This window comes from Lissotriton vulgaris, chromosome 5 (assembly GCF_964263255.1).
Source record: "Lissotriton vulgaris chromosome 5, aLisVul1.2, whole genome shotgun sequence".
NCBI classification, from domain to species: domain Eukaryota; kingdom Metazoa; phylum Chordata; class Amphibia; order Caudata; family Salamandridae; genus Lissotriton; species Lissotriton vulgaris.
The window spans coordinates 851274230-851418408 of NC_141693.1; the positions used below are offsets into that span (position 1 = coordinate 851274230).

General features: G+C 43.9%; 1 protein-coding gene across 2 annotated transcripts; it reads right to left on the reverse strand.

Annotated features, from left to right (window-relative positions):
- Positions 1 to 26504: 26504 nt before the first annotated feature.
- Positions 26505 to 90971, reverse strand: LOC147711693 (mannose-binding protein C-like). 2 transcript variants are annotated; one of them, XM_086922413.1, is made up of 5 exons: positions 90561 to 90971; positions 82421 to 82635; positions 81560 to 81676; positions 29820 to 29903; positions 26505 to 28422 (listed from the first exon to the last, which is right to left on the reverse strand). In XM_086922413.1, the coding sequence occupies exons 2-5, from the start codon at positions 82617 to 82619 to the stop codon at positions 28043 to 28045; spliced, it is 780 nt and encodes a 259-aa protein (XP_086778539.1). In that variant the 5' UTR covers positions 82620 to 82635; positions 90561 to 90971; the 3' UTR covers positions 26505 to 28042. The 2 variants fall into 2 exon arrangements, with proteins under 2 accessions (XP_086778539.1, XP_086778540.1); XM_086922414.1 differs by having other exon boundaries at positions 82421 to 82588; positions 90561 to 90970.
- Positions 90972 to 144179: the final 53208 nt, after the last annotated feature.

Below are 144179 nucleotides of genomic sequence, written 5' to 3' on the forward strand. Positions count from 1 at the left end.
GATAAGCTGGTCACTTGATAACTCTTGAACTCTTCCTTTGTGCCTCTTGGCCACCCTTGTGAACATTTTGTGAATCTTGTTTTTGTAAATTGTTCGACACACATCCACCCTCATACTGAACACTGGAACATTCTTTCGGACCAGGAACAACTACTATCCTGCTTTTATTCTAGGTGCAACCATCATGTGTTTTGACCGCATTCCTAAAACATTTCACAGCTTGTAATCTCCTGGGAGCATTAACCTTTATGAAGTCCCCCACACAAACAGACACGTTCTTGACATGACCTTTCTCTTTTCTTGAGCTATTACCTCTCTGTTTCTCCAGTCACCAATAGTATTGTCTATACACCCATTAGACCAGTGCATCGAACCAGGATTTACCTTTTGAAGTGAAAATTGCTGAAGGGGGTTGTAAAAGCAGTCCAATCCTGTGAGCATTCATCCAATTCAACCTGATGATAGGCTGACATTAAGTCTAATGTGCTGAAAAAATTTTCCCCTGAGAAAGTTGAAATAATTTCTTCAATGTTGGGTAAAGGAAACTTGTTGACTACTACCTCTCTGTTCAGTGCTCTGAGGTCCACACAAAGACAAATGTCGCCATTACATTTCTGAGCAACAACCACTGCGGCCAACCAGTCGGTTGCTTTGACCTCCTTAATGACCCAAAATTCGGTTAGCTTTTTGAGTTCACCCTCCATCGCCGATAGTAGATGTAAAGGTATTCTTCTCACTTTGGACACAACCAGAGTTGCATCAGCTTTCAACTTCATCCGGTGTTTGTAGCCAGTCAACTTTCCCAATGTGCTTTGTAACAGTTTACTAAATTTGGGTACAAATGTATTACTAGCACAATTAATTTTATCAATTTGAATTCGTGGAGGCATATTAGGATGTAAACTGACCCCAAAATCTTTCTGATGACTCCAACCTAAGAGATCATCATCATGACAAGAGACATAAGCCTTCCCACATGTGCTTTTACCACCCACGTTTATGCATGCTTCAAAATAGCCAGGCATATACATTTTAGAACACCCATAACCTCCTGGTTGAATGTCCATTTTAGAGAGAACCTTGTCATTGCTAAACATGTTAGAAAATGTATGTTCAGAGATGATGGTAATGCGTGAATAAGAGCCAAATTTCAGAATAACTTCCTTACCATCAATGCATATCACTTCAGTCGGGAATAGTTTATTGGACTCTTCAATTTGCAGAACAATTTCCTGACAGCCCTCTTTGTTTCTACCTTTAAATGGTTTTCTTGACCTTTTCCTGCAACATTTACTAAAATTACCTTTTACATTACATGAGTTGAACACCTGAGACAAAGCAGGACAAAATCTATCATTGGCTTTGTGACCATCATACCCACACCAGAAACAACTGACTTAGATATTTTGCTCAAACCTCCTGACACTCTTTGTCTCAACATTCTACTTGACCTCAGGGGCACTCTGAGTTTTGACCGCATTAATGTCAGTTGACTTTTCTTTCTCTGTGGAGTTAGAATTTTTCTCAGATCTCAACTCACTCACACATTTCAACATGTGTTCCACTTGTTTCCCAACAATGATCACTTCCTCCAAAGGAGGTTCGTCTTTCATCCATAATTCTTCCCTGATCTTATCACTGTTGCATCATACAAGAAATTGATCCCTTATTCTTTTTTCAACTGCACCACCAAATTTACATTTTGACACCAATTTTCTCAACTCCGTTACAAACTCTTCAACAGATTTATTCTGTCCATGGGACCTCAAACCAAAGTGATATCTTTCCAGAATTGTACTAACACAGGGAAAATAATGCCGGTCCAATTTGGCAATCTCATACTCTTTCAAGTCACAAGCTTCAACATGTGGAAGGTCAGGTACATTTTCAAGGACATCCTGTCCTTCTGCTCCCAAACAGTGTAACAATAAAGCATTTTTACGCTCTGCACTAAGATTAGTGCCATGCACTTGTGCATAGTTTGTAAAGACTTTTTTCCACTTTGTCCATTCAATCAATGGTTCACCTGGAGAGGCTAAAAAAAAACTGTGGGGAAGTGACGTTCTGCATTGTGCTAACATACAAATTCCAAATAGCACAAATTCAACAACCTAAGAAATAAAATCTACCACAGATGACATAAAAGGTGAGAAAGACAGTAGGTGTTAAAAAAATTGAAGTAAAGAAACAGAATCAGAATATGTGTCACCAAGTCAAAACACCATTTATCGTGAATAAAAATGGTATAACTAAGAGTCAGTACATTTTTTTAGAGTTTCCTTTGATGCCAAAGAAAAGATACCTCCACTCACAGCAGGAAATGAATATGACGTAGCAGAGATGTCGCTCAGAAGACAAAACAAAGTCAGAATTTTTGAAATTGAATTCTCCAGAGAAAAAAAAACTAAGCTGCTACAAATCTGCTGAAGACTGACTAAAGTTAGCTAAGCAACCTCCTCATGAGATGATATGCAGCGCACCATTAGCCTAGCGGGAGCGACTCTGTTCAAATTCAGGCATAAACCAACACAGCTTGTCAAGGGCACCTCCTGTGTTTTGAGAAAACAGAGTCTATCTGTAAAAACCGAACAGCGAAAACTGTCATTCATGAGTCCGACAGTGAAACTCTGCAACCGGCTCACTGAGGGAACCGAGGCTCACCACTGCCACAGTCAGCGATACTGCAAATGGACATCTTATTAGCAATTGCACAGCTGCCAGGAAACGGACCCAGTAGACAGCAAAGCATAATGGCTCCTCACCTATCACGCCGCGTGACCATTAGGGAACCCTCAGAGGCAGGCTACATGCAGAGACTGATGCCCAAGACTGCCACCATGAGATGGTCCCGGAGAACAGGCTTGATGGTAGCAAAACAGAGTCCAGGCGGAAATGGTCCATATAGACGGGCAGTGAACATCAGGTCCATGTTCTGGCTCGTCTCAAACAGTTGATGTGACCGAAACTACATTGAAAATCTTGTCACCTCATTAAGGTGCTTGCAGACTCCAGATTCCATTCAAATTGTCGCCAAAATTGTGATGTATGCTTCAACAAAGGTACCGGAGACAGCTTGAGGTAAGAGACGTCTTTATTAGCACCTTCACCGACAAAGACATTAACTGTCACTCTGAACAGCCAGAGTTCTAAAACATGTCATAGCTACGGCTGAGATCATAACATTCTGAGAGGGAGAGGAGGTGACCAACAGGACCACACTGTCAGATAGACCTAGTGCCACGACAGGAAACGTCTCAAACGGCAATGTGGACACACTTTATTTTTACAGTGAAAACTGACCCTTTTTTTGCAAAGTGCCTACCCGTAGATTTTGAAACCTAGCTCTGCCTGCAGCTGGGGAACCCTATCAAACCTATACATTTCTGAAAACTAAATACCCAGTGGAATCCAGGATGGTGTGCCTTAACTGGCTCTCACCAGATTCTGTTACCCAGAATTCCTTGCAAACTTACAAATGTGTCCAAAAAACACATTTTCCCCACATTTCTGTGGTGGAAAGTTCTGTAATCTGCGTGGATCCACAACATTCCATGCACCTCGTATTCCCCAAAGTCTTCTGAGAAAAACTGTACCTCAATTGTGTGAGTAGGCCTAGTGTCCGTGACAGAAAATGGCCCAAAGCGCAACGTGGACACACCACATTTTCACAGTGAAAAAAGGACCCTTTTTTTGTAAAGTGTCTAGCTGTAGTTTTTTAACCCCAGCTCTGCCGGCACCTAGGGAAACCTAGCACACCTATATATTTTTGAAAACTAGACACCCAGTGAAATCCAGGATGGGTTGACTTGAGTGCCACTCATTAGTTGCTGTTACCCAGAATCTCTTTCAAACCAAAAAACACATGTTCCTCACATTTCTGAGGTGGAAAAGTTCTGGAATCTGTGTGGATCCATAAAATTCTACATATCCCACGTTCCCCAAAGTCTTCAGAAAAAAATGGTACCTCAATTGTGTGGGTAGGCCTAGTGCCCTCATCAGGAAATGGCCCAAAACGCAACATGGCACACCACTTTTCACTGCAAACACTGACCCTTTTCTTACAAAGTGCCTAGCTGTAGATTTTGAAACCTAGCTCTGCCTGCACCTAGGGAAACCTAGCAAACCTATACATTTTTGAAAACTAGACACCCATCGAAGTCCAGGATGAGGTGACTTGACTGGCTCTTGCCAGGTAGGACATTTGTGCCGGCACGGTCATTCCACACAAAAATAAGTGGAAAAGTGTTTTTTTTCATTTAAAGGTGAGGTGTGCAGGGCATTTTGGGTAGGAAAATGTTGGGGGATACACGCAAGCTATACCTCATTGGACTCCCCTGGGTGTCTAGTTTTCATAAATGCTTGGGTTTGCCAATATGGCCTCCGGTTCCAGGGCCAAAACCGCAGGTGCCCCCCCAAAACCAGGTAGTTTTGCTATAGGTAATTTAGAAGTCTCCACAGTACGATTTGGGTCATTTCCTGTTGCAGCCACTATGCCTACCCTTACAAATGAGGTACCATTTTTATTGGGAGGCCTGGGGGAACGCTGGGTGGAAGGAAATTTGTGGATCCACGCACATTCCAGAACTTTCCCACACAGAAATTTAGAAAAAAAGTGATTTTTCTCTGCTAAATTTGAGGTTTGCAGGGGATTTTGGGTAGAAAAACATTGGGGGACCCATGCAAGCCATACCTTGCTGGATTCCCCCATGTATTTAGTTTTCAGAAATGTGTGGTTTTGGTAGGTTTACCTAAATGGCTGCCGAGCCCGGGGCCAAAAAATCATGGGACCTCACTTGCAAAACGAGGTTGGTTTGAGATAGGTATAGTGGATGTCGCCTCAACAGGTTTTGGGCCCTTGCCTGTCACATGTCCTTGACCGACCCACGCGAGTAAGGTTCCATTTTAAATCGAGATATCTGGGGGAATTCTTGGTGGGAGACAATTTGTGGATCCATGCAGATTCCAGAACTTTCCCACACAGAAATTTGAGAAAATAGTGATTTTTTTCAACTAAATTTGAGGTTTGCAGGGGATTCTGGGTAGGAAAACTTTGGGGGATCCACGCAAGCCATACCTCGCTGGGACTTCCCTGGTATCTAGTTTTCAGAAATGTGAGGGTTTGGTAGGTTTCCCTAGATGGCTGCGGAGCCCAGGGACAATAACTCAGGTGGCCCCCCCTTGTAAAACCAGGTCCTTTCAAAATAGGTAATTTTGATGGCTTCACAATACGATTTGGTTTCTTGGCCCACCCACACAAGTGAGGTACCATTTCTATTGGGATACTTGGAGAAATGCTGGGGGGTAGGAAATTTGTAGTTTCTTTCTGAAGCGTGAAAATCTTGGCACAATAATGCAAGGAAAATGTGACAGACACATTTTGAGGTTTGCAAGACATTGTGGGTAAGATAACGTGTTGGGATCCACAAGAGAGACATCACCATGTACTCCCATGGGTGTTTAGTTTACAACAATATCTACAGTTGGTAGGTTTTACTTAGATGGAATGGACACCCTGAGAGAGAGATAAAAAGGACAAATATTACTACACACCCTTCTATTCCTCAAGCATGCACACGTACTGTTTCGATTTGGCACAAGAGCGAGTAATGATTCAGTATATAAAATTGCATTAACAAAAGATTTCACAAAAATGAAATGCACTGTCAATAATTTAAAGAACAAAAAACTGAACCAGTGACTCACAGCTCTTGAGATGTAAAGCCATGTCAAGGCTCCAACCACTTTACAGGCCTTTCACACACCTTTCATATGTGATACAACCAAGACCATCCACACCACCAGGCACAAAACCAACATATTACAACATTCACAAAAAGGGACAAGGTACACCCTGCTTGAGACAAATAGAAAAGACAAATATTTCTGCACAACCACCTATTTCTCAAGCACACATACATACGGGTTGGATTTGGTACGAGGTTGAGTGATGGTTCAGTATATACAGTTGTATTAACCAGAGATTTCACAAAAATGAAATGCACTGATAATAATTAAAAGGATGAGAAACTGAACCATTGACTCACAGCTTGTGAGCTGTAAAGCTACGACAAGGCACCAACCTTGTTACAAGCCATTCATACACCTTTCATGCGTGTGACTCATACAAAACCATTCACACCGCCAGCCGTGGGCCCAGCACATTACAACACTCACACCAGCAGACAGCACCATTCAAGGGCCCATCACTTTCACACGCCACATTCCTGACACAGCAACCACACCAGCTCACAGATTGGGTGGAGTGGCATTTGGCTAGCAGTGTATGTAGTGACCAGCAGCAAGTCACTACTCACACACCATCAGCCAAGCGCCAGTCCACGCACACTGCCAGCCGAGCACCAGTCCACGCACACCCCCTGCCAAGCACCAGTCCATGCACACCACCAGCCAAGCGCCAGCCTACACACACCACCATCACATTTAGGATTTTTTTATACAAAATAGAAAAAACAAACAAATTGCAAATAGATTGAAAATCTGCTAACACAAAATCTGAAACTAAATACATTGCACAAATGCCAACCTTGAAGCCGAACAAAAAATATAAAACAATAGAGACCAGGCCGTTCACTTTTCCAATCATGGAGGCTCCCAAAAGTTATTTTGTGTGTGGTGCATTCTAAAACAAGCAGGCACACAAAGCTCAGGGTTAGAAGTACACCCAGGACAGTACATGTGAGTCTCCTTACGCGTACCTCTTCACCATCAGACTCTACATCTCCTACTGGGAAAGTCTTTTGAGGGTGTGGAAGGAATGTGATCAGGAAAGTTGCGATCTTTCAATCTAGCCACATCCTTCACCACTCCAACTTTCGGAACACTTGCCTGTTCCACTACAACAAGGCTGCCTATTACAGACTCCAGAAACTTATCAAAAGCCATCTTTGACTCGGGACAACAATCCTTGAGTACAACAAAAGTATTAAAGGTTGCCAAGTGGAAAAGATGGATAGGCAACTTCTTATACCAAATGTACGCCTTACGAAGAGCAGTGTAAGGTTCAAACCTCTGATCTACTCTATCAACACCAGAAATGTGCCTATTATAGTCTAAAATGCACACAGGTTTGGGCGCTTCCGCAACATGACCCCAAATAGTCACAGGTGAAGTGCTTTCATCATCGATGGTAGTCAGCATGTAGACATCTCTCCTGTCTGAATACTTGACAGCTAGAAGTTCCTCGCTATGCAACACAACGCAACACACTGCACTGTCCCCACACAAGCTTTTGATAAACAAGTTATTTTGGGAAACCTTTATGCTTAGAGTGGATTGTGTCACAAGCAACAGTATCTACTTTGGCCAATTCCCTGAACAACTGCACATTAGTGTAGAGGTTATCTGCATATAAATGGTAACCTTTGTTAAAAAGTCCTCGACCAAGTTCCCACACAATTTTCTCAGTCACTCCCAAAGTGGACGGACAACCAGGAGGGTTAATCTTGGAATCCTTACCGGTGTACACCCTGAAAGTAGAGACATGCAGCCGCACGCCTTGTTCTTGGCTGGCCAAGGAAGTCGTCCGCCTCGGCGGTGCTCAAAGCCCTCCATTGGTTGCCAATACATAAGCACATCCTGTTTAAACTGCAGGTAATCACCTTCAGAGCTTTCCACACGCAAGGGCCTAAATATCTTGCGAATAGCTTCAGGCGCTATGCACCTTCGCGGGTCCTCAGGTCTTCAAACCTGAACCTACTGGTGGTGCCCAGATATAAGCTCTCTACCAAGGGAGGTAAATCCCTCGTAGTCATGGGATCTAGGGCCTGGAACAAGCTTCCCCCTAAATTGCGACAATTCACCACTGAGAGTCAATTCAGGAAAGGGCTGAAAACATGGATCTATACACTTACTGATACAGCTTGCAAAGCCCTAGAATAAGCGCGTAAGACTTCTGAACTCCATCTGTCAGCAGCCTGATCCATCTGGCTACGTTACACAGCACCAAGAAGCTCCTTGGAGTGATAGCCACGCTATAAAAATGTTACATTACATTACATATCCAGTCCTACTGCCACACAGCATATACAGCTTAATTCCATAGCGTGCCCTCTTACTAGGAATTTATTGCCTAAACACCAAGCAGCCCTTGAACAAGACCAAAGACTCATCCACGTCTATTTCTTTCCCTGGAGCATATATCTCAGAAAATTGATCTACAAGTTGATCAAAGACAGGCCGAATATTAAAAAGACGGTCACAATCAGGGTGATCTGGTGGCAACACTAAACCATTATCTCCAAAATGCAGCATCCGAAGAAGAAGCAAATGCCTATCACGGCTCATGACTGCCGGAAATATAGCTGTTGCCATCAAGGGACTAGGAGACCAATATGAAGACATTGATGGCTTCCTTAGCAAGCCCATCAAAAAAGTTAAACCCAAAAACTTTTTCATCTTTTCCAGATTTGTGGGAGTCCACCGGGTAGCTCTAGAGGGGGGCCTAAGACTAGCACTGTTGTCCTTCAAAAACTGTTCGGCATACAAATTAGTCTGCTCAACAACCTGTGCTAAAAATACATCGTCCATAAACAACTGAAAAACAATTATCAGCAAAAAGTTTTCAGTATTCACTCTACACCCTGGAACACCAGTAAAGTCTGGCAATGCCGACTGCACTATGCCTGCGGCAACCCAGAGGTCAGGCTGCAGCCCAGATGCCTCTTGCTACACTATCGACACATCAATGACCTCCTCTAAAACAGGTACTTCATCAGCAATAAGAGTAGCCTCATCCGCACTGAGAGTAGCTTCATCATCCGATGATTCCTCGTGGACAGAAAACTCACTGACTGAATCTTTCACTCCCTCCTCTGCCTTAGATGCAGAGTCAGTCTCTGAACCATGGGCAGAGGAAGACTCAAAAAGCATACCAGCAACCAACTGAGCAGTAATCTGGTGGCTAGCCATTATCCTTACAAGGAAAGGTACACCAGCACCTACTCTGCAGAGACACAGCAAAAACCAATGATATCCCACTAGAAAGAAAAAAACTAAATTACTCACAAGACAAAATCCAGCACAAATGCAAAAAGATTTCGACACTCAAAAAACAGAAGCCAAACATACTGCTATTATTACACCATTTGCAAAAAACACATTCATGCAGGGAAATGAAACTCATTTACATTGTACAAAAAAAAGTCTCTTACCAAACACATGCAACTACACAAACAGCAGAACCACCAGTAACGAAACCGCAACCCAGGAACAGTCTAAAGAGCAAAAGCCTTGAACTAGAACAAAAAGAGAGAAATAAAGCATTACAATTGCAACTCACAAGAAATAAAACACTTACCTTATAACACGCTATGTCTCTACCCAAATGGTCAATCTGCTAGATGGGCCTTCAAATAGGGCTGAGAAAAATGGGGTGTGATCTTGCCCAAGACATCGGGTGAGGTTGTCTGCCAGGCCGATCTGTCCCCCGGGTGGGGCAGAAAACATCAGACAGAAATGTGCCTCCCTTGCAAAAGAAATAAATCCCTGGTGCCTAGTAGGGCTTTCTGCCTCTCCCCTTAGGGAGAAAGGCAAAAAAAGGCCAGACCCATTCCCAGGAGGGCAGAAAAAGCATTAACCAAATGTTACTCCCTTGGAAGCAACCATGTTGCTTCCATCACGCGCAAAACAAATTCCCTGGTGGCTGATGGGGTTTCCTGGGGGCAGAAAGGCCATAAAAAAGAGCTGATCCACCCAGGGGGGCTGAATACACGTATAAATAATATAAATATAATATAATAATATTTCATTAAATATAAATGTTTGCCCCCTGGAAGCAACCCTTGCCCAAAGGGTCATTTCCATTTCATTTAAAATAAACTCCCTGGTGTCTAGTGGGGTTTTCTGAAGAAAAAAACGGGCCGATCTGCTTGGGGCAGAATACACATTAAAAAAATATTTGTTGCATTTGTGGACATATGCAGATTGGCCTTGTACAACCTTTATGACATGGAACGGGCAAGATCTGAATATCTTAAGCCATCAGTTATCAAGTACTCTACCCTTCTCGACCCCAATGTTGGCTCATCAGTGTCACCACAGAGATATCTGCTTACTATATTAGGTAGATGGAATAGGAGCCTTCTGTTCCGGTTTCGGGACGGTAGTATTGTGAATCTGTTAAACTTTCCTCTGGGATATAACAAACATCTCGATAAGCTGGATTGCCCTTGTATGGCGGGTGGCAAACAAAGCCTGGTACATTTCTTCTTTTTTGTGGTTTTTATAGGCTGTACACCTCTCGATACTTAATGCCGTATTGTCGTAGACATGAACTTAGAGACTTCAATCTGGCATTAAAAACTTTTCGAATGTTAAGTTCGGATGAGGAGATATTCTGTGCAAGCAGCTTTCTTAAAGCCGCTGTTCGTTCCAGTGCTACTATGGATTCACTTTGATGAAATCAGTGTAATTGTATTCTTTGCACAATTTCTTTTTTGCACATTTTGATGGCTGTATGTTAACGGTTGGACATGTGGAGGCTCTCCTCTATATGAAATGATATTTTTAACTTTAATATAACTTTTGTACCAACCATTATCGGGTTTTATTAATTGCACTAATATGATGTACCTGTTGTTTTAACTATGATTATTTTTAATGTATATTGTACTTTTATGGATGTATCTACTCCGAATAAAGATCATTTGACTTTGACTTGGCAGATTGTTTCTCATATTAACTGCCTTCTGCAGAATAAAGGAGGCAAATTTGTCACAATTTGGTAGCGTATTTCGGACCAACCAGTGATTGATTGGGTGCACAGTTTGATTGTGCTTTTACAAGCTTAAACTCAGTTACTGGCTAGATCTAGATGATTTCTGAAGAAAATAGCTTTAGAGCTTCTGATGTTTTTGTAATATCTGCTCCTCAATGATCTCAGGTGTTTGAGGTGATCAATGGATAGGTCAGATCTCCATTGACGTTCTGCTAGTTTCAGGATCCATCTTTCTGTGTTGAGACTACCATTGTACCATGGTTTCGAGATTTTAGTTTAGGTTTTTTTTTTGTTGCAATGGAGCGATTGAGTCAAGAACAGACTCCATGGACAGAGTGTAGTGATTTGCGAGATTAAGGACATCTCGGAGCTCTTCAGGGGGAATTCAAGACAATTTGTGTTTACAAAAACACCAGGAGTGGTCCTGTCGACTTGCCAGATTCCCAACCACAACCTTTCAACAAATTCACTTGTCACCCATAGCAATTCATATCCATTTCAAGGAAGGCCCACTCAATGAACTAGTTAACTAACAGAGTTGGATCTTCTCTAGAACTTCACAAGAGGGCACTTTCTGTATTTGTAATTATCCTACTTCTACAGGGCTCAGGTGACCGACTTGACACATTTGCCACTCTACATAGCAATTCGTTTAGAACCAACTCTTCTTCTGGGCACTCTGACGTTAACTGAATGGTTGCTAAAAGTGCATCCAGATGGCCAACTCTGGAGCTGGTAAATTGACTATTGTGTGTCAACAAGGCATCTATGATCCAAATGGAAGCATTCATTCCACTTGAATTTGGGTTGTGGATATGGGGGACCACAAATATGCTGGAAGGTTTCGAAAACACTGTACTTAAATGCAGTCTTTAACCAGCAGTCTCTCATCCTGGTAATTGCACACTTTGGATGTGGATGTCTAAGCAGAGTCATAATCTCAACGTATACAAGCACTGGCAAAGTCAAAAGGTCTGACTTTTTCACACATTGGAGTTGTGGATGCCATTCATACGTTTATTTTATCCTATTATGGTCAATGATTGCTGAGCTATCTTTTTTGGTATATTAATCACCTGCAACATATTTTTTTAACAGAACTTGAAGTCCAACTGTCTTTGTTAAATGCCATTCCCTTTATTGCAGCGGGAGTCACATTTGATTGGCAGTTGGGATATCAAAGGTGCAGACAGGTGTGGCCAATGAGAGTTGTGGTTTTTGATAATGTGCTTTCTGCCAGCGTCTGGAAAAAAGGAATGAATGGCGATGATTATTCAGAGGACTTTGGATAATATCAGTACTGGCGGGTTTGCAGGGATTCTGCTCATGCACAGAATTATGCGAAGGAAACCAGGACCTCGGTGTATTGCGGTGTACCAAAAACCCACCTCAGTGCCCGGAACCCCTATCCGACTAGCATTAGTGTCTCATTCGTTCTCCGTGCTACTGCGAAGCTACCAATGATTAGACAACCTAGAACATGCGACTTAGTAAACTCTCAGGAATAGTGGGAATTAAGAACACTCTTTCATTCTAGCTCTCATACCAGTCCACAACATGAGTAGTCAGAGACATGGTATAGTTTAAAATGTTTATTTTAACTAACAAGCTCTATGATGCAGTACTTTCACCAATACTAACAAACAGATGCTTAAGAATATTACGATCAGCATTGTTACAATTCCATAAAACACAAAAGGGGAAATCATATTATAAATGACAGTGGAAACAGGATTATAGTGCCGTTACCACCCTCCCTGTGCTAGGAGCTAGTTTTAATTAATAATAGAAGAGGACCTCTAGCCTTTGACGGTGGACCCCATACCTCCAAGATCAGATGGAATGAATCACATTCCAGGACAAGAACAGCTCCTCAAGGTTGGAAAGGTTGTCTCCAAGTGCCGCCTCATGCATGCAATACAATATTAAAAGCACCCAAGTTTGAGCTTAAGCAGCTGCATTTTCCATTATGTCTAATGTGCTTGGGACTAATCAACATAAATTAACAGCATACATTATTATTCGACCTTGAACGCGTTTGCCGACTAAGGGCACAGAGTGCGCCTAGATTTGTGAAAAACAGGCCGTTCTCATGTGAAAGAGCACAAGCAGGTTATTTACGAGAGCCATATAGTGTTGGATGCAAAAGCGGCAAAAGCAGCAAAATGGCGTTTAGGCATATACCTCACTTATGCTAACATAGCAATGTCTGCAGTTGACCCCGTACCCTCACTACAGCCTCCCCTTGATCGGACTAATACAAAGGACTCAATAGAATGCAGAGCTCAAGTTCGAGTGAGCAAGCAATAAGGTCATCCATGTCAAAATGTGTAAATTAGAACGGAGAAGAAAAAAATGAAAAAGAAATGAGAAAAAAATGGAGGCGTCCAGCCAGCAAAAATCTCAGTTACGGTTTTCGACTGATGATGGAATGCTGCCAAGTTAATCCATCAGTGTATATGAGCAATAAGTCGCAACGGCCTCTAAGAGGAAGTCATTGTTGCTCTCAGAAAAGAGAGATGCCATCCAATCAAGCAAAGAGAATGAACCTACATGTTCTTCAATGAAAGGAGCCTCTAGCACCATCAGAGGACTACTGTTGTGTTCTTCAATGAAACTTTGTTGCAGGAAATCATGTGCAGCAGCACAGACGTCTTATTCAGCTAACACTCCAAGCGCCACAGCACAGGCCATATCCCAACACCCGATCCCTCCAGCTCATGTGTCACAGGAGGACTTATTAGCAATTCCGTAATCCGGGTCAGGAGACACTGTGTTGGAGAGACATAAATCCAGTGCCCATCCGAAAGAACAATCCAGGCAGTGGAACACATGTTGCATGCAAGTGACATATGCGAATCGAAAAGACAATCCATCAGCCATGCTCAGAGTGGCTAGGGGCAGAGTACCGTAGCATTGAAGCATTTGAGTAAGGAGTTGTACCAGCTGGGCTCGGCAGTTTTGCACCACAGATAGAGCAGCCAGTTCAGACCAGGCAGAAGACCAGCAGCACCCCAGCAACCAAGGCAAGAATTTAATAGGAAGCCACTGTCGATGCTGGAAAAAAGAGAATGGAAAAATGCCTTTGTCACACCAAATATAGTTTGGAATGAAGTCTCAAGGCCAGAGCCCACAAGTTAAAACAAAATGGGCCATGCCAGTGGTACTAGAGGCATTGAAAATAGTGTGGATCAAGGCGCCGAAATGAAGTGGGAGATCAGTATTTAAAAGCGCCTGCACCTCTGTGCGGGTGTTGGCCACGTGAAGGACGAATGTTTCATAGGAAGATGTGAGTGCAACTTCCTTTTGGGACAATAGTCTGCTCAATGTATTGAACTCTGCTTTCAAGGTCGGAATGGAAAGCCAAATTGAGATGTCAAGCCACCCATGTGGGGGCGAAAAATGCAAATTTTTACACCAAACTACACGTTGTGAGACAGTTACAATGTAAGGGATAACAGCCAGCATGCCGCAGGAAGCCTCATTATTTAAAAACAAATAGCTACTGTTAGCAAGCAGTGTGAATGTAGGTTTGATAGCTGGCACTGGATTTCCCTTTAAGAAAGAAGCTAAATTTAGTGCTTGTAAATTACAAGCGCCGTGCAATTGCATATTCTTACACAGGAGGGAGTGATACTCTTCTATGCCATCCCGAAGGCAACGGTATGTGAAAGGCAAAGACCACACCTCATGTAGATATGCTCTACCCAGGGGTCCATAACGTCCAAATGCATAATGTTTCATGCATGAACTAAATTTAAATAGTGCAAATGGTAAAGTTATTACCCCATGTATAAGCCAGACAGCTGACTCGGTTTCGGCCACTGAAATAGGTAAATGTTCGAATTTTTCAATATGCAACATACTGTATGTTACATCCTTCAGGGACATAAGCTGTTGTTTATCTGTCAGGTTAAAATCAAAAAACAAAGATGCCGTGTTCATATAGGTACACAGAACTTTCCCCATCTTAAGTGTTTGTAGAGTCCAAGCAAACTGCATGATGGAACGTAATTGATTCTGGCCATGATACAAAACTGATACCTCATCATGAACAATATCCACAACAGATGAAACAATATTGTTTAATGAGTAAATGCGAGAGAAAAGCGTGTTAATGCTATTATCAATAACAGCAGGCACTTTTTCAATATTTGCTTGGTGTATTGCCCTTAGACGTGAAGCTGCACCAATTTGGGACATCTTCCAAACTTAATTGTAAATAGCATACAGAAATCTTTTTGACCTAGCACCTGCAGGCCCTTTAACAAAATCTGTTAAATCCAGATCTTCAGTTAACAAAGATAAATGGTGTCTAACTCTTTCCATGCTTGTGACTGAACAACTCAGTCACAAGCCACGGGTGGCGTGTGCTCATGACCCAGTGGTTCCGTCATGCCGCGGCCGCTCTGCCAACGCGGCACTGATTCCCCGCCTGTGCGGGTGAATCAGTGAGTGGGCGGAGCCATGACAGAACCACTCCGTCATAAGCGAAGCCCACCCGTGGCTCATGACGGAGTGGTTCCGTCACAAGCATGGCGGTACTGCGTGACCCCCCCCTCCCCCCTGCGCCACTGCGGAATTATCGCCACAGCCAAGGGGTTAACTGACATAATTTTGACATAATTTACCTACTGAATATGTTGCGTCCAAATGGGTGCTTGAAAAACGTGGATCAGGTCTATCCTATTTGTAACCAGGAGTATTGCCCAGGAAACGGTGTTGGCAGGAGTCAGAAATAGTTTGCCAAATCAACCAACCCAGGGGATCTAAGGTTGAAACATTAAAAGAAGCATTTGCAGTCAATGACTACAACTCATCAAGGGTCATATCTATATGATTGTTCCAGGTGTCGTAAGCATACAGATCAGGAGTTTTAGGGGCATTCATTTGTTTCGAAGCAGCCAACCCAAAACAGGTTGTCTGATAAATCGAACTGTTTAAAACCTGCATTTGGTTTGGGATAAGGCAAGCTCAATGTAAAGCTTCCGTGCCCTGAACCTGCTAGGGTCTAGAACCCCAAACAGATATAAGATCGACAGTTTCTTTCCATAGCTCATAGCCACCAATAGCCAATTGATCTATAAAAGATGTGGAATATAGCAATTTCGTGTGGGTGAGCCTTACTTTAGTATTGGATGTAGAATTCATTTTAAAGTAAAATTAATCAGGATTGGATTTATTAAAATCAGCGAAATATGTGAATTTCTTCTAAAGGGTTTTTGAACTTCCCTCAATGGGAGCTGGGCAACGTTCCCATTGAGTATAATTAACCACATTTCTAAATGTATTAGCTTTATGCAGAAAATGATGGCCGTAATGCTGGTAACAAAATAAATCAGCGTAATTAGCAGAATTCAAATACAAATCTTCAGCATCAAAAGCACCATAATATTTTAAATCAGAAGATAAAGACTGAATGGCTTGAAGGTCCCAATCATCACAGCATATGTTTTGTTTCTCTATCGCCCATTGAAGCACGAAGTACATTTGGAATATTAACCACCTCGGTGGGGCCATGAATTTGGAACTTTACAGCATCCCAAACAATTCCATCCAACACAGGCCAGGCAGAGATGTTGACAAAAGTCTGGTCACGTTTCATGATGTGTGGAGAAGAGTGCTGTGCCAAAGTTCCATCGATCACCTTTACAGCAGAGCGTTCAGTAAGGTAGTGACAATTGAAGGAAAAAGAATGTCACAAATCCAATTGACATGAGCAAAAAAATGGCGACTTAGACCAACCAGATGTAAGTCCAAGTTGGAAGTAAAAAAAATTGTGTTTAAACCATGTAACAAAAATTGAAAATTTTGAGGGGGGTCTCGATGTTGTGGAGTCAGTGTCAAAAGAAAAACGTGACTGGTTAACTTCATTTGTTTGCAAACCAGGCAATGGCACATCAGTGGGATACGCATACTCAGTATCTTCATCTGGATAGGAAGCCGGAGGATTCAACAATGGATTAGTAACAGTGGTCCTCATTTCTATGGTAATATCAGGCCTGATGTTGTTCGTTGAGTCCAAGGCAGAATTCCTTAACATTGCTGGGCAGGAAACAGCTGGAGTCATACTAAAAAAAATAAGCCATTCGCTGTAATTTGACATTGTCCACAGAGGTGTATCTGTTATCTTTGCGACAAGGAAGTGGTGGTAAAAAGACTGTACGAGTACCCTTCCCACCAATCAAGCACTGGGACCGGTGCAGGATAAGAGGGGCCAAACTCTTTCTTGTTCCCACCCTTCTCACAGACCAGGTCTCCAACTCAAGGTAGCCAGCCAACTACCGGAATCTGTGCAGCTTCAGTGGCAGAGTGCAAATGTTCTTTTGCAAGACTGTCACAAGTCTCTTGTAGGTTCTGTAATACAGCAGAATGAAATCAAAGGCTGCGGCGGTCACCGCCATGTCTAGACCATCAAGGTCCGGGACAAACATTTTTATGCCAAAGAGCATTTTGTACGGGGTCCGCACATTCAGAGCTCTTCTTGGGAGATTATTAAGTGCACGTTGTATGCTACATAAATGGGCAAACCAGTTCCCACCAGTATCTAAAACTCTAGCTGTCAAAGATTGCTTTAAGTCTCGGTTCATTCGCTCAGGCATGTAAGGAGACGAAAATTTGATCTGCACCCCCAATGAACCCATGGCTTCCTTGTACGCCTTAGAGACGAACGCTGGACCCTGGTCAGAATAGAAGGTGCCACATGCAAAAATTCCCACAAAGACACGCAAATCCCTGATGATAGTTCGTGCGTTAGGACTACGTTGTGGCCAGACCCATAAAAGGCATGTGCAAGAATCAAATGCAACTAAGATAAACTTATAATCAGGATCTAAAGAAAATGGACTAAAGTGATCCAAAAAAACACAACCGAAAGGTTTATTAGAAATGCGCAGCCGAGTTTGTGGCAGCAGTAGAAGGTTTAATCTGCTGGCAGGTGTAGCAAGAAAGGACATAATCACGGGTTTGTTTGTACAACCAATGCCACCAGTAACGTTGCTGTAAGATAGAAACAGTCGCTGAAACACCTGCTTGAGCAGAGGCCATTCCTTTGTCTGGCGCTGTTATCAAAGGAAGTCTCTGGTCCATGTTGGGAATCAACCTTTCACCAACGTCACTAATTCTCACATAGGCAACTTTATCTGGACTTAACTGAAAAGAGTATTTAGAAGGGAAACCTTTTGGGTAATTACCTCGTTTCTCCGTAGCAGCTATTGCTGCTAACATGTCATCATCCATCTTATTTCTGGATCTTGTAACTGCTGCAACTGTGTATGTGGCTACTGCTGTTTTAGCTGCTTTGTCAGCCAAACTGTTGCCAACAGCGTGCACTCCTATGCGCTGGTGACCAAGAGTATGAATTACATATGTGAGAGGCAGACGTTCTTTAAGTTCTGCAATTCGAACCCAAAGCATGTTATGCTTAATTGTGCTACCTTTGGACTCACAATACTCATTCTGAGTCCCAAAAAATAAGTTGTCATTGAACAACTGAACACAGTAGTAAGAGTTACTTACAATCAAAGTCGTTCGATGTTCATCAGCAAATTCCAGTGCAAGCACCAGAGCACGCAGCTCTGCCAACTGGGCAGTACAGTCCCCTAATGCCTGCGTGTGCACGACATTGGACTTGAATTCTCCATTCACCATGGTACCGGCCACTATAACGCAGGCTGCTGAATAAGAATGTTTAGATGCCGTCGCCGGTTGCGCTGAACCATCTGTGTAAATGATACAATGGTAATCCTCAAGCGTGGGATAGACAGAGGAGCAGGATGAACATATTCATACTGTAGGAACTCCTGAGTTTGCAATGAGAAGTCAAAGATAAAAAGGACATCAGGTGATGTCAACGATAAATCCCATTGTAACCAATGAGGATGTAAAGCTTTTGAGTTTGGTACACTGGCTTTCGTCACTGCATCACGCGCAGGATACGATGTAAGAACCAGCATGCGTTTTCCCTGCACCAGTGCGCGTTCCTTTAGGATCGCCATCTGGACTGCCGTCTAAACTTTTTCAACCCATTGAAAATAGCATTTCATCCAAAGTGTACAAATGTAACTTGTAAGCTATAGGTACTGTGTCACCTACATTAAATATGAAGTATGTAAAACCCACTGGGCCTGGCACGATTCTTATGACCAGGTTTGTGTGGTTGTAACCTGTTAACAAGTATTTAGATTCAAGAAGATCAGACTGCAAACATTGCAGTATAGCTGAATGTTCCGGAAGCCAGTAGGCTTTTATAAAGGTCACTTGTATCAAGGCATATAGTGGCTTGATTCGCTGGGCATAATCAGGAATGTAAGTTCGACCCAAGTTAAAAAATCCCAGCAAAGATTGCAATTTTTTCAGAGTTGTTGGAGAATGCAAACTTGCACATTTCTCTAGGAAGTGAGGCGCCAAGCCTCTACCTTCATTGTTGAGCTTGTGGCACAGAAACAACACTGTGTACTCTGCAATGTGTGACTTAGCAAAGTTAAATTTGTATCCGTAGTCTGCAAACAAAACTATGATGCGGCCATAATTCGTCATCCGTGAGATAAATATCATCAACGTACAAGTACGCATCAGGGTCAATGTTGTCTAACAAAGAGATGACACTTGCGGCAAAAATGCCCAGGCTGTTCTTGTAGCCATGCCTAATCTTTTAAATTGTTTTTTGTTTGCCACAGGAAGTGAAAGGTGTCCATTGACTACTTATAGAGGACAGGTTATGACTAAAAAAGCCATTTGAAATATCAAGAGTGGTTTTAAATCTTTCTCTTATGAGACTGTCCACGAGGGCAGAACTATGGGTATTCTGAAATGCACAGGTTCAACAATGTGAGTTCAAATGTCGATAATCCAAAACTAGGCGGTACAACCAATCAGCTTTGGGTACAGTAAAAAGAGGATTATTCATTGGTGATACACATGTCTCAATCACTCCTTAACACTCTAATTGACCTAGAATTTCAGAAATGGGTGCCTTTGCCTCCCGCTGGAGGGGATATTGGGGTTCTGGCTGTGGCATGGATGACAATGGTATCTCATATGGGGGCGAAGGTTTGTCCCACCCAACGTGAGTACGGTACAAAGTGGTGCTAGCACCAGAGTCCATTATTCTGCAAAATGATGTGCCTGCTGCTTGGGCACAGTATGTGAAAAACTAGGGAGGATTACTTCATCCCCCCTCGGAGCGGCCAAAATGAAAGGTGGGGCTAAGCTGCCTCCGCTAACGAGATGTCATATATGAAGAAGTCATATTCTCCCAAAAAATCCCTTTAACAACACATTGTATATCACTTTCAATTAAAAATACTTTGTCATGTAGTCTGTCAGGGGGAGCCACTCGGGTGTCAGCAGTTTCAACTGTGATGAAAGTGTCAATTACTGTCGCCTTCAGAAATGGACCCAGTGCTTGCCGCACTATTGTAACCACTGCTACGCTTTCTAGCAGCGTTACTGCCCATGTTAGGTTCTGAAGTTCAGTTCTTATCGTCCGTGGCATATCTTGCTGTTAATGCAGCAACCTTCTTCTTCTTAAACAAAGGGCGTTGGCGAGGAAAATCTTCCTGCTTGCCTTTAACGTCAGTCTGACGAGGCTGCTCACAACCTTGTGGGACACCTCGACCTCTGCCCCGATCCTGGCCATCTCCTCCACCAGCTTGTGAGCCTGATGTTTCCTGTGAAGAACAAAGAGAACGCTGATCAGGAACCTAAAATCTATCAGGAGACCTAATTCTCGCGCGATCGTGCAAATCATAAGGTCGCTCAGTAGTTTCGGGTATTGGTGACGCAGCACGAGATCCTTGTTTCTGTTGTTGCTTCGCCTGCTTTTTATTTTTCCAATTCTTTATCGGAAAAACTGGACGGTCGTCTTTAACAGACTGGGCCGTCTGTGTTTGTGGTTGTGCTGCTGTTTTAGCAAAATGCTTAAAACCCAAACTATTGCGGCCAATGGTTCTATATGCCTCAGCAACAATTTTCGGTTACTCACGGGGTTTCTCGGCTTCTGGGACAAGGCGGAAAGCATTAGACACCTGAAAGTTAACCGCATCTCCCTTTACATTCACAAGGATGAGATCAGCAACAATGTCAAACACTCCGACTAGCCTCATTCCCAACTCAACTGCCGCTTTCGGACTGTGCTCATCCTGAACACGCTTGATCAGGGAGGGTAGCAGTCATTGAAGGTGTGCCGAGCACTTTGCATGCACTGCCGCAAATACTTGACCCCAGTTCTCACAATCTGTTACCTCTGGGATCAAGTCTTTTTGCAAACTAATAGTGAGTATCCAGTGTTTTTCGACAGGCGTGGTATTAGGAATTACTGCTTCCAGCTGGTCAAATTTCTCAGCAAGCCAATAAGGTAAATCATTCTTATTTGTGGGACGCTTGCCCATAACCAAATTAACCATGACAGGACTAATCGACATCCCGACCTGTTCAGCTGGTTGCACCGCAATCCAAGGTGCTTCCACTTGGAGATTGCGGGAAACGTATTGGACTAAAGCCTGATGCACCCCTATCAAGGAGGTGTGTAAAGTATGCAATTCATTTAATGGGACATTCAGGTAACGTGGATGCGCTGTGTACCCGGCCAAAACTTCCCAAGTGGCCCGAGGCAATTGATAAAGGGCCTAAAAGGACTGGAGTCACGGTGTGAGGGAGGCGCCATTAAACCAAATACGATGCTGCCATGCAGAAATCGGAACTTAGAGGGTTTATATATGGCCGATAGACTACAGGTATGGCCATAGCCATATATGAATGGAACAAGGCATCATCTCCATCCACAGCCCCAAAGGTAACCCAAGAGTAGAAAATCTCAAATGGGAACACTGCGTTGGAACCAACCACAAAAATTTGCGCCATACCTGCGTCAGGCACTCTATATCGTTGTAAATGATGACAGAGAGTTGCGCGACTATGCGCAGCTATTTCAAGAGGCATAACAACTAAGAAAAAGGAAACAACCTATACCTGTAGTAGCACAAAAAGGTGTTCTTAATTCAATACAATAGAGCGAACCTTTTTAAAATCTTAAGCTTGAATGAACCTATAACCCATCTATATAGGTAGGTTGTGCCATCACAACTGTTCTCTGGAAACAGGAGTGAAGGTATTGTGGACAAGTATAAGCACTACTAAGGTGTCTCAAAAATAAGACCAAACATTGGGTGCCATGTTGCGGGGATTCTGCTCATGAACAGAACTATGCGTAGGAAAACCAGGAACTCGGTGTATTGTGGTGTATCGAAAACCCACCTCAGTGCTCAGAACCCCGATCCGACTAGCATTAGTGTCTCATTCGTTCTCCGTGCTACTGCGAACCTACTAATGATTAGACAACCCAGAACATGCAACTTAGTAAACTCTCAGGAATAGTGGGAATCAAGAACACTCTTTCGTTCTAAACTCTCATACCAGTCACAACATGAGTAATCAGAGACACGTATAGTTTAAAATGTTTATTTTAACTAACGTGCTCTAAGATGCAGTACTTTCGCCAATACTAACAAACAGATGCATGAGAATAATATGATCCGCATTGTCACAATTCCATAAAACACAAAAGGGGAAATCATATTATAAATGACAGTGGAAACAAGATTAAGTGAAGTTACCACCCTCCCCATGCTAGGAGCTAGTTTTAATTAATAATAGAAGACCTCCAGGCTTCGACAGTGGACCCCATACCTCCAAGATCATATGGAATATATCACATGCCAGGACAAGAACAGCGCCTCGAGGTTGGAAAGGTTGTCTCCAAGTGCCGCCTCATGCATGCACTGGAATATTAAAAGCACCCGAGTTTGAGCAGCTGTATTTTCTTTTATGTCTAATGTGCGTGGGACTGATCAACATGAATTAACAGCATACATTGTTATTCAACCTTGAACGCGCTGTGAAGACTAAGGGCACAGAGCAGAGCGCGCCTAGATTTGTGAAAAACAGACCGTTCTCATGTGAAAGAGCACAAGCAGGTTATTTACGAGAGCCATATAGTGTTGAGTGCAAAAGCGTCAAAAGCAGGAAATGCAGTTTAAGCATATACTTCAATTATGCTAACATAGCAATGTCTGCAGTTGACCCCATACCCTCACTACAGTGGCCTGATGTAAGAGGTTAAATGAGCTTCGTTCCGTGAGAAAGTAACACTATCGTTCCAAAGTTAGATGCTTCATTTCAGCCTCAAAGGCAGCAATTTCCTCAAATAGAACATTGCTAGCACCAGGATCTAAAGCAGGCTTTAGTAGCGTTGGAGGCAGTCAGTATTTTATTAACTATCATGGCCAACACAATGTGATCCATCTTGACAGAAACTATATTCAGGCACAGGCTCCCACTATAAGGTAGTGAGGACATTCTGATGCTGTGAACGTCTTTTTAATGCCTAAAGGAATGATTGTGAATGTTACTTACCTATAACTGTACACCAGCTAGGCCTACACTGCTACCAGTGACTGAAGAAAGTTCAGAAATTGGGAATACACCATTAGCAGATGAATCTCTGAGTCTACTATTACAAACAAGTGAAGAAAGTGCTGCAACTGTAAGTGCACCAGATATTTAATTGCTGCTACAAGTGGCTAAAGAAAGTGAAGAACCTATAAATGTGCAACTTGTGTCAGCAGTATTGCCAAACATTGAGGAAGAAAGTGAAGACATTTATCCATGACCTTGGAAGTGCCATCCCAGTGTGTTCTGCTATTTATTGCAGTATTATCATTCCACCTGTGTTTGGTACTCTTTTGTACTCAGGTTATATTGAGCTGTTCTGTTTGTTCTAGTTGATTCAATGCCCATTAGATTGCCAATGTTAGACTAATGTTCTGATTTGTTACCTGTGCCTGAAATTGTAAAGTGCTCCGATATCCTTCGGGATCAAGTTCGCGCTATATAAAACTTTATAAATAAACTAGTATAAGTTTGTGTTTCATAATGTGGTGATCGATTCTGATGCAGAAGAGAGAGCATTATAGACACTTCCTTTAGGATGTCACCTAACTATTAACTAAGACCAGAGTTCCTTGGCCAACTCTAGGCTCCAGTCTCATTTGTACTGTGTACTTTATTGAAAATCTAGTCATCTGTATTTTGGGAAGGAAGCCCAGGATATATATTTTTGCAAAACGCCACTCCCAGTACGGGAGAAATCAAATGAGGATTTCAGTGCTCAAGGAAACACACAATTTCCTCTGATGGAGTGCTCCCCGGGCTAATAAAATTAACTTATTTTGGGGGCTTTTGTATTAGTGTAAGGTAGCAGGAGCATCCTTGATGACAAAGAGATTCAAATATGGATGTTAGTTTTTAACACTTGAAGAAACCTCACAGAATATATAAACAGTAATACAGATTCCAAGTTGGGCAGGAGCCAGGTCAGTTATATGCCTAGAGTCTCATAAGTCATGCACTTTTATGACCTCCTTCCCCTTTTCCAGAATACTTTGGATGCAAATATTCATTGAATGATGAATTATTAATCAAATAATATTTGTTAGGTAGCAAGCAAATTGTGTCTCATTCCCATTGGCCATGCTGACAGTGATGATGGCCTGTAAGGACAGCAGGCCATCATGTCCGTGACTGATTGTCAATAAACTACACTTTTTTTTATTTAAATGCAGACTGTGATCCTTAAACGAAACAAGGCTGCATTACATTTTTTTTGTTCCTTTTTTAAAGTTTCCTTAAGAGTTGAAAAAGTTCTTCAGGACCACTGCCTACTCTTTTACACTTCCTACTCTTTTACAAAGTTTGTTTTAAATTTACAAGTGCGCCTTTACCTTTCACAAATGGGTTACCAACTCCTTTGAGGTACCTGTAAATTCCCAATGCTTTGCAACTGGATTTTGTTCGCAAAACATTGATACATACGGTACTAATTCAGTATTTGGAAGAGACACCTGCACACACCCCTTCCAAATAAGTATCAGGGAGAAATTGGGTTATATGTTGTATTGAGGTGGATGAAACAATTCTCGAGCGCAACCACAAGCCGGACAACCACAACAGTCACTAAATTAACCTGTGCTTAAACCTCTGGCAGCTAGGCCCACAATTAAGTAGTCAGGCTTCTTTGTATGATGGAACCACACATGCAATTCCTTAGCAAGCCTTTTTACAATGTGCTCTTTACTATGATTGCGTCTTTACCACTCATGCTTTTACAATGTCTTTTGTGGTAAAGGCATGATTGGTAAAGGGATATGCATGGCAAAGGTTACATCCGAGCCTCGCCATGAGACCTAAAGCTGCCCCTAGCCCTGAAATCTACCCTACCCTGTGCCGTAAAAACACCCCAGCCATTTGCCCTGAGCCCTAAAACTGGCCCCTAGCCCGATTTTCTACCCCCATTTCCCACTCTGAGCCCTAAAACCTGATTGGCAGCCCTAAAAACTACCCCAACCCCAACCCTGCCTAAAAAACTACTCACTGAGCCGCTGGCAGGAAAAAAGGAAGAATAAAGTCCAGGCAGGAAGTCTCCAACACCTCCCACTCCCTCCATTTGCTCCAAGTCCAGAGCTCTGATTGCCTTTACCATGCATAAGTCTTCACAGGTGGCAGCACCACTTCAAAGGCACCCAGGTGCATCCCAGGTGAGCCATTCTCTCAAGGGACCCTTTTAAACACAAAGGGGGGTAGCACACTGCCTCTCGTCCCAGCACAGTTCACCCCATTGCATTCTGGTAACTTTATTTATTTATTTTTTTATTTTAGCGATTTGTACAGCGCCTGGTGACCCGAGGGCATCCCCGCGTTAAAATCTTGAAGGCGAACCTGAGGGCAGACAAAGGGGGAGTTTTTATTTAGGAAACAATATCGTTTTCAATTTCTTCCTGAACCGCAGGTGATTGGATTCCAGTCGGAGGGTACGGGGGAGGGCGTTCCATCTTGTGGAAGCATTGATCGAGAAACGGCGGCCACCCGAACGTGTCTTCCTATGCCTAGGGACGTTGGCCAGATTCTCATTCTCCGAACGGAGGGACCTGGAGACTTTGTAAGGAGTAACCAGGTCTCTTAGGATGTTTGGGCCGGAACCGTTAAGCAGCTTATGTGCAGTGCAGAGGGTCTTGAAATCGACCCTTTGGCGGATTGGAAGCCAGTGGAGATCCTGGATTGCATGCCTGGCTGATGCTCTGGAGGGGAGATTCCAGCGTAGCCGGGCGGCTGCGTTCTGCGTTCGCTGGAGTTTGGACAGGGTAGATTCTGGTGCATACTTTAGTATGCTTACTTAAAAGTTGTTGCAGGTAGTGCTGTTATCTCTATATGTGCTTCTGGGGTTAACAGTGGGCTCCCTCCCCCTTGTGTTTAAAAGCCTCCCTTGAGCCTACAAGCTGACAACCTCACCTGGGATGCACATGTGTTCCTGTAGAGTGGTACTGTGACCGGTGAAGACTTGGGCAGAATTTCAGCAACCCTAGATGTCTTTTCTGTACTCTCTACTACTTTTGTTCTCTACTGGTGAAGCTGGTGAAGCGTTAAACCCAGAAACATGTGCCTAGAGATAACAGCACAACCTGCGCCAACGTTGGTGAAAAACTACAGCAACTTTACCAGAATGCAATCAGGTGACTGTGCTGGGATGTGAGGCAGTGTGTGCCCTCCCGCCTTACATACGTATAGGATTGATAACTTAATAGTATGAGAACCCTAGTATAATGTGTCACATACAAAAGTGAAATCATTGAAAACTGTGAGAATTTCCTGCTTGTTCTTTGCAGTTTGTGTTCTTAAATATGTGAGAGTGCAAGCGTGCAAAGCAGCGCACATCCAAAGTGCCATTCACTTTATTGATAGGTGTATAAATAATTATAGCGCTTACTTGATTTTTTAAATATATGTACGTATTTATATCATATTTATAGATACATGCTGAGCAGAGGCATTCTGTCTTAAGTCCTTCATAGTTCGCATCCTTATTAATGCATTAAAGACTAATGTTTCACTTCAAAGTTTTGCTGATGGCTATGGAAGGAACAGTCTTGTATCCTGCACCAATAACTTTTACATATCAGTAATGCGTGTGTAATGGACAATGGTTTGATACGATAAATTGTTTAGCACTTTTAATGCAGGATATTACAAAGTTAAGCTTCTATTTAGCAGCACACAGATGTTTATTGTCTTTACTGAATTTGCAGGAAAGGGTACTTATTTACTTATTCTCAGGTTAAAATTGACATTTTTGAAGTTATTTTATGTACTAGTTTTATTACTATTACTCTTCATTCAAAATATTATATCTCAATATTCCATACAACCAAATAAATCTATTCTCTTCAAAAACTTAACCAACCAGTATGTATCGGACATTTGCAAGGAAATGTCTCCCTATTATCTATTTGTGTTAAACGTTTCTAGTTGCAGATTAAAAAGCATGTTTCATGCACAGGCATGTGATATTGTAGGCTTTTTCATTAGTGCCTTGATGTTTGGGTTAATATTTATTGGACCTCACAAAATCTGACTCCACTGGGTTGAATTAATCAGGTGGGATAAATAAATATCAATTACGAGTTTCTCCCGATAATGGAAACTGACATGCAGATTTTGGTTTAACGCAGCCTATTCAGTATTTCTCGGTAAGTATCTGAGATTTCCCCCCAATCGTTTCAGCAGGTTTGATCTGCTGAAATGTATCTGAGAAAAACTGCTGGAGTGGGATTTTAGCTACCCAACTCGTAAGTGTGAGTATGGTGGAAGGAGTTACCACAGATAGCACCACGAATAGGGTCACTCACAATGAAGGCTTTAGGCTAACATATATTCAACATAAAAGAGGTTTATTTTTGGTTAAATTATCTTAAAATTGGTCGATGTTTCTTATTGGGTCATATAGTGTCATTCAATGCCCCAGACCCTCTGTTCTGTTGATTCTGAAATAATATAGTGGAGCTCGAAGGGTAGGGGTGGGAGAATATTAAGGAGATTTCCTCCCTGGTCTGCCCAGGCAACTTTAACAAAAATAGGCCACCTGCCATATTTTATAGTTCACTCCATGTGTTAGATTTCTGTGATGAAAAATGCTATATTCTTATTGGGGCCTTTCCCATTTCTCTGACTGTTGGCCTGAGTCGTAGTGTGATTTTACCATTGATTCAAGTTGTCTGGGTGTAGCCCAAAGATTCTGTCCATTAATGCACCTTTCTGCTAAATGTTTCATTGCACAGGGGTAGTTGTTGTCAGCTGCAGCATCAAGTGTGTCATCACATCAATGTCAAATACTACCATTCACATCTTTTTGAATCATTCCCAAGGACACCAATCTCACATAGCTGCATAGACAATGCACAGATTATCTACCAAATGTTAAAATTCACAGACGACAAGCCGCGGCATTGTGCATGGTATGTCATTCCATCGTCCATTATCCAGAATTTCCACACAGTCCTCATTGTCTTTGCTGTTATTGGGCTCTCCCAAGTTCCAGTTAGAGTAGATAATTTTTTCTCCATTCAAGTACTTGAAGATCCCTTCTACATGCTGGTCACTGATGCCCAGGTAGGCCTTTCTGGCATCTTTCAGCCCCAGTATGTCCTGGATGGCAGCATTTTCAGCTTCATTCTTTGGGGCGGCCAGCAGCCCCCCAGCTTCGCTGCATGTAATTTGGGAAATGTCGAAGGTCTCCTCCAACCCGTTGGTTACAAACACCTTTTCACCCACTCTCTTCCCTCCATGGAAAAGAAGAACTGGAAAAAAGAAAAATCTCATTTGTGCATTAATTGCAGTCTATATACAATAAGTACCAAATATGATGCTTTAATTATACAACTTCTGTTGTTGTAGGGAGGAAATTATGTCGTAACAATGTGATCACAGTTGTGGGTGGTGGACTGTGCTTAGGAGTGATTGTATTTTCTATTTAATACCTACTGATTTGGTTTAAAAGATGATTCAGACTACTGTGACTCATGAAACAACTGAGTTTTTGAAATCCTAGTTAAAACTACAGTCACTCAAAATTATAAACAGCAGAACTGAGGCAAGCCATGTGACTTGATCCATTGCAAAAGAGAGAGAAGGGAGTCTTCAAGGAGGGGCTAGACCTGTGTTAAAGTCAGCCAGATGCTTTCCTGAAGTCTATTGACTCAACCATAGCCTGGTAGTTATTTCATTGGCAATGACTTGTTGGATAATTACCCATCCCTGCAACTTATTGGAAAGTGTTGGTCAATTACTTGCTATATTAGAGCTTTCTGATCTCATACACTAGAATATTGTTAACACATCCTTTTGGGAATCAACACTACAAAAAAGCATTCAACTATGTTAATTAGTCCCACTCCTTGTCCTAAGTTGTGGGGTAATTTGTGTTTATGTCTTACCCTAGGTATGATCCTTTATAGCTACATTCAGTGGACAAGAATGTTGAATTCATGATCTCCAACCCCATCCCAGGCTTGGGCACTCACCTACCATTCATATACCCCCCTTTCTCCTTGTAGTGACAAACCATCACTTTCACCCTGGACATGTAAGCTCAGCTTCAATGTTTCTCATCCTCCAAATACTTGGCCCAAAGCAGCGGCTCATAGAACAATACAATCTCTTAAGGTTAAGATGCACTCTATATTATAAAAAAGACACATTTCCAAATAGGGAGTTCTGAATAGTCTGAATGGTATCCCATTCATTTTCACTATAATGCAAAAAACAGTGTACCTCAAGTCAATGTAATCATCAGAAATCCAGAAACGTGGCATCAGGCAATTCAATTAACTACATTTAATGTTAATTGGATATTCTGAATCGTCTTTATGGATTCAAATTATACACATTTCACAATTTAGCAATCATATTTCTAATATTTCCATTCTCCACTCACCCAAATTTCGTACTCCTATTAGAAGCCAAAGATGATCAAGTTATTTTCCCACATACTTGAAAGCTTAACTTTAATGGCAATGGATCGGTTTCCTACATGCACATTGTGTCAATATGTAGGTGGCAGTGCCATACTGGTTTAATAAATGTTTTTGGTCTGAGGGAAACCCTGTTTCTAAGCAAACATCACACCACAGGGCTGAACCACTTCCAAAACACATATAAATGTCATAGAACCTAATCAAATAAGAAAGAAACTTACTTTTCTTGAGCTTAGAGAAGGTAGCTTGTATATCCCGAAACTGTCCATCTAAGGCTCGGATTTGTCCTTTGAGAATGTCCAAGTCTGCAGGAAGACATTTTGTTTGGAAATGTTGATCAGGTACAGAATTTTAACAACTAACTTTATTCACCATATCTTCTTCTGTTTCTTCACACTGACCTAACCTCACCCTCAGTAATTGAGGATTCGAATATTTATTTCTCAAATTCCTGCATTTCTGACAGAAATACAATTTCTGGTGTCTGAACAATCCGTCAGTTAGTCCCTACTTGACTTCAAGGCTTTAGATTTTAAACATTGCTGCAGTACACATTCTTGTGGGTAAAACAACCCTAAATTATATTCTCCAGCACAGTTCAATCCCAAAGTTCCCCAGGACCTTTACACCTTCCTTGAATGCAGCCGTAATATCACTATTGACCTAATTAAAAGAGGGAAAGGATTGATAATAATGATAATTTGAGATGCACTAAAGACAACCAAAGCATGGTACATGACTAAGGGTGAACTTTCAAATATTCATCCTTCAGAGAGTGATGTCAAATAAAAAGGTGGGCAAAATGTATACACATGTTTTATTACCAATAAAGCTGTGTGAAACATTTTGCATCTGTTGTATCTGCCTGAATGCCTGAATCACGCATTATTAATGGTCTTCTAAAGGTAGTAGTATTGTGTTAAGGGAACAAGCTCCAGCATAAGGGAATGCTGAGGAAAATTATGTCCAGTAGGCAAAAGTCACTCAACTAACTATCCATATGAAGACATAGGTCATAAAATGTAGTTAAAATATTTCCTCAGATTCTAGACACACTAACACTCTCACCATGAGTCAATATTACTAATTCACAACAGTACTTCATGAATTAACTTCATAATGGCAGCCAAATTACAACAACTGCACCTCCTTGCATTCACAAGTAGACTCCCCCACACCCACAGCCACACATAAACAAAACCTTCTCACTACATCAAATGCTTAGCAGTCAGCTTATGTTGATTTGAAAGGTCCCACAACACTGTACCAACAACCATCAAAACATCTGAGAATAGACAACACACTCAAGCTGCATGCTACCCCAACACAAAAACAAAAATATCAGGAACCCGTCTTAATACCAAGTCAGGAAAAAGACATAACCTTTTCATCATCCATAAGTTCAACTGCATCTTTATTTCAGATATATGTCACACCTGCAATAAGTAGTCCATATTTGCTGACGTAGCTGCAAATAACCTTTCCATCTTGACTAAGCACCCATTCTCCTTAGAGGTGGGGGCCTAGCACTCATCTAACAATAACACTTTCGAGTTTTTAATCAGGCAATAAACCATACTTCTTATATACTTTCAAATTTCACATTGCACTTAACATTCCATTCTTCCTCTATAAATGGTCCAATTAAATAGACTTGATGGATTTAGAAAAGGCATACAACTATCCTCCACTTTTAAAGCCTATAATCCAAGCAAGATTCTAATCAGAGCTGCCGATAAAGGTGAAGTCACTTAGGTAAAGGACTAAGAGAGGTTCAATGAGGAAGCCTCAAGATCTCTGACATATGCACAATCTAGAGGAAAACTGGTTAGTATTTAGTGCATGTTCTACAATTATGAATGTATTCGTTGGTTTAGACAGTGAAATATAACTTGTGGATTTCAAATATGGAAGTTGGAATATTTCTTCATAATACGTTCTGAACACCTACTGTATATTTTACCTTATTATCAGTAATGGAATGTTGGGTGTGGAATAGATGGAGCTCCTGTGTGTAATCTGTGGTATAATGCGGAATGTACAAAGGCCAAAAAGACCATACCTAGGGCACTAAAAAGTGAAAATGCACCGATGGTCAGAGAGGCCAGTGACAGTTATATTAAAGCTCCAATTAGGGTATGCAGAAGCTGGGAGGAGATGACTTGGAATGACCTGTTGCAAGCGGCAAAGTCCAAAGATACTGTGACACTCTAGAAAATAGTTGCCCATGGAAGCATAGACTCTGCCACCTGCACAGAGCATTACCTGGACCCAGCCACCTGGGTTTGACACCTGACAGACCTTTACTCCGAACCAGTAGAGTACCTGCATGAAAAATATCAGCCGCTGAATAACCCCACAAATGCAGATATGGAATACTCAATCCATTAGAAGAAACGATAGAGGAAATAATTCCTATCAAGTTAGGTAAAGTCCCTGGTATGGATAAAATCCCTGGTGATCTGTTTAAATATGATAACGATATTTGGGTTTCCTATGTCAATCGAATTTGCAATGCAGTTGCGTCAGGAGCACCTGTCCCTTCCACATGGAAAGAGGTCAAAACAATACCAAATTACAAAAAGAAGAGCAAACATGAGCCATGTAACTACAGGCTGATCAGTCTCCTAGATGTAATACAGCAAATTTACACTATGCATATTCCTGAATAAACTGAATGATTAAATCACCAATAATAACATCTTAACAGTTTTTCGGGCAGAGTTTAGGACCCACACAAGCACGGTTGACCAGGTATTCAGGTTACTATGCATCATGTGGAAGTACATAAGAATGAAGGGGGCCACATATACCTTGCATTTATAGACCTGAGGGTGGTGTTTGACCTTGTCCCACACGGGCGCCTAGATAGAGAACCAGGGGGTGCCTGATGATAGTTTCACCCAGATAATTAGGTTGCACCAAGATAATTTGGCCAAAGTCCTCTGGGACCTGAATGACCTTACAGAATCCATCCCTATCAGCAGAGGAGTGAGGCAGGTGTGCATACTCGCACCTACCCGGTTCTCTACATTAATGATGTTGTAGATTATCTCAGGAATTCTAGCCACGATTCCTCAAAACTCTGTGGGAATCCCTATTCCCGCTTTATTTTTTGTGGACAATACCATTCTAGTCTCACAGACGCCAAGGGGCCTTCAAAACCTATTAGATGGTTGCAATGCATAATGCATCAAAAAGGGATTGAAAGTAAATACTAGTAAGACTAGGTGTTTGGCCATAAAACCCCATAGGACTTTCAGAAGAAACTAAATAGTTGGCAAACGAACACTGGAGCTTGTATCAAACTTTAGTTATTTAGGACTAACACTTGATTCTAGATTATCATGGAATCCCCAAATAAATCAAGGAAGGATAATCCACCACACTACTCAAGGGCTGTTTCTAATAAACATCACATGTCCACAACCAACATGATCTTACCTGCCATGGAGAACTACAAACACAAGGTCCAAGCAGCATCCCTATATGGGACAAATCTGTGCATGGTAGGCAATATAAAACGGCTTGTCTTCTGTGAGAAAATGTATATGAGAGGCTTATCAGGCTTGCCTTTGTCAACACCATTAATATCTATGTACCAGGATCTAAAAATCAAACAGAGCATATTGCAGTTCTTAGACCAATACTCTTCTGGATCAGATTATGGACCACACAGGAACTTGCACATTACAGGGAAGGCCAAGGAGAATTGCTGAAATTAGATAGAGTTTTAACCTTCCCTTGGTTCTGGCATGTTAAGGATTGGCTTATCAAACGTGTGTTTGATAGATCTGAATGCTTGACGAGTCCCACAGGCTCAAGATCAAGAGACCTGACTTAGAAAAGAAGTAGTGTATGAAATAGTGGCACACGGCCAAGGGAACCCTTGTTTCTACTTGCTGACTGACCCTGTTCCCTTGTGGTTAAGTAAGGGTGACTCTCTTTCTGTTTCATTATCAAACTTGGCCCCATTGGAGTGAGCACATGCATTAATACCACACTCTAAGAAACACCCGAAGCAAGTTTATTGGGACCATATTTTTAACACTGCTCACTGTAATCCAAACTTAGGTAGGCTGACTTTGCAATTTCTTGCCATAAAACTGAGCCCCAGCTTTGAGGACTTCCTTGATAATATTCAACTGTATCTAGGTAAAATATCGTACCTGAAGTTCTGTTACGGAACTCTCTAACTCAAAGCCTTCAATGCACTTTATGAACCCAAGGTAGCATTGAAAATATTGCACAAATGTGTTCTTTTGCATGGCCTATGACAAGATCAGGAAGAAATGGATCTGCCCACTATGCAACAAAATGGGGTTAAGAACCCCTAAGAGTCCTGAAACAAAACGCTTCTCTTATATACATTTCAGTTTGAGTAGATACCTACTCGCAGTTGGATTTGCACACAATAGGAGGGGTCAAACATTTTAATGAATGGTGATTTTATTACAAGATGGGCCTAAGATCCTAATGTTTCATAATATTACTATTTAATGAAATTAACCAAATTATCCATTTGGGTTCTTAAACGATCAAACATGTATGAAGTGTATTGATTTTTTTAAATGAAATATCTGAATGTATGTATGTTGTAATGGTTTTAAATTAGCAAATAAGTATGAAGTATATTGATTTTGTTAATGAAACATTGGATTGTATGTGTGCTAATAATATTAATAAGGATGGGGCTCATATATTGAATTAAGTGTGATATGTCAAATAATGTCTCAGTAACAATGGGCACAAATGAGCATAATATAGGCCACTAAAGACAGCTAGCAAGGAAGACATTTTACTCAATGTGCTAGGGGCATTTCGATGTTCCTACCGCCATCATCTTGCATCGAGTTGGCATTTACAAAGCATTATCTTTCCTGGGAAAACCACATTTATTGGTAAGTCTAAGGAATTCAAAAGGGGCTATGGCTGTTGACAATCTTGAAAATCAGTACATCAATAAATGCATACCTATGTACAGGCTCATTCTTGTGCCAATTACATTTAGGTGTGGAAAGACTATATAGATGATCTCCTTATATGTCAGGAACATATAAGATGCACAGGATTTTTTAAATGGCCGAATACAAAAAGACCACCATTTGGATTTCACTTTTAAATAGAATAGACTCAAAGTAATGACACTGCATACAAAACTGTAAACTGTAATTGGCTCCTTCAAACCCAGAACTTTCATCCAAGAGTAGTGACAGAAAATATAAATTAAGGCTAATTTCTAGGATGATCTGCTACTGGTCCACACAGATAAATATGTCACATGTTGAAGAATTAAGCTTCAAAAGAAATAAAATATCAGAGTAATAATTAAAATAAAGAATGTTGGAACATCTAATGCAGCCTAAGGCAAATTACGTTTGTGCTGACAAGTTCGCTACCATATAGCTTGAGAAGCACATTCTTAAACATCAGAGGAAATTGAATGTTATGAACCATCATTGAGATCTTCTTTGTGCGATCAAATCTGGGAGAAAGAAAATGTTTGTCCATACATTTAAGCCATAAGGTAGCCTACTCATGTGTTATATTTTGTGAGTATAAATATAAGAAACCTAATAAGACCTTCACCTCGGAAAAGTCATGCAACTAGAAAATCGACCATGTGTGCCTGCATTTTGCCAAGGATTTTCATCAATGTTTTACGATCTCAATCAAACCGACTAACTGGTTAATAGGATTTGCACCTGGCCTTGATCTTATATGTTTTGGGACATATAACCATATATATTTATATTTAGAGCCCCTTGCCATGAAGAGTGAGATAGACTACTTGGAACAGGGTGCTCATCAAATGTTTTAATTTTAGATTCAGCTCTTTGCTGATGATGTAGCCCTCCATTGATACCCAGGGATTAGAAATGTGAGCCAAATGCTCAGAACTATAGATTGATAATCAGGGCATCTGGCTGTAGGATTAATACCTCAAACACAAAAGTGAAATTATGTCAGAATATCTCTGATGGAGCGAGGTCTCAAAGCAAGTGAGGTTTCTATTCGTTTTTTCAATATTCTGATGCAAAGGCCTGTGTCAACTAAACTGTAGGACCATATTGGATAAAAATAAAATTAATTAGTTAGTCGGTGTTCAATCTGTTTGTCTCTGTTGAGCTAGATCAAAATAATAACAATGGTTATTCTCCCTAGGTGCCTCTGCCTTTTCAAGCAATAGTGAACATATTTATTTGCTTTTTGTTTCTAAATTAAATCAAATTATAGAGGTCTTCACCTGGAATGGAAAATATAGACGTATTATTTTTGGGTAAGATGTAGACCGTTAAGGTTTTCAAAAAGATCAGAATTACAAAAGATTATGCAGGACGCTCAAGTTTAAGAACACGGATAGCCTAGTCCCCTTGTAAAAAAACTTGACTCTTCCTGTGGAGATGCATGGGGTTCAAAAAAGTGGAAGCTTTTTTGACTATTCAATTAGTTTTACGGGTTCCCAGGATGAGGTTGCTATTGCTAAATATTTACAATTAAGAAGCCATTTTGATTTGATTTGCATAATGAGACTGGGAGAAAGTTAATATTTTAGACCTATTTTCTAACTAGAATTCAGGAATGGCAGCAGCTCCAACAATTTTAAGTGCTGAAATTCTCACAATTTAATAAAGATAGTAAAGACATAATAAATAAATGGGAGTAGAAGAGTGGAATTAGAATTATTGAAGAAGATCTGCCTGTTAACTCTCACACATTCATAACATGCCTGTAGTTGCAAACTGAAGAAGAAACCAATACTTCTTGCTTTACCATCTCGAGTACATCTCAGAGAAATTAAGTAAGAGGGGCATCAAAGCCTCATCAACCTGTCAAAAGATGTGGTTCCTGCTCTGTGTTTTGGGAAGATCACCACAATATCCGGGGTCAGAGGGCAAAAGGACCGGTCTGACACTTGACATAGTGACAGTCCTATAGTAAATGCAAAGTTTTCATTTTTTTATGATCCCTGGTGTATGGTCTATCATAGCCCAGTTTTGAATATCAGATGTGATTTCTAAAGTTGAAAAAATAGATAATAACATTAAGTAGATTGTGCACAGGGAACCGTGTGTAAATAACGGTGGGTATGAATGAAAAACTTTAGAGGATATTTGGACCATTTCATGGGAAAATCTGATATGTCAAGAGCAAAGAGTGGAATGAAGAAGGCAGGTAGCACACATTTTGGCATTCTTCTTACACTGGCAGACAAGGTGAGAATAAGTTTAATAATATTCAGTACAGAAATAGTATATATGATTAATGATTAAAGAACCTTCGAACAAGTGGGGTTAGAAATAATTATGTTGGTCGTGACTGGAAGGGGCTCTAACACAAGCGGGGCTCAGTTCCGCTGTTTGCGGTAGATAACTGTTTTTCAGTTACTAAGCCAGTAGGCGAAAACTATACTTCTCTCTGCGCAAAGATAACGGCAGACCTGGTTGTTGTGGCGCCGCTGAAAAAGCATAGAACCAGAGGTAGTCCCTCGGCGCCATGGTTTAATAATAACTTAAAAACTATGAAATTGGACTGTAAGCAGGCAGAGAAAAATTGGAGAAGGGGCTACTCTGATTTGCATAAACAAATATGGAAATCCAAGATTGTGGGTTATAAAAAGGAGATAATCAGGGTTAAGGCAGTATATTTTTCAAATGTTATCCTTAATGCCCCCAATGCTTCCAAAAGTATTTGTAATATTTTAAAGAATCTTGCCAACCCGGAATGTACAAAAAAAGCAGATTCCCTTCCAGGAATTGTGTAATGGCTTAGCTAATTTTATTTCACCTCAAGATCAAAGCTATTATTGACGAGTTAGGGGAGGAGAATGAGCATGTGGTACTTGGAACCTCTGACTCTGTGGGTAGTGGCGATAAGGAGAAAGAGGTAAAGGACGTTCCTACTGACCACCTAGACACTAAAAGTGATAATGTTTTAACTGGGTTTGTTCCTCTGACCTTGGAAGAATTTTGTAAAGTAGCACAGGGCATTTAATCGGGCTCCCCCTAAGATCCCGTTCCTCATAAAATTTGGAAGACCTTCGAGACAGAGCTGTTTCCTACGCTTAGGCTAATCTGTAATCAGCCCCATAATAGCGGCCAAAATTACGGAGAAAGTGGTCAGTAGGACCCTCTCCAATTATTTGGAGCAGCACAAATTGTTGGAGGAGGTTCAGTTCGGCTTTTGGCATGCCCATGGTACAGAGTCGGCCCTGGTGACCGTGATGGATGAACTTTGGTTGCGGGCAGACAAAAATCAGGCAATGGTTCTTATTCTGCTTGACCTGTCTGCTGCGTTAGACACAGTCAACCATGGAACTCTGCTGAGCAGGCTGGAGAAGGTGGGGGTGAAGCCTTGCGCCTTGCATTGGTTCCACTCTTTTCTTACGGGTCGAACGCAGGCGGTGTCCCTTCCTCCCTATCAGTCAGAACTGATTAACATCACACATGGGGTACCTCAGGGCTCGGCAATCAGCCCGATACTCTTTAACATATATTTGAATCCTTTGATTGCCGTTTTTAAAGAGCATAGGATTAACATCACAAATTATGCGGACGACACACAGCTTATCTTCTCACTGGAGGGTGAACAATCTACCTCTACTGAGGAGTTTCATTGCTGCTTGCGTAATACGGCTCAGTGGCTGAAGGATAACTCATTGCAATTCAATGCCGGTAAGACGTAGGTTCTCTTTTGCTCTGCGGACAGAATTCCCTCATTGCTGCCTAGTAACTTTTGGCCTAGTGATATGTCAACTGCAGTGAGACCAGTGGAGAATGTTCGTAACTTGGGCATTATGTTTGATAACAAGCTGACCATGGAGGCTCAAGTCACCAGAACGGTGGGAAGCTGCCTTGTGATCATTAGGTCACTACGTAAAATTCTCCCTTACTACCTCCTCAAGCACGGGCACTAGTTGTACAGAGTATAGTTTTGAGCAGACTGGACTATTGTAATGCCCTTTTGCATGAATATCCCAAGTCCCTTTTGGACAGACTTCTTAGAATTCAGTCTACCGCAGCTAAACTTGCTTTGGGCTGGCCAAGACGGTCTTCGTCCTCCAGGGCCCTGGCAGAATTACATTGGCTCCCGGTGGGACAGAGAATTCAGTTCAAGTCCCTCTGCCTAGTGTTTAAAGCCCTGCACTGGATGGGCCCGGTCATGTTGCAGAGGAAATTTGAGTGGTATGTTCCAGCTAGAAACCTTTGTTCCACCTCAGCCAGATTAGTTAAGGTAGCTAGGTTTAGGAAAGTCAGAGCCGGTGGCAGAACCTTTACGGTTGCTGCGGCCAGGCTTTGGAACGGACTTCCTTTGGAATTAAGACAGATCAGTGATCTCCTTCCTTTTAGAAAAAGCTTAAAAACCCTTCTGTTTCTGAAAGTTTTGCTGCGGTACTGTTCTGTATTAGCTGCCCTTGCCTCTCTTTTGTCTGCCTCTTGCCGTGTACTCCGTGTTTCTCAGTGCCAGGATGCCGTCAGGTGTTAGAGCGCTTTACAAATGAAATAAATAAATGATTTTGCAAATTCCCTGGCCGAGATAGAGGCAACTTTAGGTTAACCACCAGGCCCTATTACCATCTTTTTAGAAATATGTACTTGAAGAGTACTGAAATAGGATTTAGATACTGTCTCTTAGGGTCATGGGCTACCTCATTAGTTAGTGGTGTGTTTAACTTGCTTTGGGATGAAGACAACTTATATAAATAAAAACTTTGGTGATACATTTTCAGATTCTCTCATTCCATTTTTCAAACAGAATAAAGTCACATATTCACTTTTATATCACATAAATTGGAGCACAATTCTAAGTAATTTTAGCACTACCTTCGTAGGAGACTACAGCTGGAACCTGCAGACAAACAATGTATTGTTAATAACAAAGGGCCTGATTTAGAGTTGGGCAAACAGGTTACTCGTCACAAACATGACGGATATCCCACCTTCTGTATTACAAGTTCCTCAGGATATAATGGAATTGTAATATAGTGGATGGGATATCCATCACGTTTGTGACGGAGTAACCCGGTCTGCCAAACTCTACACAGGCCCAAAGTTATGTTACCTCTCGATGTTGTTAGAGAAAAAAATTGAAAAGAAAAGACCTTATGTATACTGCCTTCCCTCTCATGTGGATGGTCTCAATGATTGAACATAGTACTGCAGATTGGTTTGGTTATGAAATATTAAATGCAGTGTTGGGATAATATATCCCTTGAGTGAACAAAGTAGACTCACTATCAGTACTTATGAAGACAGATTTTCAAATCGTTATCAGATTCTATTATTTTCGATCTTATGCGGGTGGCTTGAAGGACGGAATAGTAGTATAATGGATTCCAAAATAAGTATTACATTCAATTTTGAGCAAAAATCCCATGCTGTGTAAAACATGCCTACCTAATCAGATATTACAAAATAAATACTCAGAAAAAGATTAGAATGGATCTATAAATATGGTTATTTGATGTATTATGCTCAACTCATAAATGTGAATAAACATTGCAGGGCAGTATGGAATCACTTTATGGAATCACTTTTTTATGCAAACGAAATGCATGTATGTGGATAACTTGTGCTATAAGATATGTTTTGCAGTACTGTGAAGTGTGAAGAATGTCACATTTATTACAGAAGGGCAATCATGACCATGTAGGAGGTTTTGACTTTCATGAACAACGTCTCATATGATATGCACTCCACTGGGCAAGAGTTTTTTTCTCAATAGATGGCATGCAAATAAGGTTCCTTTCAGTATGCTACGAAAGAAGCAGTGTCTATATCAGGGTCTATGCGCCCATCCCATGTGGTATAGCTCTCATCATGGCTGTCATGACCGTAGCAAGACATCGGGGTACACGTAGGCACACGTAGGCATATACTTGCCTCTCAGGCTATTATGGAATGACTGGGAAACAAGTGCCTAACAAACTAAATTACCCAGCATCCTTTGGGGTTTTCGCAGGAAGAAGCAACGGAGGTCAGCTGTTGGGGCAAGGTAGTATATAGCCTCTCCTGTCCGCTGCCCTGTGCTTGTTGTTCCAGCTTCCCTGTGGAGTTTCCAGTTATCCTATTTGTTACTTCATGGATTCCACTGCTCGCATTTTGTGGGCTTCTGGCGCTGCCTCCTATCAGTGAGTTGTCCTAGCGCACTTAACCTCACGACGACCCCGGTACTATGGGAAGTAATCTTCCATCATCCGGAGGCGGCATCTCTGTCAGAGCCGATTCTTCGCTTCCTCAGTTCAGGGGGCCGTGCTGGATACGTTTCGTTCCCGTCCTTTAGTCCTCTAAGTCCGTTCCACTCATGTGACGGAGCAAAGAGCTACTCTGAACAAAGAAAAGCTAAGTGGTAAGTGCCTGCTTCGTTCCCGGGCATTACTTTTGATTTAGACAGTGTTCTCCGTTTTTTGTTCATAAAAACGTAGACGCTGTGTTTATTTCTATCACGCTTAACCCCTTCGAAGCTAATGACGAGCTGGGCTCGTCATGGCGCTTACCTGCCGTGCGCGGATGACAAGGCCAGCTCGTCATTGATAAATGTGATTTTCATTTTTTCAGCGCAGGACGGGAAAACGCCTAGCAGCCATGTGGTTAAAGAGACTTTGTTTGTATTGGAACATTTTGACATTTACTGTTGGATACAGTGCATAACTTTTGGCTCCTCCATTGCAAGTGGCCAAATTCGAGATGATCGTATACTGTATCCTTCTTAGCTGCCCTTTAAGTGGATGCTGGGGGATGTGAGTTTTTGTTGGTGTAGACTAGAGTGCAAATAACATGTATGCGTAATTGTATAGTGTGTGGTCCTCTCATGTTAAATTAAACCTCATGGCTTAAATAAATAATGCTGTTTTCCATAAGTAAATGCAGATAAATGTAATTAATTGTTCTTCAGAAATGCTTACACAATACTTTTATCAATACAGGTAATTGTTATAGGGATGAGATCGGGATTATATCATTAAAAAAGGTCATCAAAGCACAATTATAATGGAATGCATTGATTAATATATCAGACATGTTCTATTACTCATACAGGTTTTCCCTACTCTGTACATAAGACAAATTGCCCCAAACAACCAAGAAGCTCCCGAAATAAACATTAAAAGAAGGCAAAGCCGTCTGAAACTATTTCAGTGCCTCATCCTCACATGTGTTATATTTTTCACTTGTGAGTAATGTCAAACAGTAAATAGAAATCATACCCACAAAGTTTCAAATGCTTCATCAGAGAGTTATAGAATGTAGCACACAGGAGCATCGTTTTGAGTAGGCAACTATCCTATTTTTTTTCAGTATTAATTGTCGATAGGTGCCAATTAGAAAGATCCCTAACTCAAATGTTCTTTTCTGCACCAGTGCTACCTTCTGTTCAATTTTTAGCCCTTTCAAAGACTGTTGTCTTCCTACCTTTGTGCCAGAATAAGACTTAAAGTATATGAGAGTAGACTGAATAAACTTTACTAGGGCCTCCCTGTCAAAATATTAAACGCAAGACAATCTAGTGGCAAATGCCCGCCTGTTCAGGTCTACCCCCTCTGTAACCTTGAAGACATTGAAAAAGTATAACATATGTAAGAAGCTGGAAAGTATGACATATGTAAGAAGCAGTTAGTCCAAAGCTTTTCAGACTACCACACATTTTATGTATGTTCAGGTATAACCTAAAACAAGTCAACATCCCAATTTATGCACAACATGTATTCTGTTACTTATGGTAAGGATTTTATGTTTACAAAATCTTTCATAACTCGGTGCAGCATGACTAATGGAAAATGAAGTATTCTTTTGGAATCACTTATTAATATTGCCAATTTTAGATAAAAAGGAATCTTTGAGTGTTGTCTAGAGTATTAAGAAAGCTACTGATAAGGGAAGACAGACGTAACTACCCAATATAGCTAATGGCCATTTACAGGACATAGAAGTAGGGTGTGAAAAGATGGCACAGGTGATACCAAAAAGTTTATAGAATAACTCAGGGCCTGATTCACAAAAGTAATCTGAGACAAAATCCTAACTTTACAACTTTCGGTATTCACAAAAGGCATTTAGAAGTAGTAAAGTTAGGAGTCTTAACTTTACTACTCTTAAATGCCTTTTGTGGATACCGAAAGTCTTGAAGTTAGGATTTCGTCTCACTTTAGGAGTAGTAATTTTAGGAATCCTGGGCCCGATTCACACAAGTAATCTGAGACAAAATCCTAACTTTACGACTTTCGGTATTCACAGAAGGTATTTAGGAGTACTAAAGTTAGGATTTTTTCTCAGTTAAACTTAAGTTTGACTTAAGTTTAATTTAAGACCAAAATTTAAGATTGACTGAGACAAAATCCTAACTTTAGTACTCCTAAATGCCTTCTGTGAATATCGAAAGTCGTAAAGTTAGCATTTTGTCTCAGATTACTTTTGTGAATCGGGCCAATTATCTTTACTACTCCTAAACAGTGCTTAATTTGTAAAATAGTAAGCCCAGGTGCTAAAAATGTTATTGGAGGCCACACCCACTTCCCCTGGCTCCACCCACTTCCTCCACTGGCTCGACCCACATCCTCGACTGGCGTAGAAAAGAGATTGAGGGAACCACCAACCCTGGAAGTTACTTTCAGAAGCAATATTACAACAGAATAATGTATAGTAATATAGTACCGCTTTAGATCCTCTCTATGTGCACCTCATGCACTTTACAATGTTTCCCACTGTAGAAATGTGCCTCTTCTGTTTCTTTCCTGTTCTGCACATAGATTTAATTGTCCATGGAGGTACAGAATAGAAGAGTGGCTGTATAATCTGTATGAAGGAGGGCACCACTTTAACTTTACATGGGCACACCCTTAACCCAGTCATCCTCCCCATGGGAAAATTCAGTGATGTAGAGACAAAATAGGACAGAAGCCCATGCCCAGCCCTATCCCACCCCCTCCTTGTCATATTGAGAATAACTAAATCCCCTCCCCAGTCCATGGGTACATTTATTGAGGTATCAATGTACAAAATACCAATTAAAGATATCAAACCCCTGTCAATCTTCAACTTTTCCATATTTTGACAACAGTTCTGAATCACAGAACCAAAAGCCTGAGCAAGCTCAAGGAATGCTACATAAAGATATAGATTTTGTTGCTCTTCTCATTTGGTACAGAATCCTTCTCAAAAGTCAGCTTGAATAACTGAAGAACTCCATTTTCAACAATATGTTTCTGGGCCTTGCATAAGATCCACAAGTAGTACATTTTAACACATATCATGAGGATTTTGGGGCCTACATGCATCCAAGTCACCTGTCTTCTTTTTACATGATACAGACTAATCTAGTGTCAATAAGTGACTCTGTAATCCATCACCTGATAGAAAAAGTAACATACACCCCTAAAGTGGTCTAGTAGTGTTGTATGTCACTATGCTGGCTAAACAAAAGTTGGCGTGATGGACTATTGTGAATCAAGCACCTTTAACACTAAAAACATATACTCCCCATTTTTCATCCTTAAGCTTTAAAAAACACGAAGGATCCACCTAGCACCACTAAACCATGTGATACTTAAAGTAGCCCAGAGAGCAGCAAACTCACATCGCTGTGGCAAATGTCAGATCATTAGCTAAACTCAATACTTAATGCTACTGCCAAATGCAATGCTCTTCTCAAGGCTGTCATGTACTCCCTAAAAGACCTTATAGCCAAAATTTCTCACTATACACATAAATTGACAAACATCAGTACTTCATGGACAAAATAAGCAACACAAGTCTCAACGTCAGTAGCAAATAAAACTCACACAGACAAACAATACCACAGTCTTACCTCACAGTATTACCTCAATATTTCAAAAATATAACATCTGGAAAGAAAATCTAAACTATTTCTTCAAACAATAACTAATAATAATAGCTCCTATAATATGATTTGTGAGTATATCAGAATTGTTTTAATGCAGTTATACATAGAGCAAACTCAACCCAAATGTATTGATACATGAGCACCAGTTATATTAAACAAGGACACATTCAAGAATGCCTTACAAATTATGTGAAGACCCACAAACTTGCAAGTTTGCAAGCATTTACAAAGGTACATTTAAACCTTGATTTATTCTTGTCAAGGAAAAAGTAAATTGTTTTTTGAAGGATGCACTGTAGAAGGAATAATACAAAAATGTGTTAGGTGTAGGAGACAACTCCTCAAGACCTGGGTGTACCAACAACCAGACATTTCTGTACTGGCAGCTATTTAGACCCAGATTTTCGCCATGTATCACTCATCTCACACGGGCATGCTCAGCGCCAAGATGCTCCTTCCGGAGCGAAAGTTCGCGCTCTACAAATACTCACAAATATCACAAATATCACAGAAGGGGATTGTCTACGGGAAAATCAGAATCCCCCTGTAAGAAAGAAAAAGGTATGTGTGAACCCCTGTTTTATAAACAGTAAAACAAATGTGTAACTGTACCCCATGCACATTGACAAATGTGTATGTATTTCTGGAATATTACTGAAGTCATAATTGGTGCTTTAAATGAGCTAGTACTTTCAGGTACCACGTACCTGCACTTTGTTCATTTTCAAGTTAAAGTACCTGCACTTCTCAGCAGCAAGAAGGTACTCTGGAATAGTAAAAACCCACACTTTGGCATTTCAGGCGTCATACTGTCCCTGGAGTGCTCTCGGATGCTTTGTCCAATTAAAAATTATGTGTCATCTACCCTGAACTAAGGGTGAGCCTAAAGGAGCAGATGTATGTTGAGTAGATCACAATTTGTGTATTAAAAAGGAATAATGTTGTTGGTCAAAATGTATTTTTAAATAGTGCAAGATTTAATAGTAACATTGCTTTTAGGGAAATACTCAAAAGCCTTCTTTAAAAAAAAAATCTTTAAATGTATTTGCTCTTCGCAAGTCTTGCAGGACTGTGAAATTGTTCTTTGCTCTGGTGATGAAACTTTTGTGTGCAAGTCTGTTTGAAGACTGATATGGTTAGTTTTCATTTCTTTTTCTACGTCAGACTGAAACTTACATTTTGCTATTTACATTAGATCTCCGTGCCGGACAGTATACGGATGTCTGTTTCACTGCGCCATTTTAAAATCCATTTATTTTCTATGCAAGACAAGTAAACTTTCTCTTTCTAGTTGACTTAATGTGCTAAGAAATAGAGACATATTATTTATCACTCCTGACTCGGGTCAGGTATAAGCATGGGCGAATTTGGCGAATCTCGCGTTCGCGAATTTTGCGGATTTGCGAACTCGCAATCCGCAAAATCCGCGAATTCTCGCGAATTTGCGGATTTTTTTTTTTTGTGTGTTTGCGCGGGTTTCTGCCAGTTCGCGAGGGTTTTTTACAATGTCGCAAATTGCGAACTTACCTGTCGGGTCGCAAGTTTCGCGAACTTGTTGTTTCTACGTGTCCAGCCTGTTTGGGACACTCTTCTTCATCACTCCCACTCTCTGTCACCACTGCCACTCTCTGACTACTCATGCCACCCTCTGGCCCACCCATGCCACCCTCTGTTTCATCACAGCACCCTCTGGTTGTCCAGTCAGTGTACATTATTGTGGCAACGCAAGCACACCTTCCCTGCCTCAAGTGACCTGAATTAATTTGGGGCTGATTAATGTGTCACAGAATATTTTTTTAGCTGGCACCTGCTTCCTTAGTGCTTCCTGATAAGTGATCTTTTGCACTTGCTAAGTGCTTTCATTGTTGCAAAATTAGTTACAACACCTGCCCTGCCCCAACTGACAATAATGCATTAGGGGCTGATTAATGGATTTGAACTTCCAGCCTGGCTCCTGCTTGTCTCCCTTAGCTGTAATTCAGGACCTTTGTGGCATATGTGTAACTATTCTGAGGTTCAGAGCAGGGTCACATAATAGTTTCAACTGGCAACTGAACTCTGGAGGGGCCCCTCAGGAAGCACTACAGGAAATGGCTACTAATGATGAGCCTGAACTTTTGAACCTGGTAAGTAGTTACTTTCAGTTTTGCTAAGATCGTATTTCTGCAATTTTGCACTTATTCGCGGGGCGCGAACTCACGCGAACAGTGCGAACAGTGCGAGCAAAATCCGCTGCTCACGGATTTGCGGATTTTGCGGGAGATTCGCGAATCTCGCGGATTGCGAATTTACCGAAAATCCGCAAAATCCGCGAGCGAAACGGATTTTCCGCCCATGCTTAGTCAGGTAGCCCAGCAATCAGGTTTGTATGGCAGCAGGTCGTCATCTACAATGGAATTTGTAAACAAGCCCTGGCCTTTGACTAATCCACACCACATTGGTTGCACCTTTCTGGGCACCTCAACCATTTAAGTACAAGACAGTAGTGCATGTTACGAAAAAAACATTAAATAATTACTAATTACTTACTGCCTTTTGTTCCTTTTAATTATAGGGCTTCTTCTGCGAGATACACTGCTTGCTTTCTAGAATGTCTAAAGCTGCAGTTGCGCAGTATGCTGGGGCGGGCGAAAAGTCCGACACGGGAGTAAACACAAGCACTTGACGATTTACCGCCAAGGAGGGACAACGGGGCATGGGGATGGGCTAATAATTAATCATCTATTAGGACTGCAGTAATTGATTGGTAGTGGCCATAGGGCACTACAGCTACTATTTATTTTATTGCTGCATGTATTAAACTATTAGTTACATACACTGAGCTGAGGCAGGGGCGTCATGTCACATCACCATCAGTTTCTGGCAGTCCAATTTCAGGGAGGAGACTGTTCTTTCGCATTACAAAGCATACATCTTTATCGTGTGCACTGTACTCTGTAGACCCGGCCCTCAGAAATAAGTGCCGGTGCTAAGCACCAGAAAGCACCAGCACAAATTAAGCACTGCTCCTAAATGCCTTTTGTGAATACCGAAAGTTGTAAAGTTAGGATTTTGTCTCAAATTACTTTTGTGAACTGGGCACTTTCGAAAAAAGCATGCAAGTACTGGAAGGCGATTAATGGTATGCATCTTAAAATAGGTTAGACATGATGAAAATCATGAAGGAAAAATGAAACATTCAGCAAGAATATTTAAGATGCAGAGTTGATTTTGGGTCAATGATACTCTGATGACCATTGACTTACTTGTACAAACACACAGTTGTAATTCATGAGACTTTCTCTGATATTCATAAACAACAGGTAATATCCACACATACACAGGAACAAGTACCACATTTTCTAAGTACACATACATGGCAAACATTGAAAACAAACCAAAAAAGAAACCATAACTGAAGAAGGAATAATATTCAGTGTTTTTTTAAATATATTAACCATTTCTTTCATTGCAAAATTAATCTGACTGAAACTGTATTCATTTTATTTTGATAGAATAGGATGAAGCCGGTAATGTTGCTCCTAACTTAGGGCCTGGTTTAGATCTCAGGGGACAGGTTACTCCAATGATGAATATCCCATCGGCAGAAATATAAATCCTATCATATCCTATGGGATTTATATTTTGGTGGACAGGATATCCGTCACCACTGTAGTGAAGAAACCCCCCCCCACCTGCAATTAAGATTTGGGCAATTTGTGTTTTTCACTCACGTAGCAAGGGTTCCAGAACACTGCTGCATTGTGTAGATTGTTTGTGACACAAATGAGTCTTTTGTGTTTTTTTTTAATTTTACTTTCACTCAAAGTTGATGATTGTTAGGTGTCTTATTTCATGGTTTTACCGACATATTGCAATTATGAGGTGGATGTAGTGGTATCACAGAGGAGAGAGACTTGGGATATTGCTCGAGATGATTTCAAGTGGATTGCTTTTTCACTCCCTGAGATTATCAGGCTCAGCAACATCAGGCCCAATTTTTCCTGGTGCAGAAACTCACCCAGTAAAACTGCATGCACGTCTGGAAAGTGGGTGATGGCAGAGGTATAACTCAGCAAACAGCATACAACCCGAGCTCTCATAGACCATGCAACTCATATCCTTCCCCTTGGAAGCACAATCTTCTAGACTTCTATGGAGGTGTTTCTCTTCTATTCTCTACACCTGTATGTATGCTTGTACTCTTTAACAGGTATCCTTCTGGCGGAGGCAAATGTTTTAGAAGGATAACGTCAGCATGTGTGTCTCTGCCTTCTATACATCATTAATGACTTTAAAATCTATTAAACAGATGCCATCCTTAGCATTGGAGGACAGAGTGGTTTTGCACCTTGGAGTCAAAAAGGGAGACTTGGTAAGGCCCTCTATTCTCATTCCTATAGTGCCCTCTCATCAGAAGTGGCAAGGTGCATATTCCCTCCTCTACTGCACATAATAGGACTAACTAACAGCAACCCAAGAGGACCAGTGTCTAACCTTAGCACCATTGTCGCTCTCAGCTAACTTATTGTTGAACGGTTCATTCTGTTTGACATCAAGAAAACTGAAGTATTTTTGCTACACGCCGAGTCTTCTTTTGATGTCAAGAAGTAACTCGATGGGAAAACATGAAAATCAGTTAGTGTTAGTCCCAACATTGATGGCACACTCTGTATGGTTAAGCTTAAAGTTTTGGAAAATGACTAAGCTAGTGTAGCCATTTCCTATTCCATCACAGCGCTTGACAGAGTAGACAAAGCTATTTTGACTTTAAAAATTACAACTTTGCTCTGTTCACTTGCACACTATAGCAGGCGCTCTGAATACAGAACATCCACCACCTGTAGTGCCATTCTCTACATTCCATGTGCTAGTCCACCATCTTACTCAACTGCCATCAAAGGAAAAGTCATTGTGACAAATTGGCAGGAAAGACAAGTCATCTGGATGTCACCACACATAATGGAACCACAAACAGAAGACCTTTCCAGGCATTGGTCTCCTCCTAATGAACATCATTCAGGATAAGAGCTTCTTATTAAGGACCCATGCACATGGACTGTTTTAGGGAGTCAAATACTTTTTGGCATTCCTCTGTCCAAATCACATTCCTGTGTTGCTTCTTTGAAGTCAGCTCAGTAAAAGGGCAAGCCTCCTGTGGTACCCTGTGCGTCCTAAGAAGGATCTCATCTCAGTTTGTGATTTTGGGGGCTCCCAGTCTATCTTGGCCTGGAGGGTCTGCACCTTACCCCTGCCCACCAAGTGTCCTAAGTATACCACAGACCCTAGCTATATCTGGCTCTTACTGGCCTTTATAGTCAGTCCAGCCTTTTGCAGGGCCTGCAACAATCCTGCAGGTGAAAAAGGTGGTCCTTCCAGCTGCTACTGAAGACAGTTATGCCATCTAAGTAAGCAGCACGGAATGCCTCTATCCCGGTCAAGACCAGTTACATCTGTCTCTGGAAGGGGCAGGAGTATCCTTTAACCTAAAGGGCATCACCCAGAACTGGTATGAGCCCCCTGGGGTGGAGAAGGCTGACCTCCCCTTGGCTCTTTTGGTTAGAGTAATCTGCCAGAACCCTAAAGTAAGATCAAATGTACTCAGGGACTGCACAATCCATAACCTTTTAATCAGCTCATCAGCCCAGGGTATGGGATGAACATCTGTCTTGGTGACTGAATTGAGACCCCTGTAATCCACAAAGAACTGGAGTTCTGGCGTGGTGTCCTGTGGGGCAGCTTATGGTACCAACACAACTGGGCTGGACTAGGGGCTACTGGAGGGTTCCATCACCCCCAAACTTCATCTTTGATGTGGGCCCTCACTTTATCCGACAGTCCTGCATTCCAGATGGCCTAGCAGGCCATGCAAGTCCTACAGAAGGTATCTGAGGAAATCTTAACCCAGGACCAATAAAAGTGGGAAATAAGCTTGGCAAAGTTGTTTCCTGTCCCAGGTGTCCAGGCAGGGTTATTCCATGAGCCAGCTCTAATAGGAAGCCTTGTGGTATTGGAGCATGACCGGTGTATGTTCTTGCCCCATTCATAGGTGCCTTAAGCTCACTATGAAGGAAGTTGTCCTCCCACAAAAGCTGTTGATTTTTAGCGGCATTACCTGCTGCCTTGGCTTCAGCCTGTTCCCTCATGCCCTCCAAGGCTGGGCATTCCTTCTGCACCTTACAGAAGTCTTACCTGGTAGGTCCTCCTTCTACTTGCCATCCAGCAAGTTCAGGCAGGTCACCAAGGGAGGCAATGTCCTCTCCTCTGGGCACAGGGGCAACCTCCTCTAGCGCCCATTCCTCCTCAGCTGGGAGAAGTCCAGAGGCTGGTTTCCCATGCCTCTTGCCTTTCACTCTATTGGCAGCTGCCTGGGCCATCCTTCCAGCTCCAGACGTCCTTGACTCCCTTCCTGGGCAGTCATAGACCTGGTGGTTGCACACATCCACTCGGGCAACCTCAAAATTCCTAGGTGTGAGTTAAGCTCCACTTCCTTCCAGGTAGTGTGTGCTCTAGGTCATTCCCTAGCCAACAATGAACAGGCATGGCAGGGCTCAGAAGTCCTGAGACCTCCTTCCACTCAAATGGAACCAGGGCCGCTGAGTAGTGACACTCACAGTTGTCTACTACCACAACCTGGTGTAATGTATTAGGTACAATCTACTCAGGGGATATCAGCTGACTCCTTACCCTAGCTATGCTGCTGGCACCTGTATCCCTCAGAGCCTCAACACCTTGCCTATTGATGGTAACCCACTGCCTTTACTTTGCCGTATTGGAGGGCATATGGGTTTTTGGAACCAATTACACATCACAAATCGACACTAGTGTAACCTCACTTAGTCCCCCCATTAACTGGGGCAAACTCCTCCACCATCACTACACTCACCACCCCTGGTGTCTTATCTCCATTGGGAGGCGGTGCTCTTTTAAGGCACTCGGGATCCCCTTTGTAATGCCCATATTCTATTAGGATTCCTGCCACAGCTCACCTCTCTTGCCTATCACAATATACCAACATGATTCATATTATTACTCCTAACACTTATAAATGAACAAATGTCTTGTACCCTGACTTTTGACCATATTACATGCTGTTAAAAATAGCTAACTGCAGCTGGTGTGCCCCAGTTTGTTTGAAAGGGCTTAATAGCTTTTGCAAATGTTTTACCATGCATTTGCAAGGTCAGGTTTCAGGTACCATGGAAGCAGCCATGAAATCCACCAGAATAAGCATCAAGCAACCAGAATAGATGACCTCAATGTGAACCTCCCAGAAGACATCCCTCTTCAAATGAATCATCTGCACCTGTTCCTTGCTATACGCAATTAGAGCGTGACCTCTGTGAACATTCTAAAACACCTTCAAGAAGCCAGTCTCATCTAATTAATCATCAGCACTTGTTCCTCACTATAAGCAATTACAATGTGACCATTGTGAACTTTCTAAAGCACCTTCTAGAAGGCAGCCTCATCAAATTAATTATCTGCTCCTGTTCCTTATTACAAACAATTAGAATGTGACCTTTATCAATATTCTAAAGCAGTCTTGTTTAAAGACCGTCGACACTCCTCCCCTTCGCTTAGCCTCTTCACCTGCCACTGTTTCCCGGCTTCCAGGACTCTGTCTTGCCAGCTCCCTTGTTCCTTCCAATTCGACCTCACCACAAAGGAAGCCCTGCATTAACAGACTTGATTTCACTAAGCGCCGACCTCAGTCGCAACACAGCACTTGCAGACAAACTAGTATTTTTGCTCAACTTGTACATTCTGTTGGCAGGGCTTTGCCAAAACAGACTTGGGTGAAGCTAACTGTTAAAATAACTGCAACACAAATAGTGAGGAAGAAGAAGCAGTTTGTTCGTCTGGCCTCTAGCACCGACAGCCCTCACATGAACGTTCTACGGTGAGCTTCTCACTAACATTCCACAGCGGGCACGTCCACCTTGTGGGAAGGGAGAGGGGAGTAGGGAGCGTACCACTGTACATATACACTAGGAGTAAAACATGTCTAACAGATTATAAAACATCTCTCTCCGTGAGGAGGGGAAAAACCATGTCATCAAGCAACAATTACTACATTGCAGGAAAGACAATACCAGCATAATACAGGTTATTTTACAAAGTCCTCTTGCCAGCGTGGCGGGCGGTGTGTTCTGGTTTCCCTAGGTAATTGGTCAGTGGATAACCGATCCTCATGGTTTACATCATTACCAGGTACAGGAACACACACATTAGGGCAGCAACTTATGTTGTCCATGCTCCATGTGCTGCCATCTTCCAATACAACAGAATTATTGTTCACCCGCTGGATTCTCGATGGTTTAGAAAAAGAGGAATATCTCGCACGACCAATACATGGTCTTTTGATCACAACCCATTGCCCCACATAGAATTTCCTTTTGGAGGTTCCCCATTTCTGGTCATATCTCCATTTATAATCTGCTTGATGGTGAACTACCTTTTTCTTGACTGATTCTCTATCAACCCACACTGGACTACCACCATTCAGCCAATTGGGGGTGAGTTTAGGGCCTGGATTCCTCCCTCTAAGTGATACAAATGGAGAGACACCAGTCACAGCATTGGGAGCTGAGTGATATGACCATAATGTTTTAATGATGGCTTCTTCTATGGGTTCATGTGATGTGACCGCTATCTGGATGGTGTTCTTCAACATCCTATTTGCCCTTTCCACCATCCCATTGGATTTGGGACAATAGAAGGGTGTTCTCATGTGTACAATGGCTAAATCAGATAAGAATGTTGTCATTGCTTCGGATGTAAACTGGACACCATGGTCCGTGACGAGGGTGCTGGGTATTCCTTCTTTAGGGAATACATCCTTTAGAAACTCAATCAAAGCCGATGTGGTTATGGAGGACACTAATTTAGTAGAGATCCAATGAGAATGATAATCAATAAGTACAAACATAAATCTTTGTGAGAGGTTCAGCAAGTTCAGGGGACCTATAATATCATGGCCAAGCTTATCCCACGGTTTGGACGGAACAGACACTGGTATGAGGGGCTCCTTTTGTACAACCTTGGTTTTGTCAGACATTCCACAGGTTATACAATCTTTTACAGAACTTTCCACCAAGTAATCCATTTTAGGGAACCAATAATGCTGCCTAATTTTACTCTTAGTCATACTTCTCCCAGGGTGACCTTCATGGGCAATAGCTATGATACGTTCTTTCATGTTATCTGGGGGAATAATTCTGGTACCTCTGTATACTTGGCCCCCTATGATGGATAATTTGTCCCTCACAACCCAGAATGGTTTAAGCACCTCAGATAGATCAGTGTGAGATTTGGGCCACCCTTTCTGAATCACATTTTGTAAGTCCTTTAACACTGTATCTTCTTGTGACCACTTCTCCCACTCATCCTTGTTGATGGCAGGACACTCAATAGACAAAATGACTTCATCAGGTGGACTACACTGGGCGTCCTCAGCAGTAATTGGTAATCTTGACATACAGTCAGCTACAGTCTTTTTTATACCAGCAACATAGCACAAAGAAAAATTGTATCCTTGTAGTGCTAAAATCCACTTTGAGATGGGTGGGGTGGCTCTCTCAAAGCTTTTTGTTGAAAACAATGGTATAAGGGGTTTGTGGTCAGTCCGAAGGGTAAAGGGAATTCCCCACAAATAAAATTTAAAGTGGTTTATCGCCCAGTAGCACGATAAGGCTTCCCTTTCAATAGTGTTATAATTAGCTTCTGGTTCCTTCAGGGCTCTGGATGCAAATGCAATTATTCTCTCACTCCCATCCACCATTTGAGTGAGAGAAGCACCCAGGCCCTTTGTGCTGGCATCAGTGGTTAAAGTTGTTTTAGCATTGGGGTCAAACGTACCTAGCGTAGGGGCCTTTGAAATGGCAAGTTTAATGTGTTGGAGATCTTGTTGACACTTGGAATTCCAAACAAAAGGACAACCCTTTTTTAATTGTTCTCTCATGGAACTTGTGTGATCAGCGAAGTCGGTCCCAATTCTTGGATGCCAGGAGGCGCCTTCTCCTCCCCCTCAACAGATAAACAGATGATTCTAATTTATACCGTGCAAGCATCCTAGCTTTCCAATGACTAAAGGTAGGAGCTTCAGGACTTAGCCACTGCGATGTTATACATAATCTAATCATAGCCATTGCAATAAACAAAAATGAACGAGAGTATCTTGTTCTTTCAACTACGGTTGAGTATTCATAACCTGATATAATTCACTCTGATGAGATCTGGACCTGAATCTTGAGTACCTGATTAAGAAAGATCTCAATTTCCTTCAGGAATACATTTAAATCAGGACATGCATAAAACATATGGATTGCATCCGCAGAAAATAATTTACATCTAGAGCAAGAGTCACCCCTGGATCCTCTAGCACAACCCCAACTTGCTATCTTAGCAGGGGTGTAGTACAGATTAAACAAAGCCATATAGCTTTGAGCTCGTAAAGTGCCAGAGACTAAAACAGATCTGGCTAATTCAAGTGAAAGTGTGAAATCTACTATTGGAACGCCAAATTTAGCAGCTAACTTGATATTCTGAGCTTCCAGATCATCCGGGAGTTCCAGACACAGTCAGTGCACGCAGCGGAGCCAGCGCTGACGCTGCACGCTGGTCGCAGACTCCCCCTCGCGCCCTCCCGCCACGAGCGGAGGCCACGCCCCCTTTTTTAGGCCACGCCCCCAGCCGACATTGCTTAAAGCTGTTGCTGGCTGAACACTTCCAAAGCTAGAGGTAAGCTCCTGAGGCGGAAAGCCGGGAGCGAGGCACTATATTTTAAAACTTTGTTTCACAGAATACTTGTGTTTTTAAAACTGTTGTTGTTACTATTTTTCTTGTGCTCTAGATAACAGACTGCTTGTTAACTTTAAAACTTACCTCCCAGACACAGTCAGTGCACGCAGCGGAGCCAGCGCTGACGCTGCACGCTGGTCGCAGACTCCCCCTCGCGCCCTCCCGCCACGAGCGTAGGCCACGCCCCCTTTTTTAGGCCAAGCTGCCTCTATCCCCTGCCCAGAGCAGCATAAATTATGTGCATATATCGATCGCGCAGCGGGCGAGCGCAGCGGGCGCGACGAATGCGCGCCGAAGGCGCGCCTAAGGCAAGCCCGTCTGCGCCCGTCCGCGGCCGGGCGCGGTCCAGGGCCATAACCCCTGTCCGTTCTCCCATTGACCCCATAACCTATAACAAACAGGCCCTATGGAACCTATGCCCGACAATAAATGAATGCTGCAGGCACAAAATGGAGGCCATTTCCTCTATTAAATGCCAACACTGCCCTTTTCAAACGCGTATACAGTTAGGCGACAAAGAACGGACCAAGTGCCTCAGAGGAGGTCTGTTAAACTGTCGTTCCCTCCCGAGACACGCCATGCAAATTTGGAACATGCTCCTAGAAGAGGACCTTGATCTACTCTTTCTGACGGAGACATGGTTAGGGGTTGATTCTGACCCTGAGATCATCGAATCCCTTTCACCAGACTTTAGCATAGCCAGGGTAGATCGACCGTTAGGCCGAGGAGGTGGCATCGCGATTATCAGCAAGGCCCCCCTGGTTTGTTCCCTTGAACCTCTTGGTATAGAAAACTGTGAAGCTGGCAAATTTGCACTGATACTTGGCCCTCAGGATCATATCTCGGGTGTCCTCCTTTATAGACCTCCTGGGACCCTGGGAAATTTTAGACCAAGTTTACAAGAATATCTTGCCCATTTAGCGCTGAGACACAGGAAGGTCCTCCTCCTGGGCGATCTAAATATTCACTTTGATGATATCCAGTTAAAGGAAGTCACCGATATGAAGCAGGAATTACAAAATACGAATCTGATTCTAAAAAACCTAACACCCACTCATATTCATGGCCATCTATTGGACCCGGTGTTCGCCAACTGGGAGGGCATAACCACGAATAATCCTAATCCACTTCCCTGGACAGACCATTTTCTAGTCCCTTTTGAAATTAATACGGTAAGCAAGCGTTCCCCCCAATTGAGTGGCAATAATAGCTATCCTTACTGCAAATGGAAAAAATTTTCCCAACCCATTTTTAACGAGACGCTAAGTTTAGGTGGGATGCCGGGAGGCTCAGATAGTGAAAGTGCAAATCTAAACTTAGATACCCGAATCCTTGATGCCCTGAACAAGGTAGCCCCTTTATCTACGGCCAAAAGAGGAAACAGAGCAAAGAGATCGGCACCATGGTACAATATAGATCTGCAGTCGGTCAGATCAGAGTGCAAAAAGCTAGAAAGATTGTGGCGCAAGGATAAGAATGATTGCACTAAACTTCAATACAGAACAGCCCAGAGAACCTATCAAAAACAGGTCAGAGCTGCTAAAGCAACCTTCTACGGAAACAGAATTAGCGAAGCAGACTGCTCATCTAGAGAACTCTTCAAAATCTATAAAGAAATCTCAGTCGTCTCACTCTCCAATTCTCCGGAAGCTGATTCTGTCATGGAATGTAACAAGGTGGCAGAATATTTTGCCAACAAGGTTAAGAAAATATACAGCTCTTTCTCCACACATCCTGTGGCTGGAGAAACCTTCACTGAACTGAAGGAACTAGAGTTGGCAAATTCTAAACCAAGGTTAGAATGCTTTACCGTACCACCCAGTAAAGTACTTGCAACCATCTGTACTAGCATAAAATCGGGCTCTCCACGTGACCCCGCTCCTCCAAAGGTTCTGGGCGCAAGTATAGCTACTTTAGAACCATACATCCGCCATGTCCTTGCAACATCCTTTGACTCCCAGACTCTGCCAAGAAACTGGAAAAAGGCAATTGTACTACCTATTAGGAAAAAACCCAATGTTAGTCATAATGTCCTGGAGAACCTAAGACCTATTTCTCTGCTACCCTATACCGCTAAAATTGCAGAGAAAATTGCAAATGTGCAATTGATGGCATTTGCGGAGAAGAACAATCTCCTACACCCCTCACAATCGGGGTTCCGAAGAGGCTTCTCTACTGAGACGGCCCTATTAAGAGCCACCGAAACTCTACGTCAAGGAGCTGACGCAGGCCTAACCATGGCACTGGTCATGCTAGACCTTAGCGCAGCGTTCGACACTGTAGCACATATCACCTTGCTACAGTGTCTGAACAGAGGAGGTGTGACTGATAGAGCACTCGGTTGGCTTAAATCGTTTCTGACAGGCAGAAGCTTTCAGGTTCAACGTGGCTCTTTCCAGTCTGAAGAGTGGGCATTGGAACAGGGGGTGCCACAGGGCTCTGCCTTAAGTCCTACCCTTTTTAACTTATATATGGCCCCCCTGGCTGAGTTAGTTCAATCGTTCGGCGTAGAGATTGTATCCTACGCCGACGATACACAGCTCCTACTCACCCTCACCCAAACGCCGGCTGCTGAAGCCAATAACTTCAGAGCCTGTATGCAAGCTCTGGCCACTTGGATGGACACACACTGCCTTAAACTAAACGGATCCAAGACAGAAGTCCTGGTGGTTGGTGGTGATCAACGGCTTTGGACATGTGATTGGTGGCCAAGCTGTTTAGGCGATATGCCTACACCATGTACTGAAGCCAAAAATTTAGGGATATGGATGGATCCCACACTCTCTTATGAGACACACATTAACCGTCTAGTAGGCAAGTGTTTTGGAGTCTTAAAGACTCTCAACAAAACCCTAGATCTCCTTCCTTTGGAGGCCCGACGCACTATGACCCAGGCACTGATAACCTCACGCCTCGATTATGGAAATGTCCTTTTCCTGGGAGCTTCTTGTAAAAGCATTGGAAGACTCCAAATACTGCAAAATGCTGCAGCCCGCCTAGTGCTTAGACTCCCTCGAAGAGCCAACTCTAAAACCACTCTGGATGCCCTCCACTGGCTCCCAGTGAAAAAAAGAATACAGTACAAAGTACTCCTAATATGTCATCAGATCATCTGGAATAAAGCCCCCAGATATCTGACAGGTCTGGTTACCAGGTATGAACCACGCAGATCACTCAGATCTAGCGGTATGGGCATGCTTATGACCCACCGCTATAGGAGAGAAAAAATGGGAGGTCGGTCTTTCAGAGTGGCAGCTGCAACAGCATGGAATAAACTTCCCAGCCATCTCCGCATGGAGCCTTCAGAAACCATTTTCCGACGGCAACTAAAAACTCATCTGTTCTCCTTATAGCCTATTTAATGCCCCTTGCCTCGTACTGTCTTCTCCCCCCTTATGAGTTTATCGCCTCTTCTTTAGCGCGGGGGCACGCCGAGATGGCGTACTATTTTCCATGCGCTCTATAAATGTCTTTATTATTATTATTAGATAACAAATATTGATGAAGAGCTCCTATTCTAGATTTTTTCTTTATTGATTCAACAAGAGGAATCTTATCGTACATGTTGGAGTTTCGGCAGAGATTTGTGTCCAGAAAGCTCCTAACTTGCAAATATTTGAAAAAATTATTAGACTGAAGATGAAACTTCTCCTTGAGAAAGGAGAAGGAAGCCATTTGACCATCCTGGTCGAGGTCACCAATTTCCTTCCTTTGCCCAGCCGTGGCAGAATTCCAGTATTGAATTGATAAAAGGCACCAGTGAATAAAGGAATGTCTCACAATCTTGGCCATACTGGTAAGCTAATAGAAGGCGGCTGTGTAATCAGAGTATTTTTATTGTTATTAATAGAATCGAAGTCTGCTTTGTAGGATTGTATTTTCATTTGCTTTTTTTTACACCTTCTTAAGCTGTTCCAATGACCGGCTGATTGACACTGGCAATCTCCATAGAATTCCACTTGCAGAGTATTTAATGCAGTGTTAAGATAATTCTTCATGGAACGAAGCTGGCTGAATATGATGAGATAGCAGTTCAGATCGCTTCCTTAGGGGATGTATCCCTGACAGTCCTCTGCCTGTGGCAAGTGACTAGCAACTGGCTGGAAGTGCAACTTACAGGAGGCATACTTACACATTCCAATCTGCCAAAGACATATATATATATAATACGTAAGATTCCAAACCGAGGGAAAACAATAATACAAAATCAGGGAGGGTGGGAATGGATCCCTCGTTCTGTATAACCAGGGTCTTTGCTTGTCTGGGAACCTTCGTAAAAAACCCTCATATACATACCAGCCATTGGGCGGTATGTCTTGGTTCCCGCCTCAGTGTCCTGTAGCAGCATTATCATCGGGTCTTTATTTTTGTGAATATGCTGTACCTCCACCTGGAGGAAGAACGACTGGCTTGCCAGTAGTGTCCAGAAATGAAAAACAAGAGGGCGTATATGTGCTTTAGTGCAGTGAGTTAAAATTCCCGACATCACTTTACAGCTAATATTTATTGAAAAAAGTTGTGATGTGGGAAATTAAAAAAGAGGTGGTGCGTGTGTGGATCCACCTACTAATCCAACGCACTGGTGTTAGTCAACATGTTTCAGCCTCGTGCTTAATTCTAGAGGCTTTCTTCAGGACCGGGATGTATATGGTAGTGCCTTGTGGCTTCTAATTAAGTGGTAAACTTACCACTCATGCGTAGAGAGGTCAGACCAGTCTGTACCTCTTTCTAGTTGTGATGCGCTTCCTCTAGATGCGGTGAGGCTAATAGGAACCACCTTCAGTTTCATAAAGTCACTTGCTTGTTCTAGCTCTGCATACAGTGTCCTTCCTTTTAGTTTAAGGTCAGCTCCTTGAGATTTTTCAAATATTCAAATAATTCACTATGGTCAAAGGGGAATCTTCATTTAGAAAAATAGATTTTCCTTGCCTTCACTGGCCAAAATTGCATTAACATTTGTGAGTGGTGATGGACCTAGTTCAAGTTGAAGGTCTTTAAATCACAAAAAAAATATCTTTCTTTCTCACAAATAATTCAATACATAGGATCAGTGCCTCTCTCAAACACATCAAAAGTGCTTCCTTCAGTAGACAGAATATATTAATTTCTAAAGGAGTGTCATCATATCCAGGAATCATCTTCCACAGTCAGACTTATTTACCCACTCCGGGGCTCAATGGCATTGTGAATCTTCTAGTGCCAGAAATCATATTTCAGCTGGGAGACCAATAGAAAGGACTAAAGGTTAATGGTGTCAAAATACAATTGATTTGGATGACAGAATTATAATGTACATGAAAGGTGTACATACTTCTTCCTGATGGTGCATAAAAAGAGTTTTAAGGGGCCCCATTTTAACCACCTCCTATGGAGCTTGTGACTGATACGCCTCTGTAAGAATGGGGAGCTAAATGACACATTACTCTTGTAGTCTTTTCAAGTTAGGACACCCAAACAAGTACTTATTCACCACAGACAAAATCTCAAAATGTCCATACTGGCCTCCTTGTACACAGAGCCTTGCCCCAATGAAAACTCTCCTAGGTCTTATCTGGGACATTTCGGTATACTTCTCTGATCAGACTTTTACTAAATGTGATCTCCAACCTCAAATGCAAAATGATTCGAATTTCTCTATGGTACTTTCTCCAAAAGCAGTAATCCAACCAAGTTCAGAAGACTTCCGGGGAGACTACATCTCCTTGCAAGGGTGCTGGGGGGGGGGTTCTACACTCTAGGTGTGGTTCCTGAGTACCATCATTATAGATTCTCAAACCTGATGGATTATTGCATGACACCCAGAAAGAAGCAAAAAGTATTCCCCCAAGATAATAATGAGTCTTAAATGCATCATTAAGAGTGTTCTCGGAATTAAAAAATGTTCTACCTGGCTCTGTTAGAGCATTCCTCAATTTCAGCATGATGAGATAAGTCATCATTCATAGTTACTGTGAATTTTCATAATTTTTTTAGTCTAGCTATAAGACAACCAATCACTGCTTTCTTTTCCTTCGAAGTATACATTGCTCATGCGATGTAATCAGTCAAATTGTGAAAGTCAAATTGTTAACAAGTAAGCAAATAATAATCTTTATTCAGTTAAAAAAGGAACCATAAAATATGCTAAATCATACAATATATATATATGTCAATCAATTATGAATATAGTCCTAAATCCACAAGTATAAAGAATGTATGCACCATCCCCATCAATAACGTTTACCATAAAATCCGTAATAAAATCACTTAAACCATAAAACACATTGGGTTCAGCCGATGGCATGATAAAACCATGTTCTAGCATTTATAAGCAGGTGAATACAAAACCTGGTTGCTAACAATTTAGTGGAGAGTGTGATAAAAAAAGTACAGAAAAGGTTTTCCTATTATTTATTTTCGTTTTTAAAACATGTATACTGTTGTTTAATTAAGAGAAAGTTTACATGATGAATAACAAGGATTACAAGTAATTAACATTTCCTTCCTTACACGCTTAACTGATTTAATCATCAACTATCACATTAAAAAGAACCAAAATCGGTTTTACTCTGAGATTTAATCTACTGGCTCAACTTTGTCTAAAGACCCACAACTTGCCCTTTATTAACGAATTGAAAACCTGCCAAGTCCGCATTCACACCCATGTACAAAATGATAAGTATAACTTTTAATGAAGCACACTAATTAATACTCATAAATTCACATCATTCTCTTTAACAGACTACAAAGTAATTCCCTTAATTTTAATCTTTCCTACACCAAATGACAACAGCAAATACAAGCAACAATCACACACTTATTCAGATCAACAAACTAACTGCATTCATCATCATAAAAGTGAATGAACCAACAAATCTCAGCACTGCCACACAATACATTCAGAGAAAACATTCCTACTCCCTCTGCCCTTCAAACTAAGGGACCACCCCTCTCTATAAAACAAACACCACACCAATAAGAAATAATGGTTGGCGCAAAAGCTAACTCAGGGCTAGATGTAGGTAATCTAAAAATACAGATTCTAAAATACCGAATTTTACCGATTCAGTGTTTTAGAATCGGTATTTGGGATGTAGGTAAAAATTTGGTAATGTTTACCGATTCTGTAAGATTCGGTATCTGTCATTCTGAATTTACCGAATCGGTATTTACCGATTCGGTATTTCCCATTCATTCCTAAGGGCCTTTTGGCTAATGGGTAAATACCGATTCGGTAAATACCGAATCGGAAAGGGAAGAAAGTGAAACCTAGGAGTCAGTCTATCAGGTGCTACCACCCACCCCCTCCCAACCAGGAAGTGGCTAAATCCAGGCAGCTGGATGTAATTAGAAGCTTCTGGAGAGGGAGAGGAAGCAGAGCTGAGTCACTGAGCCACAGGAAAACTTTTTTTGTGCTTTTAAAGTTTGAAAATGGCAAGCAGCAGTGAAAAGGAACATCCAGAGTGGAAGAGAAAAATTAAATTTAGCACCATTGAGCTACAGGTCCTCGTGGAGGAGGTGGCAGAAAAGGGAAGATGCACGCACAGCAATCACCCCCAACCCATCACCTTCCCTTTTCCCTATGTGGCAAAGTTTACCCCACTGCAGTAGAGGTAGTATTAGACAGGAGCATTGCATCATGGGACATGTAGTATTTGAAAGACCGGCCATGTCATACAGCACAGCAATGAAGAAGTCAAGCTAAACATATCAGTCATAATGAGGTTGAGGCAATATGTACAGTGTTTTAGTGAAAACAATTTAATTGTAGAAGCAGTGAGACACAAGCACAAAGCTAATGCGCGCTTTTATGTCCACAGGCGAGACATCTTGCAGGCGTACCAGGGAGAAGGAAGGCACAGCTCCACAGAGGGATGACCGCCAGGAGGCAGGCACAAGTACAGAGAATGTCACAGAGGACATTGGTGCACAAACACCACTGCCACGATCCCAAAACCTTGAAATGTCTCCACATCTGCAGGCGTCCCCGAACGTTCAGGATCCCCTCTGCTACTGTCCTCACCTGAACTGCCTGCGTCACTGCCGCAAACAACACCTGCACCTCAAAAGAGCAGGAGGCATGCAGTTGCTCCACTGGTAGAAATGGAAACTTCAGCAGGTGAAATGGAGGGTGAAGACGCTCAAACCTTGGCTGGAGAAGGAAGCACTGCCACACAGCAGTCCAGTGCAGAGGTTGGCCGTATAGGTATCAGACACCGCAGGCCCAGAGATAGCAGTGCTGCACAACATGTGGAGGGTCCCAGTGTCTTCCGTGGGCTGGAGGGTAGCATGGTTAAGATTCAAAGAATGCAGGGGAAGGCCATCCAGTCTGTGCAATGCCAGATGAGGACCCTGAATACACATATGGAAAACATAGGGAAGGGCATCAGTGCACTGGTAGATGAGAATAAAGACATGGCATCAGGTATGAGGGAGATGGCTGCAGGGATGCAGGAGATGGCCACAGGTATGCGGGACATGACACAATCAGTGCAGCTCATGTGCAGTAAACTGGACCAGGACAGGTTAGCAAGGCGCAAGGACTGACAACATGCGCAGCAACAAACTAAGGCTATAAACCGCCTGGCCACAGCCACTTCCCTTCTATGCAGACGATGCATCAACATGCAAGAGGGACAAACACACAGCAGCAATGAGGTGTCTAGGGGCCTTGCAAGGTGACCAGTGCTGTAGAGGTTCTGCTTAATGCACAGACAGCACAAACTGCTGCTCTGGATGTACCAGAAAGTGAGGAAAGCACCAGTAGGAGCAGCATGACAAGTCCCCATGTAGTTGAGACACGGAGGAGCAGCAGGCACCATGGTGAGCCAACACCCCAAACACCCAGTGAGGACAGCCAACCACTTTCATCTGGCACTGGTAGGCGCGCCCGGAAATGACTTATACAGCCCACTCTCCATGAACCTAAATGGGGAGTTGAGAAAGGACTACCATTATTGAATGGATGACATTTGTATTGCACATTTGTGCATTTGAGTACCTGCGTAGTGCCAAATATTAAACTACTTTGGGTGCATACTCCACCTGTCTGTGTGTATTTACTTACTCAAATAAAGTTCTGTGTGATCTCTGCCCGTCTCTGTCTGCCATTGGTTGGTGGCACAACTCCTGCTATGTTAGGTTCAGGCAGTGCATGTTCATCATCATGGTCCTCCTAGTCGCTCAATTCCACCTCCATGCCCCTCTTTGTAGCAAGGTTGTGTAACATTGCACAAGTTGCAATCATCTTACAGCAGAATATTGGTGAGTACTGTCGTGCCCCTCCACTCTTGTGGAGGCAGCAGAAGCTGTTTTTTAAACAGGCCAATGGTGCGCTCCACAACATTCCTGGTGGATTTGTGTGCCACGTTGTATCGTCTCTGGCTGCGGGTTGAAGGGTTGAGGTAGGGTGTCAGGATGAATGAGCGGACGGCATATGCACTGTCCCCTATATGCAAATGAGAATACCATTACTCACATGCACACATACACATACATCTGCTATATCTATCAGGGTGTGTTACAGTGTTTTACCTAGCAAGTATCCTTCGCCAAATTCCCTTGCTGTTAGGTGTGTGTAGATCCCACTGTTCTGAAAGATGTAGGAGTTGTGGGTACTTCCTGGGAACTTGGCCACAATGTCTGTGATTATGTTGTTTGCATCACAGATTAGTTGTACATTGATGGAGTGGGTTGACTTCCTGTTTCTGTATTGTACTCTGTGGCAGCAGGTGGGCATATAGGGATGTGGGTCCCATCAATACAGCCGATGATGTGTGGGAAATGTGCAATTTGATAAAAGTCAGTCTTGGTCTTCAGCAGTTCCGCATGTGTGTCAGGGAAGCAGATGTAATGATGCATCCTCTGTATCATGGCCTCTAGGAACTTCCTGAAGAAACGGGACAGGCAGCTCTGAGACACCCCACCTGCCACAGCAATGACCCCCTGGTAACTCCCAGATGCAAGCAGGTGTAGGCTACAGAGCACCTGCACATGGGGTGGGATGGCATGCGCCCTTGGGGTTGGGTGCTCCAAAAGTGGATGCAGGTCCCTGATCAAGTCCAGGATGGTGTGGGGGTGTAGCCTATACCTTTGCAATATCTCTGGCTCAGTAAGTTGAAAAAATGTTATCCTCTGTCTGTAGACTTGCTCCTCCCATCTCCAGACCCTCTCTCCTGCTGCCTGTAGCCTTAGCCGCCTAGCTATCACGTAGAATGCCGCCATTCTGGTCACAATGTTGCATTTTGGGTCCTTTTTTATAGCCTCCACCTGGTTACCACCTGCTTTCAATCCATGGTAAATACCGACTCTTAAATACCGAATTTCAAGAAATTCGGTATTTTAGAAGTTTGCTACATCTCAAAACTCATTTTTTTCCATTTCTTATTTACCGATTCGGTAAATAAGAATTCGGTAATTTCCGAATCAGTAAATACCAAATCGGTAAATACCGATTCGGTAAATTCTGATTCGGTAAATTACCGACTCGTATTTACCGAATTGGTCTTTTTTATGCCCCTACATCTCAATATCCAAATACCGGTCGGTAACGGCCTAAATACTGTATTTTCGGCCATTACCGACCGGTATTTGGCTACCTACATCTGGCCCTCAGTTCCTTAATCAGAAATTTTAAAAGTATACAACAGTCTTCAGATGTTCACCCACAATGTTCAACACCAAACATTGTAAGGGTATCTTCAAACATTTTCCCTGTAAAACAACCATTTGATTTTAATTCTCTTAGTGGAGCAAACTACCTCCAACAGTAATTCCAAATCACCTGTAAGGCTATAAACCCCACTTCTCTAAATCCAATATCAAATAAATCTAAAGAATTCTGCTAAACAAATCAAACTGATGCACTGATAAAACCGGAAAGATTCGTAACAGCATTCAAGTAAATTGAAGATTACTCTTCAAAAGCTACCATAAAACACATTTTTAAAACTAATCAGTAATCTATCTTTCCCATCTCTTTGACACTGATCCATAAAACCACCTCTAGGACATGATGAGATATTTATTAGGCAGATCCTCTCTCAGTGACATTTTACCCCCAAAATGTCTGAAAAGTGTGGAGCAGCTTTTGTAAACACTTTAAGAGCCACTTTCTTGCCATTTTGCAGAGTTATGACACATAAGAAGCTCTTTCATTCAAGTATTCATACCACAACTTTTTAAAACTTTGCAATTGTTAGTGGTAACAGCCATGAATAGCTCAATATATTTTTGTAAGGCATACCCAAAGGTTTTAAAATGAGTAGAAGTTAGTTTAACTCAATTCAATTCAATTCAATTGTTTAAAAGTATACTACAAAATAGATTAAGAAGGTTAAGAAGGTTAACATTTAAAATGACTCTTCACATATACTGTACAATTAATAACATGCAGAAAAATAGATGAATAAAAAAATGACTCTTTAGGGCAGCAACAAATATACTATGGGGGTACCCCTGCATGCTTTTCCTTATTTTCAATGCCTGCCATATTTTAGAAGACATTGCACAGCATATAAGTGGGGTATGTAATTGTTGTAAAAATAAGAGTGCTGGTCTACATTGTCTAAAATTAAGTGCTTTAAAAAAAAAGGTAAAATATATCTTTTCCTTAGGATTTCATAGCATTTACAAAAGAGTATAATGTGCAAATTGGTTAAAAGTGACACACTGTCACATGGGTACATTGACGACTTGGACATAAAATGGCAGTTATTTGGAAATCCTACCATCAACAGTAACATATTTTCCCTAGCTTGGGTTAGGATGAACATTTGCTGGTCATTATTACGTACCAGGGTTAAATATGGCTTCAAACCCTCCTGGAGGGTCATTCTATTACAGGTGACTACAGATGGTTTTGTTCCCTCAGCCATCCCACTCCTTTCTATTGCATTGTTTGGAGCATGCTGTTTCATATGTTCTTTATCTATTGATTTACTGAATTCAGGATTGGTAAAAAGTTTTGATAAACCAATCTCCTCGCATATGGATTTGACATATATCAGCCTAGGGATTTCCATTGCGTGGTCTAACTTCATAGCATTGCTAAGTGTTAGTTTATTCAATCTCGTTCCTTCATGTGATCAAATTGAATGGCAAAGAAATATAGGGGCTATCTTCAATCTGTCTGTGGACTACGTAGTTTGAGGAGTTGGAGGGGAGGGGAATGGTGTGTTTAAGAAATGAATCGTCAACTCTCTGGATACTTTTTATATTGGTCATTCCTGAGACCCCAGTACTGTATGAAACTACTGCCACTACTTTACTTGCATATATGATAAGGAGTTCCTTTATTTCTTTAAAACCTAGTTTCTTTCTAAACGTGGAAAACGGGTTTTGCCTTGCGCTTGGCCCCATAGGTCATGATATAAGTTTTGGAGCTGTTTATTACTTTCAGTTCTAGGCCCGCCTTAAAAATGATGTAATAATTTATAAGAGCTTGTAAGCCCCTCCCATTTCTAGCAATAAGTATAGCATCATCTGCATATACTAGGACTGAGAGGGGATGAGAACCCCAAATCGCTGTGTCCCTGGTGGATAGATTTAGTGCAGATTCTACCTGACTCATATAAAAGGAGAATAAAAAGGGGGCTAAAACGCAGCTCTGCCTAACGCCTCTTTTGATGTGAAAGCTAGCAGAACATTCAGCCACCCTTCCAAAGTGCACACAAGCATTTGCATCCATGTACTATTGCCTTATATAGTTGGTAATTCCTGCTTCAATTCCCGGGTCCTCCATGAGTTTCCACAGCATTGAGTGTGATACGCAGTCAGAGGCTGCGGACAAATCCATGAGGGAAAGGTAGTGTTCCCATTTTTGCTGCTGTTACTTTCCTATGATGGTACTTAGGTTCAGGCATTGATGTACAGTGCTCAAACCTTTCTTTAAACCAAATTGGGTGTCCACCAATATGTTATTTGCTACTGTCCAATCTTTTGAGCAGAATGCACCCCATGGCCTTTGGAGTGGGGTCCAACAATGATTTTGGCTGATAGTTTTGGGGTAGGGATTTATCAACTTTTTATGGATCAGGATAATAATCGAACTTTTCCAGAGGGGGGAGGACCAACCGCTATACTGGCGTTATAAATGTGTGTGAGCTGTGGGCCCAGAGTTCTGGCTGCTCCCTATACATATCTAAAGGGCTCCCCTTTACTACTCTCATCTAGAGCTCTTCCTACTTTGTGCAGGGTCAGGGGCTGAAGGGGGTGCTGTAGAGTAGTACTGCTGTGCTTCTCTAAATTCATAGCACTGTAATGTGCCACTTGGTCGACTCTAATTATTGGGTGACCTTCATATATGGCTGTGAAATGATTTGCCCAGACTTCCTATGCTATGTGAACCTCAGTTGACAGCTCATGTGGTCCCATAAGAAGTTGTTATTTATTACCCTCCCGGAGGATTTACTATCCTTTAGGGCACTAGCTTTTAACAATTCCTCCCAAGCTGTTTCTATAATACAGTGCTTTCTGCGGGCAATGGTCTACTTGAATAGCACAAGAGATAGTCGGATAACTTGCAGGTCATTTCATTTCTGCTTTAACGGTAAATGGAGCTGCTTTCTTGCTAGTGTGCACTCTGAGTCAACCCAGCCTCTCTTGCAGGCTTGTGTTGGGTGTGTACTACGGCTCAATGCTTGTTTAACACTACGTGTGATAGCAGGGAAAGAATTAATAGTATGTACTGGTTCAGCCTTGGATTCTTAGCATTGCATAATCTCTGGCATAGTATGCCCTATGATAGATGGGATAAAGACTCAGTGGTCTACTTCCTCCCATTTAATGGAGAACTCAAATGTAGATGTCAGGATTGGATCGAAAGTTGCGTTTATTCTGCCCTTCAAATTAATGGGTAAGGTCATCCTTATCCCTGTCACTGCATGGTCACTATAGACTGTGAAGGTATCTTCATAACCTCTGATGTCTAAATCTAAAGCTTCGGAGGTCATGATAAAGTCTGTTGTGGACTCACAAACATTTCTAGAGAAAGTAGGTGCTAGGCTATTGTTCTGGTTTAGCACTCTATTTTGTTTCCTCAGACTTGGTTTCACCATGAGGCTATTCAGATATAATCCGTATTTGTCATGTTTAAAGTGCGTGAGGGGGGCGTGGCCAAGATTGTGGCGTGAGCGGTCGTGTTCGCTCCGAGCTCCCGCCGACAGTCGTTTACAGCTTGGGCTCAGCGCCCTCTCTAGCTTTTTGCTGTCAGAGTGTTAGGTCCAGAGGAGCCCCCGACCTTGGTGCTGGCCGGAGCAGACGTGGAAACGGCGGCCCGGCCGAGATCAGGGCCAGGAGCGTAAGCCTGGAGGTGCGGCCCGTCAGCCTGGTCTGCGAGCCCGGGAGCTGGTGTGCGGCGCAGGTCGGTGCAGCAGCTTGGAGGCGGCCGATCGGAAGGAGCGGCTTCCAGAGAGGCGGACCAGTAGCGGACACGGCTGGAGCGCTTTGTGGCGCAAATCCACGCTGGAAGGCTAAGGTGAGTCCAGCCCGTGTAGGTGCGGCGTGAGGCCCCCGCGTTGCGTTTGCTGAGGGCTGCTGTGGGCCCGCCGTCCGTGGCAGGGTTCAGCCGCGCTAGCCCTGCACGAGGCCCTGGCTAGTTGGCCGGCCGGGGCTACTGCGGTCCCACAGTGGAGAATTGCTGACGGTGGTTTCGGTCTGGAGGAGGGAGCACGGCCTGGAGCGCACCAACGGATCGAACTGGGTCACAGGACCTCAAGTGGGAGCCCCGGGAGAGCAGAGCGGGGCCAGCCCAGTGTCTGGTGTTAAGGACTGGTGAGCTAGGGTGCTAGTGAGCCCTTGAGGCTCAGCCTGACTATTCCTAGAACACTTGTGGTGCTTGGGAGGACTGGAGGCCTGCGACCTGGCGGGCCAGACAGGTTGGAGAGTGGTGACGGAGGGAGCGGAGGTGCTTGGTGACGTGCAGTGGGTACCGGTGTGTGTTTTTATCGCGGTGGCACTGTAGAGGCTCACTGCGCCATTAATGAAGTCTACTCTCGGTAAGCCATGACAGGGAGAGGCTGTGCTGGGTGTGGACTACTGGGGAGGGCTACTTGGTGAGTGGCGGACAGTGTTGGTGGAGATGAGGAGTGGGGGTGCAAATGCCTTTTCAGAATAAGGGAGGATTTCTCTGTCCCTGCTGCGTGCCGTCCACCCGATTGGCGACTGAGTCCCCTCAGCCACTGGGAGTTGTAGGGTAAGAGTAGCCCAGGCGGAGGCCAGTGTGGCCGGTGGAGTGACATGTCTACCTCCAGGGGTCGTAAAGAAAGGACCCTCAAGGACCTGTACGCTAAGAGCCTGGAGGGCCAGAAGTCGGACCTCATGGCAACGAAGGCTGACCCCCCCGCTTCTGACCGTGGAGACGGGTCCGAGCCTATTACTAAGTCCTTCCTTGAGTCCTTGTTCAACACACTACGTGAGGATATTCACTCCCTCAAGCGGGAACTTAAAGAAGACATCAAGGAAGTTCACCGGGATGTCGACGCTGTGAGAAGTTGGCCTGGTATATGATGACCACTAATTCTAGTGAGCACCTTGTACCAGTCCAAACGACCCTTATGGTGATTGGTTGTAAGTCAACCTTATAGACAAGCTATCCTAATGGTAGCGTGGACAAAGCAGTCTTAGGCTAAACTCAAGAGGGCATGTGAAGCCAGCTGTTTTACCATATGCAATCCCTTTTAATACCAAATGAAAGGACACCACACAAGTTATATATTATAAAATATTTGTATTTATTTCTAGAATAATCCCCTGAACTCTTTATGAGCACAGGAGCACAAGCGTTAAACAAAGGACACAGTATAACATACAATAAGCTGCACAATTATGGACAGGCCGGGTGGCCACTCAAACCATATATTAAGAAAGTGGTATAGGTACCACGTCACGAACAATGAACAGGCCTAGGGCCTTGGAAACTGCTGGGCCTACACTGGACTAACGAAGGTTAGGTCGGGAGAGACCCACAGGATACGGGTCGAGAGTCTATAGGCAACCGCGTTTACAATACAAGTCAATGGTGCGTAATAATCAGAAAGTTATAGGTTTCGGGGACTTCCGACTGGACTAGGACTTAGCCACTTAAAACTAGGACACTAGAGGTGTAATCCCTTATGGGAGCACCGGAGTTAGCTCGTTACCTCACCCACAGGAAGCGGGTGCATAGGTGCCAAAGTGTGTCGGGTTTCGTCGTGGAGTTCTGTGGAGCCTGTAGATAAAGATGCTGCAGGCGGCCAGGAGAGAAGAGTCCGGTTGGATCCAAGGGTGGATCGAAGATGTAGAGTACCTGAAAGCAGAGGGGACAATGTTCAGGTCACTAGCCAATGACCAGTGAGGAACCAGGAAGGAACCAGGCGATGTCGGGTTGCAATCAGGTGATGTTGAGGTGTTTGTCTCTGCTGCCACGTGGACCAGGAAGGATCGAGGATGACCAGCTGGTGAACACGAGCTGTCCCACAAAGGTTCTTGCTGTCGGTGGTGTCGGTACTCGATTCGGAGTCACCAAGCCTTGGCAAAGGCAACCCACGCAGGATGCGAAGATGTCTTCTTAATCGGACCAGGAAGGTCAGATCGATGGCTCCTTTTCAGGGGAGCTGGGGCCAGTCTGGTGCAACTAGACCAGCAGTGTAGTTTTGGTGTTTCGTCGTCACAGAGGCCACTAGCCAACGGGCAAGCGACCGGACAACGCTTCAAGCAGGAAAAGTGCAAAAGGGCCCCACGCAGCACTCGGAGAGTGTGGAGAGGTGATCTTTGGAGCACAGGCTGCTCGGAGCTGGGGCTTCTCAAACCCCAAAGCACAGCATCGAGGGTACCTCGGGGGCTGAGCTGGAAGCACTTAGTTGACTTTTCAAGATGGCCGGTCCCACGTCTCTCGTCGCCTCCACAGGTCTAAGCTTTGCTAGGACTGTTGATCGGGCTGTTGGAAGTCTGGGAGTCCAGGTCTTGTTGGTCTCTGTCATTCGAGCTCCGGCAAGAGCAACGGCAAAGAAAGCCTTGTTGCGCTGATGGTTCCTGCTTGCACAGGGTGGCCACTCCTTGACCACAAGGGAGATTCTTCAGTCTTCTACGTTGAGTAGGATGTCGAAGGGTCCAGAGTTTCATTTCAAAGTTTCAGTCAGGATGATCTAAATTGCATTGGCACAGTTCCTACCTTTATTCCAAATCAAGGGGCTGTATCACCTGCTAGGTCCCTCCTATGTGTGGGACCCAGGAAGGGGGTGGTTACACCCCTTTCCCTTTGTCCAGTTTTGCGCCAGAGCTGGGGCTGGAGTGCCCCAGCACCGGTTTGAACTGGACTATGTATGGGGTGCCTTGTGTGCCCTAGGCTGTGTCTCGTTTCATTCAACCCTCCCTGCTACAATCCACTATCTCCTGTCTGGGGTGGTGTAACACCTCCCTGTGACAGGATACCATTTGTCCAGGCCTCCCTTGCCGGAGTTTCGGTCAGCAGCAGGAGGCCAGACTAGTGTCTGTGGCAGCAGCATCTATTTTGTGATGCTGGGGCTCTGATTAGATTTAACTGCGTTTAAGCAAAGTAACATGTCTTCTCCCTCTAGAAGGGTGGAATGCTACCCCCGTCGCCAGGACTGGTGAGGGGGTAGTATTCCAAAGCGTATGACACCTTACACAACATGTTTTGATAAAGCCAAACCAAAGTTAGCAAGTAACCGCGAGGATTATAATGCACTTAAGAGTATATGGTATGGCAATATCCCGGAACAGCTAAGGGAGTTGGTCCCGACAGCTGCAGACAGGCTCAGCTCATGCTAGAGCACCATCTCACATAAAACCAAGCACTCTGCCTCCAGGATTAATAAGGCCTGTCATAGGAGTGACTTATAGGTGTATATGTGTCCAGATTTAGGTTTAGATATAGGTATACTATATCTAAGCAAGGGGTGATTACACAACCTTACCCCAGCTGAGTGATCAGCCAGTTGTGTCAGTTTGGATAGCCAGCCAGGGGTGGCAAAAGATATGCTGCAGCCCCTGGTAGGCCTTGGATGCACCTATGCCCTGGGTACCTATAGTACACTGTACAGGGGCTGATAAGGTGACCCAATGTCCAATTGGGTATGTACCTAGAGTACATGGATGTGAATTTAGAGAGAGAACAGCAGGCTGTGGGTCTGATTCGCAGGCCCACAGCCGCATTAAGTCGAAAACCAGTTAGGCAAAAAGCAAAAATTGGGGTGACCATAGGAAAGCAGACCCTACTCTCCTACAGACGCCATTGGGGAACGGGTCGCAGAGCTTAAGGGGAAAAGCGATGGGAGGGTCTCCGAGGTGGAGGCCCTGCAACAGGAACTAATCAGGATCCATGATCAGCAAGTGGATCTCCAGACTCACCTGGAGGACCTGGAGAATCGCTCCCGGCGCCATAATGTCGGGATTCAGGGAGTGAGCCTGGCGGACGATACAAAGGATCTCTTCGGTTTTGCCCGCGAGCTATTCAATCATATTTTAAGGCACCCACTGGAGTCAGAGCTCCGCCTGGACAGAGCACATGGAGTAGGTCCCCAACATGCTGCATCTGCTCTGCCCCGGCCATTTTGATATGTGTGCAAGACTTTCGCACAAAGGAGGAAATTATGCAAAAAGCGCGCCAGTTACACCCTATTAATTTCAAGGACCATGCACCGGTCCTCTTTCAAGACCTGTCCACCCTAACCTTACAGAAATGCAGACTTTTCAAACCGGTTACGGCGCTCTTACGTGAACGCAACATTTCTTATAGCCGGGGTCATCCATTCCGTTTGGTGTTTAAACGGGACAATAAAGTTTACCAACTGCTTTCCTTGTTGGAAGCGTGCCGGATCTTGGGTATTGACCCGCCTGCGGAGGAGGAGGAGTCGACTACTCAGGCAACTGGAGGTGTTGGCTCCAGCCCGCAGTGGCGACAGCAGAGGCGAAGAAGGCGCGTGAGGAAGCCACCTGCTGCAATGGTTGAAGAGGGTCAGCGGGCTGCTGTGGAGCAGGTGGCATTAGGATTAGTAGTGACCTGACTTGGCCGACTTATTTCATCTCATGGCCTGTGGTTTGCACTTTTTCTCTATGGCTATGGCTGTTGGCGATATGGGGTATGTTTTAGTACTTATCGACCTACCTGTGTTGTTGTTTCACCCCACATCTATGGATGATGGACAAATGGTTTGCAAGTGTTTTTTTTTTTCCTTTGGGGAGGGGGGTCGGTGGGGGTTGGGGAGTTGGTATTCTTTGTCCACCCTGAGCTTGGGTTTGCACATTGCCTCTGGGGTTGGTGTGCTCGGAAACCGGATTTTTGTGGCCTGCATGAGGGGTGGTTGGGTTTTAGGGCGTGCTGGGGGTCCCCATGTTACATAGGTTAGATGCCAGGCATAGACCTGAAAGTACTCACGCTTAATGTGAGGGGCCTAAATAACCCAGTTAAGCGTAAGGCTGTCTTGCTTTGTCTAGAACAGGCTCAGGCCGACGTTTGCCTCCTCCATGAGACGCACCTCCTGCATCGAGATTGCAATTGTCTCCGTTCTCGGAGATACCCCCTGCAGTTTTTCTCCTCCAACGCTACAAAGACAGCAGGGGTGGCTATTTTAATGTCTCATATATTTCAGGGCAAAGTTTTGCATAAGTTGGCAGAGATTAAGGGGAGGCTGTTAATTTATCGGTTTGCTTTAGGCCCTGCTGAGTTTACTATCGGTTCTGTCTACGGCCCTAACGACGGTCAGGAGAGGTTTTTTCATACTGCTCTCAAGGAAGTCACGGCGACACCTGATCACCACATAGTCCTGGGGGGACACCTCAATATGGTTTTTGATAATGTTATGGACAGGTCATGCCAGCGTGCTTCACAGGTGGGTGCGATATCTAAAGAGGGTTTGGCGCGTCTTAGGGAATTAGGTTTTAGTGATCTCTGGCATAGCTCTCACCCTCAAGAGCGGGGCTATTCTTATTTTTCTAATGCACATAAATCGTATGCCCGGCTTGATAATCTGCTTGCGACTCTGCCCACGCAGGCCTTAGTTACGGAGGTTGAGATTGGTGTTGCCTCCCTGTCAGATCATGCGCCAGTGTCTGTGGTTCTTAAAATTCCCTCCGCTCAGCGAGCGCCTTGGACTTGGCCCCTCATCAGGACGTGGTCACACGAATACAGCGCGTTATTTCAGACTATCTCCCACATAATAGCAACACAGACACCACTCTTGCGACACTGGGGGCAGCCTTGAAGGCTGTTCTAAGGGGTGAGTTTATTGCAATTTCTGCGGCAGATAATGTGGAGAGGCAGCACAAAAGGGATGAGCTTACGCAGCAGATTCGAGAACTTGAGCAGATGCACCAGCAGACAGGGGCACCCAGGGTGTGGAGATAGTTGAAGGCGGTTAGGCAACAACAAGTAGCGATCGATCAAGACAGGGCGGAGTTTGCGGCGCTGAGACTTCATCAAGCTTATTATGCGGGGGGGACCAATGCGGGAGGCTCCTGGCACACAAGTTACATGAGGCCCGACAGGAACAGATGGTTCAGGAGATTGTTAGGGGGGATGGGAGGCGTGCCACGGAAGATCATGATATAGCGGAAGCATTTAAATATTTGTACGCTGACTTGTATTCTGCGGAGCCTCTCGCCGATGTGGAAGATGATGCCTTTCTTCATTCCACTCCCCTTCCGATGCTCTCGAGAGACCAGGTGGATTCTCTAGAGCGTGATATTAGGCCAGAGGAGGTTATTGCCGCCATTTCCAGCTTAAAGCCGGCAAAGACCCCAGGCCCTGACGGGTTCCCCGCAAGCTTTTATAAAACGTTTTGTGCGCAGGTGGTGCCTGCGCACAAAACGTTGTGCGTCTTTTTAATTCTTTTTCGACACCAGGGGCAATCCCAAGTAACCTCTTGGAGGACTCTATTGCGGTGATATCGAAACCGGGTAAGGAACAATCACAGTGCGGGGCTTACCAGCCTATTTCCCTTCTTAACGTCGATCTCAAACTGTACACGGGAATACTGGCCGCGCGGCTCGGGTGTGTATGGGAGGTTTAATTGATCCGGATCAGGCGGGATTCATCCCGGGGCGTCAAACCTCGGATAACACCAAGCGAGCCCTCCATCTCATAGAGAAAGCAACCCGCATGAAAGGGGAATATATGATGCTCGCCATTGATGCCGAGAAGGCGTTTGATCGAGTCCACTGGCCATATTTGGCAAAGGTGCTCAAGAAGGTAGGCCTTGGTCTCAAGTTTCGCACCTACATCTTGAATTGCTACACATTCCCGATGGCCACAGTATGGGTTAATGGCTATACTTCCCTGCGGTTTGTGATTGAAAGAGGGACGAGGCAGGGGTGCCCGCTGTCGCCCCTCTTGTTTGCTCTGTATATGGAGCCGTTAGCTCAGAGACTTCAACTCAATCGGGATGTGGCGGGGATCAAATTCGGAGGCTATGTACATAAGATCAGTCTATATGCTGATGATGTCTTGATCTCGCTCTCTCACCCTAAGGATGCTTTGGCTGTGTGTCTTGCTGACTTGACCTCTTTTGGTCGAATCTCTGGGTTTAAGGAGGTTAATATGAATAAATCTGTGGCCCTCGATCTGTCTCTGGAGAAACATACTAGGGAGGGATTACAAGGAGCGTTTCCCATTCAGTGGGCGACGGGTGCAGTTCCTTATTTAGGGATCCAATTGGCCCCATCTTTGAGCGATACGGTTGGTATCAATTATGCAGGGTTGCGGTCCAAGATCCGGAGAGAATCTGGGCGGTGGAAGCACTATCCGTTGTCCTGGTTGGGCAGGGTGGCCACAGTAAAAATGATGGTCCTTCTGCAAATTTTATACCTCTTTCGCACTATCCCTTTGCGACCCCCGGTATGTTGGATTAAACAGAAGCAATCGGAATTGGCCCAGTTTATTTGGAGCGTCAGGAAACCGCGCCTTAAATTGAGGTTAGCGATGCTTCCCCCGGAGAGTGGTGGGATTGGTCTTCCTGCTCTAAAGCTGTATTTTCAGGTGGCTCAGCTAAGTCTTTTGGTGGAGTGGAGTAGATGGGAGTCAGACAAGCATTGGTTGTTTCAAGACCAGGTGTGGCGGGTAGGCCCCTTCAGAAGATTTCATTTCTCAGGAAGCGACACAGGCCCCCTAACCTATATGCCTCCCATATCACTAGGGTTCCTATGGATTTGTGGAATCGGACAAGCATTAGCCATGAACCCACCACTTTTCCATCCCCCCTTACCCCTATTCTGGAAAATCCGGACTTCACGCCTGGGCTAGATGTAAGGGCCTATGAGAGATGGAGGCCGGCAGAGTGCCGGTTTCTGTACCATCTTTATTCGGCGGAGGGGGTGATTTCCTTTGCTCATTTTAGGCAGGAATATGGGATGCCGGAAGGGGAGAGGCTTAGGTATATACAGGCTAGACATTGGGCTCTACATGAGCAGGTGCGCCCAGGGGCTGATAGACACCTCTCTCCATATGAGTAGTGGCTGATTACGCGTCAGTCCGATAAGAAATTGATATCGGACCTTCATAGGATGTTACTGTCTAAATATTTGCATGTTTATAGTGCTGGCAAGGCCCGTTGGGAGAACGAACTAGGTAGGAGTTTTAGCCAGAAGGAGTGGGAGGGTATATGGGGAGAGTATATGGGGCTTACAGATACCATCACCAAAATCGTAACTTATTGGTATTATACCCCCGAGCGGCTCCATGAAATAGATCACTGTAGGGACACGTTGTGCTGGCGGGGATGCGGGCATGTTGGTACGCTGGTGCATTTGCTCTGGGATTGTGTACATTTGCAGGGATATTGGCGGCAGGTTTTAGATATGGTTGATGAGCACTTTGACACGGAGATTCCCCGTCTTCCGTCGTATGTCCTTTTGGGGCTGCCGAATCCCTTGACATATCTGCTGCGCTCTCGATGGGGGCGCCTGATTGCGATTGCGTTGGGATCAGCGCTGCAAAACATCCTAACTCACTGGAGGACAGCGCTTGTCCCTGCACTGCATGGGTGGTTCCATCGCCTCTGGCTCGTACTTGGCATGGAAAAGCTTTCACTAACGGCAGCTGGGGAGGGGGCCAAATATGCAGAGTCGTGGCAGCCCTTCCTGTCCCTGCTATCTTCGGAGTTCTGGGAGGTCACATGCCCTTGATATCTTTTGTTTCTGCATATCTCTGAATTGTGAGATGAAGGTCATGGTTAGTGTGCTTGGGCTTAACTGCGCCTAGTGGAGGACATTGAATGTGGGTGGGGGGTAGAGGGGGTGAGGGTAGGCCAAGGGCGGGGGTGGGGGGAGTTTTAGTTTGCGGTTTTTCTTCTTTCTTGGTTCTTTTCCTTACTGTTTTTGACTAAAGAGACACAGACATTTGTATGATATGAGATGTTTTGTTTGCATAGACTTAGCTCGGGCTTTGCCCCTTTGTTCATTGCTCTTACTATGTCATTGTATGCACAGTCAGATATGATTCATGTATGCTCATTTGTTTGCTATGCTCTAATAAAAATGATTTAATACTAAAGTGAATGAGGACCACCCCTTGAGTATCTGTAACACCGCAGATTGGTTTAGCTGCGTATTGACAATGATGAATGTTAAAGTACCCATTAGCGAGTTCCAGGTCTATTACTACTTGAGTTCTTAAGCGATCACAGCAGTTGTTGTAAAAGTTATTTAGTAGGATATCCCATACCTCGCCCACTTTGCATTGTAATAGATGGAAATAAGGGGATTAACTAAAGAATTCCAGAATTTTCCATAGAATGGTGTTCAGGATAAAAGTTGCAAGTCCCCCTTTTGCCCTGCCCCTATCGAAAGGTACTGCTGGGGTGATGAAGCCTACGTATCCATCGATAGAATGGGCCAACATCTCCCATGTTTCTTGGAGGAAGAGGATGTGGACATCTGATATGGAATGCAGATATTGCATTTAAACCCTGAGACATTCCGTGATCTGAGCCCCACCCAAGTTCTATTGATTCATGCATGCTATTACTGTGATCTACGCGTTCCTTCACACTTGGACGCACAGCCATCTTGGGGTTACTCCTCGCTATCCTCAGTTGTGCCTTAACAAGCGTTGGGTCTGGCATTTCGTTGCCCCCTTTGAAAATTTTTGGTGGATTTCCCTGGCTGGGGATAAAGTCAGTCCTGCTCATTTAGCTCAGAGAGGAACTTGAACCTGTTGCCAACCCTCCAGGGATCCCTTGAGTTGCTAAATTCTTCTGACTGTGGTCCCAACTGAATTTCCCTCTTACCTTTGGCCAGTATCCCAGAGTCCTGTGGGTCTGTGCCAGCTTCTACAGGTCTTTAGAAGAAGCTGAGTGGAATGGCCAAAATGTTATTAGTCTCCAGGGCATTTGAACTACATGTGTGGAGGACTATCCTAGCTATTGCGGGCAAGTGTAGATTCAGAATCAGACAATCACCTGCAAAGTTTTTTTTTCATGTGGCCACCCAATTTATTTGCCTTACCATTATTATATCATTATAAATTTCACTGACCCCTTTCAATCTAAATCTCCCCCCTATCCAGGGTGCACATTTGTTGTTTAGTGCCCCCCAAGTTTCCTCATTAACTTTCAGGATCAGGAGGAAGCCTACAAGGGCAACCACATATGGTACACATTCAGGTGGCAAGTCTATGGTTCTTAGGAAGGATGGGCTGGTTCGGTGGGCTTGATGTTGGTTTCGGGCTAGTTCAAATGTAATTGGTTTGTTTATGTTACTGGTCGCAATTCTCAGGGGCAATGATAGATCTAGCGGCATTACTCTCTGGGACTATTTCTTGTTTGTCCCCTCTGTACATGTCTAGTGCTATTTGGTTCACCATTCTCTTATTACAGGCAGAGTTCTTCGTGCGCTGGTCTGGTACTCCGATATAAGATTGCACTAGGGTCTCAAAAGCAGGGTGTCGACTGGCCAGGGATAGTATCAAGAGGCTGTCATTTTCTGCTCCATAGCTGCCAATGTATCCTTAATATCTTTAAGGCTTTTTATCGTAGGTTCCTGTCCCTCATGCACATCTTTGCTGGGGGCATTTTATCTGGCCGTGCCTCCAGCCTTTCTCTATCCTACCTTAATGCTGATTTGTGGGGGAGTTAGCTTGGAGTGGCCCTCTCGTATGACTTTCTGCGTTGATTTCTTCTTTGGGGTGATGTTGTACTTTTCTATAGAGATGTGGCTTTTAAGGTGTATGAGTGTTGGTCATTCCCTTGTGATAGAAGTTGGGTAATGCTTTTTGTTTGTAGCTCACATCCAAGCATATTTAAGGCTATAGGGTCTATCGACTCTACTAGTGTGGGGGCCTTTTTTAGAGTAGCTTTAAGGGTTGCCTCAAGTTTGACCTCAGTGTCTTTTATTTTTTTGTTCAAAACATCCATAGTACCTGTTAAGAATTTTTCTAATGGGCCGGTCATTCCGCCCTCAGCCACCTTAAGTTTCCGCTTCCTCATATTCAAAGCCAGTTGCCTGTGCGCGCAGCTTTGATCCGTTGAGGTGTGGTAAGGGCAGGTGGACTCCAACGTTGTCTTCATTTGGTGAGGCAGAACCACGGGGGGGCCCAGCCCAGCCTCTTCCGGGCAATGATAGGCTCACCCTTGGCCAGAGCTTTCCCCGCATGCAGTGCGCGTGTGTCACGCGTTACGGAAGAGAGCGCAGCGCTTTGTAGCGCCCAGGTGAAGGCGCTCCTCCTCCTCAACTGCTGACAGTCCAGGCGTATGATTTCTAGGACTTGGAGTCCCGCTGTTGACTTCCCCCACTGCCGGAGACAGCATGGCGCTTTGTATGGCCCAGGTGACAGTGCTCCTCCCCCTCAGCTGCTGACAATCCAGGCGTGTGCTTTCTGGGACCTGGAGCCCTGCTGTTGACTTCCCCATTTTTTCTCATTTTGTAGTTGTACATGGTTTCATTGTGCTGGGTTTGTATCAACCATGGCAAACTGTTTTACTAGTAATACAAACAAGAACAGCTTTAAGAATGTTTTGACTGCTTCTTAAATGGTAAACACAAATTTCATAGTGTTTTTAGCGAAGTTGATCTTGTATGTTAAAAGATAAGGATATCTTATATACATTTTATCGTATATAACATTTTTTTATAAAGGTACAAAGATTTTGTATAACTTTATACCTATTAATATATACTGCTAATTAACTCAAAACCGTTAAATAACTTATCTCATGTTTTAACAACCAAACTCTTTTTTTAAAGCAGTTATGAAACTGTTGAGTATGTTTGTTAAAGATAAAGTCTAAAATTGATAACCTCTTCCAGTGAAAATAATGCCTGTAGAAAACACGTTTTCTTGCAATTCCAGCATTGCTTTGCTGTGTTGAAGTTGTCAAAATGTGACACCCTCACTATCGGGTGAAGGCCCGGCATATGAAAAAAGCCATACCTTGGATTCCACTTCTGCCATCCAGTCCTCTTTCTCCTGGTGGGCCTCTTTCGCCCTTAGGGCCGATGGGGCCTAATTTCCCTGGAGGACCCAGTGTGCCTCGTGATCCAGGCATGCCTGTAGTTTATTTGTAGAAATAAACAGAAAGGCAGTACTTTATAGTTTGTTAAGTCTTGATGAAGCTGATTTGTTGGCAGTTTACATAGAGTACACATTTTCTACACATTTAAGCTTTTCCCCAGACCTCTAAATGCAACAGAAAATCATAGTCTACCATTCTTTGTGGGTGTAAAATGTGAAGTGCTTCAACATATTCAGATTTTCAGCACAACCTTTCTCCTTAAGTTAGATTTTTTTAACAATATCTGTCCAACTGTTTAAAATTTTGAACTGAAGAAATCTTCCATTTCAAATTCTCTGACAGCCAAAAATAACTTCTGTTTAACTAGAACTCTGAGCCTAGAGCACGGACGGAATGTGGAAAGATGTCATGGATGGAAAAGAGAGAAAGGAAAGGTACCAGAGGTAGAGTATAATAGAAAACATGCTGGCAGAAGCAGTTAAAGAAGCAAGCTGAAGAAAGAAAAAGGAACAAGTGGTTGGTCAAATGGAAAGCAGGTGGTCGGTAAGTAGTCATTGATGGATGGAAGTTGGTATGAATTTAGAATTTCCCATTCCGGAGTTCCACCAAGGATTGTCATTCCCCCAGATTTGGAGTATGAGAACTTACCTTATTTGATAAAAAACACAAACAAAATATTTTTTAATTTTTAAATGCACACCACACTGAGCATTCATCCATAATTAATAGCATTTGAGGAACGGTAAATATTGATAACAAAAAAGCTTCGTGTTCTGTACCTATCTCTCCCTTTTCGCCTCTAGGTCCTTCTTTGCCGTCTCGTCCATCGCGTCCAGGAAGACCGTTGATGCCGGGTGTGGGGCACGAAATGACAGCACAGGTGTTGGTAATCTCCTCACATGTTGCGGTATCTGTGCTTGACACCAGCATCCAGGAAAGACCCAGCACTAGTAAGTTGAAAGGTTGAAGAAGAAACATTACTCAGGCTTTAGTCCTGGAGAGGGAAAAATCATAAATAATCATCTTAGGAAACCGTTTACAGGCTCTGCCCTGAGCTTTCACATTTTTTTCAAGCATTGTAATAAAATTCCACAAGCCACAGTAATGTATATATGCATATGGAGAAAAGCACTGTATATATTATATAGTTGTTGTTTGTCCAGGGTGCAATCCTTAAAAAAGAGGTTTGACTAAATTGAATCCAAAACATCAACCATGTCTCCCTCAAAATAAAAACCTGTTTAACCTACCATTGATACTGAGTACAATCTGTTTATCCCACTGTTGATCATGTGCCAAGGATCATTAATATGATCTCAAGCTTGGAAAATTGGAATGAGGTAAGATCCACAAATGTGTTAGTGAAGACCTGTAGGACGTACATTGACCATGGGGAGAAATATATTTGGTTGCATTTGTGTACGATAATGACTTGTGAGCTTCAACCCTACCCCAGGAAGTGTTGCTGTTTTGTGCAATAAAAGAAAGGTACCTTACCTCAGCACAGACCAGAGTTCATATTGCTTGTCTGCTGCAGGCTCTATCATGGAACGGGAGGAATGAAAGTGAAGAATATGCCCCCCAACATGAAAATAAACTGCATTTCCATATCATTAATGTTTCATTAAAATCACATACCTCAGCTACATAAGTGTTGATATAGCATCGTGCAAACAGTTCTATATTTTTACCCAACGTAATGGTGAAATAAAGATGAAACTACATTCTCTGGTTTCAGTACCCTAAAGTCATCAAATGGAGATATGCTGTGCTTTGCAAAAACTGTTTCCATTACCAACACACTTCACATATCTTCAGGATTACTGTGATGTATCAAGCTCAAGAATCAGTTTCTCAGTGAATAAAAGTATTTTGTGGTTTAGTCCTTGGTACATCTAGGTCATGTTGTTTTCATGTTAACGATGACTGTTGTAGTAACTGTCTGAGAAGAGAATTCTAAAATGCATTTATAGCATTTCAGCACCAAAAGAAAAAAAGGGAGAAGAAATAGAGGAGAGAAGGAGAGAAAGAAGGAGAGAGAGAGAGAGAGATGTAGAGAGAGAGGATGAGTGGAAAGAGAGATAGCGAGAGAGCGAGGAGAAGAAAGGAGTGGAGATGCTTTGCGTATTTTTGCCTGTGCTGCTTTTGGTTCCCCAGTCTGGCCCTGTCTTTGCTAAGTGGAGGTTATTCACAAATTGAAGAGTGAGGGTGCGGAACCTTGCCCCTAACCATTGCCCCTGAAGGCACCGTCATAATTTGTTCTTATTCCCTTAATAACACATCATCCCACCGCAAAGTTTTCTTCAGTGTAGACAATGTTTCAGTTGAATTAAGGCTAGGTCCAGGCTGTCAACACCTATTTCTTCAATACAAACATTCTGCAGATTGAGGTAAATGAGAACCTAGGCCCACAATGGCCAAGAATAACTGCTCCATCTTCAGAACTATTTATAAGAAAATCACTCTTCCAAAAGAAAATGACCACACAATGTATAATGCCAAGGCAACAATCATGGCAAGAAGCACAGTCTCCAATGAAAGAACCTAAGCCATTCTTCATCTCCAGGCTAGTAAAACACAAATTTCTGATAGACAAAAAGCAACTGTAGGAATGCTTGCAAACAGACTAAACCACTGTCAATCTCCCAGGGTAGAATTATAACCCATTTATTTAACCCACTGCACCACTCTAGAGAGAGACCCACATTATGCAAATCAGCACTGACCCTTTTTCTAAAGGTAACAGTCCATTCCAAACTGCTAGGAGATGCCTTCTCCAGAAGGGACCGCAAGCATCCCCAGACACGTTTCGGTCTTGCTATCCTGACATGCTCCCTCATGACTCCAGGGACCTCTATCCATCTGATCCTTTTCCCCCATCCTACCCTTCCCTCCTTGCACACAGCTCCATTCCCCTGAACCCCTTCCTGTGGGACACAGTCATTCGCCATCTGCCTGACTGTCCCCTGCCCCCTCCAGCTCCCTCCCACTGCAGGGTACCCCAAACAGATCCTCCCATTCCCTTCTTCACACTTCATTGGAAGGCCGACTTGATGAGATAACACTCTGCCTACTACAACTTAAGGCAGAGGTTTGCAGCCTATTACTTGTCACCGAGGATTTGTCAACTAACTCCAGGCTAAGCTGCTCTGTTAGGAACAACCACCATCCCTGCTCGCTCCCAGCTAGGGGTCGTACCTTGCTCCCTTCCCCCCTTATGCTTTACAGCCTCCATCCCGCAACACACATAGTTGGGCCTCTGCTCCCCACCCCAACGACCCTTCTCGCCCCTCCAGATGAAGAACCTCCTTGTCTGATAGAGATATCCAATCCCTTCTACTCTCATATGATCCAGCACATCCCTCCCCTTACCAAACTTGCAACTAATTGAGCCCATCCCCACTGACCCCTTCAGAGAAAACCTAGGCCAAACACCAGAACTCTAAATGAGAACAACCTCAGGAGGATCCCCACCACTCTTCCCGCACCAATGGACACCAACATAAGATTCAAATGCGTACTCCTAAACTGCAGATGGGCTGTTAAACATGCAGCGGACATTGCCAACATCATCCTTGCCCAGGATCTTGACCTTGTATTGTTGATGGAAACCTGGCTAAATGACTCTGCTGCTGTTTCCCTGGACCTTTTAATGCCTCTCAACTATGATATCATTAGGTTTGACAGAGCTTGTGGGCAAGGTGGAGGCATAGCATGTTTGCACCACAGCAATCTAATGGTGAAAGTACTTCATGCCGACTTCCTGCCGTCTTGTGAATACCTTTTCATTGAAGTGACGGGTGGCAACAATCTCTCATGTAAACTGCACACATTCTACCACTCCTCTCGTGAAAAACTTCCCTTCACAGAACAGATCATGGACATTATCTCTGCTAACGCTGATTTCCATGGTACTCAGATCTTCTTGGGGGATTTCAACCTCCACTTGAATGTTGCAAATGATATGGTGGTTAATAGCCTTAAATCTTTCCTACTTGATTTCAACCTAACTCAAATTTATGTCAGCCCGACTCATATCAGAAGGAGCTACCTTAGATCTTGTCATTGGTAAGCCTAACTCCAGCCTCCTTGAATCGATCCTCCCATGTGATTGGACAGACCACTATTGCATCACCTTCCTCATCCTGGATTGGGTAAGTGTAAATAGATCCCAGCCTAAGAACACAAAACAGCTGAAAAGATGTCTTCGGAACATTAACTCGCAAGATCTGACTGCTCTCTGCGATAACATCCTGACCCCTCCCTTGCACATGTCGGAAGTCCACGACCTCACGGCCCACTATAACCGCTCAATGCTCAATTTACTAGACTTGGTTGCTCCACTACAATTTAAGAAAATGTCTTCTAAATTTTCCAAACCATAGTTCAATGAGAGTCTCAATTCTGATAGAAGAAATGTAAGGCTTGCAGAAAGGTTGTGGCAAATCAACCCCTCCCTTGAACATCTCCACCATTTGAGAACCCTGCGAAGCCTTTACAATAAATGCATCAGATTCTCGAAGGCCACCTTTTTCAGATCTCAACTAGACCAAGCAAAAAACCATCCAAAAAAGCAGTTCGAACTTATCAAGTCCCATGCTAACAGCCATCCTAATCTTTATCACCGGGTCAAGGGTCTCTGCCGAACTGTGAAGAATTTGCGGTCTTCTTCACGATAAGACTATCAAGATTATGACTGAATTACGTTCCGCCCTTGTTCACCTTTCAATCAGTCCTCTGATCACCCCCCATCCCCAGGCTTGGATTTCACTGACTCTGCGCAGGCCTACCTTCCCAAAAACAACGCATCTTGGAGCTTGTTTCAAACATTGGATGAAGGCACTATTCGCAAAATGCTGGGGGCGTGAAACCTTCCAATCACTACAATGACCCTTTGCCCGCGAATCTTTTCCCGGAGTTTAGAGACTCCTTATTAACACTCTGGCCTACGATTGTCAATGCTTCACTTCGGCATGGTGCAATTCCTGAGTGCCTTAAATCGGGTCAAAATACCCTGATTTTAAAGAAACCATCAGCGGATCCCACGGACCTTCATAACTTTCGCACAATTTCTAACAATTTCCTTGGCAAAGCTCCTGGAAAATGTGTGCTCGCCCAACTCTGTTCCCATATTGAAAATGTTCAACTCCTAGACCAATACCAGTCTGGTTTCCACCCGGGCCATAGTGCAGAGTCTGCACTAACGCACATTGTTGATGATGCACTAAGAATATTGGACCATAATGAGTCGTGCCTACTGATCCTTTTTGACCTCTCATCAGCATTCAATACTAGCAATCATGATAACCTAATTGACCTCCTGAAACAAAGGACAGGGCTGTCTGGGCCTGTACTTAACTGGTTCTGTTTGTTCCTTCAGAATAGATCCCAACGCTTCAAGGTGAACCAAACCCTTTCCCATCCTGCACCGGTCGCGCTTGAGTTTCCTCAAGGTTCAGCAGTGTCTCCCATGCTCTTTAACCCGTTCTTGGAGCCTCTGAAAGAAATTCTGAAATCATCCAGCATTCACTATCACATGTACGCGGATGATACCCAACTATACCTGTCGACTGCCTCCCCTGAGGACATTCAATCCCTCAATTCAATCCTGCTGGAAACACAAAGCTGGCTGCACGTAACCACCTGAAACTAAATGCTTTAAAAACGGAATTCCTCCTAATCTGACCCCCACAAGCATTCCCCGGTCTTGGAATAATAGTTGAATCAACTTTCTGCTCTAAACTGCAGACCTCTCCTCGTTGATTCGGCATCTTCCCTGGGTATCATTCTAGACAAAAACCTGAATATGCAGAAGCACATTAGCTCCCTTACCAAAGAAGCTAACTACCAACTCAGTATCTTGAGGAAACTCAAACCCTATCTACCGGCTCAGGACCTAAAGATGGCTGTGCAAGCACCAGTGATCTCTAAGTTGGACTATGGTAGTGCAACGCTTTGTGGATAGCCAAGAGTAAAGACGGTTCCTCTAAGGGTTGCCGTCAATTCTGCTGCTACTAAAAGATTCAACCATATTGCTCCGGACTTGCTAGCCCTGAACTGGCTTCCCTATGAAGCACGGATACAGTTAAAAATTGCATGCATGGAACACAAAGCCATGCAGTTCAACACCCGGCTTTACCTCGCTCAGAAACTGGAGCTCTCATGTGGTTCCAGAGCCTCCCGAAGCACCAGCACCCTTTTGCTCAAACCACATATATCAAAGAAAAAAAAGACGTACAATCGAGCCTTCTCAGGTATGGCCCGAGGATCTGGAACTCCCTTCCCTCCGAAGTCAGGGTGAACTCCTCCACAGACCTCTTCAAAAAAGAAGTCAAAGGGTTCCTGTTGAAGACATTTTTTGCCTTTGTCGGGCCTCCTCATCTGATTCGGGGGCCAGAGACATACATTTGTGGCCCAGCTGCCGGGCACACAAGAGTGCTCGGCCAATTTTTAGACTGTTAATCTGTTGTTTTGTTGATGCTGTTTTGATTGCTTGTATTCTTCCTGATGAGTAAACTGTAAAGCGCTCTGATACGGTCGGTGGTCATGTTCGCGTTATATACAACTTTCTAAATAAATAAATAAATTGATAGGCCTCATCAGTGAGGTATAGCTTGGATCTATGTTTGAGTATACCCTTGGCAATTAGGGCATCACATCAGACATACAAAAGGTGATGAGAGATGGGTCTAAACCACTGGCAATCACTGTGGGTAGTATTCCAAACCATTGCTTTTCACCTACAGTAACACTCTAGACAGAGGCCCGCCTTACTCAAATCAGCACTGGCTCTGCTCTTAATGAGAACAGTCCATTCCAAATTGCCAAGTGAAAACCCCTCCAAAAGAGACCATAAGCAACCCCAGATTGAGTTTGGCCTTTTTTTAAACAAATTAGTTTAATTTAACTTTGCCACCATTATTTTCTATGGGGTGATATTGCAGTACATGTCGTTGGCCATGTGTGTGGTACTAGACTCACTCCAGCTCTGAGTTAGACTAATTTGCTACTGATTTGGATTCCTTTTCACTGGAGTAATTTTAGAAGTGCAGGTTGTGAGTAGCAATGGGCTAAGGGCCAGATGTACGACCCATTTTTGCAAGTGCAAACGCGTTAGCGACCCGTTCGCACATGCAAATACTAATAGGGCAATGTAAAATCCCTATTTAGCAAGTTGCAATTTATAGGATTTGTGACTCACAATTCGGAAGGGGCGTTCCAAGGACATCCCTAACTAATTGTGATTCGCTACCCTATGTAAGACTGATTTGAAACCGCAATTGCGATAGCAAAACACTTGCAATTTTCCGCCCTCTTCAAGAGGGTGGTAATGCACTCGCAAATGGGGTCCCAAGGGGACCCCTTCCCCTCTGCAAATGCAGGGGTTCATATTTTTTTAAGGGTGGCTGTGGTCCCTGGGACCACTACCTGCCCATAAAAATGTAATGAAATCCGGTTTCCTTTAAGGAAAACGGGCTGCATTTTTTTTTAAAAACCTACTTTTTTGAAAAGCAGTCGCAGGCTTGGCGGTCTGCTGAGCCTAGCAAGCCATCATACCTGGGAGGGCCAGTCCTTCCTAATGGGGTCACAAATTGCGAGTGCATCATGAATATTGATGAGGCATGCAATATGCAACCTCATTGGGAATCGCAAACAGTGTCTCTGACACTGTTGTACATGGCATTTAGCGACTCACAAATTGCGACTCAAAATTGAGCGTAATTTGCAAGTCACTAAATGCCCTGGTCGTACATCTGGCCCTTATATTTTTGCAGGTGGGTTCATGTCTCTCCCTAAACCCATTTCGGACAGTCCCCTATGCCCTCCTTACTGCTCCTTAAAAACTCCTATTTAGTAGTAAGTGCGCGCTTTTTTCTGGTCACTCTCCCTGGTCCCTCCCAAATTACTTACTAATTAGTAAACTTAAATGTGTGAGGATCTACCCATAGAAAAGATAAGAGAGGTGGAGATGGAGATTTACACTTGTAGGTTTGTAAGTAGGATTTTGTAGCACATGTTCTATTATTATATAGTACTATTAAACATACTACAAAATGCAGTTTGTGAACACGTCCCATAGTTTTCAGACAGCCCCCGGGGTCAATTATGTCCTTTTGCACATGTAGGCCTCATTCTTCGATGCAGGGTTACAACTGTAATCTTTCACAGTGGTACGTGTGTGAGTGGTATGGATGCTAGGATGTGTTTGTTGTGAATGTGAGTTGGGTGTGAGTGATATGTCTGAGAGAGCTGGAAGGGAGAGTTCAACTTGTGAGTGAACTGAGCATGACCATTCTCATGTAGGGTGTGAGAGAGAGTACATTATAATGCTCGATTTGAAAGTGTTGTGTGTGACTACTCATGCTAAGCGTCGGTGAGAGGTGCTCATGCTGGGTGAGAAATTCTGCTGTGTTTAGAAGTGAAACCTTTGACAGTATACACAGGAAGGGAATTAATGTATCTGCGGGTAATGCATATGATATTTATGACCTTTATTCCAACTCATCGGCCATGAAGTAAGGTTCCCAAAGTGTTTTTACAAATACCACTATATAAGCTACTTGTCGTTTGCAGCTGAACAGAGTTACACAATGGATGCGTTGTCACGCACGTTATTCCAATAACGTGATTGATCGTAGCAAGTAAATGTGCCCAAGGATACTGGATCCCTCAAATCTTGTTTTGTGTTCTGACACACAACCACCTGTAAATCATGATTCAGCTCAATACCAATAGCGAGTAAAATCTTGAATAAATCCTCAACTGCATTAGTCCCAAACAAGAAAATCAATGTCCCCTGAACCCTTCCCTACCTCCTGAAAGCCTTTATTATACATTGTTTTCTACTCAAGTGGTCGCGCAAATGCTTTACATGTACAACAAGGACCATTAATAAATCTGCGATGAAATGGCACTTACCACTTGCTCCTGGAAGGTAATGTAGAAGCCCTCACTAGAAGAGCAGAGCAGAGTTGAACTGGAAAAACAGGAAGGTCAAGAAAGTGCTCGTGCTAGTCCAACAATATCATCCAAGATGGCCCCCAGGTGTCCAGAGGCAATGGTGGCGCTAACAGGATAGCTGCTCAGCTACTTTTTGGGGGGGTTGATTTTGCAATACTGTGTGGCCTTCAAAGTGACATATCTTAGTCTAAAAACCGTAGTAATTCAGGATTCGTAGCTCGGCGTATCTTTCGGTCTAGAAACTTTTCCGTGTCTGCCAATTTGCTCTTCTGTTCCCGGACGCATACAGTCAACATTTCTTACTTGAACTTTGGACCTTCCTAAGTGCAGAGCACTCGTGCTTCCTGTCCTCTGTTTGCATTACATTGACTAAAACACAAACGTTGCTTTGAACCCTTGTAGAACAAGGACACGGTACCCTGCGTGGCGACGGTGTTCAAGCGTCATTGCACAAACTGTCATGGTCAGCGACTAGCTGCCGCCTCCCCCCCAATCCGGCACCCAATACCCAGGAACGTGGACACGAGACGTCTTTACTTTTTGGAAGGCGGGCGCTAGTCGCCCGGCCGTATTTATTAAAGTATGAAATTAAAAAAGGTTTTAATTGCATAATCAACAATTTATACAAAAATTCAGCAGGACATTTAGGTACATACTTCTTAGCAACAAGTTTGAGAGCCTGACTTTAACAAAACTCTAATACATGTAGTTACCTAACTTATACTAAACATCCTCATCTAGAATTTTTGTACATTTCTGGCCATATGGCAGGGTCACTACCGGTGTCAGGTCCTACAAGCTGCGTCTCCCCTCTGGATGTGCGCATGCGCAGTGTTACCCCGGGAATTGCCCGGTCTACGCCCTGAACTCCATTTACCCACTAAAGGAGGGCCCTTACTCTGCGCCGGTGGCGTCATGAGTCCACGCGCGCGGGGTGGCTACCAGCCTAAGGAAAGCGTGAACTACTCCTACCCGCGCTCCTTTGCTTTGCAGCATCTATTACCTTGCCCCTGGAGTTGTGGGAGTGGCCCGCAGGCTCCTCCCCCTGGGCGGGAACCTCCATAGGATGATGCCCGCCCCCTCAGACCTCAAATATGTGCTCACCGATAATGACCTTACCGCATGCCCCATACCTAATAAATACGACGACCTATGGGAAAAAATTCTAAAGGACAGCTACACTGGCTAATAAATAACAGTATCAACGTGTAGCTAAAAAGGGAAAAAGGCCTAACGACACATGGCATTGCAATACAATTCGCTTCAGACATGTTTCGCTAAATAACAGTATCAACGTATAGCTAAAAAGGAAAAAAGGCCTAAAGACACATAGCTTCAAATACAATTCACTTCACACCTGTTTTGCTAAAAAGGGATAAAATTCCTAGACAAAAGCATCAACAATATACCAACAGTTCCACCTCTGTTATCCTGTGAGACCCGTGGACCGTACCCTCAAAACTTACCATTCAATCAGACATAAATCTGCTACAAAACTTTTCTACCAAGGGATGGTGGGTGGGAAAACAAAGAAGCCCCGAGCGCGGGGCACACCGTTACGGCGAGGGAGCGTCCAGAGACAAGGGGGTCTCCTGGGCGCTCCCTATCTCTTTATTCTCGAGGGGCCAGGTGGCCCCTCCTATTGCCCGCCCCCCCTGACCCGGACCCACTTCCCAGGATCCGGGTCAGGGAGGCCGCCAGCCAATCGGCGGTGGGTCGCGCCCCCCAGGGCACGCCCCCACCGCCGAATGGCGACAAAGGAGAGAGTGGGGGCGACGGTCGCCGCGCCGCCATGCGTGCGGGGGGGCCGAGGGCCCCCCCTTTTCACATGGTCAGCGACTAGCTGCCGCCTCCCCCCCAATCCGGCACCCAATACCCAGGAACGTGGACACGAGACGTCTTTACTTTTTGGAAGGCGGGCGCTAGTCGCCCGGCCGTATTTATTAAAGTATGAAATTAAAAAAGGTTTTAATTGCATAATCAACAATTTATACAAAAATTCAGCAGGACATTTAGGTACATACTTCTTAGCAACAAGTTTGAGAGCCTGACTTTAACAAAACTCTAATACATGTAGTTACCTAACTTATACTAAACATCCTCATCTAGAATTTTTGTACATTTCTGGCCATATGGCAGGGTCACTACCGGTGTCAGGTCCTACAAGCTGCGTCTCCCCTCTGGATGTGCGCATGCGCAGTGTTACCCCGGGAATTGCCCGGTCTACGCCCTGAACTCCATTTACCCACTAAAGGAGGGCCCTTACTCTGCGCCGGTGGCGTCATGAGTCCACGCGCGCGGGGTGGCTACCAGCCTAAGGAAAGCGTGAACTACTCCTACCCGCGCTCCTTTGCTTTGCAGCATCTATTACCTTGCCCCTGGAGTTGTGGGAGTGGCCCGCAGGCTCCTCCCCCTGGGCGGGAACCTCCATAGGATGATGCCCGCCCCCTCAGACCTCAAATATGTGCTCACCGATAATGACCTTACCGCCACAGGCCAGCATTGTTAACCGACGATCTGGCCTCCCCCTGCCTAGGTCTACCCGACAAAGTTCTCCCTTTAGTAACCCCTTCCAGCCAGGCCCCGACATCATCAGACCACAGGACCCTCCCTTCCTCTATCACATCCCGTTACCAGGCAGCGCCAATACACCCATTACCAGGTAGAACCAATACACCCATGTTGGATCATCTGCAAGCCGAGTGGGGGCTTGAAATAGTTTGTCCCACTGTGTGTTGATCCCCTTTATCGAGTGATTCAACACCCTGACCGCGTCCCTGCCACCCCGGGATAAGTTGAGACCCTACTACTGTGCCACCCAAGTCCTGAAGACCCACCCACAGTGGAGAAGAACCCATCAATGAGTATTCGCCTCCCCAGTTTGGCCAATTCAGCCCCCCCTAGGTGAAGTATCACCGCTGACAGGAGGTCGGGCTGCTGAGCTATAGGTCCCTGAAAGAAGCTCCTGAACTGACCATGGCACAGACCCTCCAACCAACTCTTCCCTGTCCTGCGTCCAGCTTGTTGTTTGTGCTGGCCCATTGTAGCTCCACCACCTCTGGTGATGAGTCCCTCCCCTGCGTGACAGGTTTGAGAAAACTGCAGCAACCAGGAAAAGACCAAGAAAACATGGGTGACAAATTCCCACTTCCACCGTAGGGAATGGGTAGCACTTACACCTGCCAGGAATACCTGGGCCCTTGGTGTCCTCTTTCTTGACGTTTGCTTCCCCTTTTTTTGTCCACCAGCTGTTGATGTTGCGGTGTGGAGCACTCCTCCGATATCCGCCATGGACCCAGCCGTGACTGACGTAAGCATCCCTTGGGCTGTCCACCTGTTGCAGCCATTGTAATGTGGGGCACTCCAGGTATTCACCATGGACCCGGTCATACATAAATTGGAAAGATAGACACACGCCATTAGTGTTCCGGCAATAACTGCTGTACACGCATTAAACTTACATTACCATCAGTCGCTAAGTTTTAGATAATCTTAGTGCCAGGTCACCACACATTAACACGTCGACGGAAAATGTTAACCCTGGTAGGCTGTAAAATTGGCCTCCCATTTTCACAATCATTGTTACACGAGAAAGTTGTGCTGCGGGCGAGGACATCGCCTCTTAATCCTGGTTTTCTACCCACGTCTCCATGCATAGGATCTTATGTGTAAAACAAGACAGCCTATTTAACAGTGCAGCATCCCAGTCTTTAGCTAAAAGAATTAGCACAGCCCCATCTCCGCCAGGCCCTACGCTGGCCCAAGGACCGTTTCCGCTCGCCACCTTGGCTTCTGGGAGATATCATCCCAGCCAACCGGACATGATCACATGGATCCCCAGAACTATCCGATGCCGCAACCAGGCTCTTGGGCACCTTTTAGGTGGGACATCAGGGCGTGTATCACTATCAGGACCCCCGAGCGCGGGGCACACCGTTACGGCGAGGGAGCGTCCAGAGACAAGGGGGTCTCCTGGGCGCTCCCTATCTCTTTATTCTCGAGGGGCCAGGTGGCCCCTCCTATTGCCCGCCCCCCCTGACCCGGACCCACTTCCCAGGATCCGGGTCAGGGAGGCCGCCAGCCAATCGGCGGTGGGTCGCGCCCCCCAGGGCACGCCCCCACCGCCGAATGGCGACAAAGGAGAGAGTGGGGGCGACGGTCGCCGCGCCGCCATGCGTGCGGGGGGGCCGAGGGCCCCCCCTTTTCATTCGGAAATCTAAGCAAAACCTGGGCTAAATCAAATATTTTTTTCCACACGTCATGGGTGTAATTTCACAAAAACGACACAAACAAGCTTAGGTGGTTAGATCAATTTTCCCTGAGACGATAACATTTTGTACTAGCAAAGTTGTTTTACAGAGACACCTCTTGACTGATTTCCCTCTTTGTTGTGAGTTGCCATTATTTAAGATTTTTACATTTGGCATGGAGGACGATTAAAATCTCTTGAACGAGAATGGTGACATCCATCACTGAAATTGGAAACAACGGTATTCAAATAAATTGGCTTTAGGGTCAGCAGCATAAAGAGGGTGCTTTTGTGCCTGCCAAGTAGCCCTAGAAGCAAGAGCAGGTAGTAGTTCCCTGAATCTGAGCAGGGAGAAGGAAGAAGTTCCCTGAATCTGAGTAGGGAAATTATACCAGTCATCTGATTCAAAAAATGGTAAAAAACAAAAGATATGCTTCAAGCAAAGGACGCACACTTGATGGAAATAACAAGAAAGCTAACCAGTGCTAAGTAGTGGGCTGACAAACCTCACTATAAGTACTAATATTGTCTACAATAGGTCATTCGACAAAAGACAGCTAAACCTGTACGTAGATGAGACCAAAAAATGTGACAGCAAAGCTGTTCTGGGTTACTTTACTGGTCTACATCAGGCGACCTTTAAGATAGCTTGAAGTTTTAAGGCATCTGCTGCAAAAATCTTTGTTTAGCTAGAAGGATTAGGGGTACATTACTAGTAAGATAACTCGTGAGATAATGTACCTGCTGCAAAGTATAGCATGTAAGTGTAGGTCACAGAGGTGCATTTTATTTAATGCTAATTGCAGGAATTCTAGTGATAATCATAGGTGCAATTTACATTTCTGCTAAAATAGGTCATTAGTTTTATTCCTACTTCAAGCAGCTCCTTGTAATATGAAAGCCTATTTTTGAAATAATGCATGTTTTATCTCAATCTTTTGTTATTTCAAGATTGTTAACATTGATTCTGATGGCAGTAATAAATACTTAGTAGTAAGTATTAACAATTCAATTTCTACTGAGTGCTAAATTAGTATTATTTCAATAATCATACACTAAAGGCCCTATTACCATCTCGCTGGGAAAGCTCTATGGCTGACTTGGGCCAGTAGAGCTAATCAAACAACTTCGGCTCCGGGGCTCCGAGCAACCGAGTATGATGCAATTGCACGCAGAAGCCTGTTGTACATCACGTACATAGGCACCCATTGAGAAAAAAAGGTAGGTCGTGGGAAAGGGTGTCCACTGCACCGTGCGTGCATGTGTAGGAGGAACCCTTGAGTCTCCCCCAGTGGCTGATTCTTAGGGCTATGAGTGAAGGGGGGCCTGCTACAGGCCCCCAATGTACATCTCCCGCAAACGTTAAGTCTTGTCAGGAATGAGTCTATCTAACTGACAGAGGAGCTCATCGTACTTGCTTGCTCGGAAATCGGCCCAATTGCACAGCGTGAGTCAGCCATGCTAGAGTCATCTGGAAGGCATCGCTGACAGGTATGAGTTGTTCAGAGCACAAGGCTACATATGCATCGTACTTGCTTGCTTGTACAGCGGTACGATTCGTTTGGAAACAGGCGGAAACGAGTCAGGTTCTTGACGGATGCGATCCGTACTCCTTCCAAGCGAGATCGTAATCGGGCCCATAGACTTAAACCCCTTAAAATCTCAGTATATTTCGTAAAAACATGTGACTTAATCCTCTACTGGGTGGATCTCTGTTTCTTCAGATGGAGTGATGGTCGAGGGTGTCAATAGTGAGTTTTCATCTGTCATCGATCAGGCCCCCACAGCCAAGGCACCACTTGGGCACAAAAGGGAATAGATTGTTTGTAAATCATATAAATTGCAATTATGGAAAATAATAAATCTTAGCTGATGCTCATGGCAGAGGACACTGAATATACTGCTAAATGTGTCCCGTGTTGGCAAGTTGCAACGAGATAGGGTGAGGATGATTCTCTGAGGCAGGCTGGAAAACTGCTATTTCCTCAAGATTTGTCCCCAATCTGGAAGCCTAGTTGGCTGTGCTGTATTCCAGGACTGAGGACATCTTAATAGTATTTTTGGCGAGCAGCACTGTTAGAAATGGGGGTCTCTACTTGGCAGCAGTATTCTCCCTGTCCAAGTAGGGACCCTTCCTTCTAGCCAGGGCAAGGGAGTCACACACCCAGGGTAACCCCTGTTCACCCCCTTGGTAGCTTGGCACAAGCAGTCAGGCTTATCTCAGAGGCAATGTGCAAAGCATTTGTACAAAACACACACAATAACACAGTGAAAACAGTACAAATGGACATCACACCAGTTTAGAAAAATAAACAATCTTTAGCAAAACCAAACAAGACCAAAATGACAAAAGCGCAACAGACATAACTCAAAATATCACGTTTTAAGAGTTTAAGCAATTCTGTCTACAGTACTCTATGGATGCTGTGATTTTAGCACAAAGTACCTTTTACACGTCAAAACCCACAAGAAAAACAGCACGCGAGGACAAATGCATTGGTTCCTGAGTCCCTGGGGAAGCGATGCAGCAGTTCTGTTGCACGCAGGAGAAGTGTTGCATTGGCTCTGGACTGTAAGGAGAAGCGATAGTGCTGTAGTTGATGCGGTGGCAGCAAAACAGGCACTGCGTTGATTCTTCCTGTTGCAGACAGGTGATGCATCAATTCTTTCAGCTAAACATCACGGACTACACTGAAGTCAAAGCGCAGTCTCGGACATCGGAGACTCGGCACTCTGGACCCAGGCTGTAGCAGTTTCTTCAGCCACAGAGAGGCGCTGCGTCCATTTCTTCAGCCGCATGGCAGCGGTGCATGAAAGTTTCTCCTGCACAGTGCTGCTGCGTCAGAAAAATAGGCTCTGGAAGGGAGATGCATCGAATTTGGAGTCTTTTGCATCAGGAACCTTCTCCAAGGACCCAGAGCTGGAATTGCCACTACTTGGCAGGAGAGAATTCCCAGCAGGAGTTCAGGGTTCCTGCAGGTGAAGTCTTTGATGGCCCTGAGACTTCTTAATAGGAGGCAAGCACACAAAAGCCCTTACAGAATCTTCCCAAGCAGGATAGCAACAGCAAAGTCCAGCCCTTTGTCCTCTCCAAGAAAGAAGCAGCCATTGAACGACAACCCAGCAAAGCAATACAGTATTCCAGCATTCCAGCTCTTTCTTTTCGCAATCATAATTACATTTTACACAGGGAGCACTTGCACTTTAGCTCTGATCAGCAGTGTTAAAAAGCCCTGGGTACATAAACTAGCAAAAACGAAGTCCAGCATATCATCAAACATCCAGGAGGTAGAGGCAAAAAGACAGGGGAAACAATGTCAAGGATGCCAAGTCTAACAACCACCAGAGAGGAAACTTTCGTAGCAAGATCCTCACCACATTCTGAAGGACCACAAGGCCAATGATGGCACAAGTTAAAGCTTCAGCATCTGTGATCAGCTATTTTTCATACGTTTGCATTCTCCCTTGTGGACCATATAGGGATACAAAATCAGTACCACCTTTGGAGCGGCTCCATCCCAGCCATTTTTCCATTTGACCCAAAGGTTTGTGTGGGTCTCGATCCTGAGGGAGCCAGCAAACTGTAGTTCTGGTGTTCCTTAGGGATAAACCTGATAAACTCTTTGACGGAGTAAATATTGATAATGATGTTAGTGACTAATAATAATGGATGTCTTGCCCATGTTCGAGCCCAGCCATAGAAAAGGGGGTGATGGACGGAGCGTTTGAGCAAATCAAACACTCACCCTCAGTCAACTGATCTGGGTTTAATCCATCACCATTCTTTAGCTCACTCCGCCACCCCAGTTCAGACATGGCCATATGCAAATCAGACTGACCCTGTGCCTCATGGGAACAGTCCACCCTGAACTGCCAAGCCATGTCTTCCCTGGACCAAAAAAAGCATCCTGGGACCGGTTTCGGTTCATAACCCTCATCAGCCAGGCTATCTTGAATCCAGTGGCAAAGTGAGGAAGGTACTCACTTCTGAGCATACCCTGCCAACTTAGGGCAAACAAAGTGATACAAAAGGGGATGATGGACGGAGCATTTGAGCAAATCAAATACTCACCCCAGTCAACTGATCTGGGTTTAATCCATCACCATTCTTTAGCTCACTCCGCCACCCTAGTTCAGACATGGCGATATGCAAATCAGTTGGACCCTGTGCCTCATGGGAACAGTCCAGCCCGAACTGCCAAGCCATGTCTTCCCTGGACCGGAAACAAGCATCCTGGGACCGTTTTCGGGTTCATAACCCTCATCAGCCAGGCTATCTTGAATCCAGTGGCAAAGTGAGCAAGGGACTCACGTCTGAGCATACCCTGCCAACTTAGGGCGAACAAAGCTATACAAAAGGGGATGATGGACGGAGCGTTTGAGCAAATCCATTTGACCCAAAGGTTTGTGTGGGTCTCGATCCTGAGGGAGCCAAAAACTGTAGTGACGGTGTTCCTTAGGGATAAACCTGATAAACTCTTTGACTGAGTAAATATTGATAATGATGTAAATGACTAATAATAATGGATGCCTTGCCCATGTTCGAGCCCAGGTCAAAGGATTTTATGACCTGAGAGAGAATGATATTTTCCCTAAAAACAAATGCATTTTAGAGAACAAATAATAAAATACGGAGCGCTCTTATGGTAATTTCGTATGTGGTTATAAGACAATAGCATACAATGGCCCTCAAAGTCCCAGGCCCTGGTTCAGCTTTTGCCTCTAAGAATTTCCGTAGACAAAATGGACATGTATTCAATCTCATTTGGTGGATTTTATACCTTTACTAAATTCTAGACCTAATCAAGAATTTAGAAAATAAAATTGTACCTATGTTTTTTTCTTGTTTTACATTGGAATAATATTATTTATTCTGTAACCTTTCTTTTAAGTTAACCCATAAAAACAACATAAAGTAAAATAAAATGAAAATGGACTTCCTACGCATGTCTATGCTATTAATTTTCAGAAGGATTGAGCCATCTATCATGCTTGCTATCAGGCAGCATATAACTCAGTTCCAAAATACTTAATATGTTTTTTTAAATGGGGAAAGCAGGCAGGAAGTTTCCTCTCAGATGCTTATGGTGCTATGCTCCGACACAGTTAGAGCACATAGGTGTAAAACAGCAAGGGTGAAGAGGAAGAGAACAAGTCTTCAGGTAGGCCCTTTGGAATCCAAAGGCTAAGCATTTGCCTGAACCCATTTTCATTTGTTGGCTTGCTTTTTGAGTGTGTAGGTATTAGTCAGTCAGTTAAAATCCCTTTATTCAGTTATTGAAAACCATAAAAGCATGTTAAAATACCCATCATAAAAAAACAAGTTTTACACGGAGTCAATCATAGATAAAATACAATCCCCAGATCGAAATACACATAAATAAAAATACTTCTCCAAACAGTGAGATATAAAATACACATTGTACAGGGAAGAATCAATTACACTTGAAAAAAGAGGAGACCTGCACCCAATATGGAAAAGCTTTCTAAAAAATTCTTAAAAATTTCCCAAGGGCTACTCAGCATCTGCAGATATGTTAGGGCCGGTCTAGCTTGCAGGAAACCTTTGTCCTTTGAGACTGGAAAAATAAAACGCTTGCAAATAAACAAGTAATGGTCACAAAACATGACAAAGTGCAATTTATCTTTCCTCGAAAAGCGATTGAGAGCAAAGTACCAGACCCTCTAACTTACTCCAACTCAAGGGTTCAGCCAATAGAAAATGTAACTAGTTAAACCTCAGTCTCCTCAAGAGAAAACGATGTTGAGGCTTAGTAACTATGTCCAGGTAGGGCTCCATAAAATAAGAGGTTTTAAGATCGAATGAGCACGGACAGTAGGTTTCAGTGGCCTCTTTTTCTATGGATGCTAAGTGCAATAATCAGGTCTTAGCCGGCTTCAGATCTTTTTTGCATATTATTTCTGCGACCCAGCAGCTTTGCTGTGCTTTTCACGTATCTCAGCCATGGGATACTTCTAGCCCTATCTAGTGCGATACAGTCTCGTATGATCTCTTGATTTAACACTAATTCTGGATTAGACCGGATTGAGATCCATTTAAGAAGAGAGGAGATTCTGATCAAATCAGCCACATAGCCAATACCCACTTCTTGATGGATTATATATGAAGATATGGATTGGGGGACTGAAAGCAAATTTCTTAAAAATTTATTTTCCACGGTTTGGAGTTCTGTGCAGTTTTTATAACCCCAAATTTCTGAATCATACTTAGCAATGGCAATACTCTTAGATTTATATATATTTAACATTGCCTGCACTGGCTTGGCACCCAACCGCCTAGCAAAACCGAGTACCGCACCTGTGGAGCTTGCCATAGCGTTTCTCTTCGCCCTACTTTGCGGAGCCCATGAGCACCTGTCGTCAAATGAAACACCTAAATACGGGAATGTGCTGACCCTAGTTATTTCCTATTCATCACAACAGTAGGTTTTGGGGTTTCTTGACTTCACTCCCATACTCATGGTGTGTGATTTGGAAGCCCCACCGCTGTATGTGCCAACAGGGCAGCGCCGTCTGCATAAAGTACTGCAGGGATCAATCGATTCCCCACATGAGGAATGTCCTTGGCAGCTCCACACAGGACCGAATCTAGGTTATTAATATAAAAGGTGAATAACAAGGGAGCCAGAATACAGCCCTGTCTGACACCTCTTATTATATCAATCTTCTGCATTAAGTTACCATTTTGATCGAACCTTACTGCTGCCGAGAGACCCCTATGCAGATCAGACAAGAAATACACAATGTTTCATCCATGCCCATTGCTAGCAACAAGTCCCAGAGCTTGGATCTATTCACTCGATCAAACGCCGAGGATTGATCCATGAAAGTGAGATGAAGTGTCCCTTTCTTGGCTATGGTATTTCCCTATTAAGAGATAGAGGTTAAGACACTGATCCAAGGTGCCTCTGCCTTTCCTAAAACAATATTGAAGGTTCGACAGAACATCACCTTCATTAAGCCATCCACTTAATTTGCTGACGACCACTCTCCCCAACACCTTAACCGTATAATAAATCAACTATATTGGCCTGTAGCACCTTGGAGTCACTCTCTTGCCTATTTTAAAGACTGGGGCAATAAATGATGTAGACAAAAATGTTAGCATTCCCTGTTGGCATACAGTGTTTAAAACATTGTCCAACAACTTTGACGAATAGAAGAATATCTGCCATAAAAAGGTTGACAGGGACCCCATCTGGGCCTGGTGCTTTATTGCAGGTCATTTGGACATTAGCCGCAGCCACTTCTTGGTCTGAAAAATCCAAAATATAAGCTGCAGTTAAACACATGGGGCCTGTGTTTACTTTATCAAGCTGGTCACCAAAGATGTGTTTAAAATGATTAAACCAGAGCTACTCTGGGTTATTGCACTCAACAGTGTTACCCCCAAGACCAGAGAAAAAAGGTCTGCCGTCGATATTCCAACATTTTGCGCTATACCTAATCCCGTCACTGGACAACAGTTCGTCCCAGGCCTCTTGTTTAATTTCCAATTTGTGTATATGCCGTGCCCGCTTATACACTAACCTTGCCGCAGCTATTACATTTCTATCCTGTTGTTTTTGTTTCAGGGCACATAATCATTTCTAATGGGCAGCTGTACAGTTGTGATCAAACCACCTCTCTTCTTTTTGAATACCATCCTTGTTAGGTAGAGAGAGGGCACTAGCTACCTGCTTGTGAATCCTGTCAAAAGCTGCGGCAGTCACCACTCTCCCTTGGGTACTATCTTGACATATGGTTATCTCATTCCCTACAATATTTAATAAATCATTTAAAAAAAGGTCTGGTACCACCTTGGCTCATTTCAAACTACGACCTTGATCCCTGCTTCATATTGTAGGGTCTCGGGCCATAGTCTTCACAACATCTGTAGTCCTTAGACACCCTTGTAAAGTGATGTGAATAGGGTTATGATCACTATAATGTGACCATTGCGCAGCATAATCCATGACAAGGGGAATTAGAGTTGCTTTGACAAATATATAGTCAATAGTAGAGAACATACCCCTGTCCTTAAAAGAAGGAATACCAACACCAACTTCTGCCATATTTAGGAGAGCCAACCCAAAGTCAGCTAGAATGACCTCTAAATATCCCCCCGGGTGGTATGTTCATAATGAGTCTCTAAGGTTACCATCTAGACCAAGTTCATCAAACACCTGACATTTTTTGTTACACAAATGAATGTTAAAATCTCCAAGTAAAATAATCGAAAACTGGGTAACTTGCTTCTCCCTATATAGGTCTAAAAAGTGATTTAGGCTGCATAAGTGTTTGTTTATAGATTACATTTCAAAAGAATTGTAAAAGTTAAGAACAAGTATCTCCGGAGCATGTACAGGATTGATCTCGACTGCAAAACAATTTATGGACCCTGTTTCCAATTTACAGTGACTGCCCCTCACTTTTAAGCAAATCAATGTTAATAGGCCCCCCTTCGAACGGCCTGCAGCCGACGGTCGCGCGGCTTGCATATAAGTTGTATAACCATCCAACCAAAAAGTGTTTTTGGACTCCCAGGTTTCTAGAGATCCCAGTAAATCATGTTTCCTCACCAGGTTAAGCCACATGGTGTCATCAAACTTATTCTTTAGACCAGCTAAATTCCAACTTAACATTTTCAAGATTTCTATCCCTCTTTCTGATTCCCTTTTAAGGTGTACTCATACTTGGGATGGTCTGACTCGGATGAGGCTGAACCAGTCAAGGGGTGTGACTTAATAGTCAATCCTTGGAATGGAACTGGCTCAAACGAGAACATCTATTAGCCAATTCTATTGTATTCCCTAATGGTCTAAGACCTGAGACAGTCCCAATTGTTGACAGACTAGTAGGTTGTGGGTTGGGTTCTGATTGAGCAAGTAATTCTCGCTATACAAACACCTGGGGCCCAACCCTATGTATGTCCTTTCTGTGGAATGACCAAGCAGAGATGGAGAATTCTCAGCGCGGTTTCTCACAGGTGGGTGATAAAAAAACCCAGGGGAACGCTTTAATCTCACCGGGCCACAGTTACCACGCTCTTTAAACAACAAATACGCTACATCCGCCTGAATAAAGTTGACGATGACACAATTTCCCTCAACCGTCTTTATGCCCTTTACATTCCAACCCCCTCTCGCCTAGCAATGATAATATATGTTGCTGCTTTAACCCCACCATCCGACACCCTCGAGCACCAAAATTTAAATTTGCAAATCAATTCATCAGGAGTCTCGTTTATATTGTCTTTGAGATGAGGAACCCCAACTAGCACAGCTGTCAGAGGGATAGCCTCCAGGGGTAAGTAGAACATGCATTTCTTTCCCTGTCCACGTGAAAACTGAGTATTCAGCGCTCTACAAGCAGAAGATGTAAACTGTTCAGGCTGTGGTTGGGACCTTGGAAGAACAAATTAGGCGCCCAATTCAGGCTTAATGTTATTAGAAGCTAACTTATTGAGCTCAGGTTTAAGAATCCCAGGGTATTGGGCAGTATGTTGAACCCCACTGGACGGTCCTGCCTGTGTAAAAGATATACCCACTTGGGCATCAAATGCCACATTACTCGGTACAATATCCTTGTTCCAACAAAAATTATGATCCCTCATTTTACTTAAATGTAAGTCTATGGAAGCCAATTTAATTGTCATGATAGCTAGTGCATTTTTAATACAAGTGGTTGGGTATTCTTTGATGGTCCCAAGAAAAGTCTCAAGGTGCATTTGAATGGAGTTTCCAACAACGGTAGCAAGATGAGCTTTTACCCAGGCTTTTGTGCCCGAGGCTCCGCTGCTCCTCGCCCCAAGCTGAGATTCAACAATATTCGTCCCCGACGTCAATCCCTTTCTCCGTTTTCTCTTATTTGTGGCCCAGTCGATACAGTGGGTACAGCTCCCCCCATGCTTCCACCAATATCTGCCATGGGATCCTGAGCAGTGGACAAAATGTCTTGTGGAACCACAATAGAGGAACCATCTTCCCCCTCAGACTGTAAATCTGTGATAGCACTATGTAATTTGAGTCGTACATTCTGACTGGGGGTTTCGCTTGGGGTGTTCTGTAAGTTTTCATCAGGACTAAGGTCTCCCCTAATCCCAACTGCTCCTCCACATCTTGGATTTCGTCATTTAGCACCCCCACGGCTGTCGTCAAATACGAAATAATGGAGGCACAACTTCTGAGAATCTTTGCTTTTACTTTTCGACCGTCAGAATTAGAGGGTAATTTTCTCTTACCCATATCGAGTTGCGGATGAAGGAGGGTTGGCCCAGTCCAGTCTCTGCCAGTCGCATACGGGCCAGCCCCTTGACCCGGGCTTGGCCCGGGGGTGGCCCTGGCAAGCCTGTGCGCGTCCCGCCCTGCAGGAGGGCTGGCGGGTTTATAAAGCGCCTCCAGGCGCAGCTGATTCACCTTGGCAGCCGCAGAGAGAGCTGGGAGCCATGGTCCTGGCCACAGCAAGCACCAAACAGCAACATGTAGCCCCAGCAACAGTGAAAAAAGCGTGTAGGTATCATCTGAAATTTTCACCAACTGTTCAGACTTTAAAACTATTTACTGTGTCACAGGCTTCATAGAAGTAGGAAGTAACAGTGGGTGGACATCAGTCATGCCCCACTGCTCATTAATATAATACTCCGTTTAGCATGGTGAACCAAGTATACATAGAAATACAACATAAAAAATATACTTTGGTACACAACAGAACACAAAACTGCACTGTAATACAAAACAGAACACAAACAACAAAGGAAGCCTATAGGGCTTCCTTGAATGTACTCATGCATTCAAACATCATTTGCGCATGGCCGTGTTTCCAGGTGTTAGTATTTTAGAGATAGATCTACTGGCTTTTAGAAATTTTAATAAAATGTACAATTCTTCCCATCATAACAGGGTATTGGATATGTGATCTATATATTGCACAGCACTTGCTTATTCATCATCAAGTTCTTTTCATTCATGTTTCCTTGTCTGAAAAAAATATATCAGTGAAAGTAAGCTTTGGATGTTTTATAATGACATTTGAATCACATTACAGCAGCCAATAATAGATAGGTGAAAATTCTCTGACTCAAAAAATTTTGAAGCTTCATTTTCTACCTCCTTGGTTGTCTATTTTGGGTCCGGTGTCATTACTGCAATATTGTATACATATGCAAAGTGTTTTTTGCTAACACCATGAGATCTTATTAGTCTGATTAATACATTAGATTCCAATGTCCATATCAAAGGATCAACCCCTGTCTCATACCTCTCATTATTTAGAATGAGTGAGATTGTCCACCCATGATTTAAAGCCTGGCTGTAGGGTTTTTGTTCCACTTCAGGACCACCCAAAAATAGTCCCAGCCTGCCCTATCAAAAGCTTTTACGGCATTTAATAGGGCCAAGGCATAGGGTCTCCTGTCACCCTTGCTCCATCAAACAGTGATATAATTCAGCAAATATGATCGGTAGTTCCTCTCCCAGGTATACAACCGTGTTGTCGGCTTAGCCTTGATGTTAAAGTTTTAGATTAAAGCTTGGTCTCACTGTTAATCAGTGTAATAGGTCTATATGACTCAGTGTCTTGAGGGGACTTCCCTTTCTTTTAAAAACGAATATATTAGTAGTCACCCAAGATTCCGGGGTTTGTACTTGTCATATTGTTTTAACCAACTCTGCCTCTAGGAATGGATAAACAACCTCATACATTTCCAAAGGAACTTTATCTGTACCCACCACCTTTCTAGGGGGGTAAGGTTTCAAGTTCCATCCCTGATTTTATCATTCCATAAGGAGACATCCAGATATTCGGGCTTTTCACAATTAACCTCACTACCTATGATTGAGTCCAGGTATATCACTATTTCATGCTCTTCAAAGTCTCCTCCTGCTTAGTACAAATCTTTACAAAAAATCCCGGAATACCCCTAATTTATCCACTGGGGTGGAAACAACCTGATCCTCCTTTTCCCTGATCTCTACCTTATCCCATACACAACCTTTTGCCTGGTCTGTACCACAAACAATTATCAAACTGATTTCTACACTCTGAGCACTCTTTTCTGTGCACAATATACTTTTTCACCACCTTATTTGCTGAGATATTGTTAATAGCAGATTTAACTACCGCTTAGCTACACTGAATTTCTTGCAACTCAGCCCCCTCTAAAACTGCTATGATCAATTGAACATCTGGATCACTTAATTTTCTATATTTATTTTTCAAAGACTGAGGTTAAGTCTTTTGGTGATTTAAACTAAAATTAAGAGCTCCTCCCCTTATACCCACCTTCAGTATGTCCCAAACTCTATCAACTGAGGCACTACTTCCATTACTGTCCAAAAAGTCAGGGATCCATTTATTCATATGGGAAATATATTCACCATCGGATAATAGTCTCCTTTCGAACAACCAAGTCTGCACTGATCTCACCCAATCCATGTAAGGAATTTAAATGTCCAAAGGGTTGTGATCTGACCTGACTCAAGGGTATTTCTCAGTTTGTATACCGGTAACAAGTCTAAGTGATGTAAAAAAATTATCAAGTCTAACATGCTTCCTATGAAAGAAAAGTAAATCCAGGATCAGGGGGCATATTATCAAGCCTGTGCGCTAAAATTATCGCCGCTTTATTGGCCGAAAACGGCCGATAAAGCGGCGATAATGGGCTTGATAATATGCTCTATGGAATTCCAATCGAAGCACATGTTAGATGTGAAGACATCTAACATGGGCTTCGATTGGAATTCCACAGAGCATATTCTCAAGCCCATTATCGCCGCTTTATCGGCCGTTTTCGGCCGATAAAGCGGCGATAATTTTTGCGCACAGGCTTGATAATATGCCCCCTGGTGCTTTAACTTCCTGTCATATGTCTACCAGACCATGATTGTTCTTTCAATGGTAAAGTGCTTAAAAGACCCTAGGCTTCCTATCTAGATAACACTTTTCTTTTAAATCAGCTGACCCACTTGTCAAAATTATATTTAAATATCCACACAATGTGATTGGTGTTGGCCATGAAGTCTGTTCGATATTTAAAAAATTGAGCAAAGAGGGGTCATGTAAATTAGGTCCATAAACAGAACACAGTGTGGCTGTTCCCATAACAAACTGACATTCTGCTATCACCCACCTTTCTCTTTTGTCAGAGATACTATATTTAAAACTGCAGATATTCCTGTATGCCAGAATTACCACCCGTGCATTTGTTCCAACTGTAGTATATGCTAACTGCATAAAAACCAAAGACTCCAAAAGATTTTTGCTTTAGCCCTCTAAATGGGTTTCTTGCATACAGAGACCATCTGCACATACTATTTTCAGCCTTCCTACAATGTTCTTTCTTTTCACTCTATCGTTCAGTTCACAGATATTAATAGTGACTATGAAAAATTTAGTTACCTGTGCCGTTTAAAGATTTCATATTCTGGTCCCACCATATAAAATATTCCATCTCCCTCAATCCTGAGACTATAATCAAACTGAAGTCAGAAAGCCTGCTGGAATTTTGAAGACACATTTTTCCTTCTCCTCTCCTCTTGTGTTAAGTACCCCCAACGAAAACCCACCACTTCCCTGTCCGCCCACTCCGGCCATCCCCTCCCACCCTTCTTCTACTAGAAGTAATCAGACCTACACTGGCCTGAGTGATGTCTCCTGTCCTCGCCTTCCTCCCAGCTTGTGTACTCACAATTTAATATCCTCACCCGATCATGAGAGCTAATGAAAGCTGACTTAACAGTTGATTATTTAGCTGTTTGACTATACTGTCTAGTTACATATTTACATATCTATTCACAAATATGATTAATCTCGGAGAAAGATAAGAAACAAAAGAAGACCCATAAAAACAAAAAAGATAACAAAGCGATTAATAGAGGTCCCAGTGGCAGAAAAACATTATACGAATAATAGTGACTTAATCAATATGCAATTGTGGCTCAGTTATTCATCTAGATCCTACAAGTTCATTCAAGTACTCCTTGACTTTAATCTCTGAAGTAAATACAAGTAGGATTCATCAGGTAAACTTTAGCACCCTTTTCTTGGCATGGTTGTAGGAGTTGTTTCAGTCTTCATTTTCTTTCTACAGTTCTGTGGCAGAAATCTTGCTTTGAACATAAACATGAAGGACATTTGAATTTCGAACTGGTGTATTAAATGTTACAGCACTGTGGTTAGTGCTGTGGCTACTGCATAATCTTTGGCTCCTGAAAGCTTTGTTTATCATTAGCAGTGGTACCTGCCACCTTCCAGTAAAACGCAGTTTTGGAACCACAGTTACACATTAAAGCACACAATTCACATCTAGGAGATACAACTGTATTGAAAAGTATACCATATGTGGGTGACAAAATGAAAGGTGCACCATGGCTTAGACTACCTGGCTCTACTTTCTCTCATTTAGAGCTTCCTTGCCCTTTCTGTCATCTCTACCAGCTAAGCCATTGTTTCCAGTGATGCTGCATGCTGCTGCTGGGTTGGGGTACTACTTGCAATTAATAGGTGGTTTAAAAATTACACTTCTGATGTGCCATGGCTTCTGTGACCAATGATATAGATGTAAAGGAGAAATGCATGTTTGTTTTACCATATTAGACCGGTGAAAAATCTGTTACCAGGAGCACAGCTTAGTCTTTAAAATTCGAGGGGGGTGAATCTCAAATTTCCCAACTAAAAAAGCAATGGACTCAAGGTTGAATGGGTGAGGTGACCAAAGTTCGGAATTGTCTTGTTTTCTATGAGGAGAAGGGCCTGTACTGATTTATTTAGGTGAGCCTTTGTCCTTGATTTAGAAGTCGGCGGCCAGGTACTTTGTTGCAAAGGCAACAGAGTTTGCTGTCTGCCAATCTCAAAGACTACCCACCCAATTTTAAGTTGGGCCAACCACAAGTTTCATGACAACAGATTAAAATGTTTTTGGTCTGTATAAAACTTCTGTGGATGGCTCAACATAGTAGGTACCTTTGGAAGTAAGCCTTCTGGCTGTCCGCCCTATTTAGATTACACAGTCAGATGGCCTTGTTTTTATTATAGGATGATAAAAAACTGAAATGTACCCACATATCCTGGGAGAAAATGGGTGTGAAAATCACTAGTTTTATTTTATATTTAGGTTTTTATTTAGGTTTCCAGAACAAACTCCTGCTTTGGGTGTTTATTTTTGAAAAACAAAAGCTCTAAAAAAGTTTGACAGCAAGTCATCATGTTTGCCGGAGTCATCCGTTATACTTTTCCTACATTGACAGGAACCGCCATGACAGCAGTTCATGTCAATGTGCAGAAATGTACAGCGGGCTGGCAGACATCTGTAAATTTATCAGGTGAAGTAAAGGCAATACCTTGTCTGCCTTTACTCTGCCTGTCTACAGTGGCACAGTGAACAAAAAAAATGGTTTGGAATGCTACCCTGAGGTCAGTGGCGGCACAAGTGTGAAGAAAACATTAGCCAAATCCTCAAACTGGTCTCCTTGCAAAATGACGCCCAAGCCAAGCACATACAACAACGGAAACAGGCTCTCTAAGCGTTTCCCACCTGTAACTCATCTCTGAACCACCTAGGTTTTCATTCTAGATAATAGTGAAAATGCTGCAGTTTGTTCTTATTTATCTTATGCACCTTACAACCATTGACAAAGCCTATAGTCCTGGCTGGTTGCAGGTTTAATGTCACTCGTATTATATATCTAGAGGCAATGGCAGAAGAAGCACAATACCAGTGGGGCAGCACACTATACTAAATACAGATTTTTAGCTTAACAGTTTGAAGCAACGTTCATAATTACACAACAGAGTCACAAAGTCCTGATTTACATGCTAAAGCTCAACTTTACAGCTTCTTAAGCTTCACACAGGCATTCTTCAGGACCAAAAACGTGTACCTCAGCAGTATGGGCGCGCTAAGGCCCACCCTAACCAGAGGACCTGAATGTGAAAAAATTAAAATTAAAGTTGCAATACTATAATTCAGGTGTTGCTCTATTTACAGAAACCAAATTGCACCTGAAACTGGAAAAAGAACAATGACAAACACACAGAGAGAAGACAAACAATTATTATTCATGTTGCACGTTTTCTTATTACAGAATTCTCATGCTCTGGTGCTCCTCATAGTGCACTTAAGGCGTAGCTCAGAGATCAAATGTGTACTATGGTGAATAGTAACATGCACTTAAATTCACAATTAACAATATAGCCAGCTTAAGTTGTGTAGGTACCTCAAGTATAGCGCTATTTCACCTGCATACCTACTAGGGTGCTTAGCGGTGTCAATAATTATTGTGGACAACGCTATTCCACTTTAAAGGAATATGCCGGTGTGACTTGGCAAGTGTTCTGCACACAACACACAAAACACAAAGCACAAAGGGCCAGATGTAGGTAATCCTAATTTACCGATACTAAAATACCGAATTTTACCGATTCGGTATTTTAGAATCGGTAAATGGTATATAGATAAAAAATAGGTAAAATTCGGACCTCAGGAGCCAATAAAATAAAAATTGGCTGAACACCACAAGCAGGCAATCAAAACTGGTGGAGGTAAGAACCCAGCACCCCCCGACTGACCTGGAAGAGATGGTGGCCTCAACCATAGAACCTGACAGCGTGTGCGGGCTGGGAGAAGTAGACAGCTCAGCCAGAGCTGCAAGCAGAAATGGTAAGACGCATGCACAGCAATACCCCCACACCATTATCCTTACTTTACCCTTTGTGGCTAAGTGAACCCCAGTCCAGTACTGCTAGCACCCTACAGGAGCAATGCATCAGGGGACATGTAGTCAGGAAATGAATGACCATGTCATACAGCACAGCAACCAGCAAGTTAGGGAAATGATTGCTGACAGAATAAAGCAAAAGTGAAAAAGATTTAATTGTAGTGACTGTGACACAGTAGCGCTTAGCTAATGTACGCTCATATGTCCACAGGTGACACATCTCGCAGGTGTTCCCAGGAGACTGGAGGCACGGCACCAGAAAGGGATGAGAGTCAGGAGCCAGGTCCAAGTGCATAGAATGTATCACAGGACACAGTTGCACCAAGTAGCCATCCTCCTTCACAAGACACAGAAATTGCTCCAGAGTTGCAGGCGTCCCCAGAACATTCACAATCCCCTCTGTTGCTGTCATCCCCAGAAATGCCAGCATCACTGCTTGAGAAAGCACCTGCATCACAACCAAGCAGGAGGCATGTTGTGGCCCCACTATTGGAAATGGAGTCATCAGCAGGTGACATGGAGGGGGAAGACACACACACCTTGCCTGTGGATGGTAGCCCTGCCACACTGCAGTCCAGTGCAGAGGTGGGCCGTACTGGCGCAAGACGCCGCAGAGTCCAAGAAAGCAATGCAGCTGCACGTGTGGAGGGTCCAAGTGCGTTCCGTGGCCTGGAGGGGAGCATGGTAAAAATCCAGAGGATGCAGGGAAAGGCCATCATGTCTTGCCAACGCGAGATGAGGAACCTGAACAACAACATGGGAGACATAGGAAAGGGCATCAGGGAACTAGTAGTTGTCAACTAAGAGATGGCTGCAGCGATGCGTGAAATGTCACAATCGGTGCAGCTTCTTTGCACCAAACTAGACAATGAATTTGCATCAAGGCGCAAGGAAAGGCAGCATGTGCATCAACAAAATTAAGCCATCAACCGCCTGGCCACAGCCACATCCCTGCTATGCAGGAGAAGCATAAACATGCAGGAGGGACTAACCCAAAACAGTAATGAGGTCCCTAGGGGCATGGCCAGGATGACCAGTGCTCTTGAGGCGCTGTTAAATGCACAAACAGCACAAACTGCTGCTCTGGATGTGACAGAGAGTGAAGGGAGCACAAGTATGAGCAGCATGGCAAGCGCCCTTGTCGTAGGGACAAGGAGGAGCAGCAGGCGCCAAGCAGAGGCTACAGGCCAAACACAAAGTGAGCACAGCGAGCACCAAACAACTGGCACTGGTAAGCGTGGATGCAAATGAGTGTTTTAGTTCATGGGGAAGTGACCCAGGACTCACATCATTGAATGTAAATAATTTGTGTTGCACATTTGTGCTTTAGTATCTACGTAGTGACACAATTAAACTACGTTGGGTGCATACTCCACCTGTCTGTGTCTCTTTACTTACTTAAAAAAGTTGCGTGTGATCTCTTCCCGTCTCTGTCTGCCATCAGTTGGTGTCGCAACTCCAGCTGTGTGTGGTTCAGGCACTGCTTGCTCGTCATCATGATCCTCATAATCAGAGAGATCCACTTTGGTGCCCTTTCAACCGCAAGGTTATGCAACATTGCACAGGCTGCAATCATCTTGCAGCAGGTGACTGGTGTGTACTGGTGGGCCCCTCCACTTTTATGTAGGCAGTGAAACCTACTCTTCCACATACCAAAGGTGCGCTCCACAATGTTTCTGGTAGATTTGTGTGCCCTGTTGTATCTCCTCTGGCTGGGTGTTGAAGGGTTGAGGTAGGGTGTGAGGATGAAGGACCGGAGGGCATATGCACTGTCCACTATTTGTATCAAGAAAAAATCATTACTCACATGCACACAAACACATCCATCTGCAATATGCATCAAGGGAGTTTCACACAGTGTGTTACCTAGCAAGTATCCTTCCCCAAATTCCCCCGCTGTCTGGCATGCGTAGATCCCACAGTTTTGGAAGATGTAAGAGTCGTGGGTACTCCCGGGAAGTTTGGCTACTATGTCCGTGATGATGTATTTGGAATCACAGATCACCTGTACATTTATGGTGTGGGTGGACTTCCTGTTCCTATAAATGTACTCTTTGGCAGCAGGTGGACATATAGGTATGTGGGTGCCATCAATACAGCCAATGATGTTGGGGAAATGCGCCATCTGATAAAAGTCTGTATTGGTCCTGAGCTGTTCTGCATGCGTTGCAGGGAAGCTGATGTAGTGATGCATTCTCTGCAACATGGCGTCTAGGAATTTCTTAAAGAAACGGTACAGACAGCTCTGGGACACCCCACCTACCGCAGCAACAACACTCTGGTAACTCCCAGATGCAAGCAGGTGTAGACTGCAAAGCACCTGCATATGGGGTGGGATGGTTTGCGCCCTTGGGGTTGGGTGGTCCAACAGTGGGTGGAGGTCTCTGATAAGGTTCAGGATGGTTTGGGGGTCTAGTCTGTACCTTTGTAGGATCTCTGGCTCAGTTAGCTGGATTAGGGTGATCCTCTGCCTGTACACCTGCTCCTCCCTTCTCCAGACCCTCTCTCCTTCTGCCTGTAGACGTAGCCACCTCGCAATCATGTAGAATGCCGCCATTCTGGTGAAACTGTTGCATTTAGTGACCTTTTTTATAGCCCGTACCTGGTTACCACCTGATTTCAATCCATGGTAAATACCAACTCTTAAATACCGAATTTCATGCAAATTCGGTATTTAAGAGGTTACCTACATCTCAATAGTCATTTTTACCATTTCTTAATTTCCGATTCGGTAAATTTACTGATTCAGTAAATTTACCGATTCGGAAACTTTACCGAATCAGTAAGTTTACCGTTTCGGTAAATTTACCGATTCGGTGAGGTTTCCGATTCAGTAAATTTACCAAACAGGTAAATTTACCGATTCGGATGTTTTTGTGTCCCCTACATCTCAAAAGCCAAAGACAGGCCGGTAAAGGCCGAAATTCGGTATTTTTGGCCTTGACCGACCGGTATTTGGTTACCTACATCTGGTCCAAAATGTCTTACATGAGGTGTAATGATTTATCACACCATGGGTCTCCGAAGGGGGGTGGTGGCAAGTTGGCACACCCTGTAAGTAGGAAGAAGGGGAAGAAAAACAGGGGAATCAATACTGTTTCCCCGTCGCACACAGGTTACTTATCTTGTGTAAATGCGGGGTGCTTACTCAAGCCGTCAATGCCAGGCACCCACTCTGTACCTGCCAGGATCTGAACGACAGGTCACGATCAATAAGGGGTTAAAAGGAAAATGAAAATTAAATGGAGACTTGACAGGAAATGTCATCATCAAAAGAACAAATTACCACTGACCAAACTCTTCGTAAGACAATGTCTTATCACATTGCAGGAATCAAGTATGGCTGTAGCTAACTTCACCCGAGAACAAAGTCAGCGGTCTAGTCTTTCAGGGCTCGCGATGACCCAGGTGCCCAATGCTTGAGGTCTAGAAAAGAACAGTGCACTTCAACCGTGAGCGTGACGAGAACAGTTGTTTTTCTCTTCACGCTCGCTGTTACTCTCAAAGCATTCAGTATTTCATAGTCATAGTTTATTTTAGGACCAGGCGCTTAGTCGCTAATTCCCAGAACGGAAGTTTTTGTTTTATGAGGAGATTTGGCGTGCATGCGCAATGTGGGATCCAGAGACACTAATCTCCTCAGTAGCGGCGAATGCAGTCACCTGAACTTCTCTGCGTGTTTAAAAACTAAGCCTCAGAGTGTTAAATGATTGAACAGTAGTTCCAATGGTGGCGGTGGTAAGAGGTGTCATTGACACCGGTTAATTGCCAAATGGTATTTTTTTTTTCTTTTTTCATTAATGATACTTCCGGCAAGTTTTTGCAATTATTTAATACAGCTTAACCTTCGACAAGATAAGGTTGAAGCAGACAATTACTAAACGAGTTCCTAGGATGCAAATAAAACTAAACAGTGTTTATTATTATTATTATTAGACAAGCAGACATTCTGCAAATGGGGTAAATTCTTGAAGAGTTAATTAAATAGTAATAGGAATGTTTAAGCTGTGTTAAGAATTAGGTCATAGTTGTGTCTCCCATTACAGGTACACCTCAAAAACAACTACAGGTAGAGAGAAGCAATAACCTTGGGGTTCATCGGTAATTTATGAGTGTTCATTAAAATAACTTAGCGCTAGATGTAGGTAATTGCAATTTACTGACTCTAAAAAAACGAATTTTACTGATTTTGTATTTCACAATCGGTAAATGCAATGTAGGTAAAAATTTGTTTTTTTTTACCGATTCGGTAAAAATCGGAATCTGCCATTCGGAATTTACCGGATCGGTATTTACCGAATCAATATTTCCCATAAGGCCCATAGGCCCATAAGGCCCATATTAATGAATGGGAAAAACCGATTCGGTAAATACTTTACTGAATCGGAAAGCAAATAAAAGTGAAACTTAAGTAGGCACCCAATCAGGTGCTACCACCCTCCCCCTCCCTACCAGGAGTGGCTACACAAGCAGCTGCAAGTAATTAGAAGCTTCTGGACAGGCTGTGAAAGATGAGCTGAGTCCCTGAGACACAGGAAAAGTATTGTGCTTTTAAACTTTGACAGCAAGCAGCAGTGAAAAGGAACTTCCAGAGAGGAAGAGAAAAATAAAATTTAGCACCATGGAGCTTCAGGTCCTCGTGGAGGAGGTGGTGAAGGAACACCAGAAATTGTTTGGCAAGCTGTCCCTGACTGTGGCTGAATCTGCCAAAAAGAAGATTTGGCTGGACATACAAGCAAAGGTGAATGCTGTAGGAGTGACTCCAAGGGACATAGATGACCTGAAAAAGAGATGGTATGACCTGAGGAGCCTGACTAAGAAAGAAATTGCAGAGCTCCACAAAGAGGCAAACAAAACTGGAGGAGGGAAGAACCGTGCACCCCCTCTGACTGAGCTGGAGGAGCTGGTGGGGTCCACCATTGAACAAGAGAGCGTCTGTGGACTGGGAGATGCAGACAGCTCAGCCAGAGCTGCCACCAGAAAAGGTAAGAGGCATGCATAGCAATGACCCCCACCCTATCACATTCCCTTTTCCCTATGTGGCAAAGTTAACCCCAGTCCAGTAGAGGTAGCACTATACAGGAGTAATGCATTATGGGACATGTAGTTATTAAATGAAACACCATGTCATACAGCACAGCAAGCAACAAGTTAGGCAAATTATATCAGACATAATCAAGCGCAGGCAACATGTACAGTTTGTCAGTGTAAGTCATTTAATTGTAGAGGTTGTGAGGCAGGAGCACAGAGGTAATGTAAGCTTATATGTCCACAGGCGAGACATCTCGCAGGCGTACCAGGGAGACGGAAGGCATGGCACCAGAGTGGGATGACAGCCAGGAGGCAGCCACAAGTGCAGAGAATGTCACAGAGGACACAGGTGCACCAACAACACAGCCACCATCCCAAGACCTTGAAATGTCTCCACATCTGCAGGCTTTCCCAGAACGTTCAGGATCCCCTCTGCCACTGTCCTCACCTGAACTGCCTGTGTCACTGCCTCTAACAACACCTGCATCACAAAAAAGCAAGAGGCATGTAGTTGCCCCACTAGTCCCAATGGAGTCATCAGCAGGTGACATGGAGGGGGATGACACTCAAACCTTGGCTGGGGAAGGAAGCACTGCCACACAGCAGTCCAGTGCAGACGGTGCCCGTACAGGTAGCAGATGCCGCAGGCTCAGAGATAGCAGTGTTGCAGCACATTTGGAGGGTCCCAGTGTCTTCCGTGGGCTGGAGGGTAGCTTGTTCAAGATTCAAAGGATGCAGGGGAAGGCCATCCAGTCTGTGCAACGCCAGAGGAAGAATCTGAACACAAATATGGAAGACATAGGGAAGGGCATCAGAGAACAGGTTGATGTGAACAAGGAGATGTCTGCAGGGATGCGGGACATGACACAATCGGTGCAGCTTCTGTGCAGTATACTGGACCAGGACATGTTAGCAAGGTGCAAGGAGAGGCAGCATGCGCAGCAACAAAGTAAGGCAATGAACCGCCTGGCCACAGCCACTTCCCTGCTATGCAGACGATGCATCAACATGCAGGAGGGACTCACACACAACAGCAATGAGGTGTCTAGGGGCATTGCTAGGATGACCAGTGCTGTAGAGGTGCTGATTAATGCACAGACAGCACAAACTGCTGCTCTGGATGTACCGGAAAGTGAGGAAAGCACCAGTAGGAGCAGCATGACAAGCCCCCTTGTTGTTGAGACACGGAGGAGCAGCTGGCGCCATGGTGAGCCAACAGCCCAAACACACAGAGAAGAGAGCCAGCCACTTACATCTGGCACTGGTAGGCGTGGGCGGAAATGACTTGTACAGTAAATGGGGAAGTGACCCAGGACTACTATTATTAAAAGGATTACATTTGTGTTGCACCATTGTGCTTTTGAGTACCTATGTAGTACCAAATATTAAACTACGTTGGGTGCATACTCCACCTGTCTGTGTCTCTTCACTTACTTAAAAGTAGTTGCGTGTGATCTCTGCCCGTCTGTGTCTGCCATCTGTTGGTGTCACAACTCCTGCTGTGTTGGATTCAGGCAGTGCATGTTCATCATCATGGTCCTCATAGTCGCTCAATTCCACCTCGGTGCCCTCCTTAGTAGCAAGGTTGTGCAACATTGCACAAGTTGCAATCATCTTACAGCAGATGATTGGTGAGTACTGCCGTGCCCCTCCAATTTTGTGGAGGCCGCGTAACCTGCTTTTTAACAGCCCAAAGATGCGCTCCACAATGTTCCTAGTAGATTTGTGTGCCACGCTGTATCGTCTCTAGCTGGGGGTTGAAGGAATGAGGTAGGGTGTCAGGATAAAAGAGCGGACGGCATATGCACTATCCCCTATTTGAAAAAGAGAAAGCCATTACTCACATGCACACATACACATACATCTGCAATATGTATCAAGGGAGTGCCACACAGTGTTTTACCTAGCACGTATCCTTCGCCAAATTCCCCCGCTGTCAGGCGTGTGTAGATCCCACTGTTCTGAAAGATGTAGGAGTCGTGGGTACTTCCTGGGAACTTGGCCACTATGTCCGTGATAATGTTCTTGGCGTCACAGATTACCTGTACATTGATTGTGTGGGTTGACTTTCTGTTTCTGTATATGTACTCTGTGGTAGCAGTTGGACATATTGGGATGTGGGTGCCATCAATACAGCCGATGACATGTGGGAAATGTGCAATTTGATAAAAGTCAGTCTTGGTCTTGAGCAGTTCGGCATGATTTTCAGGGAAGCTGATGTAAAGATGCATTCTCTGCATCATGGCCTCTAGGAACTTCCTGAAGAAATGGGACAGGCAGCTCTGGGACACCCCACCTACTGCAGCAATCACACTCTGGTAACTCCCAGATGCAAGCAGGTGTAGGCTACACAGCACCTGCACATGGGGTGGGATGGCGTGCGCCCTTGGGGTTGGGTGCTCCAAAAGTGGGTCCAGGTTCCTGATCAAGTCCAGGATGGTGTGGGGGTGTAGCCTGTACCTTTGCAGTATCTCTGGCTCAGTTAGTTGACATAGCGTTATCCTCTGCCTGCATACTTGCTCCTCCCTTCTCCACACCCTCTCTCCTGCTGCCTGTAGCCGTAGCCACCTTGCTATCACGCAGAATGCCGCCATTCTGGTCACACTGTTGCATTTTGGGACCTTTTTTATGTCCAGCACCTGGTTACCACCTACTTTCAATCCATGGTAAATACCGACTCTTAAATACCGAATTTCATTAAATTTGGTATTTTTGAAGTTATCTACATCTCAAAACAAATTTTTTAGCATTTCTTATTCACCAATTTGGTAAAATTACCGATTCGGTAAAATTACCGACTCGTATTTACCGAATCGGTATTTTTTGTGACCCTACATCTCAATATCCAAATACTGGTCGGTAATGGCTGAAATTCGGTATTTTCGGCCGTTAACGACCGGTATTTGTCTACCTACATCAGGCCCTTTGTCATTAAAGTGGTGTGGCGCTGCATGTTAATAAGTTTTATTTGTTCACTGTAGGTACTGCACACTAAATTGCTTAAAACTCAGCTGGTCCAACTGCGTGCTCAACAATCTACCGACGCCAGGATGTCTCTCTTTGTCTTCCACTTACCCTTTTCCCCCTGCCTGTACGTTGCCCAGATAATTACTATTTTTGGGTGTCGGACAGGTGGTAGGGCTTTGGAATCATCTTCCACTCCCGTGGTACAGGTCTTGGCTTGTGACAAATTTAAGTGCCAATACTTCTCCACCTGAGTTGAAATGGCGGAAGGGTTATTTTAAATCTTTAGCGGACGTACTAGATGGGTTACAAAATCAATTGACACAGTCTGCAGAAGAGAATGGGAGCTTAAGGGAAGAAGTTAAGAGGTCTCAACAAGAAACCCAACAAATCAGATTGAGAATGGAGGAGCTAATTTCAGAGGCTTCCACTTTGCCCATATTGAGATCAGATAGAAGATCAGCCTCTGAAGTTATACATTCCGTATCGCCCATAGTTCCATTAGCTTCCCCCGAAAGATTCAGTGGTGATCCGCATAAGGCTCAAATCTTCCTCACTCAATGCTCACTCCACTTTCTATGTAGGTCAGCAGTGTTCACAGAAGATCAAACCAAAGTCGTGTTCATGCTGTCCAACATGAGTGGCGATGCCGCTGCCTGGTCGATGCCCATGATATCACGCAATGACCCAGCCTTATTTGATTATGAACTTTTCAAAAAGGAGTTTTTGAGGATCTTTGACAGAAGAACTGCAAACCAAGCCACGACAATGAACTGCTAGATCTGAAACAAGGTAACCGTGATCTCGTGGCTTACATCGCACTGTTGTAACCGATTGGCCAGAGAGCAAACGATCAGCGATCTTCTATCGTGGGCTTAAAGATGAGCTAAAAGACACTTTGGCCCAAATACCAAAAGTTAATAGACACACCGGACAGCCTCCAGACACGCGCGCTGTTCTCCGTCTAAACAAACTACAACTACATGTCACAGAATGGATGCTGGGCAGAGAGTGCTTTCATACACAGTAAGCCTTTTCTTTTACTTCAAGATTGCTGCGCAGAGTGTGACTCCCATGTACATTTTAACAAGGGAAAGAAAATTTGACTTTGCTTATGTGTGCCTGAGACTGGAAGGCACTGGAACAACCGTTTCTATATTCTGGAACTTGCACATAGTCAAGCATGAAGGTGCCAAAACAGATTCATATGGATACATTTGTAATCTCAATCTGCAAAGTCTTTTTACATTAGCAGTGGTTGGCAGCAAAGCGACTTGTGAGTGGACGTGTTTGGGGGCACACAAGGACAATTTTAGTGCCTTTGGTAAAAGTGAGCTGTGACGTGTTTTTATTAAACCACTGTCTTTCTCGTTTAAAGGAGGAAAGAAACGTAGCACAAGTCTATTTCGTTTTGGTGTCTGTTCACTCTACAAGTACAGTGGCAATTAACATTTATACCACGTTTGTTGTACTGGCATTGGACCATAGAGAAGTGTGAGGTGAGCCAAGGTTTGTTTCCCAATTTTATAGATGTATTTACCATCGCGCATTCTGAGCCTGTTCAACCGTTTTTCTTGTAAAAAGAAAAGGAGTCTGTAACGTTTGTTAATAACGACTCTTAGGCGGTAGTTGAGGTACTGTGCATATTTATTAATATTTATATGAACTCGTCCGAGGAGCGCCGGCCAGCGCTCTGCTCCGGTGAATCTCAGCGCGCTAATGATGCGCGCGCATCTCGGCGCCAACATGGCCGCCGTGCGTCACGTCGACGTGACGCGTAACAACTAGAACGCTACATATCTCCCCCTTTTACCAAACTCAAGATCAGTCACTTACAGTTCGCCGTCTAGCTCAAAGTCTCGAAATCGGGCAGGCCTTACGATTTGTCTGCCTCTCCTGGTCACCTTGCCAATGCTCTCTCGGGCACCTTGCCCCTGCGTTTCCGTATCTTCTGCTCCCCCGCTCATTGCTCCTTCATCATTCGTATTACTACCCGACACGTCCATCTCCGCTCTCTGAGTCTCACTTCCTTCTTCACCTTCTTGCTCTCCTCTTGCACTTGCTCCGTCTTCTTGCTCACTTCCACTGGGCTTCTCTTCCCCGATCACGTCCTCCATATCCACACCTTCTGAGGACCGTCGTCCCCACCTCACTATCTTGTTGCACCTGGCCATTCGGTCCTGCGACCACACATTCCCATCACTGAGCAGAGCCGCTCGATCATATACTTCCTTGACTTGCAAGGGTTTGCTATACTTGCTGTCTCCTTTTCTTTGTAAGGTGGCTAGCCTTACTCTTACCCACTCTCCTCTTTCCAACTGAGTGTCCTTCACGTTCCTGCGTTTGTTGTAGTTGTTGGTGTAGATGGCTTGTGCTCTTTCAAGATTGGCCCTTACTACGGCAGGAGACCACTCACTGGTTACCACCTTCTCCTTCCAGACCCTGTTGTCATGCGTGAAGGGCTCACGTCCTCTCAATATTTGAAACGGGCTGTACCCCGTACCTGTGGGGGTTATTCTGTAGGCCCATACCATATTCTCCAACGCTCTCTTCCAGTCTTTGTTGTTGGAAATGGCCGCTTGTATGGCTCCCATCACAACTCTGTTAAATCTTTCAACTAAACCATTTCCCGCTGGGTGGTAGATGGCTGTGTGCTTTATGGAGATGCCATTCCTTTCCATGAATTGTTTCCATCTTTCCGATGTGAACTGAGGTCCATTATCACTTAGGATGGACTTAGGAATTCCTTCTCTGGTGAACGTTTCGGACAGAAACTCTAGAATGTTCTCCGTGTCCATGGATTCACTCACTCTGATCTCTGGCCACTTGGAATAACGGTCTATGATGACGCATACATAGTTCTGTGTGCTCTGGTCATCAAGCACCGGTCCTAGAATGTCTATAGACAACTCTTCCCATGGATTTAAGGGATTGTCAAATTTCCCTAGAGCTGGACGTAGTGGCCTCAACGTTTTGTCAGCCCCTTGGCATTGGGAACACTCTCTGACATGCCTCTCTGCTCTTACATCCATTCCTGGCCACCAGTAATTTTGCTTCGCTCTGGCCTTGAGCTTCCCTATTCCGAGATGGCCTTCATGTAATAAATCCAGCAATTTGTTGATGAGATTTCTTGGGGGAACTACTTTGTCTCCCCGATAGATGAAGATGCCCTTGTCTCCTACTGACAGTTCTTCTTTCACCTCATAAAATGGCTTGAGGTTTGTCCTCACTTTCTTCTTCTCTGGCCAACCTTGTATGATGTGCACCCTTACATCTTTTATGTCGGGATCCTCTTCGTACGCTTCCATCCATTCTTGTATGCCAATTACTTTCTCTTGATCTTCTATGAGGGCCACCAATTCCCCTCCATCCGCTGGATCTTCCTCTCCAGGCTCCATGGCTGCTGCTCGGCTCAGGTAGTCCGCCACTCGATTCTTGTTCCCTGGGATGTACTCTACATCATATCTGAATTCCAGCAGTTTTAAGGACATTTTCGATATCCTGGGTGTGGCGCTGGCATGTCCACACGATGTTAGTACCTTCACTAACGGCTTGTGGTCTGTCTTAAGCAGGAATCGGGTGCCCCACAAGAATTGCCGGAACCTCGTCGTGGCCCACACCACCGCTAGCATCTCCTTTTCAATGACGCTGTATTTGCTTTCGGTCTCTGTCACCGCTCTGGAGGCGAAGCTGATTGTCTCCATGTCCCCTCTTCCTCGGTCTTGCATGAGTACTGCGCCTAGGCCCTTGTCGCTGGCGTCGGTGATGAGCACGGTGGAGCCTTGTGGATCGTACCCCTTGAGCGGTATGGCTCCTGAGATCTCCTTTTTGATGACTTCAAACTCTGCTTGGGCTTCCGGTGTCCACTGGAACGTCGTGCTTTCTCTGGTCAGCAGTCTCATGTTGTAGGTTTTTGAGGCGAAGTGTACCACAAATTTGCTATAATACTCCGCCATTCCCAGGAACGACCTGACTTCCTCCTTGTTCTTGGGGGGCGGTGTTTCTGCAATGGCCTTCACGTTCTCCGCCTTGGGCGTGATCCCCTGTTGTCCAATTTCGTGGCCCAAGTATGTCACTGATTGTAGACCCAACCGACATTTCGACCACTCTGCCGTGAGACCTTTGGCTTCCAATGTTTGCAGTACCTTCTCTAGTTTTCGGTCATGATCTCTTCTGTCTCTTCCCATCACCAGGATATCGTCCTGGAAATACTGGACGTCTTCACAGCCTCTGAATAGGTGGTGCATCATTTTTTGAAAGACGGCTGCCGCCGAGGCCAGCCCAAACGGCATGCGACAAAATCTGTAGCATCCAAACGGGGTAATGAACGATGTTAGGCTTTTGCTGTCCGGGTGCAGTGCTACCTGGTGGTAGGCTGAGGTAAGGTCGATGGTGGAGTACCACTGAATCCCTCTGGTTTTGGCCAACATCTCCTCTATCCTAGGAAGGGGAAATTTCTCCACCACTATGTTTTTATTGAGTTCTCTCAGGTCTACGCAGAGCCTGACCTTCCCGTTGGGTTTCATTACTACGACTAAGGGCGCTAGCCATTCGGCGCAGGTAATTGGCTCTATGATGCCCTTCCTTTCTAGGTCTTGGAGTTCCGTCTGGACCGCTTCTCTCACTGCGATGGGCACGTTCCTCGCCTTGTGTGCCACTGGAATGGCTCCTTCCTTAAGCACTATTCTATGTTGGAATTTTTCCATTCTTCCTACTGTACCCCCGAACACCTTCGGGTAGTTCCTCTTCCATCTGTTCAAGTCTGGCCATTCCTCCTGTTCTGTGAGGAGAATTTGTTCCTTTCCTCCGGGGTCGAGTTTTATGCCCAGATCACCCTGGTCTAGCCATCCTAGGACGGAGGGTCCTTTTTCTGCAACATATAGCTTGCACCACGCCGATCGGCCTCTGAACTCAAATAATAAGTATCGGAAACCTAACATGGGAATGCGATCCCCATTGTAAGTGACTGGCCGTATGTCAAGTTTCTCCATTTCTGGGCCCAACTTGGGTTGGAATTCTTCTTCCCACACTGCTCTCTGCACGATGGTGAACGGGGATCCCGTGTCTGCCACCACTGTGATGGTGATGCCGCCTATGGACATGTCCAGGACTGGTTTGGTAGATCTCTTGCTGTCCACACTCAACACTTGGTCATATATGCATAAGACGGTGACCACTTCTTCCTCCGTGGCTTCCTCGGGGTCTTCTCCGCTTTGGTCAACGTATTTCACCATGCCCTTCTGCTGCTTCCTACGACATACCTTCTCGTAGTGCCCTACGATGCCGCAGTGTAGGCATTTGGCCCGGAATGCCGGACATTTTCTGTCATGGGCTTCATGGGACCAGCTTCCGCACCTGTAGCACGATTTCTTGTTCTCACTGTTCGCCGGTTTCCCTTGCCATCTGCTGATTCCCTTGGTTACTGGTTGCTTGTTTCTTTGGTCTTTGCGGTGATCTTCCTCCTGTATTCTGTTCACCAAGGCGGGAGTGGCTACCTCTTTCTTGGTTGCATTGGCGCATCTCTTTGCGAGTTCTGCTCTCTTCACTATAACCAACACATCTTTAAGCGTGGTGTCACCGCTCGCCCACAGTTTGTCCTGTACATTTGCACTCGTGGTGTGCATGACCACCTGGTCTTTTATGAATTCATCCTCCCACAGCGCGTATTTGCACGTGGCTGCCAGTTTTCTCAATGCTGCTACATACTCTTCGATTGTTTCTCCCACCTTTTGTTTCCTTTGCTGGAAGTTATATCTATCCACTGACACACAGATGGTGGGGCGATACCTTTCGTCCAGGTCTTCCACTGCGTGTGCATATACATCGTTGTCTGTGTCTTCTCTCTTCTTCGGTACTAGACTCTTGTATATTCTCAGTCCTTCCGGTCCTAGATTTAATAGTAGGATTCGTTTCTTTCTCTGGGGAGTGAAATTTTCTTCATTTTCGTCTTCTAGAACCCCTATGAAGTTATCTATGTACTCCTTCCAGTCCTCCCACTTCATTAGAGGCTCTCCGGGCTTCGGTAAGAACTGTACCGGTGCAATTGCATATCCCGCCGGGGTACTCATCTTCACTTCCTTACCGCCTGTCCCGTCGGTGGTTTTTCCTGGGGGGCTGCCTGGGGTGCTGTTTTCGTCTCCTGTATGCTTGTTCCTCTGGGGGCTCTTGTCGCTAGACCCCACTTCCTCCTCTTTAGTAGCCAGCGCAGCGCTCCCTGTGCGTGGTTATGCAGGAAGGTGGCTGTGTGCTATTGGCTGCACTGTGGACGTGCTGTCTCTCTGACCTTTCTGCCGCTTGAATGCTGTGCTGTGGCACTGCCACGCTCCTCGGGTTCCTCACTGCCTCTGTGCGTTCGCTGGGGCCGTTTGCGATGTGTCCCCACCCTTGCTGCTCCAGGTGTACCTTGCTGGTGCTTGGATGGGCCTGGTGTCCCTGTGCTTCGTGGGAGCCACGTGGGTTGGTGCTCCCTTCTATGCCCCCAGCGTCGGTCTGGTCGTCGTCCCGACCTCGTCGCCACTGTAACGTTTGTTAATAACGACTCTTAGGCGGTAGTTGAGGTACTGTGCATATTTATTAATATTTATATGAACTCGTCCGAGGAGCGCCGGCCAGCGCTCTGCTCCGGTGAATCTCAGCGCGCTAATGATGCGCGCGCATCTCGGCGCCAACATGGCCGCCGTGCGTCACGTCGACGTGACGCGTAACAACTAGAACGCTACAGAGTCTTTCATCTACGTTGGCCAGAGAGGGATTTTTTTTGTGTGTATACATTTTAATTAATGTGCTCTGGGAAGACAATTTGACTATTGGCATTTCAACCACCGTACTTTTATTTAAAAATTAGGCACGTGTCTCTGCTTGTGCGCGCTCCTACCTCGCGCATCTCTCACTAGCTTTGTCTGTGACGATCCTCGTCTTCATATCTTCACCGTCGACATTCTTCTTTGCACTGGGCTGTGGCGCATGCACACGCCATGAGCCATCCGGTACTGGCGTGCTGAGAGTGCCGCAATCGTGAATGTTTGTTGTGTTCTAGTGTCTGCATGCCTGTGACACAACGGGCGTGCAGCGCGAGGAACACGTGATCGGTTGCCTAATAAAGGGGCCCCGCACATACGTCGGCACTTGGCGGCGACGTGCAGAGCAACACAGTTATCCCAGTGTCCAAGTGTTATTTATGCCAGGGCCCACTGGAGGCCATAGTGTGCAAACCCGGGTGCCCCCGTGAGAGTAGGTCCCCAGAGTCAAGCCCTCTACGATCCCTGGCCCCCGGACACAACAAATGTTCCAGTTGCAGTTGCCTGTTATGGACCGGGATCTGTGTCTTTTTCATCCGATAATTTGCCAACCACGTTTTCTTCAACTACGTAAACGAAGATTCATGCAACCCTAACTCGGATGTTTGACAGGAAAAGGTTTGTGTCTCACATGACAGAGGCAGTTCTAACACGGACGTGGGATTAAAAAGAAAAGGCTGTTTCCCACAGTTTCTTAAATTTGTTGAAATTTGTGCACATTGGAGCCCATGTCTGCAACTTTAAATTCATTATGGAGCGCTTCACAATCCTTACATGGATACTGCACCATCAAGACATTTCTTTCCTGTAATTGGTAAAACAATATTGTAACATTTATCGGAGCATTTCTCACGAGTGCAGTGTGATATCTCATTTTCACTGTGTTGTGCAATGCTGCCATCTACCGGATATTCCTCTAAGTTTCACTGTTCAGTATTTATATAGCAGTATTGAATGTTTTATTTCAAATACAGCTTTACAGTATTACAGTTTTGTACTATTTCAAGTACAGCTTTACAGTATTACAGTTATACATATTAAGTTTTTCCCTTACTTTAGGGGCATGTAGTTTTCTTAGCAGGAGTTAGCTGCACTTCATATGGCCCCTACACAGGGGTGAACCCTTACACAGGGTGAGTGTTCCCTTACAAGAGGGTTGACCCTACGTCAGGGTAAGGTTTAGGATTTTTATGTCCAAATTTATTCTATATTACATTAGTACTCTTACGCAAAGGTGTTTTTTTATGATTTGTTGCAGGGTTTAGGCCCTGCGTGCTTAAGACGCCTTGCGCTGCACGATTTTGTTTTTGCTGAATTTCATTGGAGAGTATTCACAGGCTATACAGCAGGTCCTGGGCACACATTTGATAAAGACAAAATTAGTAGTACAGTAGTTCGAGACAAAAACAATGGACACTGGTGGTAAGGTAAAGACAGTATATGATGCTATATATATTTCTTTTTTTTTTCTCTTTGTTTTTACAAACGCCAGCCGACACGTGTTTCATCAACAGGGCTGTGCCTGTGACTCATCAGGGCTGTAAGCGACGCGTAATATGATCGGGATACCGGTGATAGTAAGTCTGTAAGGATGATGTGGTAGTCAGCAAGGATAATGACATAAGAAGTAGAGACGCGAAGCAGTCCTCAGGAACATTCCGCCAGACAATGGCCCGGAGCAACCCTACTGCCCAAAGGTCAGCCCGCATCAGTCGTACCCGACTGCTTCGCGTCTCCACTTCTTATGTCATTATCCTTGCTGACTACCACATCATCCTAAATTGTGTGAGTGTTCTGAGTGGAATGTTGGTGTGTGGCCTGTGTGTGGAATGCTTGGATGACTGGAGCTGAATGACAGTTGGATGATGGGGCTGAGCAGCTAGCAGGCTGCTCCCGGTGGGATTGTACATTGATACTTAGGACTGTGGAGAGACCTTATTTCCTGCTTTTATCTACTCTTCAATGAAGCTACTTGACTTCATCACACCTGTATTGTCCAGATCACTACCCTTTCAATGTAAAATTAAGATCATTTGAAGTCAAGGGTGTGTCGGTGATGATTGACTCGGGTGCCCCCGGCAACCTTTGTAATTTGAAATACGCCAAGGAAAATGGAACCATACCATTAAAAAGTAACATTTTGAAGTGGTGAAGGCAGTGGATGGCTCTAACCTTACCTTTGGTCCAATTACCGAAGAAACAGAAACCTTAGAGTTGATTGGATTACAAGGTAATTGCAAGTTCATCAGATTCAATGTAATCGATGCCCTGCAGTTCCAATTAATATTTGGATTGCCTTGGATGTCGGAGCACAACCCAAAAATAGATTGGGAGAGGAGAACAGTTGAAATGACTTCTGAACATTGCAAGACCAACTGTTTTTTTCTCGTAAAAGAGAAATTTGTGGAATCACCTGCTACTGGATTGGCCCACCTTATTAATCAATTATGTGTGGTTGATCAGAAGGAGGTTACAATCGAATATCAAGATTTGGCTAGTGTTTTTGACAAAAGAAATGCCGTGCAGTCGTATATACACTGTTACGGAAAAAGAAAATGTGTAGCCACAAGAATACTAAGAGGAATATCTGAGAATTGGTTTTATTAGACCTTCACAATCTCCTGTCTCGTCCCCACTATTCTTTAGACCCAAGAAGGATGGAACTTTACGCACAGGCATCGATTGCAGAGCATTAAATTTTGTGACCATCAAGAATCGGTATCCCCTACCTTTGATATCTCAACTCGTGGATCAAGTGAAGAGGGCCAAAGTATACACCAAACTCAACCTTAGAGGGGCCTATCACCTGGTGAGAGTGGCTGAAGGCGATGAATGGAAGACAGCCTTTCGTACTAAGTATTGCCTCTATGAATACCAGGTATTATTTTTTATATATTTAAAGATTTTTATATAGCGCTGGCTAGTCCCGAAGGTATCGGAGCGCTTTACATGAGAATCAACAATGTTACAGAAAAAGATCAACAATTACACAATGAATCACAAAATAATCAATACAATTAGGAGAGGAGAGAAAGGAAAGAGAAAAGTAGTGGAGGGGGCAGGGGAGGGGAAAAAGGGAAGATAAGGGAAGAGACAAACAAGGAGAGACTAAAGTCCGACTGGGTAGGTGACGTCCAAGGAGGGAATTCCCGGCATGTCTCCCCTTTAGCTGAACCAGGTAGATCCATCGGGCTTCAGACAAAATAGCTAGATCTCAATTGATGCGTGAAAATTGATAAAAAGGTAACCAGGGTGGGGACTAAGGGCCAGAAAAGATTAGTGTAAAGGTCAGTAACAGGAAAGACGAGTAGAGTGGAGAGTGGTAGGGGTAGGGGTAGGGAGAAAGGGTCAGGAGAGACGCAGGAGAGGAGAGAAAGGAAAGAGAAAAGTAGTGGAGGGGGCAGGGGCGGTGAGAATGTGAGGATAAGGGAAGAGACAAACAAGGAGAGACTAAAAGGAAGTCTGTCTAAAGACCGACTGGGTAGGTGACGACCGAGGCGGGAATCCACAGTCCATCTCCCCTATAGCTAAACCAGGTAGCTCCTTCGGGCATCAGACAAAATAGTTCAGTCTCAATACATTGAGAGAGGAGGGAAGGAGAGACATAAATAGAGGGAGGATGTGGGAAGAGACGACCTGAGAGACGAAAGGAAGTCTGTCTAGAGTCCGACTGGTTAGGTGACGTCCAAAGATGGAATCCCCGGCCTGTCTCCCCTATAGCTAAATCAGGTAGCTCCATCGGGCATTAGACAAAATAGATAGATCTCAATTGACGAGGGAAAATTGATAAACAGGTAAACAGGGTAGGGACTAAGGGCCAGGAAAGGTGAGGGCAAAGGTCAGTAACAGGAAAGCGGAGTAGAGTGGAGAGGGGTAGGAAGTAGGGAGAAAAGGTCAGGAGAGACGCAGGAGTATTTGATGCTGCTGGAAAACTGAGGCTGCAGATTTGAGGCCGAAAGGCATCCAAACATACCTAAAGGAGTGATGAATGCTGTGTAGACCCTAGAAGACTCTTTAAGAGCCACCTGATGGTATGCCAATGTAAGGTCGATTGTACTAAATATTCTGGCCCCACCAATCATCAGCAGCAACTCTGAAATATTAGAAAGAGGATACCTGTCAACGATGACAAACTTACTTAAATTCCTCAGGTCCACACATAAGTGTAAACTGCCATTGGACTTATGCACTGCAACAACAGGAGCTAGCCATTCAGTGCCCTCAACTTCTTCAATTATACCCTCCTTTTTAATTTCTCAATTTCAGCTTGCATCTCAGCCCTAAGTGTAAAGGGCAGATTCCTCACTTTGCAACATACCTGCTGAGCACCAGAGGTATGGTGTTTCTCATGCTGAAAGCTCTTCAAGCATCCTAGTTCATCTCTGAAGACGTTGGGGAACTCCTTTCTTATTTCCCCCTCAACATCAAGGCAAACAAGGTTGACATCAAGCACCTCAGACACTCTTTCCTTCAAAGAAATGGCAGGACTACCACTCGAATCCAGCATGACACCTAAGTCAACTTGGTGAATCCAGCTTAAAATGCTGTCACCCTTTTCAGAAACATATACCTTTACCGAAGTGTGCTGCCCCTTATATTCTATGAGACCAATAAAGTAATGCTTTAATCTTATAGGTTCCCCCCCATACACATAGGGATTAATGTCAGGTTTCAACAAAGCGATACTGCTTTTCAATTTATCCTCAAAGAATTTCCTAGATATGATTGTGATTTTAACTCCAGAATCAAACAACACTGGTGGTCTCCCCTTCAATCAATATGCTATCAATAGGGGAGTTGGTATTCTTCTTGTCAGAGCCAGAAACTTGTAGGATAACTTGGCAGAATTCAAAATCTTTATCAGCATGTTCATCCTCTACTTCTACAGACTTAACATTAGAAGTCTGCACCTTTGCTTTTCGGACACTAGCACAGTGACCCTTTTTCTTACATTTGGAACAAAACACTTTAGGAGCTGGACACACGTTGTCATTCGCCAAGTATTCAGTCTTATCACACCTAAAACACCTGAGCACACAGACTTACCCCCAACACATTCACTTCAGCTCTGATGGGAGCCCTTTTGAATTTTTTCTGGTAAACTTGAACAGTTTGCTCCTTATCCTTTCTTATTGTGGCAACACATTTAAGTGAGTGATCTACCCTTTTTGCCACCTGATTAACCTCATCCAGTGACAGATCATCCCTCATCCACAACTCTTCTCCTACATTTTCCCTATCACAACCTAGCATGAACTAATCTCCTATCCCTTTGTCCACCAGTTCTACAAATTTGCGAGACGAAGCAAGTTTTCTCAACTGGGTAACATAAGCTTCAACTGACTCACCCTTTGCATCCTTTTAGCAAAATGATATCTCTCAAGGATTGTGTTGTCCTTCGGGAGAAAACACTTATCTAGTTTTTTTAGGCACACTTCAATTTAATTCAAGCCATCAGCTTCCAAATCGCAAAGGTTTGGAAGGTCATCATAAATGTCCTGTCCTTCCATCCTCAAATAGTGAAAAAGAAGAGATGACCTTCTTTCCGCACTTAAAGACACACCACATACGCTAGCATACCTCTCAAAATCTTTTGGCCACTTTTGCCACTTAATAAGTGAATCTCCTGGGGTCGTAAGGAAGAAAGGCGGTGCAGAAAGTTTTGCATCATGGGGTGTGTACAGGGGTATAAGCCAAAAAGAACAAAATCTACTTGTCAGGATTACAAAGTCCTAACAGTGATGAGAGAATGACAACATGCAAAGACATGCGCATTCTTTGTGATCCTGAGAGGTAGAGGAGAAGAAAAGGACGCACACCAGAATCCACAGAGATAGCAGACAACGTCACAAAGAAGTGGAAAGGTGAGAGAACGTGAGGAATGTCTCAATGTCAGAGGAACAGCAAAAGAGGGGGGTTTCCTTTCTGTGGTTATTCCTTAAATGTTGTACAGTATATTAACTCAATAGAGTAAGACACCTGTGAGACAGTTTTGAATTGAATTACAGTTTCCTCAAGACCACATATACCTTACGACAAAAAGGTTGTATCAAAAAAGTCACATTTATTAAAAAGACACAAATATAAGTATTCAAGAGTTCAAACACTTTCACATAAACATTATTATGTCCAAAAACACATGTATATATTTTACATCCAAATATTACAATATAAAAGCATATAAAGGCGATTAAAAAACTGTTGTCGACACGTTTCGGTGCTTAGTTGGGTACAACACCTTCCTCGGGACTAATGGTTAAAAGCTTCAAATATCTAAAAGAAATATATGTGACATGAAATTAATACAAGGTATACGGAAATTTCGTTTTTTACAGAAACATTTAGGTCTCACTTAGTGCAGGGTCATAACTATTGGTGATTAAAGTATCTTACTCTTTAAAGCATTTTCAATGTGCTGTACCAGTCTTGATCCTGGAGTGGAAGCTTCCTTTAAATTATGTATTCACTTCAGTTCGACAATCTAGAAAATCGGAAGTAACAGTGATATTTAATTTTACACGGTGATCTCTATGTGGTGCAAATATTATTGTTTCACATACGCCAATGCTTACTTGGTAGCGATGTGCAGAATGTTAATTTTTAGATGGGTATTCCTTCCGGCCCCTGCATTTTGTCTCAATGTCAGAGGAGTCATAGAGACGTGGACCAGCTTTACGTCCGATGTCACAGAGGACTGGAGGGCCCCATCAATCAGCAGGAAGGACTGGAGTGCAGAGGAGCCATGACGTAGCAAGAAGCTTGCAGAATACCAAAGATTGTGGCTGCCCGCGGCTCCCGCAGGGGGCCACCTCAGAGGGCGGCCACCATTAGTTTCTTTTAGGCACCTCCCCACCCAAGTATGGGACTCGAGAGGAGTCCCCTTACAGGGCGCGCTGGACACGTCCAAGATGTCCGGCGCGCCCAAGATGGGGAGGGGTATTTAGCCCTCTCCCAGCCAGTCGTTTTCTGCCGTCCTGCCTCCGGTTGAGTTCACTCCGTTTTGAGGGAGCTGCAAGTGAGGGTGAGTCGTCTGTCCCCCCAAGCTTCTCCTGTGTAGGCGCTGCCCGGCCTTTTGCTGGACTTGTGATGGGGGGACGGATTTCGGAGCTCCCCGGGTACTTTGTCAGGCTCGCTGGTTTTGCCGCGCGGGGTGGTATTTGCTACAATTGTAGCAGGCGGCCATAATTTTGGCATTCTTTGAGTGTGTGTTCAATGTCTGTCACCGAGGGTGCAGGTTCGAGCCCTAGTCTTCGGCCACTGATGCAGCCATGGCAAAGTGCGCTGAGCTGTGCGGTCGGGGTTAGATCAATGGATGGGGTGTTCAGTTCACCGCATCCGTTGATGCAGCTTGAACCGGGCGCTAGCCTGCATGTTGATCCCGGCTGGGGCACGGGAATGTTCGTTCAGGCCTGGTGCAAATTGATTATTTGTGGCGGAAAGAGCACGGGGGACCGGTCGGATAGGGTGCACTGCCCAGGTCCGTTTCTGTGATGGTAAACAAGCACCAGCTGCTTTTCAACATCTAGTCAACTATGTCCTTCGAAGGTTCCTGGATAGAGTAGCGGTTGTCTACATTGATGACATATTAATTTTTTCTGATTGCATGGAAGACCACGTGAAATATGTGCAAGCTATTCTGAAAAGGCTATTGGAGAACCAACTTTTTGTCAAATTGTTCAAAAAGTGTTCATTTCATGCGGCTCAAGTGGAATTCCTTGGATTTGTGTTATCAGCTGATGGAGTGGCTAGGGATCCCAATAAAGTGCAGGCTATCCAGGATTGGGCTTCTCCAAAAAAAGTGAAAGAAATCCAAAGTTTCTTAGGCTTTGCCAACTTTTATCAGAGATTTATTCCCAATTTCTCACCCAGGTTTCCCCTATCACACAGCTCTTGACAAAAGAGAAGAAATGTGATTGGTCAGAGAATGCTGAATTGGCTTTTCAATTTCTAAAAAAGGCTTTCATTATTGCACTCATATTGGCACATCCAGATCCAGAACAAGCCTTCTTTGTGGAGACAGATGCATCAGACTTTGCCACTGGAGAAATTTTGTCTCAAAGAAACAAACAAACCGGACAGCTTTATCCAGTCACTTACCAATCCAGGAAGTTATCAGAAGCTGAGATCAACTATTTGATTGCGGATAAGGAGTTACTGGCAGTGAAATAAGCATTCCAAGATTGGCACCACTATTTGTTAGGAGCCAAACACTGCGTAACGGTGTTTACTGATCATTGTAACTTACAGTGTTTGAAGTCAGCCAAAACCTTGACTCCCCGTCAATTGAGGTAGTCGTTATACTTTTCTGAGTTTGATTTTGTAATCATGTACAAACCAGGAGCCAAGAACAGGAAAGCTGATGCATTATCCAGATTGAACATATCAGAAGATGTGATGGTCCCTCCCTATGAACCAATCATTCCCTTGAATAAGATCATTGGAGTGATTCATTTAAAAGACTTTACCGAAGAGATTCATGAAAATTGTTCGATTTAGGAACTAGAAAATTGGGCCAGAAACAATGCAAGGAAAAGCGTCAAAGAAGGTCTTCCATATTTTGACGAAGCCCTGTATTTACCAACAAAGAATTTACAAGGAAAGGCTCTACATTATTGTCATGAAAAACCTATGGCGGGTCATCATAAGGGCATAAAAAAGACCTTGGGCCAGATGTATCAAGATTCTGATTTGCGAATTCTAAATAGAGTTTTATTGCGAATCGCTATTTAGAATTCGCAAAATGGAATTTATGTACAAAATCGATATTTTTTAGCGATTCCTTAATATTCTTTATTTGCGAATTCGCATTTTGCGAATTCGCAAATAAAGAATAATTTCCAATGCATTCCTTTGGGCCAGGAGGCCCATAGGAATGATAGTGCAATAATTCTCAAATTGCGAATTCGCAATCTGCTAATCGCAATTTGAGAATTATTTCAAGGGTGCAGGGGTGTCTCAAAAACACCCTGCTGCACCCCTGAAATTTACATGTGTGTGCATGTGGCACACATACATGCCCTATGGGCATGTATGTGTGTCACATGCCACCCTCACAAATGCCAAATAGGGCATTTTTAAAAGAAATCGCAAATTTCCACCAACTATAAATTGGTGGTAATTTGCGATTTCTTAACACAAATTCGCAATTTCAAAAAGTTACATACATATCATTTAAGGAATTGCAAAAATTGCGATTCCTTAAATGCTATGGCAAAATAAGGAATCACAATTTTTTGCGATTCCTTAAATTGCGATTTTTTGATACATACCAAATCATGCTAAAAGGCCGTTTGCGAGTCGCAAAGGACGAAATTCTGCAAATTTCGGCCTTTGCGAGTCGCCAAAGCCTTGATACATCTAGCCCCTTGAGTCTAATTAAAAGACATTTTTGGTGGGCAGACATGGTGGCTCAGATGGCACAGTATGTATCGACTTGTGAGTTATGCTTAAAAGGGAAACCCAGCAAACAAGCACCACAAGGGTTACTACAACCACTACCCAAATCACCCTACCCATGGCACACTGTGACCCTGGATCCGATTGTGGACCTTTCACTCAGTAAAGGTTACATGACCATTTTAGTTCTAGTACACACATTTTCCAAAATAAGTCATTTTGTTCCTATAAAGTCAAATCTTACAGCCTTTCAACCAATTCAGCTGTTTAACCAACATGTCATTCGGGCTCATGGGGTCCCACAGATTCTAATTTCCAATAGAGAAACTCAATTTGTGTCTAAAACTTGGAAATAATTCATGCAAGGGTTGGGTGTTGACGCATGGTATTCTACCAGTTTCCACCCTGAAACCGACGGTCAGACCGAATGAGCCAATCAAGGGCTGAAACAGTATTTGAGACTCTATATGTTGGAACAGGAGGGAAATTGGTTGGATTTGCTTTGGAAAGCTGAGTTTGCATACAATAATGCTGAACATACTTCCACTGGGTACACTTCATTTTATTTAAATTCAGGAAGACACCCTAACCTAGTGACAGGGAAAAAAGATGAAAAAGTGCCAGTAGAAAAGGAATTACTATTACAATTAGAGCACTCACATAAAAAGGCTCAGGCAAATTTGCAGAAGGCTAAGACGTCATATAAGAAACAAGCAGACAAGAGAAGAAGGGTGGGTCTTGATTACAAAGTAGGAGATCAGGTTTGGCTATCTACCAAACATCTAAAGTTAAAAGGAAACAGGAAGTTTCAACCCAGATTCTATTGGTCCATTTAGGATAAACAAAAAGATCAATCCAGTAGTGGTAAAATGACACCTCCCAAAACAGTTATGTCTCACTCCTAAAAAAGATCCCTCTTAATGTAACATTCAATAAGACTCCTATGCCACTACAAATAGAGTCAGAAGAGGAATTTGAAGTCAGTAAAATATTAGATCCAAAAAGGTCCAGAGGGAAATTGTATTATCTGGTGGAATGGAAAGGTTATGGTCCAGAAGAACGTTCTTGGGGGCCATCTCTAAATGTCCATGCCCCTAGGTTAATTCAAAATTTCCACAAAGATTATCCTTCTAAGCCAAAAGAGGGAGGGACCCCTTTGGAGGGAGGTCCTGTCAGGATCTGTACCGCAGGCCACAATCAAAAAGGGGTTAAAAGGAAAATGAAAATTAAATGGAAACTTGACAGGAAATGTCATCATCAAAAGAACAAATTATCAGTGAAAAACTCTTCATAAGACAAAGTATTATCACGTTGCAGAAATCAAGTATGGCTGTAGCTAACTTCACCCGAGAACAAAGTCAGCGGTCTAGTCTTTCAGGGCTCGCGATGAGCCAGGTGCCTAATGCTCAAGTTCTAGAAAAGAACCGTGCACTTCAACCGTCAGTGTGACGAGAACAGTCATTTTTCTCTTCACGCTCGCTGTTACTCTCAAAGCATTCAGTATTTCATAGTCATAGTTTACTTTAGTATCAGGCGCTTAGTCGCTAATTCACAGAACAGATGTTTTTGTTTTATGAGGAGATTCGACACGCATGCGCAACTAGGGATCCAGATACACTAATCTCCTCAGTAGCGGCGAATGCAGTCACTTGAACTTCTCTGCGTGTTCAAAACTAAGCCTCAGAGTGTTAAGTGATTGAACAGTAGTTCCAGTGGTGGCGGTGGTAAGAGGTGTCATTGACACCGGTAAACTGCCAAACTTTCTTTTTTTTTCTTTTTTCATTAATGATACTTTTAGCAAGTTTTTGCAATTATTTAATACAGCGTAACCTTCGACAAGATGAGGTTGAAGCAGACAATTAATTAACGAGTTCCTAGGATGCAAATAAAACTTGACTGTGGTTAGTATCATAATTAGACAAGCAGACATTATGCAATTGGAGTAAATTCTCGTAGAATTAATTAAATACTAATAGGAATGTTTAAGCTGTGTTAAGAATTGGGTCATAGTTGTGTCTTCCATTACAGATACAGAAGTTAAACCTCAAAAATAACTACATGTAGAGAGAAGCAATAGCCTTGGGGTTCATCGGTAATTTATGAGTGTTCATTAAAATAACTTAGTCATTAAAGTGGTGTAGCGCTGCATTTTAATAAGGTTTTTTTGTTCACTGTTGGTACCGCACACTAGACTGCTTAAAACACAGCTGGTCCAACTGCGTGCTCAACAATCTACCAGGCTGTCTCTCTTTGTCTTCCACTTCCCCTTCCCCTCTGCCTGTACGTTGCCCAGATAATTATTATTTTCGGGTGTCGGACAGGTGGTGGGGCGTTGGGATCATCTTCGACTCTCGTGGTACAGGTCTTGGTTTGTGACAGTACTTGCTGCAACCCTTGTAAAGCGGACCCCGGGAATGGCTGATCCGGTTTTCCTTACAGTGTAATAAAGGAGTGAGCACACCCGTGGGAAGCCACCCAGGCAAGGCCATGGGTGTGTCTGTGCGCATCCTTGTGTCTGCGTGCTGGACGCTGCATCCTACTTGGCCAATCACTGGGCGTTTGTTAGATGATTGGGACTGCTCTGCCAATCGGTATATCAAGCAGAATCTCATACCCGGTGGGCGACCATGAACAACTAGATCATTAGGTTATAGGTCTTTGTTGAAAAACTTTATTGATGCACAATGTTGATCTGACATCAATGGTTTTAGGTTGTGAATGCATTTGAGGGAATTCCTCAAGCGGTAGTTAATAACATGGAGGATGTTGTCAGTTGGACGATGGTCCTGATGAAAGAAGACATGAAAGAACACAACATAAATCAATTTTAAATGCCTCAAGGGAGTGGGTAAAGATGTCAGTGCAAAAGGGAGGGGTGCAAAGATGACAAGTTAAGTGATAGAAAAACCTGTCATAATTACATCCCCAGGTTTTTGTAAAACAAGAGGCAAGAGACGTGGTAGTCACTATTAACAGAGGAACGTAGTATCAAAGGAATGGGATACTAGCGTCGTAATACTGTGCCCCAAGGAATATTGTCATTCAGTCCTTGTGTGTGTGTTCCCAAGCAGTAGACCCACCTTTGTTCTATTTCGAACAGGATCTGTTGTATGTTTTTCCCTGATGTAACCTGTTTGATAATTGTCCACCTCAAATTGTTTGTTGTGGGGTTATGTTGGAGAAAGTGTTCACTTAATTTAGTCCTGGATCTCCCACATCTTATGTTACTTCTATGTTCACACCGCCTTTGTTTCACCTTATGTGTAGTCATGCCCACATATCGCAACCCGCAAGGACATGTGATCAGGTATACCACATTCGCGGAGTTGAAGTTGGTGAGGGCCCGCTGTGTCCATGTTTTGCCTGGTTAAAGATTAAGGACTTAGTGTGTGAAATTAAATGGCAAATGCTACAATTGGCACAAGAAAAATGACCCATAACCTTCGGTAGACCCCATGTGTCAATGATAGATGGGGTGTCCATGATAGGCTTGTCTCTCGGGTGTGAACGAACCAAAGTGTTCCTAAGACTCCATCCCTTTTTAAAAGAGAACAATGTTTATTCCCATGTCCTATTGTTGCTAGTTATTATCCTCCAGTGTTTGTTGATTGCTTTTTTAACACTGTTAGATGCCCTACTATAAGTAGTGACACAAGTGAGGGGAATTGGTTTGGGCTACCTAGGACTATCTTCTAGCAGCACCTCCCTTGATTATTTCCGTGCTCTCTTGTAGCTTTTATTCAGAACTTTGTCTGGGTATCCCCGATCTTTGAGTTTCGTGGTCAGGTCGGCTGATTGCTCCTGAAAATCCTCCAGATCACTGCAATTCCTTCTGACCCGCAGGTACTGTCCATATGGCAGGTTCTCTCTTAGGGGTCTTGGATGAAAGCTTGAAAATTCAAGTAGATTATTTTTTGCCATTGGTTTGTAATGATTTTTGGTGGTTAGGCTACCATTTCTTTTAGAAATCACAACTTCTAGGAAAACCACCTCCTGTTTGTTACAGGTATGGGTGAGTATCAGATTCACATTGAGAGTGTTGATCTATAGGAGGAAATCGTTGAGGCTGTCCTCTGGGCCTCTCCAAATCAAGAGGACATCGTCAATGTACCTCTTCCAAAACCCTATGGAAGAGGTATATGGGTTGTCAGCAGATAGAATAAATTTGCGTTCAAAATCATGGATGTAAAGCCCCGCCACACTGGGGGAAAAAGTGCTGCCCAGTTGATTGGAGGAACAGGTTGGCTTTATATTCTCAGAAATTGTGTTTGAGGGCCAATGTGGCAAACTCCAAAATGCACTCCTTTGTTGTTTGAAATTCCCAACTGATTCCGTCTAAGGCCTCACCCAGGACCCTGATGGTGTCGTCCTGGAGAATGCTTGTGTATAGACTCTCTATGTCGAGGGTCGCAAGTATAGTAGAATCATCATCAATGGTCATTTCCTGTAGAAGTTTTAGCAGGCTCTTAGTGTTCTTCAGGTGCGTAGAGGTCTGTTGAATTATAGATTTCAGGAAGTTGTCACAGAAGCGTGACAGTGGCTCAAGTAATGACCCGATACCCGACACGATTGGCCTTCCAGTGTTTTTTTTAAAATGTTTTTGGGTAATGTGTAAAAATAGGGTATCACGTTTTCAACCACTGTTAGGAAATCCGCTTTGTGTTTAGTAATATAGCCCTTTTCTTCTGCCTCTCTTACCATGTTCACGATCCGAGTCTTCAATTCAGGTGAAGGGTCTGTATACATGTGGGGTATAGTTTGTCCTGTCATCCAGGAGGCGTTTGCATACCCTGTCGTAGTCCATAGTGTTCTGGATAACTATGCCCCCACCTTTATCCACTGGTTTTATGGTGATTGCAGTATTAGCTTGTAAACCCTGAAGAGCCTGGAATTCAAGGTCACTTAAATTTTTTAATGCAGTGGGCTCTTCAAAGGTCGTGTGAGACAGCCTGCTCAAAGGCTATGATTTCTGCTGGCACTGAATACGGTGGAGGGGTAATGGATGATTTTAACCTTAAACCGGTGTCTCCTGGGTTTGTGTTTGGTTCAATAGGTTCCTTACCCTCCAAGTAGGCTTTCAGTTTGAGCTTTCTAAAGAAGTCGGCCAACTCACAGTGTAGTCAGAACGTATCAAGCCGGGCAGTTGGCACAAAACCAAGTCCCTTTTCCAGGACTTGTGTTTCAACAGGGGACAGGGTTATATTGGAGAGATTGGTAAATAAACTCCCAGAGCGCTTGTGTCCGCCTGTTGAGCTTTGTTGCGTGTGTTGTTTCCTACCTGGTCCTCATGCTCCCACCGACCCTGATTTGTCCCTCTTCTCTTGCCCCTTCCTCTCCGGCCTCTCTCTAAATAAGGGGGCCCGTAGTAGTTTGATGGAATTGTGGTGTATGCATGTTGGTCGGATTCCAGCCCATCATTGGGAATTGGGGTTGTGGGAAATGCATGGGAAGTATCCCACCCCCAGGTGTGGGACAGGGTGGCCACATTGGTTGTGAGTAGTTTTGCCTATAATTTCCCCTATTTCCTCCCCTTTGTCTCTGTCTGTAGCTCCCGCTGCTTGACCCACTGATGATAGAGGAATTATCCTCGGAGGTGTCTGAGTTAGTATTGTTTTTGACAGGTGGTATGTAAGTATGGTCAGCATAAGGATAGACTTTGTTAAAGGAAACATTTTTAGGTCTTTTTGAAACTTGCCCACTTTAGATTGGTGGTATGGATTAGGGCCACCTTATGCGTGCATGTTATGTTAGCATGGTTTTTCTGAAGTTAAACGCCATTTTTCCTTTGGCTGCTTTTTGCGCACAACACTGCTGTTAGTTGTTTTTGCAGGTTAGCTTCCACGAAGGTCCTCACATAGGAAAGAGTTTGTTTTTGACATCCCTAGACATACATCGTACCCTCAGTCTGCACAGTGAGTGCTAAGCCACCAAGGTTATCATAATGTATGAGACTGTTTATTGGCATGCTCATGCAACACTTTCTAGACAAAATATTTTGGCAGCTGCGAGCTGAGTGAGATTCTGTCTCCTTAATCATAGCACACTAGACATAATTTCACACACTTGGAAGAATCCAGGGAAGCAGAAAGACATGCTGATCCTGATGTAATTTACACTTACTGAGCGGAAAGGTAAATGGAGTCCCCCAAATAACTCTTGAGACCTTCTATATTTTATAATATAAAGATCCTACGTAGGGAGGGGGTTTACACTAGGCACTATATTTTACCTGTTTGCACTATCATTGTAATATGATTCCTCCTTTTGTGTTTTATGGAATAGTAATCCTGCTGATCATATTATTTTTAATCATATGTCTGCTTGTGTTGGCGAGGATACTGCATATGAGGTCACGTTGTTAAAATACATTTTTTAACCTTACCTTGTCTCTTTATTACTCCGGTTACGGACTAGTATGAGAATACAACCAAAGAGTGTTTTCACTTCCCACCATTCCTGAGATTGTCCTAAGTCGCATGTTCTAGGTTGTCTAATCATTGGTTACTTTGCTATAGGACCAAGAGCTAATGTGACACTGATTGCTAGCTGGTTGAGGTTTTTAGGTACGGAACTGAGTTTTTGGCCACCCCATAATTCACTAATGTCCTAATGCTCTGTGCACAGTTCTGTATATGAGCAGACATCCTCGCAACATGGCGCCACCAATGAGTGTGGTCTTATTGTGAGACACTTGAGTGGTGCTTATATTAGTCCCTGACACCTTCACTATTGTTTTCAGTTGAGGGTACTTACGGATGGAACCTACCTATAGTTACATAGGTTACTTCGAGCTCGATCCTTTAAAGTTTTTTTTTAAATACTACCTAGTTGTGGGATTTGATTGTACATTGTACTTTTCGTATACTGTTCTGATATGGCGGTGGATATCCCAGCTCACAGTCGTGTAGCTGTGCGCAATCATTTTCAGGACTACCAAGTAGATTTGGGGGTACAAAATGTGGTCTTTGTAGTTTCGGCTCACGCAGCGTACCCTTTTGAGTTGTTCTAGTCGCGGGTTACGTTCCCTGCGGTAAATGCAGTTTCTGGTGTGTTTCATACATGTACCGCTGTTGCAGTTCCTGCTGCATATGTTCCATGTACAGTTGAAGTTCCGATTTCTGCTTGGCAGCACACCGTTTGGTTTAATGGCGCCCTTCCCCACGATATTTCTGCAGTCAGACAAGGCCCATTGTCCATTCCCGGAGCGACGTGGCCTGTCTTAGCTGCTCATACCCCGCATCCTCAGGTGGTTAATTTGACAGCTCCGCAACTCCAGCCTCTGTATGCATCAGCAGTTGCAGTAATCAGGGGTCTGGTACATTACATTACCCGCAATCTCCTGAGTGGGACCCCGTGAGGTGTGCGCATCCAGCTGGTGGTGGTGGGCTGAAGCTTAGTCCCGTCATGGTAAATGCGGTAATGGGCAAGCGTCCCTAGGAGAAGGATGAGATGCCTTTTTGGCTTGCTGAGAAATTCGACCAGCTGGAGGCTGTGTTTCCAAATACTAATCCTGCGGAGAAACACAGGATTTTTACAATTAGTTTGCAGAAAGACTTAGTCCCTGATGTACCTGAATGTACAACTTGGGGGGGGGATCTTTGCCGCAGTCTATACTCGGTGCTTTGGCACTCCGTCTATGACTGTTATGCCTACCGTGATCAAACGCGTTCAGGATGAGCACGGACCGGAGGCGGCTATGAAACTAGGGATGTGTCTTTTAGGGGCATTTGACATGGTTCGCGATCTCGTTCTTGCTAATGTTAATGTTAATGTTAATGTAGATGCAGTGAGTTTCCAGGTCTCTAATGTTCTGCAAGTCGTCCCTGATGCCGAAAAGCCCCAAGATTTACCTAGGATTATTACGGAGGCTTAAAAGACTTTGGGCCGTAATAGTTTAGTGGTTAAGCCTTTTGCTAAAAAGGAAAAGCAACAGCAAGCTCATCAAGCATCATCTGGAAAAGTTCAGAAACAGAATTGGAGTAAGAACAAGAAGCAGGGTAAACAGCAACAGAAGCAAGGGTCTTGTGCTGCTTCGCCTACACCTGCCCCTGCTGAGCGTACTTATAATTTGCACGACCGCAGTACTATTAAGTCACCTGATAGGTTTTGGGTTACTGAACAACGCTCTCCTCGTTCTTCACAGGATACCTCGGTGGCGTCCACCGGTGGAGGAGGCGGCGGCAGAGGTCAGGGGACACAACAGAGCTGTGAACAGCCTCGTAAGGCTGACGGATAAGGGAAGCAGGAAGAAGTACCACATCAAAGGCCCCAGTTTCAAAAGAAAAAAGCTGCTGCGGTAACAGCGAGATATGCCACAGATAGTGAAGACGCAGCTGCGGAATCAGACTTGGGCGCTGACGCTGCTGGACAACGCGGAGGAGATTACAATCGTGCGAGAGGCACTGCGTCCACTACTGAGGGTGAC

Excerpts from the sequence above, each read along its gene's own strand:
- LOC147711693 (XM_086922413.1), bottom strand. The coding sequence starts at position 82,619 with ATGTTTCTTCTTCAACCTTTCAACTTACTAGTGCTGGGTCTTTCCTGG. Across the intron at positions 81,677-82,420 it reads AGGCGAAAAGGGAGAGATAG|GCATGCCTGGATCACGAGGC; the intron begins GTACAGAACACG and ends AATAAACTACAG. Across the intron at positions 29,904-81,559 it reads TGGCAGAAGTGGAATCCAAG|ACTTGGACATTCTCAAAGGA; the intron begins GTATGGCTTTTT and ends GTCTTCCTGCAG.